Source organism: Convolutriloba macropyga, chromosome 3 (assembly GCF_964194025.1).
Source record: "Convolutriloba macropyga chromosome 3, txConMacr16.3, whole genome shotgun sequence".
Taxonomy (NCBI): Eukaryota; Metazoa; Xenacoelomorpha; order Acoela; family Convolutidae; genus Convolutriloba; species Convolutriloba macropyga.
Window position 1 is genome coordinate 76,749,875 of NC_134470.1, and position 144,179 is coordinate 76,894,053.

Here is a 144,179-nt window from a genome sequence, read left to right on the forward strand (position 1 = left end):
CAAAGTAGAGCGACAATTGTCTCGAAATGTTGAGCCATTTACATCCCTCTGTGATCAAATGAACATTAATGATCAAAAGCAAAGTTGATAAAAATAACTGCCAGAGTTGCCAACATATCTGGATTTACTTTCAAAAAATGTTCAAAAAAATCATTTCAAAATATAGTCTTATACTTAGTTAGAAATGTCAGAGACAGATAGAAATGCAAAAAATTTTAACTTAGCGGTTTGATCAGACTAGAGCAAATTGGTTCAAGTCACAACAAGTATACAAATGAGTCGTCGAGAAAGTGTGCTTAGAATCAAATTTCGGTTCAACCTGATGAAATTAATTGGACATTATTAGAGTGAGTTTAATTGATGAAAATTTTTCCCAGCATATATTGACCGATTATGATACCAACGGAAATGTGAAGGAAATCTTAGAAAAATGTAAATGCATACTGTTTATGCTATCCCTTTTGAGTGATTTCTTTGAAAGTTGTAGAAGCAAACCATAATTGGTAACACTTACGACCCCCACTGAAAATTGTGGTGCTATGATTCGAATTAAATCTTGACTTTTTTGCACTGATATTGGGTTTATTTACAGCTGATTTTAGAGCTTTTTTCATCCCTTAATCCAAATCGCTATCTTGAGCTATTTTTGGGAGATTTGCTGTAAATCTCTAAAATCTTTTGTAAAACATTCCTTTGTTATTCTTTCATTTTTGAGAAATTGATGATTATTACCTAATTAAAAACGCTTTTGTTTCCACCTGCGAAAGTTCATAAAACAAAAAGAACCAGCCTGACCTGCTGAACAAATTCACAGTGAAAAACTTTCAGATCACTGACCCCTTCATCACTTTCGCAGTAAACCGCCTGGATGACGTTGGAGAAGCCAGCCTATACTCAACTCCCTTACATGTCATTTTCTTCCCCAAAAATTGCACACCTTCATAGACCATTCGCATTTTTGTCAGACGACAACAACAACAATGCTAACGTCAACAACACGCACAAGCCAAGTCATGAAAAGAATACTTAGCCCACCAACATTGCCGCCTGGGACAAAGCCTTCCTCTTCAACAGTAACAGAAAGCGGGGCTGGCGCATTAATAACAAAATGTTAGAAATGCAAACAAATATACTCAAAAACAGTGCACGTGACCAAACGAGCTTCTACCACGCTTCTGTATTTGACAAAAGCAAAATTGATGTTTGAATTCCAACACAGCTGCTTAGACAAAATTTGATATGCCTCTGACAAAAAAAATGCCAAAGTTTTGAAATCAACACTATCAAAAATTCAACGAAAAAAATTCCATTAAAAGCAAAAAAAAACAAATAATGTTGTGCAAATATTCAAAAACAACACGAGCAGTCGTAAACAACGCCAATTGAACATTAACCGATAACTACAAATCTGCAGCTGCAAACTTTTTACAGCTTTGCAGATAAAACTTTGAGACAAAATTAATTATTCATGATGAATTACTTCAACGCTATGTTTTAATTGCCCCTTGAATTCTTGGTATGGTTGCTTGGCATGTTCGACTTCAAATTTAAGAAATTGTTTGTATATTTGGTTTAAAACATTAAAAAAAATTATAAGTTTTTTTCAGAGAAAATCAGTTTTTGTTCTATAAACGTAGTCGAAGATACCCTTTTTTTATCGCAATAGTTCCAGGCGTACCTCATCAAGACTATTATTTCGGAGTAAAAGCAAATTGGGTGATTTTCTTCTTTAGCTCAATGTTTCTTCTTTGCAGATAAAACTTTGAGACGAAAACAAAAATTCCTTATCAATTAGATTCAGCGCTATGTTTGAATTTACACTTCAGAAGTCCTTGGTGTGTGTCTTTTGGCTTCAAACGTAAGAATTTATAAGTATATTTGCTTTAAAAAAAGAAATTATTATTTTTTTTCAGAGGAATTTAGGTTTTATTCTATAACGTAGTTGAATGTTAAGATAGCCTTTTTTATCGTAATAGTTCCAGGCGTACCGACGGTGATCTACGTTTCAAACCGAACAATTCAAATTTATGCAATCGAACAAACCGACTATTTCGTGGGTTATAAAAAGAAACGCACCGATCATTTCGTTTGCTTAAGGGCCATAAATAGAGTTGATTTCTGACGCTTCAAAATCCAGCATAAAAACGAGTTCGAAAATAAATTGTATTGGAGTTCGGCTTTTTGTCTAACTTCAATTGATGACTACTTATCAACAACTTCCATGAAATACATAAGTACAACTGATTCTAAGAGAACAAAATTTACTGATTCTAAGAGAAACAGTTGGAAACAATAGTTGCCAGGAACAAGAAACACGGTATGTACGAATATCCTTTAAAGGTACGATTGCTTCGGTTGATATACAATTTTGAAAAAAAGGTATTGAAAATCGGCGTCTTTTTCAGCAAAGAAAATGAACCAAAGAAGCATAGTTGAATAAAAATATAACAATTAAGGAAAAACAGCATGAGTTCAAAAAGAACAACTAAGTGTGATAACTTGCAAAGTAATCTAGATCAAAATAACATAATTGCTGATTCTATCTATGCATAATTCTGCCAAATGAGCCCGACAATCAAAAACAATTTTTTTTTCGAAAATCCCCACATTCTAAAACGTCACTCCAGTTGATCATTTCTGAAATCCGGAAGATTTTGTTTTTCGTCATTGCAACAAACGAGATAGAAGAAATCAAAACAATTTTTAAAATTTAAAAAGAAAACGGTATTAAAATTTTTGATATGTGTATTTAAGTAGATATGTCATCATAAATCATTTTATACATATCGAACAAATCAGATTGGCTGTTAGTTTTTCCTTTGAATCTTAACAAAAGATGACAAAATCAATTGTTTTTTAATTTCTTTGTCTAGCAAAAGTTGACAATTTGAAGCTGACGATGCAAGTGAAGGTCAGGAACACTAACATGTTCATAACATTTGTGCCAAACTAATTTTATTAATCAGTAAATCCTTTTGTCACGAAATCCTGAAGATTTTGTTTTCTATCTTTTTCAACAAAAGAGAGATACTAAATTAAAGCAAAATTTAAAAAATCTGAAAAAAAATGGTATTAAAGGTTGTAATAAATGCATTTAAGTTTATCTGTAATTACGAATCATTTAATACATATTGTACAAATCAGATTGGTTGATTTTTTTTCCTCTGAATTTCAACACAAGATGTCAAAATCAATTGTGTATTAATTTTTTATCTTGCAACTTTTGACAATTTGAAGACAACGATGCAAGTAAATATCAAGAACACAAACATTTTAATAATTTTTTGACAAATTAATTTCATTAATCACTATAAACTTTTTTCGCAAAAAGCAGAGCGGAATGCACGAAAATCACACAATATGCGAAATAGAAAGACGGTATGTACAACTATCTTTAGAAGATACAATTGTTTCGGCTGATATACATTTTTGCAAAATATAGTCCTGAAAATTGGCGTTTTTTTCAGCATAGAAAAGGAAACAAAAAAGTTTAATAGAAAAAAATATATTTAATGAAAAACAAAATAACTTAAAAATGAACACTAAAGTATAATAAGTGGCATGGTAATCTGGATCAACGTAAATACGTTTGCCGAACCTATTTACGCATAATTTCACCAAATTAACCAAACAAATCAGACACAATTTTTTTTCGAAAATCAGCACAATCTAAAACTTTACTCCAACTGACCATTTTTTTTGTCTTCTTAACCAATGAAATTGCCTCTATCAAAACAAATTTTGAAAAATTTAATACGAAAACGTTATTGAACTGTGTTGTACTTGTATTTTAGTAGATATGTAATTATGAATCATTTTATACAAATTGTAGAAATCAGATTGGTTGTTTGTTTTTCCTCTGAATTTCAACACAAGATGTCAAAATCAATTGTGTATTAATTTTTTATCTTGCAACTTTTGACAATTTGAAGACAACGATGCAAGTAAATATCAAGAACACAAACATTTTAATAATTTTTTGACAAATTAATTTCATTAATCACTATAAACTTTTTTCGCAAAAAGCAGAGCGGAATGCACGAAAATCACACAATGCGCGAAATAGAAAGACGGTATGTACAACTATCTTTAGAAGATACAATTGTTTCGGCTGATATACATTTTTGCAAAATATAGTCCTGAAAATTGGCGTTTTTTTCAGCATAGAAAAGGAAACAAAAAAGTTTAATAGAAAAAAATTTATTTAATGAAAAACAAAATAACTTAAAAATGAACACTAAAGTATAATAAGTGGCATGGTAATCTGGATCAACGTAAATACGTTTGCCGAACCTATTTACGCATAATTTCACCAAATTAACCAAACAAATCAGACACAATTTTTTTTCGAAAATCAGCACAATCTAAAACTTTACTCCAACTGACATTTTTTTTGTCTTCTTAACCAATGAAATAGCCTCTATCAAAACAAATTTTGAAAAATTTAATACGAAAACGTTATTGAACTGTGTTGTACTTGTATTTTAGTAGATATGTAATTATGAATCATTTTATACAAATTGTAGAAATCAGATTGGTTGTTTGTTTTTCCTTTGAATTTCAACTCAAGATGTGAAAAGAAATTGTTTATTGTTTTTATATCTTGCCACTTTTGACAATTTGAAGCTGACAATGCAAACAATGGTCAACAACGCGAACATTTTCTTAACAATTTTGACAAATTAGTTTTTATTAATCAGCATAAATTTTTATCACTAAAAGCAGAGCAAAATGCACGAAAACTACACAATGCGCGAAATAGAAACAAGTTATGTACGAGTATCCTTTGATTTTACATTTTTTTCGGCTGAAACACAATTTTGGAAAAATTTTGAAAATCGGCGACTTTTTTTCAGCATGAAAAATGAACCAAAAAAGTATAATTGAAAGAAATGTATAAAGGTTAAGGAAAAACAGCAAAACTTCTAAATGAACACTCAAGTATAATAAGTGGCATGGTAAACTGGATTAACGTAAATACAATTGTTGAACCTATCTCAGCCCAAACTCACCAAATGGTCCCGACAATCAATAAAAATTTTTTTTGATGGTCACCACATTCTAAATCTTTACTCCAGTTGACTTTTTATGAAATCGGGACGTTTTTGTTTTCCATTTTTTGAGCCAACAAGATATACTCAATCGAAACAAAAATAAAACAATGAAAAGAAAACGGTATTATAGTTTGTGGTACTTGTATTTTAGCAAATATGTAATTATGAATCATTTTATTTATATTGTACAAATCAGTTTGGTTGTTTGTTTTTAACATTAAATTTCAACAAAGGATGTAAAAATCAATTGTGTGTTGATTTTTTATCTTGCAACTTTTGGCAGTTTGAAGTTGACGATGCAAGTAAACATCAGGAATACAAACATTTTCATAATAATTTCAACAAATTATTTTTTTTTAATCCTTATAGATTTTTGTCACAAAAGGCAGAACAAAAAGCACGAAAACCACACAATGCGCGAAATAATGAACACGTTATGTACGAATATTTTTTAAGGTACCTTTTTTTGGCTGATATACGATTTTGGAAAAACGTTTTGAAATTTGGCGTCCTTTTTCAGCTTGGAAAATGAACCAAAAAGTATAATTGAAAAAAAATATATGTAACAATTATCAAAAAAAATCGCATATGTTCTAAATGTTTACTTAAGTATGATAAGTGGCAAGGAAATCTAGAGCAAGGTAAATACAGTTGCTGAAGCTATCTAAGCATAACTTTATCAAATAAGCCCTAAAAACAGACACAAATTTCTTTTTCGGAAATCAACGCACTGCAAATTTTTACTCCAGTTGACCAATTTTGAAACCTTGACTGCTTTATTTGGTGTCTTCAAATTAAACAGGATAACTAAAGGAAAACGAAATTTGAAGAATCTGAAAAACAAACGGTTTTGAAATTTGTGGTACTTGTATTTTAGTAGATATGTAATTATGAATCTTTTTGTACATATTGTACAAATTAAATTGGTGGTTAGTTATTTCATAGATTTAAACAGACTATTTCAAACAGAGAAAACGGTATTCAAGTTTGTGATTTTTGTATTTAAGTAGATATGTACTTATGAATCATTTTATAAATATTGTACAGGTCAGATTGGTTGTTAGTTTTTTCTTCTAATTCTTACAAAAAATTGTCAAAATCATTTGTTAATTCATTTTTTATCTAGCAAATATTGACAATTTGAAGTTGACAATGCAAATAATGGTCAGGAACACCAACATTTTATAATATTTTTGACATTTTAATTTTATTAATCAGTATAATCTTTTGTCACAAAAAGCAGAGCAAAATGCACGAAAAGTCACGAAATGCGCAAAATAGAAACACGGTATGTACGAATATCTTTTGATGGTACGATTGTTTCGGTTGATATTAAATTTTGGGAAAAAGTTTTGAAAATCGGCGTCTTTTTTTTTCAGCATAGAAAGTGAAACAAAAAAGTATAATTGAAAAAAAAATAATAATAATTAAAAAAACAGCATAACTTGAAAATGAACACTTAGATATGATAAGTGGCATGATAATCTAGATCACCGTAAACACAATTGTCGAACTTATTTACGCATAATGTCACCAAATTAGCCCAACAAATTAAAAACAATTTCTTTTCAAAAAATACCACATTTTAAAACTTTATTCCAGCTGACCTTTTATGAAATCCTGACGTTTTCGTTTTCCGTCTTTTCAACCAACGAGATAGACTCAATCAAAAAATTGAAAAAATCGAGAAAAAACGGTATTAACACTTGTGGTACATGTATTTTAATAAATATGTAATTATGAAAAATTTTATTTATATTGTATTATATTTTTAGTATATTGTATTATATTTTGACAAATTAGATTTTATTAATAAGCATAAATGTTTGTCACAAATGCAGAGCAAAATGTACAAAACTACACAATGCGCGGAATAGAAACACGTTATGTACGAGTACCTTTTGAAGATAAAATTGTTTCGGCTGATATACACTTTTGGAAAAATATTCTGGAAAATCGGCGTCTTTTTTCAGCATAGAAAATTAACCAAAGCAGTATAATTAAAAACAATATGTGATAATTATTGAAAATTAGCCTATGTGCAAAATGTACACTTATGTATGATAAGTGGCAAGGTAATCTAGATCAACGTAAATACAATTGCTGAACCTATCTAAGCCTAATTTCAAAAAATGGGTCTGACAATCAATCAAAAATCAACAAACACTTAAGTAATATTTTTGACAAATTAATTTTTATTAATCCGTATAAATTTTGTGAAAAAAAACAGAGCAAAATGCACGCAAACCACGAAATGCGCGCAATAGAAACGCCGTATGTACCATTTTTTGAAGGTACCATTGTTTTGGCTGAAATACAATTTTGGAAAAAATAGTCTTGAAAATTGGCGTCTTTTTTTAGCATAGAAAATGAAACAAAAAACCATAATTGAAAAAAAAAATAATTATTAAAAAACAGCATAACTTAAACATGAACAATTAAGTATGATAAGTGGAATGGTAATCTGGATCAACGTAAATACAATTGCTGAAATTATCTAAGCATATTGTCACCAAATTAGTACGACAATCAAACACATTTTTTTTTTGAAAATCAACACATTCTAAAACGTTACTCCAGTTGACCATTTTTGAAATCCCGACTTCTTTGTTTTTCGTCTTTTCATCCAACAAGATAGATTCAATCAAAACAAAAATTCAAAAATCTGAAGAGAAAATGTTATTAATTGTTGTTATACTTGTGTTTTAGTTGATATGTAATTATGAATAATTTTATACATATTGTTCAAATCAGATTGATTGTTTGTTCTTCCTTTGAATTTCAACTCAAGATGTCACAAGGAATTATGTAGTTATTTTTTATCTTTCAATTTTTGACAATTTGAATTTGACGATGCAAATAAAAGTCAACAACAGTAATATTTCTTATATTTTCTGACAAATTTTTTTTTAATTAATCAGTATACACTTTTTTCACAAAAAAAGGGCAAAAGCACGAAGAAATTGAAATGCGCGAAGTAAAAAGTGGTGGATTCGAATTTGTCTTGAGAGTACAATTGTTTTGGCTGATATACTTTTGGAAAAAGATCTTGAAGTTCATTGTTTTTTTCAGCATAGAGATTGAAACAAAAAATTGTAGCTGAATAAAAAATATAATAGATGACGAAAAACAGCATATATTAAAAATTCACAATGAAGTATGCTTATTGGCTTTTTAATCTATATCAACGGAAATAAGATTGCTGAATCTATCTAAGCATACTTTAACCAAATAAGCCCAAAAATCAAAAACAATTTTTTTCTCGAAAATGACCACATTCTAAAACTTTACTCCAATTGACTTTTTCTGAAATTCTGACGTTTTTGTTTTTTGTCTTTCCAACAAACGAGATAGAATCAATCGATAATTAATTGAAAAATCTGAAAACAAAACTATGTTATATTTTGTGATATTTGTAATTAGGTAGATATGTAATTATGAATCATTTTATACATATCATACAACTCAGATTAGTTGTTTTTGTTTTTTCTTTGAATTTTAGCAAAAGATGTCAAAATAATTTGTGTATTAATTTTTTGTCTGGCAACTTTTGACAATTTGAAGCTGGCGATGCAAGTAAAGGTGAAGAACACAAACACTTAAGTAATATTTTTGACAAATTAATTTTTATTAATCCGTATAAATTTTGTGAAAAAAAAACAGAGCAAAATGCACGCAAACCACGAAATGCGCGCAATAGAAACGCCGTATCAACCATTTTTTGAAGGAACCATTGTTTTGGCTGAAATACAATTTTGGAAAAAATAGTCTTGAAAATTGGCGTCTTTTTTTAGCATAGAAAATGAAACAAAAAACCATAGTTGAAAAAAAAATAATGATTAAAAAACAGCATAACTTAAACATCAAAAATTAAGTATGATAAGTGGAATGGTAATCTGGATCAACGTAAATACAATTGCTGAAATTATCTAAGCATATTGTCACCAAACTAGTACGACAATCAGACACAATTTTTTTGAAAATCAACACATTCTAAAACGTTACTCCAGTTGACCATTTTTGAAATCCCGACTTCTTTGTTTTTCGTCTTTTCATCCAACAAGATAGATTCAATCAAAACAAAAATTCAAAAATCTGAAGAGAAAATGTTATTAATTGCTGTTATACTTGTGTTTTAGTAGATATGTAATTATGAATAATTTTATACATATTGTTCAAATCAGATTGATTGTTTGTTCTTCCTTTGAATTTCAACTCAAGATGTCAAAAGGAATTATGTAGTTATTTTTTATCTTGCAAATTTTGACAATTTGAATTTGACGATGCAAATAAAAGTCAACAACACTAATATTTCTTATATTTTTCGACAAATTTTTTTTTAATTAATCTGTATACACTTTTTTCACAAAAAGCAGAGCAAATGCACGAAAAACGACGAAGTGCGCGAAATAGAAAAACGGTATGTTTGATTATCTTTTGAAGCTACAATTGTTTTGGCTGATATTCATTTTTAGAAAAAAGTCTTGAAGCTCAGCGTTTTTTTTTACCATAGAAAATCAACCAAAAAAGGTTAATTGAATGACAATATAATAAATAAGGAAAAAAACAGTTCAAAATTCACACTTAAGTTTGCTAGCTGGAGAAGTCTAAATTAACGGAAATTGTTGGATCTACAAAAGATGTCAAAACCTTTTGTGTATTAATTTTTTAAGTTGCAAACTTTGACAATTGGAAGCTGAACATGCAAGTAAAGGTCAAGAGCACGAATATTGTCGTGATAAATTTTACAAATGAATTCTAATAATCAATACAATTTTTTTCACAAAAGCAGAGTGAAATGCACGAAAATCACAAAAAGCGCGAAACCAAAAAGTGGTTTGTACGAATATCACTTGAAGGTACCATTCTTTCGGCTGATATACACTTTTGGAAAAAAAGTCCTGAAAATCGGCGTCTTTTTTCATCATCGAAAATGAATCAAAAAAGTATAATGAAAAATGATAATCAGTGAAAATCAGCATAAGTTCAAATTGAAAAATTAATTATGATAAGTGGTATTGTAATCTAGGTCAACTTAAATACAATTGCTGAAATTTCTAGGCATAATTTCCACAAATGAGCCCGAAAATTGAACACATTTTTTCTCGAAAATCACCACATTCTAAAACTTTACTCCAGTTGAACATTTTGTTTTTCGTCTTCTTAAACAATGAGATAGACTCTATCAAAGTTAATTTTGAAAAATCTAATAAGAAAACGGTATAAAACTGTGTGATACTTGTATTTTAGTAGACATCTAATTATGATTCATTTCATACATTTTGTACAAATCAGATTGGTTGTTTGTTTTTCCTTTGAATTTCAACAAAAGATGTCAAAATCAATTGTATATTATTTTTTTGTCTTGCAACTTTTGACAATTTAAAGCTGACGATGCAAGTAAAGGTCAACAACACGAAAATTTTCATAATAATTTTGACAAATTAATTGCTATTAATCAGCATAAATTTTTGTCACAAAAAGCAGAGCAAAGTGCATAAAAACTACACAATGCGCGAAATGGAAAGAAGTTATGTGCGAATACCCTTTGATGGTACATTTTTTTCGGCTGATATACAGATACTTCTTTTTTTCTCAGCAAATGAGATAGACTAAATGAAAACAGAATTTGAATAATCAGTAAAAGAAACATTTTTAATGTTTGTGATGCTTGGATTTTAGTAGATATATAATTATGAGTCTTTTTAAATTTATTGTTCAAATCAGGTTGATCTTTAGTTTTTTCTTTGAGTTTCAACACAAGCTGTCAAAATCAATTGTGTATTAGTTTTTTATTTCGCAACATTTGACAATTTGAAGCTGACGATGCAAGTAAAGGTCAAATACACAAAGAATTTTTTATTTTTTTTGGCAAACTACTTTTATTATTCACTATAAACTTTTATCACAAAAAGCAGAGCAAAATGCACAAAATTATACAATGTGCGAAAAAGAAAGAGGGTATGCACAAATATCCTTGAAGATACAATAGTTTCGGCTGATATACAATTTTGGAAAAAAGTTATGAAAGTCGGCTTCTATTTTTTCAGCTGGAAAATAGAACCAAAAAAGTATAACGTGCTTGATTTGTTGCAGGTGCAAAAAAAAGTTTGCAAGTTTGTTATATATTTTTTTAATTTTTGACCAATTTGAGTAAGATCCTGAGCACTGTTTGAAATTTTCTTTTGGTGCCACCTTTTGCTTCGTCACACAAACGTACTTGGTATTTTACTCAAGAAAGAGCAAATGACGTTCTTTCAAGTCCGATATCAACTGATATGTTATCGGTAGAAGGGCAAATCAGGTGTTTTCTAATTCGACGGCTTTGAGTAGGATCTTATCTTTTATTCAAAGCGCTTCTAAATCATGAAAAGTGATTTATAAAAATCTACGTTTTTAAAATTTTAACGTATCACGAACGTTTGTATGACAAAAATATTTGTGGCTCCAAAAAAACACATGGTATGATAAAAATTTAACAGAAAATTTCACAAACTAAAACTCATATGAAGAAAAACAAAAACAAACACTTATAAAGTGCATAACATCTTACTCGAAACGCTTATAATTAGTTGCTTCCTGTCCATTTCATTTACGAAGCAATTATTTTGATGATGGATGCGTGGAAAGGCAAACCATTTTTTTCTAATACCATATTATGTAATTTGATTTTTGACTAATTAGATGCAGTTTGAGTAGGATTGTTAGCACTGTATGAGGGATGCACTTCATGAGTCAAGCAAGGTACGAGTTTTTTTTTCAGTATGAGTTTCTTCTTTGGTCCCGCTTCTTGGAGCGTCATACAAATTCCGATTTTTTTGAATACTTTGCTTCAACTTTTGTTTCGTCGTACAAACGCGTTTTATTTGTTGCGGTTGGAAAAGCACATCAAGTTTTGCAAGTGTGATACTACGTATTCTCAATTTTTGACTGACTAGATGCATTTTGAGTAAGGTTCTGAGCACTTTATGAGTTGTTCCTGTCGCGCCACCCTTTTCATCCTCATTGCTTACTTGATATGTTACTAGTGGGAGGGAAAATCATGTTGTTTCAAGTCCGATATTAATTGATGTGTTACTGGTGGAAGGGCAAATCATTGGTTGCGTTTTGTGTAGGACCCTTGATTTCACTCATAGCCTATCTAAAAAGCAAGAGTGAGTATGTAAGATCATATATATCAATATAAATACGATTCAAAAATATTGGCATCGGGAACATGACGATATGTGTGTATGACGAAGAATATTTGGCGTCAAAAAAATCATAGCGTAAAAAAAGTTTAATGAAAAGAATCAACAAAAATAAACTCATACTGATCACCAAAGAAAAAACTCATATAGTGCTCAAGATCTAAATCAAAACAAATTTAATTAGTCTCATCTTGCGCTTTAATGTCGGATGATTTATTTCTTCCAAAATGAATGCATCGAAGAACAATTTTTTTTCTTTTTTTTCAATTCCAATATTAGATAATTTTCTACTAGTTAGATGCGGTTTGAGTAGGATTTTGACACTTGTATGAGTTTTTGGTGCTCATTTGATTTTTTTCCTTAGTTTTTTGGTTGTACGATTTTTTGATTTGGTTTTTATTTATTTAAGTTCTATATGAGTTTTTTCTTTGGCACCTCTTTTTGCTGCCTCTTTTTTCTTATATTTGCTCCCTCGATGATGGATGCGTGAAGGTAAAATTAAATTGGTGGTTGTACAAACCAAATTGGTGATTAGTTATTTCCTAGATTTAAACAGACGATTTCAAACAGAGAAAACGCTATTAAAGTTTGTGATTTTTGTATTTAAGTAGATATGTACTTATGAATCATTTTAAAAATATTGTACAAGTCAGATTGGTTGTTAGTTTTTTCTTCTAATTCTTACAAAAAATTGTCAAAATCAATTGTGAATTCATTTTTTATCTCGCAATTTTTGACAATTTGAAGATGGCAATGCAACTAAAGGTCAGGAACACCAACATTTTATAATTTTTTTGACATTTTAATTTTATTAATCAGTATAATCTTTTGTCACAAAAAGCAGAGCAAAATGCACGAAAAACGACGAAGTGCGCGAAATAGAAAAACGTTATGTTTGATTATCTTTTGAAGCTACAATTGTTTTGGCTGATATTCATTTTTAGAAAAAAGTCTTGAAACTCAGCGTTTTTTTTACCATAGAAAATCAACCAAAAAATGTTAATTGAATGACAATATAATAAATAAGGAAAAAAACAGTTCAAAATTCACACTTAAGTTTGCTAGCTGGAGAAGTCTAAATTAACGGAAATTGTTGGATCTACAAAAGATGTCAAAACCTTTTGTGTATTAATTTTTTAAGTTGCAAACTTTGACAATTGGAAGCTGAACATGCAAGTAAAGGTCAAGAGCACGAATATTGTCGTGATAAATTTTACAAATGAATTCTAATAATCAATACAATTTTTTTCACAAAAGCAGAGTGAAATGCACGAAAATCACAAAAAGCGCGAAACCAAAAAGTGGTTTGTACGAATATCACTTGAAGGTACCATTCTTTCGGCTGATATACACTTTTGGAAAAAAAGTCCTGAAAATCGGCGTCTTTTTTCATCATCGAAAATGAATCAAAAAAGTATAATGAAAAATGATAATCAGTGAAAATCAGCATAAGTTCAAATTGAAAAATTAATTATGATAAGTGGTATTGTAATCTAGGTCAACTTAAATACAATTGCTGAAATTTCTAGGCATAATTTCCACAAATGAGCCCGAAAATTGAACACATTTTTTCTCGAAAATCACCACATTCTAAAACTTTACTCCAGTTGAACATATTGTTTTTCGTCTTTTTAAACAATGAGATAGACTCTATCAAAGTTAATTTTGAAAAATCTAATAAGAAAACGGTATAAAACTGTGTGATACTTGTATTTTAGTAGACATCTAATTATGATTCATTTCATACATTTTGTACAAATCAGATTGGTTGTTTGTTTTTCCTTTGAATTTCAACAAAAGATGTCAAAATCAATTGTATATTATTTTTTTGTCTTGCAACTTTTGACAATTTAAAGCTGACGATGCAAGTAAAGGTCAACAACACGAACATTTTCATAATAATTTTGACAAATTAATTGCTATTAATCAGCATAAATTTTTGTCACAAAAAGCAGAGCAAAGTGCATAAAAACTACACAATGCGCGAAATGGAAAGAAGTTATGTGCGAATACCCTTTGATGGTACATTTTTTTCGGCTGATATACAGATACTTCTTTTTTTCTCAGCAAATGAGATAGACTAAATGAAAACAGAATTTGAATAATCAGTAAAAGAAACATTTTTAATGTTTGTGATGCTTGGATTTTAGTAGATATATAATTATGAGTCTTTTTAAATTTATTGTTCAAATCAGGTTGATCTTTAGTTTTTTCTTTGAGTTTCAACACAAGCTGTCAAAATCAATTGTGTATTAGTTTTTTATTTCGCAACATTTGACAATTTGAAGCTGACGATGCAAGTAAAGGTCAAATACACAAAGAATTTTTTATTTTTTTTGGCAAACTACTTTTATTATTCACTATAAACTTTTATCACAAAAAGCAGAGCAAAATGCACAAAATTATACAATGTGCGAAAAAGAAAGAGGGTATGCACAAATATCCTTGAAGATACAATAGTTTCGGCTGATATACAATTTTGGAAAAAAGTTATGAAAGTCGGCTTCTATTTTTTCAGCTGGAAAATAGAACCAAAAAAGTATAACGTGCTTGATTTGTTGCAGGTGCAAAAAAAAGTTTGCAAGTTTGTTATATATTTTTTTAATTTTTGACCAATTTGAGTAAGATCCTGAGCACTGTTTGAAATTTTCTTTTGGTGCCACCTTTTGCTTCGTCACACAAACGTACTTGGTATTTTACTCAAGAAAGAGCAAATGACGTTCTTTCAAGTCCGATATCAACTGATATGTTATCGGTAGAAGGGCAAATCAGGTGTTTTCTAATTCGACGGCTTTGAGTAGGATCTTATCTTTTATTCAAAGCGCTTCTAAATCATGAAAAGTGATTTATAAAAATCTACGTTTTTAAAATTTTAACGTATCACGAACGTTTGTATGACAAAAATATTTGTGGCTCCAAAAAAACACATGGTATGATAAAAATTTAACAGAAAATTTCACAAACTAAAACTCATATGAAGAAAAACAAAAACAAACACTTATAAAGTGCATAACATCTTACTCGAAACGCTTATAATTAGTTGCTTCCTGTCCATTTCATTTACGAAGCAATTATTTTGATGATGGATGCGTGGAAAGGCAAACCATTTTTTTCTAATACCATATTATGTAATTTGATTTTTGACTAATTAGATGCAGTTTGAGTAGGATTGTTAGCACTGTATGAGGGATGCACTTCATGAGTCAAGCAAGGTACGAGTTTTTTTTTCAGTATGAGTTTCTTCTTTGGTCCCGCTTCTTGGAGCGTCATACAAATTCCGATTTTTTTGAATACTTTGCTTCAACTTTTGTTTCGTCGTACAAACGCGTTTTATTTGTTGCGGTTGGAAAAGCACATCAAGTTTTGCAAGTGTGATACTACGTATTCTCAATTTTTGACTGACTAGATGCATTTTGAGTAAGGTTCTGAGCACTTTATGAGTTGTTCCTGTCGCGCCACCCTTTTCATCCTCATTGCTTACTTGATATGTTACTAGTGGGAGGGAAAATCATGTTGTTTCAAGTCCGATATTAATTGATGTGTTACTGGTGGAAGGGCAAATCATTGGTTGCGTTTTGTGTAGGACCCTTGATTTCACTCATAGCCTATCTAAAAAGCAAGAGTGAGTATGTAAGATCATATATATCAATATAAATACGATTCAAAAATATTGGCATCGGGAACATGACGATATGTGTGTATGACGAAGAATATTTGGCGTCAAAAAAGTCATAGCGTAAAAAAAGTTTAATGAAAAGAATCAACAAAAATAAACTCATACTGATCACCAAAGAAAAAACTCATATAGTGCTCAAGATCTAAATCAAAACAAATTTAATTAGTCTCATCTTGCGCTTTAATGTCGGATGATTTATTTCTTCCAAAATGAATGCATGGAAGAACAATTTTTTTTCTTTTTTTTTCAATTCCAATATTAGATAATTTTCTACTAGTTAGATGCGGTTTGAGTAGGATTTTGACACTTGTATGAGTTTTTGGTGCTCATTTGATTTTTTTCCTTAGTTTTTTGGTTGTACGATTTTTTGATTTGGTTTTTATTTATTTAAGTTCTATATGAGTTTTTTCTTTGGCACCTCTTCTTGCTGCCTCTTTTTTCTTATATTTGCTCCCTCGATGATGGATGCGTGAAGGTAAAATTAAATTGGTGGTTGTACAAACCAGATTGGTGATTAGTTATTTCCTAGATTTAAACAGACGATTTCAAACAGAGAAAACGGTATTAAAGTTTGTGATTTTTGTATTTAAGTAGATATGTACTTATGAATCATTTTAAAAATATTGTACAAGTCAGATTGGTTGTTAGTTTTTTCTTCTAATTCTTACAAAAAATTGTCAAAATCAATTGTGAATTCATTTTTTATCTCGCAATTTTTGACAATTTGAAGATGGCAATGCAACTAAAGGTCAGGAACACCAACATTTTATAATTTTTTTGACATTTTAATTTTATTAATCAGTATAATCTTTTGTCACAAAAAGCAGAGCAAAATGCACGAAAAGTCACGAAAAGCGCAAAATAGAAACACGGTATGTACGAATATCCTTTGATGGTACAATTGTTTCGGTTGATATTCAATTTTGGGAAAAAGTTTTGAAAATCGGCGTCTTTTCTTTCAGCATAGAAAGTGAAACAAAAAGTATAATTGAAAAAAAAACAATAATAATTAAAAAAACAGCACAACTTGAAAATGAACACTTATGTATGATAAGTGGCATGATCAACCGCATAGATCACCGTAAATACAATTGTCGAACCTATTTACGCATAATTTCACCAAATTAGCCCAACAAATCAAAAACAATATCTTTTCAAAAATTATCACATTCTAAAACTTTATTCCAGTTGACCTTTTATGAAATCCTGACGTTTTCGTTTTCCGTCTTTTCAACCAACGAGATAGACTCAATCAAAAAATTGAAAAGTTCTAGAAAAAAACGGTTTTAACACTTGTGGTACATGTATTTTAATAAATATGTAATTTTAATTTTATTTATATTGTATTATATTTCTGGTATATTGTATTATATTTGACAAATTAGATTTTATTAATAAGCATAAATGTTTGTCACAAATGCAGAGCAAAATGCACGAAAACTACACAATGCGCGGATTAGAAACACGTTATGTATGAATACCTTTTGAAGATAGAAATTGTTTCGGCTGATATACATTTATACACTTTTGGAAAATTATTCTGGAAAATCGGCGTCTTTTTTCAGCATAGAAAATGAACCAAAGCAGTATGATTAAAAACAATATGTGATAAATATTGAAATTTAGCTTATGTTCAAAATGTACACTTAAGTATGATAAGTGGCAAGGTAATCTAGATCAACGTAAACACACTTGCTGAACCCATGTAAGCCTAATTTCAAAAAATGGGCCTGACAATCAATCACAATTGTTTTTTCGAAGGTCACCACATTCTAAAACTTTACTCCAGTTGACTTTTTATAAAATCCTGACGTTTTTTCCGGTCTTTTAAGCCAACAAGATAGACTCAATCAAATAAAAATCAGAAAAAAACGCTGTTAATTTTTGTTGTACTTGTATTTTAGTAAATATATAATTATGAATCTTTTTATACATATTGTACAAACCAGATTGGTTATTTTTTTCCTTTGAATTTCAACAAAAGATAACAAAATCAATTTCAATTGTGTATTTTTTAGGTTTTACAAATGTTGATAATTCAATGCTGACGATGCAAAAAAAGGTCAACAACACGAACTTTTTCATAATAAGTTTGACAAATTATTTTCTATTAATCAGTATAAGTTTTTGTCTGAAAAAGCAAAGCAAGATGCACGAAATCCACACAATAAACGAAATAGAAACAAGTTATGTAAAAGTTTCCTTTGATGGTACATTTGTTTCGGCTGATTTACAATTTTTTTCGAAAGTTTTGAAATTCGGCGACTTCTTTTCAGCATGAAAAATGAACCAAAAAAGTGTAATTGAAAAAAATGTACAAGAATTAATGAAAAACATCATAACTTCAATATGAACACTTAAGTATGATACGTGAAATGGTAATCTGACTCAACTTAAATACAATTGCTGATCCTATTACAGCTTAATTTCACCAAATGGGCCCGACAATCAATCGCAACTTTTTTTCGAAAATCTCTACATTCTAAAATTTTACTCCAATTGACATTTTATGAAATCCTGACGTTATTGTTTTCCGTCTTTTCAGCCAACAAGATAGACTCAATCAAAACAAAATTTGAAAAATCAGAAAAAACGCTGTTAAATTTTGTGGTACTTGTATTTTAGTAAATATATAATTATGAATCATTTTATACATATCATACAACACAGATTACTTGTTTTTGTTTTTTCTTTGAATTTTAGCAAAAGATGTCAAAATAATTTGTGTATTAATTTTTTTTATCTTGCCACTTTTGACAATTTCAATTTGACGATGCAAGTAAAGGTCAACAACACTATTATTTCTTATACTTATTGACAAATTGTTTTTTAATTAATCAGTATACACTTTTTTCAGAAAAAAAAGAGCAAACGCTCGAAGAAATTGAAATGCGCGAAGTAAAAACTGGTGGGTTCGAATTTGTTTTGAAGGTACAATTGTTTTGGCTGATATACTTTTGGAAAAAGATCTTGAAGTTCATTGTTTTTTTTTCAGCATAGAAATTGAAACAAAAAATTGTAGCTGAATAAAAAATATAATAGATGACGAAAAACAGCATAAGTTGAAAATTCACAATGAAGTATGCTTATTGGCTTTTTAATCTATATCAACGGAAAAAAAATTGCTGAATCTATCTAAGCACACTTTAACCAAATAAGCCCGACAATCAAAAACAATTTTTTTTCTCGAAAATGACCACATTCTAAAACTTTACTCCAGTTGACTTTTTCTGAAATTCTGACGTTTTTGTTTTTTGTCTTTTCAACAAACGAGATAGACTCAATCAATAATTAATTGAAAAATCTGAGAACAAAACTATGTTAAATTTTGTGATAATTGTAATTACGTAGATATGTAATTATGAATCATTTTATACATATCATACAACTCAGATTAGTTGTTTTTGTTTTTTCTTTGAATTTTAGCAAAAGATGTCAAAATAATTTATGTATTAATTTTTTGTCTGGCAACTTTTGACAATTTGAAGCTGGCGATGCAAGTAAAGGTGAAGAACACAAACATTTTAACAATATCTTTGACAACTTAATTTTTATTAATCCGTATAAATTTTGTGAAAAAAAAAACAGAGCAAAATGCACGCAAACCAAACAATGCGCGCAATAGAAACGCCGTATGTACCATTTTTTGAAGGTACCGTTGTTTTGGCTGAAATACAATTTTGGAAAAAATAGTCTTGAAAATTGGCGTCTTTTTTTAGCATAGAAAATGAAACAAAAAACCATAATTGAAAAACAAATAATTATTGAAAAACAGCATAACTTAAAAATGAACAATTAAGTATGATAAGTGGAATGATATTCTGGATCAACGTAAATACAATTGCTGAAACTATCTAAGCATAATGTCAGCAAATTAGCACGACAACCAAACACAAAATTTTTTTCGAAAATCAACACATTCTAAACCGTTACTCCAGTTGACCATTTTTGAAATCCCGACGTTTTTTTCGTCTTTTCATCCAACGAGATAGATTCAATCAAAACAAAAATTTAAAAATATGAAGAGAAAAGGGTATTAAATGCTGTGATACTTGTGTTTTAGTAGATATGTAATTATGAATCATTTTATTGATTTTGTACTAATCAGATTGGTTGTTTGTTCTTCCTTTGAACTTCAACTCACGATGTCAAAAGGATTATGTATCAATTTTTTATCTTCCAACTTTTGACAATTTGAATCTGACGATGCAAGTAAAGGTCAACAACACTAATATTTCCTTATTTTTTAATTAATCAGTATACATTTTTTTCACAAAAAAGGAGCAAATGCACGAAAAAAATAATGAATTGCGCGAAATAAAAAAACGGTATGTTCGAATAAGTTTTGAAGGTACAATTGTTTTTGCTGATATACTTTTGGAAAAAAATCTTGAAGTTCATTGTTTTTTTCAGCATAGAAATTGAAACAAAGTTGTAATTGAATAAAAAACATTTTAGATGTGGACAAAGAGCATAAGTTAAAAATTCACACTGAAATATGCTTACTGGCTATTTAATCTATATCAACGGAAGTAAAATTGCTGAATCTATCTAAGCATAATTTGACCAAATGTGCCCGACAATCGAAAACATTTTTTCTCGAAAATCACCATATTCCAAATCTTTAATCCAGTTGACTTTTTTTCTGAAATTCTGACGTTTCTGTTTTTTGTGTTTTCAAAAAACGAGATAGATTCAATAAAAAAAGAAAAACCTGAAAAGGAAACTATGTTAAATTTTGTGGTATTTGTAATTAGGTAGATATGTAATTATGAATCATTTTATTCATATCGTACCATTCAGATTCGTTGGTTGTTTTTTCTTTGAATTTTAACAAAAGATGTCAAAGCAATTTGTGTGTTAATTTTTGTCTTGCAACTTTTGACAATTTGAAACTGGCGATACAAAAAAAGGTCAAAGACACAAACACTTTAAAATAAAAATTTTGACAGATGAATTTTACTAATACAAATAAATTTTGTCAAAAAAACAAAGCAAAATGCACGCAAACCACGAAATGCGCAAAATAGAAACGCCGTATGTACGATTTTTTGAAGGTACTATTGTTTTGGCTGAAATACAATTTTGGAAAAATTATTCTTGAAATTCGGCGTCTTTTTTTAGCATAGAAAATGAAACAAAAAACCAAAATTGAAAAAAAAGTAATTATTGAAGAACAGCATAACTTAAAAATGAACAATTAAGTATGATAAGTGGAATGGTAATCTGGATCAACGTAGATACAATTGCTGAAATTATCTAAGCATATTGTCACCAAATTAGCACGACAATCAAACACAATTTTTTTGAAAATCAATACATTCTAAAACCCTTTTTGGAATCCCGACGTCTTTGTTTTTCATCTTTTCATCCAACAAGATAGATTCAATCAAAACAAAAATTCAAAAATCTGAAGAGAAAATGTTATTAAATGTTGTTATACTTGTGTTTTAGTAGATATGTAATTATGAATAATTTTATACATATTGTTCAAATCAGATTGATTGTTTGTTTTTCCTTTGAAATTCAACTCAAGATGTTAAAAGGAAATATGTATTAATTTTTTATCTTGCAATTTTTGACAATTTGAATTTGACGATGCAAATAAAGGTCAACAACACTAGTATTTCTTATCTTTTTTGACAAATTATTTTTTAATTAATCTGTATACACTTTTTTCACAAAAAGCAGAGCAAATGCACGAAAAACCACGAAATGCGCGAAATAGAAAAACGGTATGTTTGATTATCTTTTGAAGGTACAATTGTTTTGGCTGATATACATTTTTAGAAAAAAGTCTTGAAACTCAGCGTTTTTTTCACCATAGAAAATTAACCAAAAAATATTAATTGAATGAAAATATAATAAAAAAGGAAAAAGACAGTTCAAAATTCACACTTAAATTTGTTAGCTGGAAAAAATCTAATTAAACGGAAATTGTTGGATCTACAAAAGATGTCAAAACCTTTTGTGTATTAATTTTTTAACTTGCAAACTTTGACAATTTGAAGCTGACCATGTAAGTAAAGGTCAAGAGCACGAATATTTTCGTGATAAATTTTAGAAATGAATTCTAATAATCAATACAAATTTTTTCACAAAAGCACAGTGAAATGCTCAAAAATCACAAAAAGCGCCAAACCAAAAAGTGGTTTGTACGAATATCACTTGAAGGTACCATTCTTTCGGCTGATATACACTTTTGGAAAAAAAGTCCTGAATATCGGCGTCTTTTTTCATCATCGAAAATGAATCAAAAAACTATAATGAAAAATGATAATTAGTGAAAATCAGCATGAGTTCAAATTGAACACTTAAGTATGATAAGTGGTATTGTAATCTAGATCAACGTAAATACAATTGCTGTAATTTCTAGGCATAATTTCAACAAATGAGCCCGAAAATCGAACTCATTTTTTCTCGAAAATCACCACATTCTAAAACTTTACTCCAGTTGAACATTTTTGAAATGTTGACTTCTTTTTTTCTCAGCAAATGAGATAGACTAAATGAAAAAAAATTTGAATAATCAGTAAAAGAAACTTTTTTAATGTTTTTGATACTTGTATTTTAGTAGATATATAATTATGAGTCTTTTTAAACTTATTGTTCAAATCAGGTTGGTCTTTAGTTTTTTCTTTGAGTTTCAACACAAGCGGTCAAAATCAATTGTTTATTAGTTTTTTATTTCGCAACATCTGACAATTTGAAGCTGACGATGCAAGTAAAGGTCATAGAAAATGAAACAAAAAACCATAATTGAAAAAAAAATAATTATTGAAAAACTGCATAACTTAAAAATGAACAATTAAGTATGAAAAGTGGAATGGTAATCTGGATCAACGTAGATACAATTGCTGAAATTATCTAAGCATATTGTTACCAAATTAGCACGACAATCAAACCCAATTTTTTTTGAAAATCAACACATTCTAAAACGTTACTCCAGTTGACCATTTTTGGAATCCCGATGTCTTTGTTTTTCGTCTTTTCATCCAACGAGATAGATTCAATCAAAACAAAAATTTAAAAATATGAAGAGAAAATGGTATTAAATGTTGTGATACTTGTGTTTTAGTAGATATGTAATTATGAATCATTTTATAGATTTTGTACAAATCAGATTGGTTGTTTGTTCTTCCTTTGAACTTCAACTCAAGATGTCAAAACGATTATGTATCAATTTTTTATCTTGCAACTTTTGACAATTTGAATCTGACGATGCAAGTAAAGGTCAACAACACTAATATTTCTTTATTTTTTAATTAATCAGTATACATTTTTTTCACAAAAAAAAGCAAATGCACGAAAAAAATAACGAATTGCGCGAAATTAAAAAAACGGTATGTTCGAATATGTTTTGAAGGTACAATTGTTTTTGCTGATATACTTTTGGAAAAAAATCTTGAAGTTCATTGTCTTTTTTCAGCATAGAAATTGAAACAAAGTTGTAATTGAATAAAAAAACATTTTAGATGTGGACAAAGAGCATAAGTTAAAAATTCACACTGAAATATGCTTACTGGCTATTTAATCTATATCAACGGAAGTAAAATTGCTGAATCTATCTAAGCATAATTTAACCAAATGTGCCCGACAATCGAAAACAACTTTTCTCGAAAATCACCATGTTCCAAATCCTTAATCCAGTTGACTTTTTTTCTGAAATTCTGACGTTTCTGCTTTTTGTGTTTTCAACCAACAAGATAGATTCAATAAAAAAAAGAAAAATCTGAAAAGGAAACTATGTTAAATTTTGTGATATTTGTAATTAGGTAGATATGTAATTATGAATCATTTTATACATATTGTACCATTCAGATTCGTTGTTTGTTTTTTCTTTGAATTTTAACAAAAGATGTCAAAGCAATTTGTGTGTTAATTTTTTGTCTTGCAACTTTTGACAATTGGAAGCTGGCGATACAAGTAAAGGTCAAAACCACAAACACTTTAAAATAAAATTTTTGACAGATGAATTTTACTAATACAAATAAATTTTGTCAAAAAAACAGAGCAAAATGCACGCAAACCACGAAATGCGCAAAAAAGAAACGCCGTATGTACGATTTTTTGAAGGTACTATTGTTTTGGCTGAAATACAATTTTGGAAAAAATAGTCTTGAAATTCGGCGTCTTTTTTTAGCATAGAAAATGAAACAAAAAACCATAATTGAAAAAAAAATAATTATTGAAAAACAGCATAACTTAAAAATGAACAATTAAGTATGATAAGTGGAATGGTAATTTAGATCAACGTAGATACAATTGCTGAAATTATCTAAGCATATTGTCACCAAACTAGCACGACAATCAAACACAATTTTTTTTGAAAATCAACACATTCTAAAACGTTACTCCAGTTGTCCATTTTTGGAATCCCGACGTCTTTGTTTTTCATCTTTTCATCCAACAAGATAGATTCAATCAAAACAAAAATTCAAAAATCTGAAGAGAAAATGTTACTAAATGTTGTTATACGTGTGTTTTAGTAGATATGTAATTTTGAATAATTTTATACATATTGTTCAAATCAGATTGATTGTTTGTTTTTCCTTTGAAATTCAACTCAAGATGTTAAAAAGAAATATGTATTAATTTTTTATCTTGCAATTTTTGACAATTTGAATTTGACGATGCAAATAAAGGTCAACAACACTAATATTACTTATCTTTTTTGACAAATTATTTTTTAAATAATCTGAATACACTTTTTTCGCAAAAAGCAGAGCAAATGCACGAAAAACCACGAAATGCGCGAAATAGAAAAACGGTATGTTTGATTATCTTTGGAAGGTACAATTGTTTTCGCTGATATACATTTTTAGAAAAAAGTCTTGAAACTCAGCGTTTTTTTCACCATAGAAAATTAACCAAAAAATGTTAATTGAATGAAAATATAATAAAAAAGGAAAAAAGCAGTTCAAAATTCACACTTAAATTTGTTAGCTGGAAAAAATCTAATTTAATGGAAATTGTTGGATCTACAAAAGATGTCAAAACCTTTTGTGTATTAATTTTTTAACTTTCAAACTTTGACGACAATTTGAATCTGACGATGCAAGTAAAGGTCAACAACACTAATATTTCTTTATTTTTTAATTAATCAGTATACATTTTTTTCACAAAAAAAAGCAAATGCACGAAAAAAATAACGAATTGCGCGAAATTAAAAAAACGGTATGTTCGAATATGTTTTGAAGGTACAATTGTTTTTGCTGATATACTTTTGGAAAAAAATCTTGAAGTTCATTGTCTTTTTTCAGCATAGAAATTGAAACAAAGTTGTAATTGAATAAAAAAACATTTTAGATGTGGACAAAGAGCATAAGTTAAAAATTCACACTGAAATATGCTTACTGGCTATTTAATCTATATCAACGGAAGTAAAATTGCTGAATCTATCTAAGCATAATTTAACCAAATGTGCCCGACAATCGAAAACAACTTTTCTCGAAAATCACCATGTTCCAAATCCTTAATCCAGTTGACTTTTTTTCTGAAATTCTGACGTTTCTGCTTTTTGTGTTTTCAACCAACAAGATAGATTCAATAAAAAAAAGAAAAATCTGAAAAGGAAACTATGTTAAATTTTGTGATATTTGTAATTAGGTAGATATGTAATTATGAATCATTTTATACATATTGTACCATTCAGATTCGTTGTTTGTTTTTTCTTTGAATTTTAACAAAAGATGTCAAAGCAATTTGTGTGTTAATTTTTTGTCTTGCAACTTTTGACAATTGGAAGCTGGCGATACAAGTAAAGGTCAAAACCACAAACACTTTAAAATAAAATTTTTGACAGATGAATTTTACTAATACAAATAAATTTTGTCAAAAAAACAGAGCAAAATGCACGCAAACCACGAAATGCGCAAAAAAGAAACGCCGTATGTACGATTTTTTGAAGGTACTATTGTTTTGGCTGAAATACAATTTTGGAAAAAATAGTCTTGAAATTCGGCGTCTTTTTTTAGCATAGAAAATGAAACAAAAAACCATAATTGAAAAAAAAATAATTATTGAAAAACAGCATAACTTAAAAATGAACAATTAAGTATGATAAGTGGAATGGTAATTTAGATCAACGTAGATACAATTGCTGAAATTATCTAAGCATATTGTCACCAAACTAGCACGACAATCAAACACAATTTTTTTTGAAAATCAACACATTCTAAAACGTTACTCCAGTTGTCCATTTTTGGAATCCCGACGTCTTTGTTTTTCATCTTTTCATCCAACAAGATAGATTCAATCAAAACAAAAATTCAAAAATCTGAAGAGAAAATGTTACTAAATGTTGTTATACGTGTGTTTTAGTAGATATGTAATTTTGAATAATTTTATACATATTGTTCAAATCAGATTGATTGTTTGTTTTTCCTTTGAAATTCAACTCAAGATGTTAAAAAGAAATATGTATTAATTTTTTATCTTGCAATTTTTGACAATTTGAATTTGACGATGCAAATAAAGGTCAACAACACTAATATTACTTATCTTTTTTGACAAATTATTTTTTAAATAATCTGAATACACTTTTTTCGCAAAAAGCAGAGCAAATGCACGAAAAACCACGAAATGCGCGAAATAGAAAAACGGTATGTTTGATTATCTTTTGAAGGTACAATTGTTTTGGCTGATATACATTTTTAGAAAAAAGTCTTGAAACTCAGCGTTTTTTTCACCATAGAAAATTAACCAAAAAATGTTAATTGAAAGAAAATATAATAAAAAAGGAAAAAAGCAGTTCAAAATTCACACTTAAATTTGTTAGCTGGAAAAAATCTAATTTAATGGAAATTGTTGGATCTACAAAAGATGTCAAAACCTTTTGTGTATTAATTTTTTAACTTTCAAACTTTGACGACAATTTGAAGATGACCATGTAAGTAAAGGTCAAGAGCACGAATATTTTCGTGATAAATTTTAGAAATGATTTCTAATAATCAATACAAGTTTTTTTCACAAAAGCAGAGTGAAATGCACGAAAATCACAAAAAGCGCGAAACCAAAAAGTGGTTTGTACGATTATCACTTGAAGGTACCATTCTTTCGGCTGATATACACTTTTGGAAAAATAATCCTGAATATCGGCGACTTTTTTATCATCGAAAATGAATCAAAAGAGTATAATAAAAAATGATAATTAGTGAAAATCAGCATGAGTTCAAATTGAACACTTAAGTATGATAAGTGGTATTGTAATCTAGATCAACGTAAATACAATTACTGTAATTTCTAGGCATAATTTCAACAAATGAGCCCGAAAATCGAACTCATTTTTTCTCGAAAATCACCACATTCTAAAACTTTACTCCAGTTGAACATTTTTGAAATGTTGACTTCTTTTTTTCTCAGCAAATGAGAAAGACTAAATGAAAACAAAATTTGAATAATCAGTAAAAGAAACATTTTTAATGTTTTTGATACTTGTATATTAGTAGATATATAATTATGAGTCTTTTTAAACTTATTGTTCAAATCAGGTTGGTCTTTAGTTTTTTCTTTGAGTTTCAACACAAGCTGTCAAAATCAATTGTTTATTAGTTTTTTATTTCGCAACATCTGACAATTTGAAGCTGACGATGCAAGTAAAGGTCAAATACACAAAGAATTTCATAATTTTTTGGCAAACTAATTTTATTATTCACTATAAACTTTTATCACAAAAAGCAGAGCAAATTGCACAAAAATCACACAATTTGCGCGAAAAAGAAAGAGAGTATGCACAAATATCCTTGAAGATACAATAGTTTTGGTTGATATACAATTTTGGAAAAAAGTTATGACAGTCGGTTTCTTTTTTTTCAGCGGAATAGAACCAAAAAGTATAATGAGCTTGATTTATTGCAGGTGGAAAAAAAGTTTGCAAGTTTGTTATATATATATTTTTTTATTTTTGACCAATTTGAGTATGATCCTGAGCACTGTTTGAAATTTTCTTTTGGTGCCACCTTCTGCTTCGTCACACAAACGTACTTGGTATTTTACCCAAGAAAGAGCAAATGACGTTCTTTCAAATCCGATATCAACTGATATGTTACCGGTAGAAGGGCAAATCAGGTGTTTTCTAATTCGACGCCTTTGAGTAGGATATTATCTTTTATCCAAAGCGCTTCTAAATCATGAAAAGTGATTGAATAAAATCTTCGTTTTTAAAATTTTAAAGTATCACGAATGTTTGTAAAATATTTGTGGCAAAAATATTTGTGGCTCCAAAAAAAAACAAAATATGATAAAAATTTAACAGAAAAATTCACAAACAAAAACTCATATGAAGAAAAACAAAAAAAACACTTATAAAGTGCATAACATCTTACTCGAAACGCTTATAAAAAGTTGCTTCCTGTCCATTTCATTTGCGAAGCAATTGTTTCGATGATGGAGGCGTGGAAAGGCAAACCTTTTTTTTCTAATACCATATTATGTAATTTGATTTTTGACTAATTAGATGCAGTTTGAGTAGGATTGTTAGCACTGTATGAGGGATGCACTTCATGAGTCAAGCAAGGTACGAGTTTTTTTCAGTATGAGTTTCTCCTTTGGTCCCGCTTCCTGGAGCGTCATACAAATTCCGATTTTTTTTAATCATTTGCTTCAACTTTTGTTTCGTCGTACAAATGCGTTTGATTTGTTGCGGTTGGGAAAGCAAATCAAGTTTTGCAAGTGTGTTACTACGTATTCTCAATTTTTGACTGACTAGATGCATTTTGAGTAAGGTTCTGAGCACTTTATGAGTTGTTCCTTTCGCGCCACCCTTTTCTTCCTCATTGCTTACTTGAAATGTTACTAGTGGGAGGGAAAATCATGTTGTTTCAAGACCAATATTAATTGATGCTTTACTGGTGGAAGGGCAAATCATTGGTTGCGTTTTGAGTAGGACCTTTGATTTTACTCATAGTCTATCTAAAAAAAAGAAAACTGAGTGTGTAAGATCATATATATCGATATAAATACGATTTAAAAATATTGGCAGCGGGAACATGATGTTACAAGCCTTATTTTCTTATATTTGTTCCCTCGATGATGGATGCATGGAGGTAAAGTCATGTTCTTCAAATGCAAAATTAAGTAATTTGATTTTCAACTAAAAAAAGAACATTTTAGTTGGATCTTGAGGACGGTATGAATAATGCTTTTCATGGATCTTGCAACGTATCAGTTTTAACCTGTGAGTTTTTTCTTTCAACTTTTGCTTCATCATAGAAACGTACTTGATATATTACCATTGGAAGGGCAAATCATGTTACTTCAAGACCGATATTACGTACTTCTGAATAAAAATGCTCTAATTGCTAGAATAAGAGCGTTTTGAGCACTGTATGAGCTTTATCTGCTGCTCCGAGTGCGCACTTTTGACTAACTGCATGCGTTTTGAGTGAAATCTTGAGCACTGTATCTGCACATTTTGCCAGTTTTTGCTGCAATTCGGGCAGCAAAAAACAATTCAATCGAATTTCAAAACCTTACTCAAAACGCATGTAATTAGTGCTCAAGATAGTACTCAAAAGGCCACATCTTGCATTGTCATACAACCGCACTTGATATCTTACTGTTGTCATATTTTGCAAAACGGAATTTTTGTATTCAATAATTCTTCTTTTTCTCTTAAAAAAGCGCAATCTCTCGTTTCAAACAGTTGACCTTTCTTTGTTCATGTGATCTTATAGAACAAGGACAAACTGAAAAAGAATTTTAGCTTTCCTTTATCTCGTTCTTAATTCGTATAATTTTTATCTGAAACTTTTAACAACTTTGATTCATCTTAATTCAGCACATGATGGACCAAGAGTAGTTTCCCGTATTCCCAATTTTCGACTGACTGGATGCATTTTGAGTAAAGTTTTGAGCACTTTATGAGTTGTTCTTTTCGCGCCACCCTTTTCTTCCTCATTGCTTACTTGATATGTTACTAGTGGGAGGGAAAACCATGTTGTTTCAAGTCAGATATTATTTGATGTGTTACTGGTGGAAGGGCAAATCATTGGTTGCGTTTGGAGTAGGACCTTTGATTTTACTCATAGCCTACTTAAAAAAAGAAAACTGAGTGTGTAAGATCATATTTGTCGATATAAATACGATTTAAAAATATTGGCATCGGGAATATGACGGTACGTGTGTATGACGAAGCACATTTGGCGTCAACAAAATCATGGCGTAAAAAAGTTCAGAGAAAAAACTCATATAGTGCTCAAGATCTAAATCAATACAATTTTAGTTAGTCCCATCTTGCTCTGTAATGTCGGATGAATTATTTCTTCCAAAATAAATGAATGGAAGAACAATTTTTTTTTCAATCCCGATATTTGATAATTTTCTACTAGTTGGATGCGGTTTGAGTCGAGTTTTGACAATTGTATGAGTTTTCGGTGCTCATTTGTTTTTTTCTTAGTTTGTTTGGTTGTACAATTTTTTATATGGTTTTTATTTATTTGAGTTCTATATGAGTTTTTTCTTTGGCACCTCTCTTTGCTGCCCCTATTTTTTTATATTTGTTCCCTCGATGATGGATGCGTGAAAGTAAAGTCATGTTTTTCAAATGCATTATTAAGTAATTTGATTTTCAACTAAATAAAAAACGTTCTAGTAGGATCTTGAGGACGGTATTGATAATGCTTTTCATGGACCTTGCAAAGTATCAGTTTTAATCTGTGAGTTTTTTCTTTGAACTTTTGCTTCATCATAGAAACGTATTGATATATTACCAGTGGAAGGGCAAATCATGTTACTTCAAATCCGATATTACGTAATTCTGAACAAAAATGCTCTAATTGCTGGAATAAGAGCGTTTTGAGCACTGTATGAGCTTTATCTGCTGCTCCGGGTGCGCATTTTTGACTAACTGCATGCGTTTTGAGTGAAATCTTGAGCACTGTATCAGCACATTTTGCCAGTTTTTGCTGCAATTTGGGCAGCAAAAAACAATTCAATCGAAGTTCAAAGCCTTACTCAAAACGCTTGTAATTAGTGCTCAAGATCGTACTCAAAGGGCCACGTCTTGCATTGTCATACAAAGGCACTTGATATCTTACTGTTGTGATATTTTGCAAAACGGAATTTTTGTATTCAATAATATTTCTTTTTCTCTTAAAAAAGCGCAATCTCTCGCTTCAAACAGTTGACCTTTCTTTATTCATGTAATCTTATAGAACAAAGACAAATTGAAACAGAATTTTAGCTTTCCTTTAACTCGTTCTTAATTCTTATAATTTTTATCAGAAACTTTTAACAACTTTGATAGATCTTAATTCAGCAACATTATGGACTAAGAGTAGTTTCCCGTATTCCCAATTTTTGACTGACTAGATGCATTTTGAGTAAAGTTCTGAGCACTTTATGAGTTGTTCCTTTCGCGCCACCCTTTTCTTCCTCATTGCTTACTTGATATGTTACTAGTGGGAGTAAAAATCATGTTGTTTCAAGTCCGATAATAATTGATGTGTTACTGGTGTAAGGGCAAATCATTGGTTGCGTTTTGTCTAGGACCCTTGATTTTACTCATAGCCTATCTAAAAAAACAAAAATGAGTGTGTAAGATCATATATATCAATTTAAATACGATTCAAAAATATTGGTATCGGGAACATGACGATATGTGTGTATGACGAAGAACATTTGGCGTCAAAAAAATCATAGCGTAAAAAAAGTTTAATGAAAAGAATCAACAAAAATAAACTCATACTGATCACCAAAGAAAAAACTCATATAGTGCTGAAGATCTAATTCAAAACAAATTTAATTGGTCTCATCTTGCGCTTTAATATCGGATGATTTATTTCTTCCAAAATGAATGCATGGAAGAACAATTTTTTTTTAATTCCAATGTTATATAATTTTCTACTGATTAGATGCAGTCTGAGTAGGATTTTGACAATTGTATGAGTTTTTGGTGCTCATTTGGTTCTATATTTTGAGTTTTTTTGATTGTATGATTTTTTATTTGGTTTTTATTTGTTTGAGTTCTGTATGACTTTTTTCTTTGGCACTTCTTTTTGCTGCCTCTTACAAAAAACAAGATTTTTCTATATGAGGTTTTCCTTTGGTGCCACTTTTTGCTTCATCATAAAAAACATACCTGATATATTACCAGTAGAAGGGCAAACCACGTTTTTTCAAGTCAGATATTTCTTATGTTACTGGTGGAAGGGAAGATTAAGTGTTGTCTAATTGGATGCGTTCTGAGTGAGATCTCAGGTTTGACTCATAGCGCATTAAAAAATGAGAAAAGAGTGATTCAGATCTTCGATTTAAAAATTTCAAACCAGTAACTTGCCGAGTACGTTTTTATGACGAGGCAAAATTTGGTACCAAAACGATCATTCAAAAAAGATTTTAAGAAAAAGAAAAGTTAAAAAAACATACTGAGCACTTAAAAAACAAATACAGTGCTCAGGATTTTCCTCAAAACGCATTGAATTAGTTGCATCTTACAGTTTTTTGAGTTCCGATGCATTTTGTGATCAAAAATGGATGCATGGAAAAGCAAATCATGTTCTTTCAAGTCCGATATTAGATACTTCTGATTTTCGACTAATTAGATGCAGTTTGAGGAGGCTCTTAAGCACTGTATGAGTTTTTTTGGCTCAGTTTTTTTTTCTTGTTTTTTGATTTTTTCATGAGTTTTGTTTAATTGTATGAGCTCTGTAGCGCCATTATTGCTGCCTCATAAAAATTGCGATATTTTTCGGAAAGAGTTTTCTCTTTGGCGCTATCTTTTGCTATGTCTTACAAATGTACTTGATATGTTACAAGCCTTATTGTCTTATATTTGTTCCCTCGATGATGGATGCGTGAAGGGAGAGTCTTGTTTTTCAAATGCAAAATTAAGTAATTTGATTTTCAACTAAATAAAAAACATTTTAGTTGGATCTCGAGGACGGTATAAATAATGCTTTTCATGGATCTTGCAAAGTATCAGTTTTAATCTGTGAGTATTTTCTTTCAACTTTTGCTTCATCATAGAGACGTACTTGATATATTACCAGTGGAAGGGCAAATCATGTTACTTCAAGTCCGATAATACGTACTTCTTAATAATAAAAGTGAATTGTACCGAATTTATGTACATTTATTTAAAAACCTTGAAGAAATAGACTCAATTGTCAAAAAGTATGTTATTTCGGCGAGTCAATTTCTGCTTAAAAAATCAGTCAAATGATGGTCCAAAGGAATCAGGTAAAAAGTCGAACCAATATAACCCCTGCATCATTCAAGAGGTTCTCGTAAGAGGTTTTGAGCCAAAAAGAGGTCCCCACAAAAACACAAAATCTTGTTATTGGAAGCAATCAGGTTAAAAATTTGTTTGGGGAAAGTACGATACCAGAAAATATCTGGGTACATGATTATCGAGGCTGAACAACCTGTGAAAAAATTGAAGTTGTAAAACAATTGCACAAAACAGTGATCAAAACAGTTCTCGTTCAGGATGGGACGAATCCATTTCTCAAAAAAAACATAAATACATTGACGAGTTGTTTGAAAAGTATAAAAATTTGATTGATGTGACAAGAAACACAATATCTCCTGAGAATATAGTACTAATGCAAGTGCCACCAATTCCTAATCTGCCAAAAAACGAACATATTATTGAGCGCATTATTTTTTTAATGATAAAACAAATGCATTCGCAACTGATGAAAATTACAAAGTTGCGAATGTGTACGACCTCATGAAAGCCATGCCAAGCTATGATAGTTTGCCTTATGACTACTTGCTTTTTCCTTAAAAACAAGCTGTCTCTTTTTTTAAAAAAAAATGTGTGCTTTCTCAGTTGCTTCCCACATCTACTAATTTAATAGCTCTGGATAACCACCATTTTAATCCAAATCAATACCCAAAAAACCGCAATCATTGGAGAAAAAGTAACAATTATATGAAAGGTCAATACTAGTCGAAATACTTGATTCGCTAAATTTTCATGGTTTCATTTGTCTTGTTTTATTTGTATTGTTTCAAAATGAAGCTTCTGTTCCAGAATATTTTGCCTCTTATTTTGCTTGTAATTACATCAAAAAAACTGGGTCTTCACTACTAGACCAATGTATCCTGAGAGGATGTCTTCGCGCATGTCTAATAATAATGCTTATCCAAAAAAAAAGAATCATTTCTACCTGCCTTTTAAGTAATTTTCTTTGATACTTGGTTGTCATTAGATTTCTTTTGTTCTTGTCAGGTGACGTAGAGTTAATTTCAGGGCCTCCTCTCAATTAGACTCAGTTTACCACCTTAATGAAAAAATCAACGAGTAACTAAAGTTTCTACATCAAAAATGTCAAACTGTGCTCGGACAAAGTTGCTCCTTAGGAATTTTCCATCTAAATTAGATGACAATTGTAATTCGGGCGTCTCAGAAACGTGGTTGAAATCAGTTAACGATATTCCGTGTTGGTTGATACGTTCCGAATATTTAATTTCGTTTAGACGCAACCGACGTATTGACCTTCAAGATAAAATTAAAGGCGGTGGTATTCTTTTGTTCGGTCCAAAAAAATTTCATCCAAAAGCACGAAATGATCTAAAAACAATGTCAAAAGACCTTCTTGAAAGTATTTGGGTATAAAAAAACAAAGAGCCCGCGTTGATAAATTTGGCTTTTTATTCAAAAAAACAACTAATAAATTTGTTTTTGCAAGAACTATCCCTGGGTTTAGATAGAGCAGCGGCTAAAAAAATTCCACAAGGTGACTACAATCTTAATTATTTTTAATTGCAATGAAAGAAATTTTCTAGGAACTCTGAGCTTGCCGTCCTGTTTACTCATTTCAAATACAACTTTCGCAACAAGAGAAACATCAAGGACGAAGTCGCTAATAGACTATGATTTATGCACAAATTTCTTAAGTTCCCAGACACTAGACTCGATTCTTAAAAGGCATCATATAGCCACACTTACTTCAATTAGTGAAACCGTTAAAAAATAAAAAAGCTGTTGAAAAATTGTTTTTGATAAAACAAAGTACTCTATAAATGCTTTTTTCCTAGATTGCTGGAAAGATAGATTTGAGATCATTTTATTTATCAGAAAATGCTTAAATCATAAATAAAAAGATTTGTTCGTCATTGAAAAACAGTAATTAAAAAGCATGCTCCACAAAACACCGTCTTCATAAGCCATGAGAAGCCTAAGTTAACGCTACATCAACAATGGATATCAAAACATACAGTCAAAAAAGTTTGCAACGACATCAAATAATAACAAAAAACTGTTTTGAAGCAGGAAAATGAATAACATCTGCTAGATGAGATTCAAAACTTAAAAAATGCAAGAGAAAGGTTGAGTTTTGTCAACAAAATCAGAAAGATTGAAAAAACACAGACAGAAATACCCTGAATCAAAAACGATTTCGGATTGGTTTTGACTAATGGAAAGGATTTTGCCAATCTTCTCAACTATAATTTTTCAGCGTTACCTGAATATTTCGTTTTAAAAGAACAGTATCAATTCTGAAAAAAATGCGGCACACCACAGTAACAATTTTATTTTCAGGTATACGACAACCTAGGAGATATTTGATATACTCAACAATTTAAGTGTTAAAAAACCGTTGGGTCCATCACTCATTCCAGCTTGGGCTTTAAAAAAATGCAAGAGAACACTTAGCTGAACCTCTCTGTTTTTTGCGCAACCAATTCTTAACTGATCATTTGTTTCCTAATGGCCTTAAGTGTTCCCACGTGTTGCCTCTTTTCAAAAAAGATGATCCGGAAGATCCGATAAATCATCGACCAAATTTAGTTACCGGAGCTCTGGCTAAGATTTTCGAAATCCTACTTCAAGATCAAATATCGGCTTCTTTAGAGAAGAATAACTTGCTTGCGACAACGCAGTTTTGATATAGAAAAGAAGTGTCAACTACAGATGCTCTTTTATATTGCACTCAAAAAATCAGATATGATCTCAATAGAAAAAACAATGTTATTTTAGCTTTTTTTCAGACCTATCAAAAGCTTTTCATTCGGTATCACATCCTATTCTTTTACAAAAACTAATTTTTTAGGTTTTACTGAACAAACAAATGCAATTCTAAAATCTTAACTGAGAAAAGCGTGTTCAAAAAGTCAAGTTCTCGATGTATGAATCAAATTGAATAGCACTTAACCGTAGATTACCACAAGGTATTGTGCTAGGGCCACTTCTTTTCAACATATATGTAAATTATATGAAAGATGATACTGATGTGAATTCTAATATAGTCCAGTACGCTGATGATACATTTATCTTTGCAGTGCAAAAGCAATTTCTGAATTAAAATTACATCTTGAAAAGAGAATCACTAAACTCATTCTTTTTTCAGGAAAATGAGTTAAACGTAAATGAAAGCAAAACCGTATTCATTTTTTGAAGCCCCTAGAAGGAACAAAATCCAAGATATAGTTGTAAACGGATGTATGGTTCTCGAGAAAAAACTTGTGAAATACTTGGGAGCTCATATTGACTGTAATCTTTCTTTCGATGAAGAAATTAAAAATGTACTAAGAAAAATGGCTGCTGGCTTAAAAGTCGTTTACTCCATCAAAAATTTATTTCCAGAAAAAACTAGATCTGCTTTAACGAACGCTCTTGTTTTAAGTCTTCTGCATTACCCAATTGTTCTGTTCTCAGGTCTTAAAAAATCACTTCGAGTTACTCTAAAAAAATGACTGAACTGGGGAATAAAAGAGTGTTTCAGTAGAACTGAATTTGACAGTACCTCTTATCTCAAGATCAAACACAAAATTTTACCAATAGAATACCTCTTAAAGTTTTGGTTATTATATATTTTATAAAGCTTATAAAAGCAGATCTACCAGCTTTCGATTAACTCAAGTTAGCCACTCTGAGGAGAAGGACAGTAGAAACAAACTGCTATTTGGAATAAACCAAAAAACAAATATAATGCAAAACTGTTTTTCAAAATAAGCAATTGACTGGTATAACGATTTATTTCTTGCCTTGAAGCGGAATATTCCTTAAAAGCTGGCTCTCAAAACTACAATAAAAAATCTTTTCTGGAATAAGTTTCGAAAAGACCCAACGTTTTCTGAATTGAATTCTAATCTCAAATTTTTCAAGTTCAATCTTAATTTGACTTAATTAGGGCGTCACCTATTCTTCTCAGAAATGTTAATTGGAGGATTAGCAATTATTTTAAATTTTTTCTTTTCTCGAAAATGTTAATTGTAGAATTAGCATTTTTTAAAAAATTTTTCTAATAAATAAAATTCATCTCTTTTAATTTGTCGATCTTTTAACACGTTGTAAATTTAATACAATTTTAAACTTCCCAATATGGGACGTTTGTTTCATTTATATTTCTTAGCACTATATTGCCTTGAAAAGGTTTCTGTATTTTATAGTTCATACTCAAAAGAATTGACAAGGTTTTCTTTTTTCTTAGTTCTTGCGTAAACGTTCTGAAAAGTTTTTGCATCCATAAACAAGTTGCTCTGTTCCGGGGACTGATTCTATCCAGAGACCAATTCTTTTGCTTCATTGCAGAGACTGATTTCTAATTGATTCCTTCGGTTTTGCTTTTCGATCTGGAAAGAGTTAGATGAGGCATTATCTTTGTCCATATGATTGCTATTTCGTTTTGCAATTTATCATCAAGGTTCTCTTTTGAGGGTTGTTGAGGGTATTCACTATATTATAATCCAGTCTTGTTTTTGCTATTAGTATTGAAGACGGGCTTCCTGGTATCGAGGGCTAAAGAATGTGCTGCCAGGCAGAAATTGCTTGGTTCTGGAATCGACTGGATGCCTATTGAAGGCGAACTAATGGCTCTTGTAGCTTCGATTTTTAATGAAATGCCGTGTTTGCAATATAATTGGAGTTATGATTTTTTTTGGTTGCTCCTAGGCCACTACATTCGACATGCATGTACGTTGAACAGCCGCATGAACATATTGAGCAGCCTTTAAGATGAAGTAAACGTTAGCTAGCAAAAGAAAGCGCACAAATTGTAACATTAACTTAATTGCGTTTGTTGAGGCAAAAAATTGTGATCAATTTGATCATACGCCAAATTTAGACTAAATTAAACATTGAACTATAATGATGGTGAGCTTATGCTGTTGAACCCATCTCTAATACTTCTATCACTTGTGACATTGTCGCCCACTTTGTTGAATATGTGCATCTAACAACAAAGTGCACGGGAATGTCACAAGTGGCAATGTTAGAAATAAGCAGTAATGACACCGAGCAAAAAATGAGAACTACAGAGCAATCAGTCTACTTTTTAATGTCTCGAAGATTTTTGGAGAATTTGATTTGCAATGAAATTTACGAAATCTCTCGATAACTCCTTCACTTGAATTTAGGAGAAACAGGTCTGTGCTAACGCAGCTGCTGCTTTTCTTTGGTCTTCTATACAAAGAACTTGATCAAAAAGAAAATCAATTATTTGTGCTTTACTTAGATTTTAAAAATGCCTTAGACAGTGTGCTACACAATAATTTACTCGCAAAAGTTGAGGAGCTGCAGGTAGGGTGTAATTTGTTGCGAATAATATTAAGTTACCTCGGTTAAAGAAATTATATAATGAGGAAAATGAAAGTTGATTGAAACGGCTACTAGTCTTAATTAGTTTACTAATTATCTCGGTTACTAGTGGTGTCCTGGAAGGATCACTAATAATTCCTCTATTTTTCATCATATACATGAAGCATCTAATTAGCAGGTGAAAGTTTTCGAAAGTTTTTGGATATGCTTCTGTTTTTAAGATATTAACAACACAGTCAGCAGATATCGAATCGGATTTTGAAGCCATAGAATGCTGGTGCGATGAAAATGGCCTGAAACAATGAAAGCAAACGGTATCTTTAACCAGTAAAACAGCAACAGAACAGCGGACAACATTTTAAGCTAAATTTAAAATTCCTCGATTGCAAAAATGATTAGAGTGGATGTGGGCGTGATAATGTCTACCAAACCTTTCGGGAAGCAAATTGCCAAAAGCGTTGTCAAAAAGCTCCAAAGGCGTTCTACTCACGAATGACATTGAATGGAGAATTCTGGACGCCTGTCGGTCAGTAGAAAAACTAATGATCATCGAAGCTATATATATCAGCAAGCTGAAGCCGGCACTAAACACACGCGACGAATATAGGGGGAGGGAACTCACGCTAAAATATTAGTTCAAATCATAATTTTGACTAAATGTGAATGCATAGGGCAAAAAACATTTTGTGCATGACAAAACGAAATTTGCCAAACCTCCACAAGAGGGATACTTATGGTTAGGGCAAATTCGGAATAACCCTAAAAATACAAGAACATGGACAAAATCGAAAAATCCGGAATAGGAATGTTTTTTAAGTAGATTGATAACAGATGTAAATATGTGTTGTAAATAGGCTAAATATTGTATATAAGGAAAAATTTTCGATTGAATTTTTTAGAATGTTTCCTAGAATTGTTTTAATTGTCATCTCACACAAATGTAAATACATATTCATTTTATCTTTTAACAATTTGTAAAACAGTTTTAACCTGACGATGAACGTAAAGTTCGAAAACGTTTGTTTTAAGTATTGGAAGTAATTTTAATTTGACAAATTGGTTTCTTTTACATTAAAACTATATTGTTTTGTATATGTCATACTATTTATAATCTAAGCCTCACTGGTTGGGTTTGTAAGTAAAGATGAACGCAAAGAAATAGAATGTATCCGAAAGAAAGGCACTGCTTTGATTTTAGGTTCTTCGGAAGTGAATTACAAATAGTTGCTGCCAGAACTCAAACCTGTGTTTCTCTACTATTTCGAACTCAACTACACACTAACGCTTATAGCCTTATTGCAGGGCAATTACAACATCAAATTGCCCATTAATTGAAACAAAAATACAACGAATACACGACAAAATGAGCTCACGGCAATCGATAAAACACAAAACAAATCCGATGGCAGTTTATGGGTGAGATCCATTTAACTACTAAATATTATCAGGAGATGCACAAATATTGAACTAAAGGTTATTGATAAGCAGTTCTTAACATAAGTCTGCTGTAATTACTTCAAAATTTTCTACTCAGATTTAATGCCAGTTGCTGACCCTGCTCTTTAACTGTGCAACTGCAACGCGGCTCAGAAAGTGATCCAATCTACCTTTCAATGACGGGTGCGAACCTTGGTGTGAACGACACAGAAGCCTAAACTCTCTCTCAACTCTCTCTCAAAACATTTTGTGCATGACAAAACGAAATTTGCAAAACCTCCACAAGAGGGATACTTATGGTTAGGGCAAATTCGGAATAACCCTAAAAATACAAGAACATGGACAAAATCGAAAAATCCGGAATAGGAATGTTTTTAAGTAAATTGATAACAGATGTAAATATGTGTTGTAAATAGGCTAAATATTGTACATAAGGAAAAATTTTCGATTGAATTTTTTAGAATGTTTCCTAGAATTGTTTTAATTGTCATCTCAGACAAATGTAAATACATATTCATTTTATCTTTTAACAATTTGTAAAACAGTTTTAACCTGACGATGAACGTAAAGTTCGAAAACGTTTGTTTTAAGTATTGGAAGTAATTTTAATTTGACAAATTGGTTTCTTTTACAATACTATTATATCTCAATCCGTCCTTTTAAGCAAGAATTTGCATAACTTAATGCACCTGGAGAATACTCTGTTTTTGTAGAAACTGCAATCCGCATAACAAACTCATTGTCCACTAAACATACAAAAAGGGTGCTAACAACACCCCCGGCATGAAGCCGCAAACCTGACCTACTACTACTACTATTGTTACTTCAAGAGTTGTGTGATCAAGTTGAATATTATTTCACGTGGAGCTCACTATTCAACATCATCAGTAGGACAACGGAGAAGCCAATGACGAAGAAACTTCTGACAGAGATGTACCAAAACTATTTCCACAGAAGCTACAACGAACTCGACAGCTGCACCTGGAGACTTCTATGCAACTGTGGAATCTGCAAACCAATGAAAAAACTCGTGCCAAACGAAAACTGAAGGGTTCCACACCCGAGGGCTCCGACCCTAAAGACTCTCCTACTACTACTACTACTACTACTACTACTACTGCTACTTATGGAAAAGGGGAAAACCTCTGGATTTTCTCGGCAACTGCTTCTCAAGTACTCGGCAAGTCAAGAATTTAAGGCACTAAGCGTCGTAATGTTTGTTTAAATCCTCTTCAAAAACTGGCAGCCAGGAATGTAATTTTTCGAGGTGAACATTACTTTTGTTACCCAGGGGTATCTTTTCCGTTTGTGCCCCTCCAGTACGTTATGCACAACCTTGTCACTATGCAACTCATGATTTTACATAGGAAATGAAAATTTGGCACGTGCGGCGGGGGTTTAAATAATTTGACCCTCGCCGAAAGAACAAACTGGAAAAACATCGAAACAACTAGAAAAATATCCTACAAGTGTATTAATAATGGGAGCGAACCAAGTACAGCAAATTCAAAGTTACAGTTTGTAGATAGAAATGGCCAAGAAAGGTAAAAAGAAGAGTGGTGGCAAGAAAAGCAAGTTGGACAAGATGACAGATGAAGAGCGCATCTTGTACCTGGAGCAAAAGCAACTGCAAGAAGAGGAGCAGCGCAAAAACAAAGAGAAAATGCTTATGCAATTTCTCAAGGTTTGTTGTTTTGAATAATGAATTTTTCAATTTATCAAAAACAAGCTTTTCTGATTGCGAAGTCTCGATTCTTCGAATCAGTGCCTAAAATTGGGTATTTTAAAACCCCTTTCTTTCTAAAAATTTTTCAAATGATATCTGTCAAAAACTTTTCTTTTTTAAGCTTAAATATCTTTTAGATGACGCTTCACAAAGAGGAGGTAAAAACGAAGTTCAACTTGCATAAACTCAACACACAGTGGCGGGAAATTATGCGACAGTCAAAGAGCACTGAATTGAAAAAAGACATTGAGATTCTCAGCCAGACATTTGAAAGGGTGGTTGACCGAAAGAAAGCTGTTTTGGAATCACTCGGCCAAGATTTGTCCGAGGCAGAAGAGCAGTATAGCATGGCTCTTCGAAGTCATTTGCAGCATGTTGACAGATTAATAGGTTAGACTTATACTGACTGCTACAATGACGTAGATACCAATAATGATTAAAGTTAGATTCTGAATAATACTAAGTTATTATATTTCAGACCTGCAAAATTCTCGAATTCAAACGTTGCAAAATGAGTTTGACGATGAAGTTCAGATCCTGAAGCGTGAATATGACACGGAAAGGTTTGCAAACCTCCTATTTTTGTCGCAAAATCTAATTTATTTGAATAAGCAAGAACTTAAGGAACGTTTTTGAATGCGCTGTTTTATATTTTGCTCTTTATTTGTCTAATTTCGTCTTCAATTTTTAATTACATGGGCGAAAATCATAAATTACTTTTTTAACTGCAAGGTTATGGTAACAACCAGGTTATGGTGAATGCCAGGTTATGTACAGATAATTTTGTACAAATTAGGTGCAACTTCCTACTGTCGATGACCCCAAATTTTTCAGTGTAGTATAGTTGTACTGATCAAATTAGATGGTTAAATCGTTCTTGACGTTACTTTGTCGGTCACTTCTATAAAGTCAGTTGTTTTTAAACCGTTTACATTCTTTGATTAATTTGCTTTCAGAGAGAAAATTCTGGAGCAGTCGCAGAAGGAACTAGATGATCTACAGGACATTGTGTTTTCGCTGGACAAGAGCTTCCAGGAGAAAGAAGCGGAGGCACTGAATGAGTTTCAGAGTCTACGAGATGAGATCAAGACCAAGGTTAGTCAGCGCCCAATTCCTTGCAACGTTGCAATAAAAAGAAGATTCCTCATAAATTGGTTCTTTCTTTTTATTTTCCCCTTCAATTTTAGGTATCCAGTATATAGGTAACCAGTACTTTTTATGATATGATGTTTTACTTGCAGTTCATGCGTTCAGAATGGGGTGTTGATTTCCAACTACTTGGAGAATTAACTTATTCCTTTTTATACAATATTTATTGTCTTCTGAATTCATGTTCAGATCATACTTATGTTGCCTAGTTGTCTACGTTTTTATTTCAGTCATTGAATTTTTCTGATAGCCTCTTTACTGAGGTTCGCTCACATACACTGATTCTCTGCAATGGTGCTATACATGGAACAGTTATCTTAAATTGGTGCTTTGTTTTGTACATTTTTTGTCTCGTGAGAGCATTTACGAATCGGTGTCAGGACAAAATACCCAAATGATACCCAATATTTTACTATCGATATAATTACCAAAACGACTATTTTGCATAACTCCGTCTAAGCGAGATAATTTAGAAAAATTTAAGTAAGTTTTTAGTGAAATCTATATATTAATTCAGTGTCGACATAAAAGGCACCATGTTTAAGCTCCTAATCTTTACATGTTTTAACAGCCCCTAAACATGCTTTTCGGCAAAAAGCGACTGGCAACAGTCGGATTCGAACCGGGGTCTGTGAGTTAAGAGGCAAAAGCGCAATGAGTTGAGCTAAGAAACAGATGAGCCGCGTATTTATCGGGATTTTTGTCCATTAACGTCGCATCCGTTTCCACTTTCTCCAATTCCGTCCTTTTTTCACAATTTTTTGTGCACCATGCCTTTCTCCTGTCACTATCTATCTTGTATCAATCTACATAATAAAAATAATTCGAATACCTATACTTTTATGTTTACGCTTCTAATCTTCACATGTTTTAAGGCCTCTTAAATATACATCAAAGCGTTTTGATTCGCATGTGTTTTGAAAAAAAGTCAATGACCTAAAACTTGACCTTGCCATATAGTAAATGACCGAAAATTTACCTATGCCGTAAAGGTCAATGACTGAATACTGAATGTAAAAATGGTTGCTTACAGACTTTACAATTTTGATCAGTACAAATTAATCACTGGTTTTACTTATTTGAATGCAAACCGACAAAACCAATATAATAGAAAAGCATTAATCAGACAGGGAAATGCTAAGGCCCAAGGTCAGACGACTCTAAGAGCCGCAATAGTTCATTTTCCGAGAACACATTAAATTCTTGTAATCTTGAAGCGTTATTTACACTAACGGCGTGTTAGTCCGGGTGACCGTAAAGACAATATTTACGAAACGGACGATTTAATCAAAGTTGAAAGCTTGAATTCATGGTTAACGCGAAGAGACTTTTGAATTACGCAATTAGTAAACAGTCAGTTTTTTTTGCTTTGTGGTGTTTTAATGTTTCATTGAAGAAATTTAGATAAAGAGCTTAATAATTTTGTATAATTTGACGATTGACCGTTTCGTATTACTTCAATTTTTGGGTGGTTATCAATCAAAGAAATTAGTGCCCTAGATAAAGACCTTTTAGCGCTTTTTTGATCAACGGAATAATAAAAGCCTCATTTTGTTCAAAAATTCATAATTCTTATTTGACAATTGTATTGCTTAAGATTTATGAAGCATGATAAGAACAGATTTGTGAAATATTTTCTAAGACCTGAAACGTTTGAGGCTTTTATATACCAAAATCCGTTCAGTGTTTTCTTAAGTTAAGCAGGAAGATTTTGAAGCCTTGGTGAAAGGTATTTAAAGGTGCAAGTAAAATAAAGAAGGCTTCCCGGGTTTTAAACAGACAAGATTTCCCTTAATTATCGCCCGATTTGACAAAATTGTTTTATTGGATTTGTCGATTCATTCAATACACGATTGAAGCAATTCTATTTTGAACAGCGCTGAAAATTGTTGTAATAAAATGGTAGAGAAGTTTAAAAACAAATCTAAATTTCCTGAGGTACAGACTTTGAATCTCAGTACCTTGAAATTGGTTTATGGGAGTATTTTTACTGGTTTATTTTAGCTAATTGCCTCTTGGATTTCAAACCAATAGACCCGCTAGCCTATTTCATTAGCTGCTTTATAAATTCCTAGTTTTGCATAATTTTCGTCAATACTTGGCCGTTTAACGGATTGGAAATTGTCTTAGGAGAGGGAAGGGGGAGCGATTGAGCTACCTTATGAACTGATTATGATTAATTTGACCATGAAAGGTAAGAATATTAAAGTTGGGACGCATTTGAGCTAAGGTGCTCTGTTGCGTACGCAAAAATGCGGTAGTAAGTTGATCGATAAATTAAGAAGTTCATTTCTTTGTAATTTATTTTTATCTTTCCATCGTTGGGAGAGAGCGTGGAGCGCCTATTGGCTGGTTGGTTGGTTGAAAATGTACGCTTAATTTAGCTAGGAATTTATTTTATCCCTTGAAAAGACCGGATTTATTGGTTGGTATTCTTACGTGCTGATGCACTAGTTCCTTTTTCGTCCATGGCTTTATTTGGTTATGTTAAGCCACTTTTATTTCATGTTGTGTGTCAAAATATTTTAAATATTTACGCTTTAACTTCATAAAGTTTTCTTACTTTTACTATTCGGTCGGATTTTGTTTATCAAAATTTGTTAAAGCTGCGTAATAGTTCACCTCCTTTTCTCAGTAAATTTTCTTATTTACGGTAACGTTAACCCAGCCAGACTTATTTATTTTTCGACCGGTCACAGTAACCAGACTAACTTGCAAAGGCGACAGGGAGGTCCGTTCATTTTTATTGCTTAAATACAATGTCTAGCAGGCCGTTTGAAGAGCATTTCAGGTATTATATTTTTATTATCTCTGCGCAACGTGAAGTACAAATACAGTGATATCTTTGATGGATTATGGTTCGAACGACTGTTTTCTTCAAATTTACCCTTGCCTACCGTGAAACCTTATCTCTTCACGGGACTAATCTCTAGTTGACATTGTGGATTCGGCGAAGTTACTTTTTGAAAACAAGCAGATTTCCGATTGAATTTATTTATCGAGAGCCGATTATTTACTTCAGGTAGTGTGTATATCCGTGGAATCAAAGCTCATTGAGAAATTAACTTTTTTCAATCAAGTGTATATCACAAATGCTTGCAAAGAGGTCTCAATTGTAGTATCACCTAAGCATCAACTAGCTCGTTTTAATCAGTGATTTAACTGTTATTGTACCAACATTTCACGATTGAAATCGTAATTATGCATTGCCGGCTTTTTTCCCCGGACTAAATGAAATTTTTTTATGCATTTCTTTGTATATGGGATAATCAAGTTGCATGCTTTTGTGAAAATAATGTAATTGTAGTAATATTAGCTGCTGAACTCGTAAAATTTTCTTTTTTTGTCAATCTTCATTATAGCTGCGAAGCTTTAAGCTGAGCGGAGCTATATTGCGGTGCTCCTGGTTTTTTTGTTTCGTCGTCTGACGATCTTTTCGTTTTACATTTGTTCACACAGCAAAGCTGAAAAAGTCAAAATTGTTGAATGACTTCTTCCTCTCACTAACGGCTTTTGTGCTCGTGACGTCATTTCTCACTCTCTTTAGCAAAAGTTTTTTGCGTGATTAGATTTTGATCACAAGTGACTTACCTCACTCAATAAAATGACTTTTGCACTTTAAATCTTAAGTTTAATTTGAATTTGTTACAGGTCAAAGGAACTGATATGTGCAGTAAAGGTCCCTAATAAGAGGCTTCTGCGGAATGAATTTTAACAAGATTTGTTAATTTATCGCTGAATGTTTCTTACCTAGTTCTTTGAGCGGCGTCAATTTTTTCAATTTACATCTGTATCTGTTTCTATCTCTATTATATGGCGCGCAGGTCTATTCTTTCGCAGCTATTTTCTTCAATAACCACGATCTTTAAAACTTTCCCTTTTAGCTGAGGTTTTAACTTTTTTCCGTTTTTTAAACGTCTTTTTCAACGTAATAATGTCCATAATTTGTTTTTAATTGCTCTCGTACTAAGTTTGAGGCCATTATTGTAAAAAATTGTATTTTTATGCAAAATTTTTGGTAACTTTTTCCCGCCTGACAAATTGCTCTCATTTTGAAATCAAGTTTGTTGCTGAAGTAAAAGCGATTGTGAGCGATGTAGTTACCAAAGCCGTTATGGTTTGATTGTTAAGATGTCAGACTGCCTTCCTGGAGGAATGGTAGTTAAAACATTTTTTTTCGGTGCCCTTGCTTTTTTTATAGCTCGCACAGTTTTTTTGCGCGCTTGATTGAGTTGACTTTTTCGTCAATGAAAAGGGATAAAAAGTGAAGCCCGATTCTATTTAGTCTTTCTAGCTCCCTGTAAGTCTTTGTTAGCTCTGAAGGTACGGTGCGTTAAGTTGTCGAGGAAGCATAACATCATGATATGAAGAGTGTTTTGGTAATTTTAGACCCCTTTTGTGCCCCTAGTGTGACTGTCCTCTCTAAGTTTGAGCTAGCAACAACCAAAACCGAAACCCAAGCCTATCGTTCAAGAGAAATTCGTCGGATGTTAGTCGGTTTATGTTCGTCGTTGTTTCCTTGTCCAATATTAATTGCTCTCGACCGAAGGTTGAAGCAATCATTGGAGATGTGTCTTTGTTTATGCAAAATTGTTGCCTGACCGTGTATGCGCTTTTGTTCTAGAACATCTGAAGTTTTGGGGGCTTTTCAGTTTCGAAGTGAATTTTTCACGCTTCACTTTTTCATTTCTGAGGGATCTCAAATGCTCTCATTGTTTGTCGCTAATATGCAAGGGATTGTGAGCGGCTAGGAGCAAAGTCGTTGTAGCAGAGTAGTTAAGATGGCAGACTTCTAACCTGGAGTTTAAGGTTTCGAGCCCCTATGAGTTTGTGCACCTATAAAAAATTCTAAGCTACACCCCTAAAATAAATTGCCCCCCTCAGCCCGTAGTTCAAGAGCAATGTTAGTCGGTTTGTTTCATTTTGGGCGTCAACATCAATGTTTAGCTAAAACAAAATTTTGAAGGAACGACTGTCAAATTGTTTTTACTGTTTTATTAAAAAAACTGAACGTTGGGGCTTGATGTAATCTTTGTTTTCTTATTGCATCTGGTTTTCGTTTATCCATTTCAGAAGATTTTCGTTAATTCTTTTTATGTTCTAAATTGGCTTCTTTGCGAAACCTTATTGTAGTCGAAAGGGCTCAAAAGCGTGAATTTCAGCAGCTTCATTTCTTCAGTTGCTATTCGTTTAGTTGAGCTCTTTTCAGGTGTTTGATTCTAGTCTTCGAGTTTTTGTAAACGTTAGGAAATGGAATGTGTTGTTGTTAATTGATCTCGAATGAGAAGAAATTTTTTATAAACGTGTTTTTTATGCAATTTTTTTGCTTACCGTTTTGCGCTTTTCTTTAGAACTAATCCTTGACTTCTCAAGTGACTTTTTCACGCACTTGATTCCAATTGCTCTCACTCCGAAATAAAATTTGTTGTTTAAACGAAACCGATTGTTAGAGAATCGATGACAAAGCCCTGATAGAGCTTAGTGGTTAATACCTCCGTCGAGGTGAGGGAATCAGACCTAGGAGGTCGGTGTTCGAATCCCACCGTCGGCTGATGTTTGCGCACCCAATAGGGGAAAATTTGTCTAGGCTGCAGCCCCTGAATTAAAATGTGTCACCTCTCATTCGAGAGCAATTTTTCCGGCGTTAGTCGGTCTATGTTTTGTGTTGAAAGTATTGGAAATTACAGTTTTGAGTTATTAATCGAGAATTGATTTTTTTTGCATATTTTGTTTCAAAACTTGCTTTGTTGGTATTGTGGAATTTGACTCAATGTTTTGCTAGTGACGTCTCAGAACAGATGGTTTATAATGCTGTATAGTTCTTACTATCTGAATGAGTCAAATTACAGCTATTTAGCACAATGAGTTTGACAACTTTCAGTTTTAAAAGTGTTCAGTGAGTGTTTGTTTCTTTCGATTTTTTTTGGAATCAATCAGTGCTATTCAATAATTGTATGTTGTTTTTTCAATTATTGCTAGTTCTCAGCTTTGGTAACTCTGACTATGCTTTTTGTCTAGAAGTTAGTGAATTCTTTTATATTTTGCACCTTTTGCAGCTCGTTTCCTTTTTATTTCAAGCTTTTGATTAATATGCGTAACATGTAGCTTCGTTCTGATGATGCTGAGTTTTAACTTCTATTTGCTTGAAAGTCTTTTTGCATAATTAATCAGTTTTTTTCAGTGTTTTTTTTTTTCAAAAATGATTTTGTGCTACGAATTTTGTTGCTACCTATACTTTCTTTCTTGCTCTCTTCAAATGGTGGTATTTTTTTCACTGCTGCATTGTTTTGATTATTGTTTGTTTTGCGTACAAGTAGTGAACATAGTGACTTTGAGTCTTCACTTCTCAAAAATCTCTGATTTTGTACACAAAAAATCGGTTCTTAAATATATGAAATATAAATGGAAACATTGCAATTGATAGTGGCACTTCTTAATAAGCTAAACAGAGACCATAATCATTGCGAAAATAAGCATTTGTAGTTTTTGTACCACATGCTAGTGAAAACAAATTCGTGTTAACTGGAAAGGAAACAGTTCCCAAATCTGCAATGATTTTCTGGTAATTTTAGATTAGAGTCTTCAGCTTCCAAATTGGTGATTTGGTGGCAAAACTCCTTAAGTGGATAAAGCCCAATTTTTGCCGATTGCTTTTGATGCAAAGTCACTTAACTACTTAATTGCTTCAAAACGAAGTTTGTAGCAATTATATTAGTCTTGTGTTCTTGTTTTTTATGCCATATTTCGCCTGAGCGATTTTGGTCCGACACTTTAACTTTTCGTCCTCAAAAACGACATAACAGGTAGCGCTCGGAGGGCATTAAGGGCTCTTAGAGCCTTTCGGCTCACTAGATTCTAAGTGTGCACTTCGCCGAAAAGGTTATATAGAGTTTATGGAGACAGAAGGTCATGGTGTGAAGTTTGCCCCCCAGCCCACTCCCCCACATCAGTCTCCCTCCCAATCCCTACACCCTGCACATCGTTCCACCCGTAACCCAGCCCTGTCCCCACGCCCCTCGTGAACTCAACACTTGGACCATAATTTCTTTGTCAACGATTAAAAAAATTAGTTCATAGTTTTAACTAACATGGGTCCATCCCCCGAAATATCAAATTAATCGGGCGCATAATGTTTAACTTATCTTTTTATATCTTACAGACTAATTGAAATTCTTCCATTCGACTTTTCAATCCGGCTCATTTTGTATGACGAGGACAGGCTACGCTGTGAAAAGTTAATTCATAAAATCCTGTTTCAACCAGCTATATAATTACACGGTTTTTAATAGGATATTTTGGAATTTAAGTTTATTGTACACAGTTTTCTCGATGTCTTATAGAGTTATTTCTGGCTGGTTTGAAATCAAAATCTTGTATAACTGACCAAATTTATGGAGTCTCTATTATTAATTGGGAGTGTTTACATACACAGATCAAAGGAGGAAACTTTTGGAGGTTTAGTAAACACGGATTTGTATTTGGGTGGCACGAATGGAGGTAGCGAAGACATGTGAACCCCAGTCACATTAAATCCCAACTTAATAAATTTGTTGCTATGACTAGTAATTTATCATGGTGTACAGAATAGGGCCTTGGATCTCTTTTACAGACTGGTCGAAGACCTTGAAGAGGTATGAAATTACGGGTTTTTGCCATTAAAGCACCCCCGCCCCCCACCACCACCACCACTCCCAGCTGAGTGGTCATATGACGTATAGTCCGCCGCCATTCTTTCGTATGTAGATTTAAGCTTACTGCTGTTGATTAAATGTCTTTTGAGGTGTAACAGGCCTCTTTTGGTTTTTGTAGGTTTTTGCTCCAATATTTTTGTACGAGTCAGTGGGTGGAATATTCAAATACATTACATCATGTCTCAACTTCCGTTGAAATAAGGACGCAGTTAATTAACTTCCGTTGAATTAAGAAATAAAAGCCGGCACCGTTATGTAAGTAAAGATCGGAAATTTTTCATTTTTACACTTATTGATACCACCTAATTATATCATGAAAATCTCGTCATTCCAAAGCTGTAGCTTTGAACACGATGATTGTAGATTTCAAAATTTGGTTTGACAACGGTTCAAAAAATGAAAAAATAATTTTGCACTCGGAAGTAAGTTTTGTTTTAAAGTCGATTTTTTTTATTGAAACATTGAATATAAACAATTCGTTTTTCCTTATTGATGATAACGAATGTTAGGTTTTTATTTTTATTTTTGAAAATTGTGCATGGGCACCGCAAATTTCAAGGTGTCTCACCCAAATTTATTTCTCAACAAATTTATGTCGTCATTATGTTTTTACCCTACTTGTTACGTTTTTCTAATATTTATTTCTGACCCGATAAACAAACACCTTCGTTTTAATATCTTGAATTTTCAGCTGTTTACTGGCTTACGAATGATAATAGTTTCCTTTTTCGCTATTTGCATATTCGTTTACAGTATAACCGTGCTGCAGTATAATTTAGTTTGCTGAAAATCAATTCATACGAAAACGTTGATTCTGGGGCAATTTGTGCATAAGATTATTTCGTTTCATGGATCTAGTCCCCATCTGAGCATTATAAATGCATTTTTTAAATTATCGATTGTATTCAAGAATAAGATGATTTGACGAAAACATTATTTTTCTTTCAATTCTATTTATTGTTGCCAAATTTGATTTCTAATCTTAGCCGAACTTGTGAAACGCTCTTTTCGTATTCTGAATTTATTTCCCAGGCGATTCTCAGACCATTTTGAACCAAAAGTGTAGAAACTTGCACGGTCAACGGACTGATAGCAATGAACTTCTGACAAAGAATTTTCTGGCTTATGTTCTTGCCTTCGGCAAATGCTTAATGTATTGTATTTAATAGGATAAAGCCAGATTGTTTTACATATAAAACTTAAAGTGCATTTGTATGTAAAACTTGTTTTACTTGATCGCAGCTAAAGCAGCTTGAATTATCAATTTTGTTTCTACTTAAACAGCAGTTAATTAAGATCAAGTTTCCTTAGAATTTCGGGAAAACCTATCGCATAGCCGCCACTAATTGTGGAATGAGGCAAAATTTCAAAAAAATTTTTTTAAGCGCAATAAAGGTCCCTTAGACAAGTGGTTGAAGCGGGCAATGATTTCTCTAAATATAGAAACGGTAGCTTTCAATCGGCTTTTAATTAAAAAAACTGATTGATGTTAACGTAAGTTAGTTGTCAATACAGTTATGTCCAGCTACACGATTAAGAAAATGAGAAAATTGAGTGCAACGGAAAAACTAGACATATATATCCTTGTTTTGTGTGGCTGATCTCCAATAATAAGTTGAAAATAAACTTGACAAAGGAAATGGAAATAATCAATTTCTCAGCCATTTTTGTGCAAACCAAAATCACTATCTCCATATTACTCAGTGTATAAATAATAATTTATATTAATGCTCCTAGCGTAAGATTTATTTTCGATAACTAAACACCGATGTATGACGAAACTGAATTGAACAGCCTTTTATGCTTAAAGATTTATTAATTTTAGGGTAAGATGGAGTGTGTAGGTCAAATGTGCGTTTTCTATTACTGTGCTGTTTTGATGTTTGAGTTTTGATGATTTCAATATTTCAGTAATGAATCTAATGATTTTGACACAATCTCCGAAAATCGAGCTTTTGTTAGCATTTGTTGCCGTATTTGTTTTTTTTTGTTTCAGGCTATCAAAAGTTGTTTACCTTACCTATTGATTCTCACTTTGCATTGCTGGAAATTGGCATCGAGCATTGTTCGATTTTGGTAACTTTGAACAACACTTTGTTAGTAAAAACTTTTTTTAATTGATAAAATACTTGGTTAGAGTACTCATGGTCGAATTCATTTGTTTAGTTTTTCAGAAAGTTTTATAACGATCAGCTTTGTACCCACAGATCACCATATTGCCCACGCATTTGAGCCTTTGCTTTCTGTTTATTCCCATGAACCCACGCAATCAGGTCCTGAAAATTTCGTCCTCATCAACCTACAAAATCGGGTTGAAAAAAAAAAGAGGATTGTCCCCACTCATTGGGTGACAAATGAGTTCTCGCACGGCAATAACGGGGCAACTAAAATTAGGGTGAGCTAAGACTATGAATTAACCATTGTGGAGCTGAATGTGTTGTCGCATGAATGAGTCTCATAACAGAGGGTTTCTATCTATTAAAAAATGGAATAATTTTTGAGTTCTCGCATTTTTTGCTGTAGATTATCTTATTTGATGCTCTTATATGAAGGTGACATCAGTTTTCTGGTGCTGCACAGTTACTACTATGTAATGGTACCAAAGCGAAGATGCTGATCTTGAAGGCTTTGAGGACACTGGTTTTAAAATCGTACTTGTAGTTTTCTTAGTTTACCAGCATTCCTTCATGTTTATAAAGACATCCCTCGTTCTTAAACAAATGTTCATTTGTTTTTTCAAGATGTATTTTTGGTTGATTGAAGGTTGCTAAAGTCAATTTCCAATCGCAGATTATCCGTAAGGAACTAGCTGTGTGAGGCCCCTTGCTAGGTCATATTAATCTGTCTTGTTAAAAATTTTTTATTAAAGCGATTTCTTTTTCGTTTCTATTTCATTGAAAATAACAGCGGGTGTGCTAACAACTATCTGTTTGTCAAGGCATCGTTTTGGCGCGACTTTTGTCCTGCAACTTAACATGGATCCTTGTATCTATTTGATCTATATTTTGTCGATTCTTTATCCCATTCATTTTTTTTTAACCTCTAATTGAAAAAAACTTATTAGCTGCCGTTTTCAAATATGGTTAATTTGGATCCCAGTGTGCTTAAGTTGCATTGTTCGTTTCTTTGATCTCAATGGGTGGTCAGTCCGTTGTCTCTTCAATTCGTTTTGTTTTGAGATATTTTCCAACCGTTAGCTGTTGTTGACAAGTGTTACATGTGCTGTTTCTTTTCTATACCAATTTGGATCAAAGCATTAGTCACTGACATTCCGTTATGATTTCCTTTTTTTTAGTTGATCTCCTTTATTGGCCCTCCTTAAGGAGAGTTTTATTGGCCCTCCTTTAGGGGTGGACGATTGTGATCTGTAAGCCCGCGATACTCCGTTTAAACAGTCGAAGGCGTTTCTGAAGTGCTGACCAAAAATGTGAACTGATTTTCTATTATTACTAAAACTTTTGTGCCTAGTTTTGACCTAATTAACAGTATCGAAGTGAAATTTTTTGCTAGTTACCGTTGATTAATTTTCATACAGGTTATGGCAATGCCGTAGTTTTCGGAAATCAACATTCATTTTTCAAAAATTGAGTTATTGCCGCGGAGAAATTTGATTACGATTTTTTCAACCTTTGATGGAAGTCGGTGTGAAATTTCTATTTCCGTTTCAGTCGTTAATTAATATTAATGAATTGAACTCCTGGTGTTGCTATTCCAGCGTTGCAGTTTTTGGAAAGTTGTTGATATATTTTATCTAAACACTTTTTTTGATTGACTGAACGCCCAATTATTAATTAATAATTCTACTATAAATATATAACAAGTTAAGAATTGAATCAATAATATAAATCATTTTTGAAAAAAATCATCAAATTTTAAGTGCTCTATGCTCTAAGTTGTTTTCATAAATGTATCTCCAGTGTGTGCGTGTAATTATGTATTGTCTTTTGTTGACGCAGAAGTGTACCTGTAACGGCCTGGTGTCATTGCAAGTATGGTCCAGTAAACATAGTAGACAATTTTTAAAATATTCATATTCTGCTTTTTGAAACGTTACTATCAAATATTGTGTAGTTAAATATGTTACTGAGTATTGGTTATTAATTCCATCTTTATCGGCCGCAGTGGTTGTTTACACACATCAAAGTTTTGATTTTTTTGCTACTTGAAATAAATATTGTCTGAAAACAATTCTGAAGATTTGAAATTTTATTTATTGGACAGGCGACGATTTATAGCACAACAGCTCAAATTTTGACATGCCCGTATACATTTATTTGCAAGATTTTCTGGGAAGTTGGTTTTTCGACCAACACGTTTGTCAACTGTAAACGAGATCTCTTTGCGGTACCTTAAATTATGGTACTAGTAACAGTGTTTTGCCTATTTTATTAATTTGTAGTGAAAGTAGGATTTATTCTTTTATTATGAACCCTTCTATCAGGGATAACTCAACAGTTTTGAACAGGCAAAGCAAAAAAGCTATAGTTGGGCGTGAGGCAAATGGGTTTTGAGCGGAATCGGAAGCTGCTCTGTTTTAAGAAGACTTTTCTGCCCGCTTCAATTTTGAACCGCCGGCCTGAAGTGCGCTGATTTATCACCATATAGTAGAAACGAGTACTCGTCAAAAAAGAGTTGAGAGAAATCAAAGGGGCGGTCCATTTATAAGCGTTTATTGACGTTGCTGTGCAGCTATATTTTTATCGTCTAAAAATATGGATGCGGTCAAATAAAATGGGGAGGCAGCTATTACTTCTAGCATAATAGATACTGGTTTGTGGAAATGAGATAATAAATTTCTAAAGTATGCAACAATTTTCAAGACCCTGTTTTTGTTTGTATTAGTAATGCCTAAAATAGGAATCTAGCACAAGAGCACTTCGGGCATCTTTACGATAGGTTCCTATATTACGCATTACTAAAGTTAAAGCTTTCAGTAACCTAGAATAGATTGTCGCAATCATTGTCGACAGTTATAATCAAAGAGTCTGCCTCAATGATTTTGGCTCGCTTAATTTAACCAGATTTGTTTACGATTCCATAATTTGAAGAGTCCAAATCGGCCTTTTGTGATGAACCATTGAAACGTGCCCAGCAATCGGGGGCTTTTTGAATTTGGTGTGTTTTTTGGTAACAGTAATTTTTAAATCACCCACTGAATGTGAAGGGATTTGGAAAATTGCTGCTGAGCTAGGAAAGTATATGAAACAACTCCCGAGACTAGATTCACACTGTTGATTCGACAAAGATCTTTATTAATAACCGCCGTCAGCCTCTCAAAGGGGTATTATTTAGGCGCTCTTCTTTTTACAATTCAACGAATTTGAATTGTATTGGGGCGCTGTATTTTAAGATCTGTTCACACATTTCAATGATTTTGGAAGTCAAATTGGAGTAGTGATTTTGGTCACGAATCAGGAAATGAAGCGAAAAAGCGAGTGGTTTTGTGACGTATCGCTATAATTTTTAAGTAGAGTGAGAAATCAGTGTTTGAACAAAAATTCGTTTTCTCGCTAGTGGTTTTTTGTTCACACGCGGCAATTTCACTTTGATTTTTACTGTTTAATAGCCGCCCTCATCTTCTTAACCGGCTATTATAGCGCTCCTTTTTTTACTTTGTCGAATAAAAAAATGTTTCGCTTTACCTCATTTTGCCGCTTTTTCAACATTTTGCGTGATATCTTTTTGACTTCTCTAGGCTAGTTTCTCTCTTCTCTCATTCTGCTAAAAGTGATTTTGAACATCAGTTGCTCAGCAAAGCAATTCAAAATGAACAGAGTCAGTATAAAAATTGAAGTTAGAAGTAGAACCGGGATAAACCCATAAAGCCCAATTTTAGATGCCCGCTATTTGAACGTCGTTCCTATAAGTCTTAGTTACCATCTTTAATGCTTATTGGTATTGATAGTAGACCCTGTAGCCTCTCTCTAAGAAACAGAAGTACGTTAAGTTCAACTACGAAATGCCATCAAAATAAATCGGACTTAAAAAATGTTTTTGTACCAAAATCTTTTTTTTTCAATATCTATTCTTTCAATCCCAATCATGCTTATTGGAATCAACGGCGACTATTTTCCGGCAATCTGCCGGGTATGTTTTTCGATTTTTTGGATCGGATTTTTTTCTAAATAGTTTTCCCAATCCATTCATAGTTCATTCTAGGCCTAGTTTTTTGGTTTGAAGCAAATGTCCATTTCTCGCTATCGGTTTTTTGTTCACATGCGGCAGTTTTAACATTGATTGTCCTTTTTTTAATATTTTGATCTGATTTTTGTAGAAATGTTTTTCCCAATTCACTCAGTCCGTTCTAGGTCTAGTTTTTTGTTTAGTCAGAAAATTCGTTGAATTGTACATCAGGACTTGTCCTGCTATGTTTTTTAATTCGCTTTACCTTTTGATCACGTTTTTCGTTTTACGTATGTCACGATTTTCACGTTTGACTTCTGACTTACCTCACTCACTGTTTCAACTGAATGGATTATAAGTTGTTTTACGCATTGAATTATGCAATGTAGTGAATAAAGTCGAGGTCGAAAGAGCAAAATCAAAAGAAACGGGATAAACCGATAAAGCCCGATCGTTAAGTCCTTGTGCATTAGGTTATCAAAGTTTATTAGAGTGATTGCTAGCTGATATTAGTATTAAGCTTAATACCCTTCAAATTATAAGCTGAATTAAGTATATGTTTAGAATCTAATTGAAACTGCACACTGAATTAGAACAATTTTTGAAACTTTCAATTTCAATCTCTTATTTTTTCTTTTTCTGTTTCAATCCCGATGTGCGTCTAGGGCGTCAACGGTGGCTATTTTCCCGCTATCTGCCGGCTATGTTTTGAAAAATGCAACACAACACTGAAGAACGATTTTTAATAACAACGCAAATAACGGTAATTTACTTCCGTGATACATATCAAGAAGGTGGTTGAACTCTGCTTTTTAGTCTCATTGGTTTGTCTTAGATTTTTCAACAATAAATATAAATTGTGTACTGATTGTGCTTGCTGAAAAATAGTTTCGCTGTTCATTTTGCTGAAAAGGCTTGCATAATTCGTCGCTTGGCACGTCTTCGGTTTTTCATTCGTGGCAGTTACTGGAACATATTGGTCCAGTATAGACATTAAATAGTTATAAATGAGAACTGGAATAAATGGAGTTAAACACGAAAGTTTGCTCAAGCATGTCAGTTAAAATGATGGGCATTTTAATATGAAGTGCTAAAATTAGATCGTGCTTGTGGATATGGTATTAAAAACAGACAGCAAAAGTAAAGCCTCCTTCAAATGAAGAAATTTAAATTTATAATTTCAAAACAGCTCATAATTACCTGATTTTTTAATTATAAACTCACTGAAATTCTTATTCTATCAGAATATTGGTAGGTTTTTTTTATAACTACTATTACAGTTTTTATTTCATTTCACTTTTTCTACGTTTTCGACAAGATGTTTCAACGCGCTACTTGACAAGATGTTTATAATTTTAAAACAGCTCATAATTACCTGATTTTTAAATTACAAACTCACCGAAATTCTTATTCTATCAGAATATTGGTAGCTTTTTTATAACTACTATTAAAGTTTTTATTTCATTTCAGTTTTTCTACGTTTTCGACAAGATGTTTCAACGGGCCACTTCTTTAACTCACGTTGCTTGAGTTGAATTTCAGACTTAATAATCCCACAAAGTTCCTCTTGCAGAACTTTTTTCAATACTGGTGTAGCAATTTTTTTTGCGATTAGTATATATTGTTCCTAATATTTGGAAGATTAATTTTTACCGCAATATTTATTTTTGTTCTGCAACCGCTCTTGTAAATCCTTGTTTCCAATTTCATCAAATCAAAAGTTTTCAAAACTGGTTTCAAGCTAAATCATTTCAGTGCTATAAGTAGCTCTGATAACATTTGAAACCCCTCGTGGAAATATTAATTGGAAATACCTCGCTAAAGCAAACTGAACTCAAATCATTCCATACATTCCTGGCTAAAACGGGTTTGAATCGAGCCCCGTCTCTTACTGGAGAGTAACTCATCCGGCGTTAGTTCGTTATGTTTTTCTCACGTTTATTTTGAAGTTTGTACTCTTAGAATTTTTTTAAAAATGTGTTTTGACTTTATATCCGACCTTTTTTTTAACCAAATGTATATTGAAAAAATATGCCTTAAACGGCTGAATGTATGTTCCTGTTTGAGAGTAACCCAGCTATTGACCAAGCCGAATTTTAATTATATGCGTAAAAATTAACTTGAACCTTCACTAAACCTGCCTAGATATAAGGCATATTTTTGCGACATAAATTTGGTTGGAAATGGTCATCGCTGTCTCCCCTGCGACAAAAGGAAAATAGCTGAATTGGCGATTCGTTATATCAAAGTAATTCTTCTATTGTAATGTTGTGAAATCGATCATATGCTGGCGGGGGAGTTGTTTCAGGCATTTGGTTTGTTGATGTGCGCACTGTAATAAAGCTCTCATTGTTTGTTCATCTAATTTCTGTGCTGTCTTTGTTTCCTTTTGTAACTTTTGAAAGAGTGTGAGTGAGAAATATGACGGGTGGCTGCAATGTGATGGCGGTTATGTAAGCGATGTGGCTACTCTACTTTTTTCTCTCGCTTCTTTCTCTCCCCTTTTTGCAACCTGAAATGCTCTCTTTAAGCCCTCTCAACCTGACAGCTGAACAATGGCCGCCACCATCTCCCCTTTTCCATTACACAATCCCCTCCCCACTTGCACCTTTCTCCCCTATTTTGTTTACATCAGTTGCCCACTGTAGCTTCTTCTCTAGCTTGTTTTCCAGCTTGTTTGTTAGTATCGATCAGTTTTCTATGACGGTTAAGAGAGATGAAATTTATATCAAGCTTGTAATTAATAACTTAATCGTTGATGATGATTGTACGATTTAACATTTCAGGCATAATTAAATTTGTACAGCTAAAATTTATTAATTGCTCTCAAAGGAAGTTTGAAGCAATTATTGTAAACGTTTGTGTGTGTGTGTCTTTATGCAAGATTTTCGGGATCTATTCTGTTTCTGTCCCCCGCAGCTTAGTGAGCATAAAATTTTTATGACCCCCAGGTGCTAATTTCTTACATTGTAACGTGCTGTATAACAACGGATAATTTGTAACTGGGGGTGATAAAAAACACTGGGGGGGGGGGGGCGAAACAGAATAGATCCGATATTCGCTTGACTGTTTTTGCCCTTTTGTTCTAGAACTTTCTTGTGACTTCTCTAGTGACTTTTTCACGCTTGTCTTCTTTTGAGTGATCTCAATGGCTCTCTCTCTCTCTCTCTCTCTCTCTCTCTCTCTCTCTCTCTCTCTCTCTCTTGGAAATGAAGTTTGTTGCTAAAGTAAAAGCTACTGCAAGATAGCAAATTACAGGGGCCTGATAGTCGAGTGGTTGATGTTTCTGCGGAGAACTACGAAGGTCGGTGGTTCGGATGTCTCCCTGTTTGGAGGTTTTTGCTACCATAATGAAAAATTTATCCAGGCTACCGCCCCCTCTGATTTAAATTGGCCTCTTGTCGTTCAAGATTAATTTGTCGGACCTAAGTGGGTATATGTTATCGTTTTCTTTATCAACTTTTTAATCAATTCAGTCAATTTTGTGGCTTGGTTTTGTACCTTGCTTCCATTCTTAATTCTTAGTTGAGTGCATTCACGTAAAATTTTTTTTGGCTCACATGACTCAGATTCATAAAATGACGGTAGTCGGTTTATGTTTTCGATATTGTTTGAAATTGCAAATATTCAAATGTTTTGTTCTGTTTTTACCCCAAGTTGTTTTTTAAATCCCGTTTTCAACTTCATTGAACTCCATTTTGATCTGAAGTTTTGAACAAAGTTTGTAGCAATTATATGAGACCTGTTGGTCTTTATTATGCAATTTTTCGCTTGACCGATTTTTCGTCTGACCCATTTGACTTTTCGTCCTCAAAAACGGGATAAACAGGTGGTGCCCAGCGGGCATTAAGTTCTCTTAAAAGCCTTTCAGCTAACTAGTCAAGTATGCGATTCGTAGAAACTGTTTGAGACTTATACTTATGGTGTGAAGGGCGGTTCTTAGAGGTTGACTCCCTCCCCCTCGCAACAACCCCCCCCCGCTGCGCTCCCCTCACGTTCGTTCAATGATCATTCTTCCAGTCAAATTTCAGCCTAATGTTTAGCATAGAACCTAATTTTTTTTGTTTAGGACGCCATTGGTGTTGCTGGATCTAGTACGTTAATGGCGCCTTTGTAAGTAACAGTAAAGTTCTGAAAGGCCTGCATTGGTTTTTTTTTATCGTCCCTAAAGGTTTTGAAAGGACAGAAAAGGAGGCCTTGTTGGTAGTATAATGTTCTCTGATTGTTGTTGTTTGTGTGATTATGGGAGGGATATTAGATGAGGAACGATTATAAGCTTGGAATAAATAAACTCCCTTTCTACTTCTGCTGATTTTTCAGGTACAATTTGAAGATTGCGCGGTTAGCAGAAAGAAGAATTTTGCTTTTCTGCTATCACGTTCATTTAACTTTCATTTTGTGTCATGTGTCAGATTTTTTGAAAATGTTACGAACGGCGAGAAGTTGCAATGTATCGCAGATTATTTGTTTTTCTTCGCGAAAGTGAAGTTTGATTTTTTCCGGTTCCATTAGCTTCCAAGTTTTGGTTTTCGTTTTTTTTTGTTAAATTGATTTCAAGTATTAAATTCGAAGAGATAGTATGTCCGAGCAGTAAATGAGAATTCTAATAAAATTGCTGGCATAATTTATCATTTTTTGTAAATTGACCTAATCAGATTTTGTTACAGTCGGCTTTGTTTGTCTGTAAGGCAAGGTCCATCTTGTGTATAGAGTATATAGCAGTAGTGCCACAATAACACAAGACAGACGAGCTGCCTCTGGTTTGCTCAATTTTTAATGACCCTCAACAAAAGATATTGTCACCTTTATGGATTGGTCTGAAAACGAATCGACAACATTGTTCCAACACATACCCCTTCCTTTTACACTCTAAAGTGCCAAATTTGGCTTTTACGCTCTCAATTTACCTGTCATCAGGCAAAATACAATGGAGTATTATTATAAAAATAATAAGCAAAGAGCTTTGATTCTAAGTGCGAATAATTTAAGGCTGACATTGGTGAAGGTTTTATCATATGTATGCATTACGATGGTCCATATTACTTTTTGAAAGGACTTGATAAGATGTTCAAAATGTTACTCGGCCTTTTTTCATTCTCTTATTGTTTGGAGATTATTGCCTGAAGAAGATGCAGATTTATAACGAGTGATTACTGAAGAGTTGATACTTTTGTTCTTACTGACTAGCTAAAATGTTTTATACGTTGTTGAGATCTGAACAGAAGCGACTATTATATTGGCCGCTTTGATGTGAACACTCCTGTTTTACGCATTTTTCACGCATTAATGGACGCATTATCAAAGCACGCAGAATTATTATCTCTCAAATTTTAATCGTCGAGTCATTTCGGGTTGTTTGAACTTATCAAAGCAAATAGTTACTGAAAAATATAAATAAAGGTTGCGTTGGTAGAACTTTACCTTTAACTTGTGGAAATGACCCTTGATTGATTCGGGAAACGACCTTGTTATTGGGCTGTCTTTTCTAAGCGCAGATATTCCTAAGCACAGAAGGCAAGCTCGAGAATTTTTGAGGAAACAGTCAATTTGTTAAAATCAAGACAGCTATTGTTGTTAACGGAATTATGGCTTTACATCACTTTATCAACAGATTTATTATCCTGCTAACGGGTTTACTTATGGATTCAACCCTTGCTGGAGTTGGCGGTACTACACGTGCAGAGGTACAGGGCAATGCGAACAGACTAATCGACTATTTATTCAGAAACTACACAACTTTGATCAGGCCCAGAGTTAATCAGTCAGAGACGGTGCGAGTCCAGTTCGACATTGCTATGAAGCAGGTCATCGATGTCGATGTCAAGGTAAGAAAAAATAGGACATTATTAACAGATTGCGCTCTCACATAAAATGGTGACTGAAGCCATATATGTGTACCAGTTTGGTATTGAAAGTAATTGTTGTATGTTCTGTGTTTAATTGCTCTCAAACGAAGTTTGTAGCAATTGTATTAGTGCTGTCGGTCTTTTTTATGCAATTTTTCGCTTGACCGGTTTTTCGTCTGACGATTTTGACTTTCCGTCCTCAAAAACGGGATAAACAGGTAGCGCCCAGCGGGCATTAAGTGCTCTTAGAGCCTTTCAGCTGAAAATGTTTTGGAGACTTATACTTACGGTGTGAAGGGCGGTTCCTAGATGTTGAAGACACCCCCACTGTTGGCCTACCACCGAGCTGTTGCCCCCCACACCACTGTTGCCCACTCCCCTCCCTCACCATCAGCACCCGGTGACCCCCCACCCCCCCCCCCCCCCCCCCCCCTCCTGGCTACTGACGAACAACCGGTCGCTAAAAACACGCAATTTTCTACTAATTTTCACAATTTTTTTGAAGCTTTTTAAAAATTTTTGTCATTTTTGAGTTTACTTCAGCCTTATGTGTCCAGGAACCTCCTCTAGATTTTCATAATAGGTTACTGCATAGTTACTGCGTACTGGAATGATTTCAACATTTAAACATCACGAATTTTTTATTATTTTTTTGACAAAACGTTCAAATATTTTCAATTTTTTAATATACACGTCTTTCCAGACGCATGCGCCAGAAAACGTCCTTAAGGGTTTGATAATAAATCACTGAGAAAGTTTTATTTGCCATGGAGTAGCTTTCAATTTTTTAATATGACAAATTTTAGCATTTTTTTAAACTTGCATTTTAAGTTTTTTAATAGCCGCCTCATCTTCTCAGCCGGCTATTATAGCGCTCCTATTTTTTTTTTTTACTTCGTCGAATAAAAAAATTTTTCGCTTTACCTCATTTTGCCGCTTTTTCAACATTTTGCGTGATATCTTTTTGACTTCTCTAGACTAGTTTCTCTCTTCTCTCATTCTGCTAAAAGTTATTTTGAACATCAGTTGCTCAGCAAAGCAATTCAAAATGAACAGAGTCAGTATAAAAAATTGAAGTCAGAAGTAGAAACGGGATAAACCCATAAAGCCCAATTTTAGATGCCCGCTATTTGAACGTCGTTCCTATAAGTCTTAGTTACCATCTCTAATGCTTATTGGTATTGATAGTAGCCCCTGTAGCCTCTCTCTAAGAAACAGAAGTACGTTATCTTCAACTACGAAATGCCATCAAAATAAATCGGACTTAAAAAATGTTTTTGTACAAAAATTTTTTTTTTTTCAATATCTTCTATTCTTTCAATCCCAATCATGCTTATTGGAATCAACGGCGGCTATTTTCCGGCAATCTGCCGGGTATGTTTGTAAAATTTTGTCGGTTGTTAGGTTTCTCCAGCCTCAAGATCCGAGGAATCTCCTCTATGGTTTGACAATAGGTTACTGTATAATTTCCAAATGTAATGGAATGCTTTTCAAGATTTGAACACCACGAATTTTAGCATTTTTTAAAAACAAAACTTGCAATTTTTTTGACATATATTGCCATCATTCAGGTTTTTCAGTCTTACAGAAATCTCTGTTAGGATTTGATAACAAGTTACTGGAAAATCTTTTTTGGTCATAGATTAGTTTTCAACTTTTATTTTCACCAAATTTTTGCTTTTTTTTTGCATTTTGCATTTTCTTTTTGTAGGTTTCTCTAGCCTCATGAGCCACATAACCTCCTCTAGGGTTTGTTTATAGGTTACTGCATAGCTTTTAGATGCAATGGAATGTTTTTCAAGATTTTAATATCAGCAATTTTTAAATATGTTTGCAATTTTTTCCAATTTTTTGTATCTTTTCGAATTTTTTATCATTTTTTCAGGGACCTAGGGATCTCTTCCAAGGATTTTTTAAAGAAACGTCTGCATAGTTTCTAGAGTTACTGAAATGGTTATTAATATTTTAATGACTCCAACTTTAGCAATTTTTTGATAAAGTTAAATTTTTTCAAATTTTAGGAAAATTATCATTTTCCAAGTTTATGGATCTTTGAGCCAGTGAAACAATTTAAAGCTTGAAATTGGGATACTGGATAGTCTCTTGAGACAATAAAATGGTTTTTAAGATTTTAATATCTTGAATTAAGCAACATTTTGTTAAAATTTGCTATTGTTTTCAAAATTTTTGATTATTTTTGTCCTTTTTGAGTTTAACGATCATTACTGGCCAACGAAGCTTTTGAAGTCTTGCAGATGTGTTACTTGGCATAACTCCAAAGACAAAAACAGTTTTGAACATTTTCACTGCGAAATTTGAAGCTTTTCTTTTAAATTTTGCAATATTTTGCAAATTTTTAAAATATCAATTTATTTGATTCATTTTCTAACAAGGCCAGAAGACTAAAAGTTGCAGGGTCGAATCAAGCTAAAGCTAGCCTCACTAAACCATGGCTAGCTACTGACGAAGCCAACTGCTCGCCGGTCGTTTGAGAGCAATTTGTTTAATGAATTTTTAATTGTTGAAAAATTTTTGCTTTGAGAAGCTGATAATCACTTTTGCTCTTTTTTCAGTGAAAGCTGCGTGTTCTTAACCGTTTTGCGACCATTATCAATTTGGAATTTGAAAAATGGGAAGTTTTCTCATCGTTAGTTTAGAAGACTTAATATTGGAAGTGTTGATATGATGTGGATACAACTATCGTTCTGTTAAGACAGTATTACTTTGTATGAACGCTATCGGTCCCTTCTCAGGTGACGCTTCAAGTTACCATGTTTTAGACTCAGCAAATGACACTGTTTCTGTGGCAACGACAGACCTGGATTGATGACTTCCTGGCCTGGAACCCTAAAGACTTCGGAGGCATTGACCAACTTTTCATCAGTCCGACCAAGATCTGGGTCAGTGATGTCATATTCCAAAACAGCGTGGACGAATTTGAACAGCTCAAAGACACCACTATCATCAAGGCCCTCGTGCTACATAGTGGTCAAGTGTACTTCTTTCGTCCAACGTTAAAGTCCACAACCTGTAAAATGTCAGTTCGTTACTTCCCCTACGACTCGCAAGTGTGCTCTTTTCAAGTCGGTTCTTGGATGCTGAGTGAAGACCAAGTTGACATTCAGATTTTGGCATTCGATTCGGCAGTGTCGGGTTTTGTAACTCACCACGAGTGGCATTTGGCAGAAAGAAGTACCTTCAGATGTAGTTTGACACTGCCAGTGAATGTGGGCACTTTGCAGAAGAACATGACATTTCCTTTCCTGGAGTTCCTGTTCTTGTTCCAAAGAAAGCCAGAATTCTTTGAGAAGAATCTCATTGTCCCAACTGCCCTCATCTGTGCTCTAAGGTAAATGGCATGAACGCAGTCTTTTTTATAGCTGTAAGCTGAGCGTAGCTATATTGCGGTGATCTTGGTTTTAATTTCGTTTAGTCGTCTGACGCTCTTTTTCGTCTTACATTTTTCTCATGACGCAAACTTCAAAAGAGAAAATTTGTCGCTCTTTTCAGGACGCTATTTCACTGCTCTTTTGCTAATTTTATGGGCGTGACGTCATTTCTTAAACTGATTGGCGGTGAGTTTTAATTTGAACTGTGATAAGTTTTTTATCATAACTGACTGATAGCCTCACTCTCTAAATGACTTTTAACAGGTCATTTGAGATTACTCTAACCCCTTTTAAGATCAATATATGGCTCCTATATAATGATCGATGTTAATAATAAAGCATGGTGTTAAAAATAAAATAATGAATAGGAATTTGTTGAACCGAACTTTTTAGTACGAATACGTTTTAGTCCTTAAAAAGTAGGTAACAGAATCAGCTCTGTTCTTTATCTGTTGCTATCTATATTATACGTCACGAATTTCAGCAGCTATTTTGGCAATCTGCCGGCTATGTTCTTCAAAAATGGGGAATTTTTGGGAAATCGCGTAACCTGAACCACTCACTATTCAAACACTTTTTTTTACTAAGTGACAATTAATTGCTCTCAAACGAAGTTGGCGCAGATCTTCAAACAATGTGTGATTTTTTGCTATTTTTTGCCTGACTAGTTTGAGTTCGTCGAAGAAAACGGGATGAACCGATGAAGTCCGAAGGTATTTAGTTTAAGTGCAGCCATATTGAGCTTTACTAGTCTGCATTGCTTTGAAGTGCATAGTGGAACGAAAGTGCCGAGAAGACATCAAATAAGGGTTTTTGGGGGCAAATAGTTGGATCAGAGTCAATGTTTTGTAATCCCTATGATTTCAACGCTCGTCTTTTTTAAAATTCGGTTTATCTTTTGTTTTACTCAAATTGCCATTTTCGAGTTGGACTTCTGATCTTCAGGGCTAAATTTTTCATCTGAGGAATTTAAATATGGTCGAGGTCAAAGCATAGAATCATTAAACGGTATCAACCGACGAAACCCGGTTATTGAGCCAACAAGCGTCGGGTTGTCAAATCTCGTTTTAGTGTTAGTTTTAGTTTAGAAGCTCAATTCTGCAGAACTTAATTTTAACTAATCAGGGCAGACTAGAACACTCATATCTTGTTATTTTCTTTCGGTTTCAATCTCAATGGAGGTCAAGAAGGTCAATGGCGTCTATTTTTCGGCAATATGCTGGGTATTTTTAGATTTGTTTTCGCACCGAATTGAGGTTCCATTTTTGACATTTCAACTGGTGACAATCAACAACCGTTTGTTATTCAAGAGCAATTTGACTGGTGTTACTCTGCTGATTTTTAATTGTCTAGTTTCTCGTAAAACGAATTTTTTGTCAATTTTGTCCTCTTGGTCCTATTAGTGTTTGCTTGATCAATTTTTGTCCAACGAGTTTGACTTTTCGTCCTCAAATACAGTATAAACTGAGAAAGTCCTGGGGCATTAAGTCTGTGCAGTTCTCTTTGAGCCGTAGTAGGCTTTTGATTTACGGTTGACTGAAGAACCTGATGAAATGGTAGAATTATCTCACTTCCCTTCGACCACGTCTTTGACGGAATGGGTGTTGCAGAATAATGGCTGCACCAGTCAAATAGATAAAAGTGTAGAATTCGTCATCTCACTTTAACACACAGACGAAAGATTGCTTATTATGGCGCATTTTTACAATGATTTTCGCAAGATCAATCAATTATCTTTTTGTCTTCAATTTTGGTTGCTTATTAATAGCCGCCTCAGCTTCTCAGCCGGCTATTATAGCGCTCCTATTTGTTTACAGAATTTGAATTGTATTAGGAGAGCTGTTTTCTGCTAGGCCTAGTTTTTTGTTTGAACCAAATTTCCATTTCTCGCTAGTGGTTTTATGTTCACATGCGGCATTTTGACATTGATTTTCTGTTTTTTTTATCTGTTTCTTTTTAGAAATGGTTATCCCAGCATAGTCCGTTCTAGGTCTAGTTTTTGTTTAGTGATTGAAAATTCTTTGAATTGTACGTCAGGACTTGTTCTGCTATGTTTTTGTACTTCGTCGAATAAAAATTGTTCCGCTTTACCTTAGTTCACAACTTGTTCAACATTTTGCGTGACTTTTTGACTTCTCTAGGCTAGTTTCACTCTTCTCTCATTCTGCTAAGTGTTTTTGACAGCAGTTACTCAGCAAAGTGGTTCAAAATGAGCAGAGTCAGTATCAAAAACGAAATCAGAAATTGAACCGGGATAAACCTAAGGCCCAATTTTAGATGCCCGTTACTCAATTTTTGTTCTTAGTTCCCATCCCTAATGCTTATCGGCATTGATACTAGCCCCTGTGTCGTCTCACTACGAAACAGGATCGTGTTCAGCTCCAAAAAAGTTGACTTTAAAATTGCTTGAGTACAAAAATCGTTTTTTTCTCTTCCCAATCCTTTTTCTCAATGCCAATCTCAGTTATGGGAATCAACGGCGGGTATTTTCCGGCAATCTGGTGGCCATGTTTAAACATGTATGGTTTGGAAGCTCATATGGGTTTGTTATACAGATGGCAAAACTAAGATTAAACTGTAGTTCTTCTGGCTTTTGAGAAACCGAGTTCGAGACACTGTTTTTAGTAGTAAAGTTGTTTATTATAGCTGCGAAGCTGTAAGCTGAGCGTAGCTATATTGCGGTGCTCTTGGTTTTTTACAATTCAAAGAATTTGAATTGTATTGGTGCGCTGTGTTTTTTTTAAAGATGTGTTCACACATTTTTCAATAACTTTGATCTTTCAAAACGGGATAAACAGGTAAAGCCCAACGGGCATTAAGTTTCATTAGAGGCCCAAAGTAGCCTTTAGTAGTCCGTCAAGTGCATATAGTGGTGCAGCTGCTGGAATGGCTTTAATTTAAGGTTAAAAGGTCATTTTTAGGAGTTTTTCGGCTCAAAATAATGCAATTTTTCATGTTTTTGATTTTTTTGAGATTTTTGTTTGATTAGTCTTAGGTTGAAGTTTCTAAGAATTGATGAAGGCGTTTTGCGAGACAAAAGTGCTTGTTATTACCTTTTTATGAGCTATATTTGGAGAATAAGTTACTGAAAAAATTTTAGTTGCCATGGAATAGGTTTCAACTTTTGAATATCACAAATTTTAACAATTTTTTTTGAAAAAATTCGCATTTTTTTCGGGTTTTTGAAAATTTTCATCATTTTTTCAGTTTTTCCAGTTTCAGGGACCAGAAAGTCTCCTATGAGGATTGTTATTAGGGCACTGCATAGTTTCTAGTAACAATGGAATGGTTTTTAACTTTTTAATGTCTCGAGTTATAGCATTTTTTTGATAAGATCTGCAATTTTAATGTTTCCTAAAGTTTTTGTCAGTTTTTGATATTCGTCCATTCTCAAGTGCAAGAAAACCTATTCAACGTTCTCATAAAGGTACTGCATGGTTTTTAGTCTCAATGGATTTGTTTTCAGCAATTTAACCTTTCGACTTTTAGAAGTTTTTTGATAGAGTTCGCAATTTTTTTCAAGTTTTTTTTTGAAACATTTATTTTACTTATTTTTTTGCCTCAGTAGCCAGGTAACTGCATCCAGGGTGTGACGGTACGTTATTAAATAATTGCTAGGGGGCAACTGAATGGCTTTCAACACTTAAATAGAACGAATTTCTATTTTTTGAAGTTTAAAATTTTTTCTAAAAGTTATTGCCTATCGATCTATGAGCCAATGAGTTTTTTAAAGCTTCGAATTGGGTTACTGGATAGCCTCTAGAGACAGAAATGGTTCTGAAGATTTTTCTATCACAATTTTCAGCAACCTTTCCTTATAATTTGCAATTGATTTCTTTTTTTCTGAAATTTTTTGGTTATTTTTGAGTGAATCGAACTTCAAGGAATATTTTTCAGGCCTTACAGATATAATACTGGATCGATTTCAGAAACAAAAATTGGTTTTGAATATATTTTTGCAATAGCTGGTTTTGAAGGCAAAAAATTTTGCCTGAGGTTTAAAAGCTTCAAGAGTTTTAGCAATGAGTTTGTTTTTGTTTAGTTTTGATTCTTTTAGTTGCTCAATTCTTTGATGGTTTTTGTGTTCTGGTTGGCATTGTTCAGTTGATCTGCCGGTCAGGTAGAGTACGTCTGAGTTTTTCATTCAATTCTTAGAATTGTATTTCAGGACTTGTCCAGCTATATTTTTTTGTTTCGTCGTCTGACGCTCTTTTTTCGTTTTACATTTGTTCACACAGCAAAGCTGAAAAAGTCAAATTTTCTGAATGACTTCTTCCTCTCACTAACGACAGTTGCGCGCGTGACGTCATTTCTAACTCGCTTTAGCGAAAGCTTTTAGTTTATTTGCGTGATTAGATTTTGATCATACGTGACTTACCTCACTCAATAAAATGACTTTTGCACTTTAAAACTTAGGTTTAATTTGAATTTGTTTAAGGTCAAAGGAACTCATATGTGCAGTAAAGGTCCCTAATAAGAGGCTTATGCGGAATAAATTTTAACAAGCTTTATTGATTTATCGCTGAATGTTTTTTAGCCTAGTTTTTTGAGCGGCGTCGATTTTTTTTTCAATTTAGATCTGTATCTGTTTCTATCTCTATTTTATGGCATGCAGGTCTATTCTTTCGCAGCTATTCCGGCAATCTGCCGGCTATGTTTGTAACATTTTTAGAGAAGGTTTTATCCAAACTATAATTTTGTGGTTCGAGACTCAAGTGCCCACTCAAGCTTGCTGTTTTTAAGGCAGGTCGTCTGAGGCTTGCCTTCCGTCCGTTTTTTGAAACCCATTTTTGTCAATATTTTGGCTACAAATAACTAGACCGTAAATAGTTACGGGTTGTACTTGACTTAAATTTACAACATTTGTTGCAGGCCTCGCCACAATGACTGAATTTTGCTTCTTTTCATTCCCAAGATTTAATTTGTAAGCAGCTTTGTCCCAATGTGGCGGCAGAACTTTTGAAATGGAAGCACGCTCCGATAGACTTGCAGTTTGATGTTTTTGTTTGTTCCTTTTCGCCTCCATATGTCAATTTTAATACTTTCTCTTGCGTAGTCAGGAATAACAACAACATTAGCAAGAAAAACAGACACTAGTGTGTATAATATGGTAAAGGAGCTTGCTTGTTTTTGACTTGGTGACATGGTTAGTATGTTGACTCGTGTTTGGTTAGGAGAATTCAAGAGACTTGACTTCTACAAGATGAGGATGTTGTTAGACTATGTGGTGCTTACTGAAGTTAGATTGAAGTTGGTAATTGTTCTGTTTGGCGCACAGATGTGACCTGCTAAGCTTGAATTTGTGTCAGTGTTGGTGAATGTGTGCTGGCTTCCTGATAATAATAAGCAATAAAATCTGATCTTTGCGTGACGTTTGGCCACATCTTTTCCACTCGGATTTTGTTTATTAAAAGGAACGGCTTTCAAGATTATTCCCACTTTGGCTTTTGTTAAAACGAACACACTTGACTGTGCTTGTCATGATTTCAATCTTTTCCCACATTATATGACGGCCGAGGGAATTTATTAAGGCGTTACGAAATTCTAATGAAATTAAATGAAATGCTTTAGACTCGGATCACATCGCACGTAACTCTGGAATTGAATCAAAATTACAGAATAATGGTAAAGGTACTGCACGTTTTGGCTCTTTTTTGAAGAGGGAAGCGAGCCAATAATTAGTAAAAAGTACTGTAACAATTTTTTGCATCTCAAATTCCAGTAGAAAAAATGAATGGAGTCAAAATTAATTCTAAATGCATTTTCTCATTTTTCATCAAAATTTCTCATTTGAAGTCAAGGGGTATTCGTCAATAAAGAATTGGTTATTATGATATGATGAATTTGACGTCGATTTTTTTGAAAGCTTAGGATTCAATAAATTTCAAGAGATGTGAATTTTGTTGCAGCTGTGCCGGCCGAGTCTTATTATGGTGAACGGTCTTGGGTAGATAAATTACCTCAAAAGTGAACCAAATTGATCAATTGTTTTAATATGGAATGGAAAGTGGACATTAGTATTCGAATAGATAGGAGCTTTGCAGGTTTTGGTCAGTTTTTGCAAAAAATGCGATTCTCTGAGGTCTCTGAATAGTTTTCAATGTTGCAGAAGAAAACTAGGGTTACCTTTGTCAAAAAAATTCAGCTCTTATGAAACACTCTTCTCGTCAAAAAAAATAATAACAGGCAGATACTCGGACAAAATGTATCAGCTTGCACTTTATATTCCATGGAAAAAACTGCCAATGTAGTTTAGAATTTAGAAAATTTAAGTTGTTAAAAATTTAAGGTACCGGCCGTGCGACAGTGAGAAGTCACATTAGAGTGGATATTTTAAGCATGCTGTAGTAGAAAAGTGGATGAAAAGTGAATAGGTTTGAAGAGTGATTTCAAAAATTACAGTAGTAAATTAGTATTTGAACAAATTTCAGGTCTTTGCAAAATGTTTTTATCATGCGTGGCAGTTGGACTTCTGCTTTCAGGATTTAGTTGATCTCAAAGTTAATAGCAAATATATTAGTCCTGTGGTCTTTTTATAAGATTTTTTGCGTGACCCATTTCAAGTCTGACCCTTTTGGCTTTTCGTTCCCAAAAACTGGAGAAAGAGGTTACGCCCGGAGGGCATTAAATCTCCCCCTCCCCCTTAATGCTGGCATCCCTAAGCCCCAGCTGGCTACCGCGGAAGCCAGCCGGTCGTTTGAGAATAATTCGCCCGACGATATTCGGTTTTGCTCCTCCACTTGAGTGCTATTAGATTGATAAATTTGCGTTCCAATTGCACCTATTTGCGACTGCTTGGTTTCATCAACGGCAGCTAATGGTTTTTATAACTAAATTTCATTGTCATAAAATATAAGTGAATATTAGTTGCTTGCCTTTTTAAAATTGTTTATGTTGTTTTAGCACTCCGTATCATTATTGACTGGTCTCTTATGGTGTTCTTCATGACTTTCACTCTGTGTTTAATTGAATTTTCGAATCTTGCTACTTTTGACTTTTTGCTGTCTTATCAATTGTACTCACTTATGAAATTCCTCACCGGTTGCTAATGAGGCTTTAGTTAATAGAGATAATTGTTTCACTCCGCGCCTTTTGCTTTCTGTGATTTTATTACACTATTTTTTTCACTAAATAATAGCGAGTTTTGCAGAAAACAGTTTATCTTATCAGGGGATCGACAGCAGTTTATAGACGTTTGGTTAATTTTGAAACTTCCTTTTCTCGAAATAGATTTTTAGTCTTGAATGTTTAATTGACCTCAAACGAAGTTTGTAGCAATTATGTTAGTCTTGTTGTTCTTTTTTGTACGATTTTTCGTTTGAACGATTTTTCGTCTGACCCATTTGACTTTTTGTTCACAAAAACGGGATAATCAGGTAGCGCCCAGTGGGCATTAAGTTTTCTTAGTGCCTTTCAGTTCGCTAGTCTCCGTCGTATAAGATTCACAGAAAATGTTATGGAGACTTGTACTTATGGTGTGAAGGGTGGTACTTAGAAATTGAGCCCTCTACCCACATCAGCCCCCTCCCCGCACCGCACAATCATCCCTGCTCATTGTTCAGGCCGTAATGGACCCGCACAGAAAGATCCCTCTCCCAACGTTGCCGCCGCTGCGCTCACCTCACGCCGCTCCAATTAAGCTAAAGCTAGCCTGAACTAATCCGTGGCTAGCTACTAACAAAGACAACCGCTCGCCGGTCGTTTGAGAGCAATTCGCCTGACGTTAGTTGGTTTTGTTTTTGTTTTTCTGTCGTCTTATCGCTTTGTCTCAAAATTAAGTTCTTATTGGTCTTCTAGTGCGACGTTATTTTGGTCCTAGTTTGGCTCTTGGTCTAATTTAAGCTAGCGTTTGAAATGATCGAGGTACCATTTTTTTAGAATGTTTAAGTTAGTTTGTGAATCTTGCCTTCATTTTGTTCTATTGTCCTATTTTCAGGCATTTTTATATTCTTCTATAATTTTATGATATGCTTTTGTTAAGGATTTGTGCATGTAATTTTGAGGTTCTGTCTTTGATGCATATGACTTTCCAAGATAATCAAATTTTTGACAATTTCTTTAGTTTTTACTTCATTTTTAATAGCCGCTCTCATCTTCAGCCGGCTATTATAGCGCTCCTATTTTTTTACTTCGTCGAATAAAAAAAATGTTTCACTTTACCTCATTTTGCCGCTTTTTCCACATTTTGCGTGATATCTTTTTGACTTCTCTAGGCTAGTTTCTCTCTTCTCTCATTCCGCTAAAAGTGATTTTGAACATCAGTTGCTCAGCAAAGCAATTCAAAATGAACAGAGTCAGTATAAAAATTGAAGTCAGAAGTAGAAACGGGATAAACCCATAAAGCCCAATTTTAGATGCCCGCTATTTGAACGTCATTCCTATAAGTCTTAGTTACCATTTCTAATGCTTATTGGTATTGATAGTAGCCCCTGTAGCCTCTCTCTAAGAAACAGAAGTACGTTATGTTCAACTACGAAATGCCATCAAAATAAATCGGACTTAAATGTTTTTGTACAAAAATCTTTTTTTTTCAATATCTATTCTTTCAATCCCAATCATGCTTATTGGAATCAACGGCGGCTATTTTCCGGCAATCTGCCGGGTATGTTTGTATGATTGATTCGCACATAATTTTTGTTTTATGTACTCATTTTAAGGATGGTTACGGTCAAAAAGTGATTTTCAATAATTCTCTACGTTTTCAAATTGTTATTCATTTTTGTACATGTAGGATCATGGGCTTTGTTGACTGTCTTAGTTTGATGCTGCTGAAGAAATGTCATTTGTGAGATCTTTGTTTATTCAGTTCTTTAGATTGTAATTCGGGATTTGTCCTGATATGCTCTTTAACTTCGTCCCATAAAATTTTGTTTTGCTTCACTTTAGTTCACAGTTTGATCAAAATTGTTTTGCAATTAAAAATGTGTTTTTTGGACAACAATCTTTTCCCGTTTTTTATATTGTTCGTTCAATCCGGATGGGAATCAATGGTGGCTGTTTTAAGGTAATCTGCTGGGTATGTTAAGTTATTGCTGAGCAAAACAGACTGTTGGTTGTTCTGTGATTTTTTAGTGGATACTGAATATTTTGTTGACCCGGGACCCGGGGGTATAGGCTCGAAAGACAGAACAAGCAGCAGTCCTGAATTTAGTGCAAAGAGAAGTGGCCTAGAACTCTTGACCTTGGCTTTCCATGCCTTTGCGATTGCTAAGTTGTTAAGTCTACCGGTTTTGCGTTTCATTATCGTAATTGTTTTTGTTTTTGATCGTTATAATCTTTTATAACAAATAATTTTGATTTGACAACAGTTTTTGTCTTGAAAAGGTGTTTTGGACGGTTATATTTCAATTTCCTGGGACAAGCTTTTTCTGTTGTTTTCCAACTCTGAACTACCGAGAATTTTTGAAAAAAAAGTTGATGACGTAAGTCTTTCTCTCAGTTACGTCTTTTAATGACGCAACGAAGAATTATAACGCTATTTTCAGATATAATTCAAAAAATACTTATTTTTGACAATCAGATCGCTATAAGTAGCACGCTTTTTTGTGTTCTTATTTTTCCTATTCAAAGGTAGTGGAAAATTGTTGCTTTTTATAAACGCTTGATGTTCTTGTATTGTAAGAAATTCAACTTAGGAGGCTATTTTTATGACTTGAAAATACCAACTTGGTCATTTGATTCTGCAGCATTGCAGATTTCTGGGCTATTTTTAAAGTTTATGAACCTTGTTCTTGATTGAATTCCTTCAAGTTGTATTGTTTTACTAGCACTGTATCGGGCGCTGCGTATAAATAAACCCCCCATGCTGCTTACCTCTTGTTAGCATGCTAGCGTCGAATGCGGTAAGCGGGTATTATGCGCGTGTAAGTGTGTGTGTGGTTGAAGACCCAAATTAGACTCGAGATATAAAACCCATCGACATTTGGCACCGTGTGTGTATTGGACTGAAGATAGATCAATCAAATGAGGCCAACTATAAAATAAAACATCAAACACTGCTTTGCGTGAGACCTGTGAGATTTGAGACGGGCATTTATGGTGCCCTGGCACGTGATAAGAATAACTTGGAGGGTATTTGCGATGAGTAGTTAGGTTAATCCTATCGGATTTTTGCTTATGTTTGACTTGATGAAATTTTGCGTGCATGCTGAAATTGATCGGCTCTCAATTTTTGTGCAGCCATTTTTAGTGGAAAAAACTGTAAAGAAAAGATGATTGACGTCAAATTAGTTTTTAGCTAGTGCAAAATTTTGTTGTTTCATATTCTTTTAGCTTTTAGTATTTTTTAGCATTTGTATTAATTTATGTTCTAACTTAACTATGAGCACAAAACAACAAATTAATTTGTAAAATCTTTTACATAAATTCGTCATCGGCGTCAATCCTCAATAAACCTTGCTTTCGGTATGCATCCCCCCCCCCCCCCCCCCCAGTACGTTATGCATCTTACCCAGCACAGTAAATCATTATGTAAAGTTATTGCACGTGCGCCTGAGGGTTGCAAATAATATGCACCCACTAAGTTGGGGGGGGGGGCACAAGCGGAAAAGATCCAGATTAGCTAATGTTTGGTTTGTATAGAAATGCGAAGAAAAACTGCCTTGCTAATTAACCAGTGAAGAATAAACTGCAGTAAAATAGCACATTTTGTCTGCATAATTTTCTATCAATTTTTTTGCAGGCTTTTTTAACGCATATCGGTTTGTGTTTTATTAGGTTAAGTCAACTGAGCTCCGCTAATTCCATTGCATATTTAGATTTTGCAAATTAGAATTATCTCTTCGACTTATTGGCGTCTGCTTCTAATCGATGTTAGTTGAACTAGTTCGTTCATTGGTCCCAGCCCAGATTCATATACGGATTAGAGTTGCTAACATTTCCTGTATTAGGCCGAGAGAATATTTCAGGATTAAAATGTGAAATTTGAGAACGCTGTCTAGTGTAGATTACCTCTTGTTCACAATATTTCCATGTGATCAAATTGCGAACGGTCTTGTTGAAGTTATTTAGCGTCTTTCTCTAAAATGCGATTTTGACCTTTTGTTTGCGGCGTTTTTGCTCAACATTTTTATGGCGGATTAACGGATGGATGCGTCTGGTTGTGATAAGTTATGATTAGTTAAGCCCTTATAATATTAAAACAGAGGGATGGGTGGGTATGATGAGTTAGGCAGGTGTTTTTGACTTGGGAGGATCGAATTCTCTGATATGTGCCCTTAAGATGCGAAGTGAATTGTTGGTATTAAAAACATTGTCATGATGCTTCAGGTTGCGTTGAACTTAGAAGGCCTTTTCATTCCACGGAGTTTTGTTTCATCTATTAAGATTTTGCCCTCCCCCCCCCCCCCCCCCCCCACCCAATTTTTGACTTGAGTTCACCCGGTTCGACCACAACATTTCGATGGTGTCAACTAACTTTCTTAAGCTTGATAACAATGTTTCATGCTTTAGAATAGTCCCAAGTTGATATGAAAAAATGCAGGTGACAACGGAATAACCGACAGAAGTTATATCGCTTGATCAAAATCATGTATGATACACCTGCCATCTTATAAGGCCTCCATGTTTAACAAACTTGAACAGAATTTCAAAAACTGCTTTTTGCGAATAAATTTTCGAGCGGAATATCGGATCTTTAAAGAGAACTTTTTGTTTGAATCTTAAACAGATCTTTGTTTGGTTGAGCAGCCTTTTGGTGTCTCATTTTGCTTGAACGGGATAAAGATCAGTGGATGCATTTTTTTAAAATTATGTGATATTTTCTTAAACTGTACGGTACCCGGCAAGGCTTAAATTCATTTTGAGGATGACAATTTTTTACATTACGGTTTCGTTTCGCCTGTATGGGTTTTTCCAGATGTTTTTATGAGAAAGTCTGAGCTTAAATTAGCGTGATTAAGCGTATCTTCTAGCAATTTTTTCTTAATTGACCTGGTTTTTGGTCGTTTTGATTTTTTTTGCTTTCTACTACAGTATCTTGTATGTGATTTGGCATCGTGAGTGTCAAGTAATGAGGCTTTTTTAGTTGTATTTTTTTGAAGTTCTATCGCACGTCTTTAGTTGCATTATCTCCAGCAGAACAGCTTTTGTTTTCACACTCTTTAGTCAGGTGAGAACGAAAAAAATCGCAATATTTGGAGAAGTCTGCTTGTAATTTTTTACCCGTTATTTCTTGCCCTATCGACTCCTGTTCTCTCCTTTTGTCATGTAAGAGCAGAAGTTGAGGACAAGAAGTCATGTAGGTCTTTCGAACAGAGTTCGGATTGAAAACTTTTTAAGGCCGAGTGTTTTGAGGAGTTGGTTTGAGAATTTTCTGTCCTTGCTGTCGCTCTGAGCTTAAGTTTCAGTGATGAACTTTTTCTGTAAATAATTTATGGTTTTTATTTTGACTTTTTTGTCTTGTTTTTTTTCTGAAACACTATCTGATATTATTTGCCATCGTGCGTTCCTTACTACGAGGCCTCCCGGTAGGAGTCGTGAGCAAGATGCTGAAATGGTTAAGCAAAATGTGACGTATCACTTATAATATTTTTTCGAATTGCGATGTTGAATTAAAAGGCTCCCAATTTTAGCCTAAGTTGCGCCAAACGAAATGTAGCGTTTTTCTCATCAATTTTTTCTCCCCTTTGCTCAGTTCGGATGCTCTTTTGTGCGCATTCCATAGGGCAGTGGACACGAAACAAATTAACAATTGTCAGAATCCCGTGACTTTCCCCTTCTTTTTTCGATTTCCCGTGAAATCGCTTACAAGGCGATTTTTTACAAACATCTTAAACTCAACAGTTGAACCAATTTTTTCTGAAGGGGACGATAGTTTGAAAGCAATTTGTGAATGGTCATATTTCCAGCAATCGGTCATTGAAAAGGCACTTAATTTTATTCCAAAAGAATGCCTAGAGTTGTTGATGACTTTTTGCACAGTGTGGTGCTATACCATTCCGACTTCATTATCAATTGTAAAATGCTCAATTTTCAGGCTTTCTCAGCCCAGTGAAGTATAATAGAGTTGGTTATTTTAATAAAGAAGATGAGTATGCTTCGTATTCAGAGGTAAAATTAAGTAGCCGTTTTCATCATCGAGTAGAACAGAATTGATAAAAAGGAAATGGCAACTTATGTATTTGGTATTCTAACCAATATTGACTCTTATGCCGTTGCTTCTCTTGCCACAGAATAGAAGATCGATCAATATACAATACATATCAGCCTTATTTTCCCCCAAAATGATAATTAGATTACTTCAACATCATGAACTTTCCCTAATGCATTCATATATCAGCTCTGTGTAGGTGTGTACATATTCCCGGGTTTCCCCCCAAAATGCGCGTTATCGTTCCTAACACAAGGTGACTTGACCGGGCAGGGTATATGTATGTTATCTAATGCACTTTTCCATAAAGTTAACTAGAAACGTGAACAGAATGAATGGGAGTTGATATGAAAGTAATTGCAGGAAGAAGGGTCTATCAAAATATTTTTTATTTGTTGTTGCGTCATTGAAAACGAAAAAAACTTTGTTCTCGTAATTTTTTCTTTGGTTTTGCGATCTATTCTGTTGTGGCCAAGAATAGAGCCTGGTTTAGACTTGAAAAAGTTAATTGAAAAGTTAATAGACCAGATAAATTGTTGAGTTAAAAACCCACAAAATAGCTTGGATCTTGCAGCGTAATAAACAGAATATTCTTGAACTAATGCGGCAGATTTACGCAAGTCTTCTGTGCCGTCTTGAAAGGATGTTGATAAAGGGACTTAAGAGAGGAAGAGGGGGAAAATTACGTTTGGATGTGAAGAGAATTGAGGCGGAAATGATGGCATCTACATCCTGTTCAATGTCAGAAACAGACTGTTTCCCTGTCCCCAACCCCGGTATCACATAACATCGCATTATCGTTATCCCCAACACCCCTCTCCCGTGGCACTTGGGTAATGGGATTGAATAAGCCCCAATATTTGTCGAGATATTTTGTTCCCAATTCAGTTGAACCTTAAATATGAGGGAAGAAAACTAGAGATTGTCGGCAATTCAGAAAAATTCATGTCAATTTTAAAATAGTCCTCAAGCTGTTTTAACCAAAAAAATTTTGGGAACCTGAATTTTGAAATTTTTCTGGTCTAGGCCTCTAAATTCTGAAAATCATTAATTTTATGTTTGAATCATTCCTTTGATTTTTCTATTTTCGCACTTGAAAAAATTAGCTTGTTTCTATTATTGATTTTCGGCATCAATCTTCAGATTAAAATAAATCTTCTTTTTGTCCTTTAATTCGTGCAATTTTGACTTATTTCGGTTCATGAAGTCATTTTTCTCTCTTAGTTGAGCGAGTTTTGGATCACACGTGACTTACCTCTTTCAAAATGACTTCCTCACTATCGTTCCTCACTACGTTTCTTTAAGGCAAAATGAGTGTGTGTCACTCTTCTGAAAGGTTTTTTGAGAGCAGCTAGTGGAAGCAGCAATAAGTTGTACAGATTCTTTATCAAAATATACCGTCCCAGCAATTATTAAGAAGTCTTTTTTCGGTCTGTTTAATCTTTTAGGCAAAAGTGTTCTTTTTTAGTTTGCAATCACGGACTCGCAAGATTTGTATTTGATTTTTAATTTGTGTGTCATATTGCCTATCTCTGTGTTAATTTGTATATTTTTTCTTTTCGAATTATATTAATTGTTGTCGTATTTGTACTTAATTCTGGGGTAGACTGAAAAGTGGGCGTCTATAGCCCCGTTGTCTGTCCTCTCCAATTCAATATATTGCGAAGTAATTTGTATATTATTCATTGGAGAAATTAATTCATTCTTTCTTTCTTTCAGAAATTACAGATCTACAAAGCTATTGTGGCTGTTTTCTGGGAATCTGCTATGTTTTTTATTTGTCTATCGGCATCGTTTTGTATTTTGGAGTATTGGTTTTTTTTACAGTATTGAATTTTTGTGTCCTTTTCTACCTAATTTTTTAATCGCCTGGCAAAGAAAAAGTTTACATTGGTTTTATCCGTACGAGCTCAAAATTGTTCTGAAAAATAGTTCAATTTTTCAGTTAATTGAAGGTAGTAATTTATCTACATACCTAGAAACTGAATGTAGAAAGCTTAGAAAATGTCAATGTGTCGTTTAGCAAGACATGGTCCTGGAAAAACTCTGGTATTAACAAATCATTGTTTTTATTAAGTGACTTTGTTTACCTGTATCAACATCGGACGTTTTTTACGAAACTTGTCTAATTAAGGGCAAATTACCAAATGTATTTCAAAAAGAAATCCTAAACTTCAATTGCGTGGTGGTTTATGAAGTGCAAATATTTTAATGTATTGAACACTATGTTTAATTGTCTCGTCGAGCATCATGCTGATGCTTCATGAAAGTTTATTGAGTAGGTAGGCAGGTATTGAACCGTTGGGTGTAGTTTGGTAAGCAGGAACATTTATCACTGGGCTCATGGACCGAGAATTGTTTAAAGAATCGTTAAGAGTTTTCAGTAACCTGACAAGACGTGCACATTTTAAAATGCCGAAAGTATGCAGTGCCAGAAGTTGCTACTTAGCCAGAAGTCGACTTCCGTTCACTTCCGTCATTTTAAAACATGCTTGTTTCGTGTTTTAAGCATGGTTAAGTGACTCTGCAGAAGTCACTTCGAAATTCTGACTTATTATCTTGAACCGCTTCGCGGCTCTCGATAAACGCCAGAAGTTCTCAGTAAACTCAAGCAGAGTCATGTAATTATTACTTTTGGCAACGCCGTAAATTCTGAATTTGATGTCTTGTCTTTCAATATTTTTCAGATCAAATAATGAAAGATCCTAATCAAAATTTTTCATTACTTTTATTGCTCAAAAAGGTAATAATAACTTCATTTCTCAGAAGTTCACCCCATTGTATAAACTAAATTCTTAGGTCATTGATGACTTCTAAATTAATGTTGACATTTTAAATAGGGCCCTATTTCTTACGATAACTTGATGGATTTTTCAAATAGAAGTTAAAAAAATTAAAATTTTTCTGATGTTCTTTTTATTTTCACAATCGGGCTGTGACTGCCAGTCTAAGCATACTTTTGCCCTTTATTTTTCCGGCTGGGCTCATCTAATTACATAATCATTGCTAAGCTTGTCTGGAAGCAGTTACTCTGAAATTTTAACGTATTTGCCTCCCCGTTCCAAGATTAACCTAACTATGTGCCGTTCATCAAACTCTGTACATTAGAGCGCATGTACCCGAGGTTATATGTAAATTGCGGGTTTATTGATGCAGTAAACAAGTTAATAAACCAGGCGTCAAATTTCATTTTGTAAAGCTAAAAGAGAAGCGGCCAAATTAAAAAACAAAAAAAGGTGGAAATGGCTTTGAAAATTATCGGTCTGTTCTTTACTTTCAATACATTAAAGATTACCATACTGAATGCCAATGAGGTAGATCAACGGTAGAACTGACCAAATAAATTTTAACCAGATAAAAATAATGGCCAGTTAAAAATGTGCCAGATTGAATTTACTGAGTTTGACGTAATTGTTCGACCTGTGAAGTGAGTCACGGCTGGTCATGACCAGCCAGTTATTAACAATTTATAACCGGCTGAAATGTTTGAAATATTCATAAACAGCAGCTTAGTCTGATATAATTAAACCGCTTTATGGCGCATTTTTTCTGCATCAGGTGTCAGTGTTTTTGCGTCAGTCGTTTCAGTGTCTTCAGGAATTATAATAAAAATTTGTAAAGTCGTTAAGGCGGTAGATTTCAAAGCTTAAGAGAATCTAAAATCCTGGCACCTCTGTAGCAAACTGTATATTGACCAAAATCGTCATACTGTCTTAGGGCGTGGTCAGCTATGCCATCATCTAATCGGCTTCCCTGCGATTGTTTGAAAGCTAACAATTTAGCAATTGTCGCTTTTAGAGTGGTTGTTTCAATGCTGAAAAGCAAAGAGTGCAATTGGGGACAAGGTCATTTTTAAATTAGATGGTCCAAGCGTCTCCTAAGCTTTTGAACAATAATGCCCCTAAGCCTTTCAACTTAAATGCCAAATAATTGCATTATCCAACCACAAAGCCGCTTTGTTATATCAAAAGACGTAGACCTGAAATGAGCGTTTTGAGCCTGAAACGATTAAGTCTTGCTTTGAAGTTGTAATCATGAATGGTAGTACCTCTTCGTTGCTACCCGTTCACTCAACAGGAAATGTCGGAATTGGAAACAGATGAAATAATAAAGACAAATTGTTCGGAGGTAGTTTGGAAGAGGGCTCAAGTGTAATTAACCCAAAAAGGATATTGTGATATTGACAGTATAAACCCAAAGCTTGTCTTTGAATAAATTAGGTCACTGGTGTGGAAGTGATTTGGTTTGCAGAATTTCGGCTGCAGTTTATTAGAAAGTTATTTTGATATAACTGCAGTATAAAATGTCTTGTGTTTTGGGGCTCGAATTGACTGTTGTGTTTAGGGTCTCGAAGAATTTTGGTGGCCCAGTTTTTAGGCTTTTAAGGAAATTGCTCTTCTGAGAATTTGCACCTAGTTAGCTCCTACTTGGAATTAATTTATACCTCTTCCGGCATGTGATTAAATTGAGAATATATCAAGATTGGCGACTTTAGTTCTTATGAAAGAAGCGAGAATTTTGCTCGAGGCATTGCTGTTTACGGTGTCAAGCAAAATACGCATTATTTTACCCTATTTTTCAAGTAGTTATCAGAAGAAAGACTACTTTTACCAAGTTTTAATTGTAATACCAGTTTCATTTGGGCTCGCCCCGTGGGCCATGGCCATGACGCAAAGGCTCTTGTGACTTGATATGAAACTATCACAACCGAACATTTGATCAAGTTATTCGCTTAATTACGAAAAAAAACATGTTTGTAATGCCAACTGCAAATTTGTAATCGGACTATTGGTGTCAGGACATTTTACCCAATGCCATTATACCCAACATGCCTTTTTTGGAACAAATATTTAGCCGACTATATTATAAAATGACCGGTGGGACTGGATACGAAACTATCATAACCGAATGAGATTATATTGTCCCTTAAGTATGTTAAAATATCTTAGTAATAACGACTGCTGATTAGTAGGATTATTGAACGAAAAGAGAAAAGGGGATGAATTGGGTATTATGGCATTGAGTTTTTTGGTGTTTGATAAATTGTCATATAACCAAAATTCACAGATTCTTTCTGACAGAAATGGAAAATTAATTTTTTAAGCCATCAGCCGAAACCAATCGACAATTGCATCTAATCAGTTAATTATTTACTGCTTATGAAAAATGTGAATTCAATTCAAGTTTTGTTTCGCTAATTATGAAGGAAATGGTGTAATCAGTCGATGTCATTCTGGTGTTGTTCAAATATTTGAGATGGACCTTAATCTGAATGACTCTAAATGAAGAGATATCTGTTCTTTAAGAAAAAAAACTCTGGACTTCTCAGTATCAATTAGACCTATCATTTGCATTGAAGATAAACGCATCAAATTAAGATTCCAAGAGAAAGTGAAATATAAGCCTCCTTTAGATCATTTGGAATGATTGACAGCGATAGAGAAAGGAAGAAAGAGTTTCTTTGACTACGAAACTATAAAACTACTACAAAATATGCGAAATGAAAATATATATATATATATATATATATATATATAATATATATATATATATATATATATATATATATATATATATATATATATATATATATATATATATATATATATCGGCTAAGGGGACATGAAACGCGGTACTGACCCCCCCCCCCCCTAACCCTACCCTGAAAGATTCTTCAGACATTACGAAGTTGTCGCTTCAATAAACTAATTTGAATAAAAATGCAAAATTGAATAAAAAATGTTTGCTTATTTTAGCTCGAGAATTTCAATGTTGATTAGAAATTGTGAATGGTGCTTTAGTATCGTGGCATTCTTGCTGCCGAATGAGAGTGGAGAGAAGATTGGCTTCTCAATCACAGTGTTCCTCTCTCTATGTGTCAACTTGGTCGTCATCACCAGCTACGTCCCTGCCAGCTCAGAGTCATTCCCCATCATAGGTGACTAATCGATCCATTCTGATGTAATCAAAAGCGTAAACTGGTATCCCCAAGTCCAAACGGATCTATTCTGTTTCGGCCCCCCAGCTTAGCTGTACTTTGCTATTCTATTGTAAACTTCGTTGTTCTTCTTTTTTTCTACTAAATCTATGCTGTTCTGTATTTATACTTTACAAGCGAGGATAAATTAACTCTCTCTCTCTCGTGGGCATATCTGTTACACCCTCAAGCGCACTTGCTAGTTTTTTACGTAGTAACATGCTATATAAAAAGAAATTTTAATTGGGGGGAGGGGGCATAAAAATAGTGGGGGTGGGGAACAGAATAGATCCGATACTTTTTAATTGATCTCAAATGGAATGTGTAACGAAATTTGTAGCAATAATATTAGTCCTGTGGGCTTTTTTGCGATTTTTCGCTTGACCGATTTTTCATCTGACTCATTTGTCCTCAAAAACGGGATAAACAGGTAACGCCCGGAAGGCATTAAGGGCATTTAGAGCCTTACGCCTCATACCAGTCACTAAGAAGCGATTCACCAAAACTTTTTTGAGGAGACAATTTCATGGTGTTAAGGGCTATTCTTAATCTTAAAACTTTGACCCCCTATGTCACCCCCTCCCACTCACCCCCCCCCCCCCTTCGCAACACGCAGAGTGACAATCGCCTGACAATAGTGGGTTATGTTTTATAGCATCACTGTCTAAATGTCTCATAACTTAATTAAGGTCACTTAAGATTACTCTAACCCTTCAAGGTCATGGGAATCCTATATAGTGATCAAGGTTAATATTAAAGCATGGTGATCAAAATAAAATACCGAATTTGAATTTCATTTCTAAAACCTATCTTTTCAGTATGAAAACGTTTTAGTCCCTAATAAGTAAGCCACAGCATCAACTCAATTCTGTATCTGTTGCTATCTATATTCTATACGCCACGAAATTTTGTTCCTCAGCTATTTTGGCAATCTGCCGGCTATGTTTCTCAAAAATGGGGAATTCTACGGAAATTGCGTAACCTGAGCCACTCACTATTCAGGTCTTTTTTACCAAGCAGTGACAATTAATTGCTCTCGAACAATTTTTGGCGCAGATATTTAAACAATATATAGAATTTTTTGCTGATTTTTTCTTGACTAATTTGAGTTCGTTGAAGAGAATGGAATGAATGCATGAAGTCCGGGGGTATATAGTGCAAGGGGCAAGGGCTTACACTTAATTTTTCATCTGAATGGAATTTAATAAAAAAAGGATTTTTTGGTCTGTTTCTCTTACTATCTTTTTGAGACTGCAGATCTATGTCAGTCTTTTGTGCGATTTTTTGTTTGGCCTATTTTTCGTCTGACCATTTGACTTTTCGTCCTCAAAATCGGGATGAACAAAGAAAGCGCAAATGACAGAAGGTCGCTGCGCAGCTTTCTGAGAGCTTTACTGGTCTGTGTTCGATTCAGCAAAATCAGAGACATTAATTTATGGTGTGAAGGACAGATCTTAGGTGGTTTGGTCCCCCTCCCCTCCACCGCAACCTATCATTCGCGTTCACTCCACTCCATCGCATTACGCCCAACCCCTCACTCGCGAAATACCTAAGATCCCTAGTGCAGTCCCCCATCCAGTCCCCACTCCAATGCACCCCCTTTTCCACATCTTCAGTTCTCCCTCTCTGTCATACTTAAGCCAGCTTCCCCGAACTTAAGTTGGCTGTTACCGAAGCCAACAGAAAACGTTAATCGGTGGTTTCCTTATTCGCATGATTGATAAGAGTTGAGAACACTTTTGGTAAGCCATGAATATGTTTTCTATATATATATATTTGTACAACTATGTGAACATTGACGAGTACAAAAATGTGGGTTGTCATGTTGGCTTTTGGGCTTGCAATTTGGGTCGTCATCACTTCTATAATTGCATCCAAAAAGATCAACTCTGGACTTTTATTCTATTGCCAAGTTCTTAAATACTTCCCGGAAAAATCTGACTGCAAATTGAATTCGATTTATATTATTTGAATGTTTTAGGCCAGTACTACCTGACGTGTATCTTCTTGGTCGCCGTTTCAATCGTCCTTACAACTTGCATTCTCTCTGTACACTACTTTGGGGACCAGTACTTCATCAAACCCCTCCCCAAACCAGTCAAGAAAGTATTCTTCGAAATATTAGCCCCAATGGTTGGAATGCAGTGTCTCAAAAGATGCTCATCATGCATCGCATCCAACATACTTCCCACTAGTTCCAATCGAAAGGCCATGCCTAGCCGACTAACACATTGGAAGAAAACGGTCACTACCAGAAACAATCACGTAATGCAGCGAAAAAACAATGACCGCGCAACATGCTTAGGAGCTTTGAAAAGCAGAAACGCCTCGACTGTTTTAAGGAACTCAAAAATTTCTGCCAACAATCACCATGTTGATGCGCTGATCCAGTTGAATTCGTCATCGTTTTACTCAGACGACAACTACGCGCCTACTCAAACAAATCCGTACACCTCTTCACCCTATAAGAAGGCAACATCACTCACCAATACGCCAGCAGTTGACCACAAATATTCGGGCCAACAGAACCACTATCCGAAGGCGTCCAACCTTAACGACCTATCCCAGACTTGCAATCATTCGACCTCGGCGCTTTTTCACCCCACTGCTAACGAGAGCTCAGCGCCTGTTAATGGAAAGAAACTTACGTCTGGAAGAAATGTCCAACCAACGATTGATCCCAGTTCTCAAATAGGAAATGTAACAACTAGCTTCCTTGTTTTACCCCAACATGAAGGAAGTGCGTCGTCAGGAAGCGTCGCGGATGACCTTAATGTTGTCTCCAATCATATGAATGCAGCTCAATTTGGTGAAAAGAAACAGAACAGAAGATCTTCGGTAAATGAAATGTCGAGGTCGGTTTCCCCAGCAACATTGCTAGATGAAACGACGACAACTTTTAATTTGGAGGAGCCGAGAGGCGGCGGCAGATCACCAAATCATGCTTCATACGGTGGCCTCGTATCTTCATTTGATGATCTGAAACGTTCTCTTGTAAAAATTGAACATTATCTGGAAACAGTCGCAAAGGTAATGTTTATTTCTGCTTATTAATAGCCACCATCATCTCAACCGGCTATTACAGCGGCCCTAATTTTTTTTACTATTAAAAGATTTTGAAGTGTATTGGTGCGCTTGGGTTTTATGCTAATTTGCTGGTTTTTTCAGCTATTGTGCTGTTTAAGGTGAATTTTCTTAATTTTTCGCTTATTGTTTTGTTTAGTTTTTACGTTTTTCTTTTGTCGAAGACAAATTTCTGAGCCTATTTTTATCACTTTCTGATCGTTTTCTTTGGCTTTATGTACCCTAGTAATAACAAATAGTATTCTGTTATGGTATTGTTCGTTAAAGTTGTTTTTAAGAGCTTTTTTTATGAATTAACTTTCAATATATTTTATATTCTCATGATTAGATTAAGTAGGTACAAAGAATTTAATATTCTGTTCTAGTTATTTTAGTTCAAATTGTTTTTTAGAGCCAATTATTAATTGCTCTCGAAACAAGTTTGAAGCAATTATTGTAAATTCTTTAACTTTTTGAGTGAAGTAGCTCTCGTTTTGAAATAGTTTGTTGGTTAAAGGGATTGTGATGGAAAGGAAATCAAAGCCTTTGCAGCTGAGTTTTTAAGATGTCAAGCTGCCAAACTGGAGCTTTGGGTTCGCACCGCAGTGGGGAAGTTTTTTTTGCACCCATAAATCGTTTCTCAGCTACCCCCCCCCCCCCCCCCCATCTAATAAAATTGCCCTCGTATGTCGTTCGAGAGAATGTCATCCGACGTTAGTCGGTTTATGTTTGCATGAATTGACTTCAAATATTTAAATTCTCAAGAGTAGATTAAGTAGGTACTCGTTTTGTGAAGGGGTTGGTTTTTATTTCCTTCGAGTCGATTCGGGAACTGTTCCGGCTCTGATTTTTTAAGATCTGTTCACAGATTTTCGTGATTTTTGAGGTCAGATTGAAGTCATGGAGCGAAAAAACTAGCTCTCTTATGGCATGAGATTTTAAAGTAGAGAGAGAAACGGTGTTTGAACAAAAATTCGCTTTCTCGTTAGTGGTTTGTTGTTGCCATGCGGCAATAAAATTTGATATTTACTGATTTTTTGTTATCGGATATTTTTGTAAATGGGTTTTCCAGTCCATTCATTGTCTATTATAGGTCTCTTTTTGTTTAGTCAATGAAAATTCTTTGAATTGTTGTTCTTGTCCTGCTTTGTTTTTTAATAGCCCCACGGCGATAGCTGGGGCTATTATTGGCCTTCTCTTGGTTTTTTACAATTCAAAGAATTTGAATTGTATTGGGGCGCTTTCTTTTTTTTAAGATCTGTTCACACATTTTCATGATTTTTGAAGTCAAATTGGAGTAGTGATTTTGGTCACGCCGAAACAGGAAGTGGAGCGAAAAAGTGAGTGGTTTTGCGGCGTGAAATTTTTGCGCTCTAATGTTAAAGTAGAGTCAGAAAACAGTATTTGAACAAAAAATCGCTTTCTCGCTAATGGTTTTTTGTTCACATGCGGCAATTTAACTTAGATTTTTACTGTTTTTTCGATTTTTTGGATCGGATTTTTTTCTAAATAGTTTTTCCAATCCAATCATAGTCCGGTCTATGTCTAGCTTTCTGTTTAGTCAATGAAAATTCTTTGAATTTTCCTGCTATGTTTTTTATTTCGTTTTCGCGATTTTTGTTTCGACCATATGACGTCACAACAACTTCAAATCTTTTTGTTCATTCGTTCATGCAATTTCAACTGAAGTGCGTGTGTGACGTCATTTTTTGCTCTTAGTGGAGCGAGTTTTTTTGTTCATTCGCGTGATTAAATTTTTGGTCACACTTGACTTACCTCACTCTCAAAAATGACTTCCTCACTTTGAAATTGACTTTTATTTACTTTAATTCAAAGAGATAAGGTCAAATGGGTGTGTGTCACTCTAAATGAAGGTTATTCGAGAGCAACCAATAGAGGCAGCAAAAATTCATACAGATTTTAAATCAAAATATAACATATCAGCCTTCAATGAAAAGACAAATTTTTGGTCTGCCTTTCTTACTTTTTTCTGAGATTTACGAAGCAATTGCGGCAATTTTCTGGCAATCTGCCGGCTATGTTTTTTGCTTCGTCGAATAAAGATTTGTTTCGCTTCACAGTAAATCACAGCTTGTATAAGATTTTGAGCGAAATCTTGTTGAACTCGCTAGGCCTACGAATAGAAACGGGATGAACCTATAAAGCCCAATTTTAGATGCTCGTTGCCTGAACTTTGTTCTTAGTTTTAATCCCTTCTTTTAATCCCTATCGGAATCAACGGCACCTATTTTCCGGCAAACTGCGGGGTATGTTTTAAATTTTTGTCCTCAACCGGAGGGTATTAAGTCGCTGAGCAGTTTATTAGAGCGGTGCGTCTTACTAGTCTCATAAGTTAAACCAAAACTGCTAAGAAAATGTTAGAAACGGCCGCCATTCACGCCTACTACTTTTTACTCCATCATGCACGCGTTCGACCTTCCCAATCGCCCGTCCCCAACCGCTAAATAACATCATGGCTCAATTATGCTTAATTTAGCCTCAGTACGATAAAGCAGACTACCCAGACATCGCCAACCGTTCGTCAGTGCTTTGAGAGCTGGGAACAGGTTTTGACTTGTTTTAGAGCAGTGTGCAAATTATGCTCATTTAATTTAACGTACGTTTGAGATCAGAAAGAAAAATGAGTTTTTGTGGGCAAAAACGTTTGGTAGGAGGCCAAGAAGAAAAACAAAACAGTCGCAAAATTATCAGCTGTAAGTTAATTGATTAATTTAAAAGGCTTTTCGTCAAGGAACAAAAAGATCTGTAATCTTTTCAAGGATCGACTTGATTTTCAAGAGGTGCTTAAATGACACCAATTTTTGTATCTCTTCGCAAAAGAATCGATTCGTCAATTAGCAGAAAAATCAGGCGGGCATGAAGTTTCCATCCCCCGATTATGCTTGGAGGGATATAATAAAAAGGCTGAAATTGCTCCAAGTCGTTTTGAATGTTTATATGGTCTCGAATGATGTGGTTCTTATCCCCTCTTTTAAGTGAAAAAGATAATACTATAAGCTCAGCTGGTTTTTTTCGTTCTGTCAACTTTTTTAGATCGACTTTTTTCAGGTCTCTTGATTTTAATCGAGGAGCTTTTGATGTTCCTTGAATGTTTTTGTGCAATAGCCGCAAGTTTTGAAAATCTATATTGTAAGGAATCTGTTGAGTTACCGTTTTTTTGTCATACCTAACATAGTCTTGAGTTATTTAATTTTTATTTTGGTTTTCTTGAAGCTATTGATTTATGGTATGTATAGTAATTCGAATTCTCTTTTAAATGGGAAGGCTAGATGTTGAGATAATTGACCAACCGGGCATTACCTTTCTTGGTTTTTTGGGTAGAGTTGAAGTTAATGTTTTTTTCTTTTGCACGAATTTTTCCGTTGTGTTTGCTAGCGAAGCATTTATTGTAATTGTGTGGGTCTTTTAAATTTTTGCGAAACCGTTTTGCTTTTTCATCCTTTTGGATTAATCTAAAATGCTCTCTCATTCACATTTTTGAGCAGCTGTACTCAATTGGTGACAATTTACTAAGTAAGTAGATTTATGAACTAACGATTTCATAGATGACATATTGAGCTTAGTTCTGAAATGAGGAATATATGCGTTGTTTTTATGGAGACCTCTAGTGAAATTCTTTTTCGATACGAGAACTATAGATGTATTCTGTAGGTTAGATAAAATGCGATCAAAAGTTGGGCTGAACCCTATTCGACCTCCAAGGCAAATTCGGATCAAATTTTTCACTTGCTTTTTTGTTCCTCTTCCTGTTAAGTTCCATTGCAACCAGTCAAAGATTATTAGGTCTTTTGAGTGCATGGTTAAGTCTACTGCATTGCACAGTTGCAGTGTTATGAAGTATGTGATGTAATTATTTTTTAACCCGGCGCCGTACTCTTTAATTTAGTCTTCGCTTTACTCTGCAGCTTTCCGCAGACAATGAAGCACCTTTTGATCGGTTCTTTGATTTGTGTCTCAAAGCTTTCCTCTACTTTTGTACCAGACACCGAGCGTATTAAAAGGGAGGCTTACTCTAATCGTTCTTTTGATTGACTGCCGAAGGTTCTCTCTAATCTCGCGATGAATGCAACTGGACTCCTACGTACGCCGGAGAGGGTCCGGACAGTAAATCGAACGGACACTAGATCGAAAGTGATGACATTTTTTTAAAACCTGGGGCAATTTTTTTGGATGGACAAAGAAGAAAATGCTCTTTAAGGCTGGATAGAAAATCCAAAGAAAAGTAGATCGAAAGTGATAGATAACACTTGTCTATACTTGCGACTATTTATTGGCAATTTATTGGACTGAATAAAATTGCTCTATCTGACCGGACAGTAAATGAAAAGGACAGTGAAACTGATAACCTTTCTCTGAACTTAGGAAAATTAATTGGATTTTTAAAAAGTTCTCTATAGTGCTGGACAGTATATCGAAAGGACAGTAGATCGAAAACAATATCATTTTTTAAGCTTGCGACAAAAAATGGAAAATTTGACAGTATTTATACCGCTACTTATAATTTTTAAACAGGATTTTGTCACATTTGGCCAAACCTCGCGGGCCGTGATCATGACTTAAGCAAGCCGTGCGACTTGATATGAACCTATCACCAGCAGATAAAAGCCACTGAGCTGTGAAAAATAGTAATAATAATAATGATTGATTTTCCGTTGTAATAATCAGAGCAGTAATATAAATGACCACAATTTATTAAGAGAAAGAATGAAAGAGAGCACCGTAGAGATAGCTTTTAGGCCAGATGGATTTTTCGATCTATTGTCCTATCCCCAGACAGGAGTGCTTATTTAAGCCCCGTGTATGACGCTTGTTAATATACGGATATGTTGCTTAAGCACACAGACGCAATAGGGATTCTATCTGCCTCTCATTAGTTGCCCTTTGTTTCAATTGATTTGATCTTTCTTGATCCAAACCTAGATTAACTATCCATTTTTCAAAATTTGCTTCTGTTTTTGATGCAATATCAAAGGGCGGCTTACCCGCAAAGCGTTTTCCGGTAGATCGTGACGTGGGGACGACGAATAATATAATTTTAACCAAAGGCTGTACATGGCTAAATTACTCTGTCGGTATATCCAAATACGGCTACCTGTTATGATTAGATAATGCCTTTGAAGTGTGTAACATATTTCAATTTTTAAGTATCATTGACCAAATTTGTACGACAATATAAATTTGTCTTTTCTTATAATGCGTCTAGGTTGCAGACGTTCCCATTACTCTCCGGGGTAAATTACAGAATATAAAGCTTGGAATATAAAATGACCGGTACTGGGTTCAGGTGTTCATTTTTGTAAGTAGCATTAGGAACTATATAACCATATGATGCGACCACACCAATCGGTCCACCCATCGGCGCAGGAAAAAATTTTTCATTTCTATGGGTATTTCAGATGGAATGCATGTATGGGGAGGAGTTAGATACGACACGCATCGTTTAACTCTACGGTTGTTTAATGATGCAACTCTATCGGTAAAAAAATATCTCTCTTGAAAACTTACGCACTTGAAAAAGGCGAACTGGGGAAATTTTTCTCAAGGGAATTAGATTACCTTGTCTTCAGCTCATTGGCTTCATGCTTCTTTTCTAGGTTTATGCTAAATGCTGTAGTTAAGTATTTAATTGTTTCAAACGTATTTGAATGTTTGTGGTAATTGTATTGGTCCTGCTAGTCTTTTTTATGCGATTTTTCGTAACAGCAATCTTTTGTCTGGCTGAAAACTTCCCGTCTTAAGAAATGAGATAAACTAGTAAAGCCCGAAGGCATTAAGTTGCTGAGCAGGTCCCTAAGACCTTTAGTGGTCTCTAGGTATACGATTCACCGAAACTGCTGAGAAGACAAGTTCATGGTGCAGAACTAAAATCTGTCGTCAGAAAAGATGCTTGATTGATCAAATAATGATTTAGTAGTTTTGCCTGCCTATTTTTAATAGCCGCCCTCATCTTCTCAGCCGGCTATTATTGCGCTCGTATTTTTTTTTTACTTCGTCAAACTTTTTTTCGCTTTACCATTTTGCCGCTTTTTCGACATTTTGCGTGAAATCTTTTTGACTTCTCTAGGCTAGTTTCTCTCTTCTCTCATTCTGCTAAAAGTGAATTTGAACGTCAGTTGCTAAGCAAAGCAATTCAAAATGAACAGAGTCGGTATAAAAAGTTGAAGTCAGAAATAGAAACGGGATAAACCCATAAAGCCCAATTTTAGATGCCCGCTATTTGAATGTCGTTCCTATAAGTCTTAGTTACCACCTCTAATGCTTATTGGTGTTGATAGTAGGCCCTGTAGCCTCTCTCTAAGAAACAGAAGTATGTTCAACTACGAAATGCCATCAAAATAAATCGGACTTAAAAAATATTTTTGTACAAAAATCTTTTTTTTTCAATATATTCTATTCGTTCAATCCCAATCATGCTTATTGGAATCAACGGCGGCTATTTTCCGGCAATCTGCCGGGTATGTTTACTGATTGGCTTTTAGTTTTGTTAATAGCCGCACAGCGATAGCTGGGGCTATTATTGGCCTTCTCTTGGTGTTTTTGTTCCGTTGTCGCGATTTTTGTTACGACCATATGACGTCACAACCACTTCAAATCTGCTCTTTATTCATTCGTTCATGCAATTTCAACTGAAGTGCGTGCGTGGCGTCATTTTTCGCTCTTAGTGGAGCGAGTCTTTTGTTCATGCGCGTGATTGAATTTTTGGTCACACTTGACTTACCTAACTCTCAAAAATGACTTCCTCACTTTGAAATTGAATTTATTTACATTAATTCAAAAAGATAAGATCAAATGGGTGTGTCACTCTAAATGAAGGTTATTTGAAAGCAGCTAATAGAGGCAGGAAAACTTAGACAGCTTTTTAATCAAAATGTAACATATCAGCCTTCAATGAAAAGACAAATTTTTTCGGTCTGTCTTTTTTACTGTTTTTTTAGACTGCAGATCTACAAAGCTATTGCGGCTATTTTCTGGCAATCTGCCAGCTATGTTTGATAATTTATGTTCCGATCCCCTCTTCAGTGAAAGATATGATACTATAAGCTCAGCTGGTTTTTTCCATCAACTTTTACAGATCGATTTTTCAGGTTTCTCGATTTTTCAGGTTTCTTGATTTTATTTTAGAAGCATTTGAAGTTGGTGAATGTCTTGGTGCGATAGCCACAAGTTTTGAAAATATGCATATTATAAAGAATCTTATTTGAGGAATCTTCACATAGTCTTGAGTTATTTTATTTTGATTTTGGATTTCTTGAAGCTACTGTTTTATGGTAGTGATTTGAAATACTCTTTTAAAAGGGGCGGTTAGACGTTGATTAGATAATTAACCAACTGGGCATTAACTATCTTGTTTTTTTATAGAGTTGAGATTCGTGTTTTTATTTGTTCGAGTTTTTCCGTTGTGTTTACCTCTAGCTAAAGGACGCTGCCGTTTTCTCAGCCGACTTGGACTACATTGGTGCGCTGTCTTCTTCTTTAAGATCCATTCATACGTTTATTTGACGTTTTGATATCAATGTGGAGGCAATTTAGAGTGGTCGTCTAAGTCACACTGGAGTAGTAAATGGAGCGAAAGAGCGGAGCGCCTAGGCTTAAAGTGTGATTTTTCAAACTATCTTAAAATGGGGGTCAAAATTTGGTGATTTCTCTTTTGTGCTCTAAATTTGCCGCATTTGTGTTCTAATTGTGCATTGTTGGAAATTTCTGGTCATCTTGAGCGTTTTAGATGCGTTGACACTATTTGTTGTCATAGACAGTCATTGAATTTTTTTTACTTTTTTCTGCATTGTGTTATCATAATATTTAATCTCATTTAAAACAATCTCATCGGCTGCTAATGAGGTATCAATGATTCTAATTACTGATTATATATCATAGCTAGTGGTTTTCATGACGGACGTTATTTGTTTTCAGGTAGAGTTAGTAAATTTTGAGTGTTAAACCCTTTTTTTTGTCGCTCAGTCTCAGTAAAAATGGTTCCAATTGACCTAATATGGTCTAACTTGTGAAATTTGTCGAGTTAAGGACTTCTAAGGTTTGAAGTGCTGTTTTTTAGGAATGTTACGCCCTTTTTCTGGAAGTTTACTATGGGTGATTAGTCAGTAATTTTAAGACATAATTAAAGCAATTAACTGGTTGCCATTTAGATGTCTCACATTGCGGTTTTAAGCTGATAGTATCGTAATTAACAGTGGACTTGTCTGGTGTGGTTGTCTAGAGCTACTGTGTGATAGTCGCGTTTTAACTTGTTTAAGTTATCCACCTAATTTCAAATTTATAAGGATGCTAACTTATCAGGCTAAAGTTATTCTATCACAAAAAATATTCCAAGGAGCGATTTTCATTTTCAAGGGAGAGAGAGTTCTATCAAATGAATCTTAGGAAGGTTCTCTGGTCTTTAGCTAGATGGAAATAAGAGTCAAATTTCCTAGGGTATTTTGCTTTCTTGATTCAAAGTTTAATGGTTCTAAAATATGGTGATGTTAGTTCAACTATTTGGATTGAAATTCAAGACTTGTCCTGTTATGTTTTTCTTTATGTAAAGAGATTTGTTTTGCTTTACGCAAATTTGCCGCCTTCTACATTTTGCTTGAAATCTTTTTGACTTCTCCTGGCTAGTTTCATTTTTCGCTATTTATGCTTAAAATGCTTTTAAACTTCAATTAATTCTTTTGATAAACCGGTGTATCCTTGACAAATAACAAGAATAATGCGTATTAACCGGTTAATAATTTGAAATCAAATTGAAAGTTGGTTTTTAAGTTTATTTTTTTGTAAGAATGAAGCACTGAATCCTTGTCCGAAAAGACTGCTGTTAGTTGTTCAAGAATTACACAAAGGAAACCTATAAACAAAGGAAATTAATAACCATAGCAAGATTTTTGACAAGACGCTGAGTTATGGTAGCACAATATGTGCCACAAAGAATCGCGCCAGCTATCTTGTGAATTGTAAATGACAAACTGTTCATTTCTGAAGCTGCAGTAGGCTAATCGGTCCATGCTTACGCAAATATCTTGACCCCCTTTTGGTCGCTTAGTCTTTAGTTTCATTTTCTCAGAAAATATTTTAGAATTTAGTCAAATTGTAGAGCTTGATTTTGGTCAGTTTTTTTATCAGAGAGTGCAGAAACCAATTGCGGAATAGTCCGTTATGTTGCAGTTTCAACACTGGAAATTAAATCTCTCAAAATGCCGAAAAGTAATAAAACGGATGAGCTCAAATGGTTGGTTTTGTGCCAAATGTTGATTATTTCAATACAGGTAATGTGGTTTTAGGCGAACGAGAAGAAGAAGAAAAAGTGTATCACGATTGAAGAGTGGAAGCTTCTCTCTCGTATTCTGGACAGGATATTCGCAATTGCGTACGGCCTGACCACCCTCCTCCTAACCTGCTACTTCTTCGTACAGGCCAAGAGTGGCGAAGTGCAACTTGCCAAGGAGTGTTTCTACACCGACGATTAGATAGACTGAGTTACTACTATTATTAATATTATGGAAAAAACAACAGTACACATTTATTACTTTTTCACGCATAATTGACACAGGTTATTGCCCGACGTATGTCCCGACCCGTCTTTCGTACTTTGCGATTAATCAGTTAACTCTCTTGACCCGAAGTTGTGATCCAATTTGATCAACTTTCAGTTCTTTTCAGCGGCCGATTCAGTTAACAATGTCCTCTATTTGATTCTGCGTTGGTGAAACTGAAATTTCAGCGCGTCATCGAAACAAATTTATCAATGATGGCTGCCGAATGAAGAAGGCTTGGCTAATAAATCAACTTAACTGTGGTAAACAGATGTGACGCGGATTTGTTTACTTACTGGTCATTTCTGAATGGAAATCAAAGCAAATTGTTGTCAATCTTTTCCCACCGCAACTATTGTCATTAGTTATGAAACATCTTGCTTCCAGCTGCTCTATTTGAATGGCTTTTGTTACCAGCAACTACTTTTCACCAATTCGGAGACGTCGGGTCTGAAAATTACTCTTTATCTACGGTTCCGTACATTACAACTCCAGTTATCATCAAACTGAACTGAACTAGAACGGATATTTTTACATGAAACGATGTGTTATACTGTTGCGCGCTGTGATCTAAATCAAATTCTTCGAGTCCATTCAACTTTTATTTTCACCCGACGATATTTTGGGCAATTTTCCTTCCATATGACACGTTGAACTCCAAAGTCCCCCCTCTCCCGCCGGTTTAGATGGATAAAATTTTATTGGAAATTTACAATGTGACTGATTAAATTATTCATAGGCACTTTTAAATATAGATTAATATTTTGGAAAGAAAATATAAAGTTTATCGCAGCTCCATTAGGAAATTGTTCACACTTGAGGAGAGGTTTGACCTTATATGAAGGTTTCAAGGCTACTTTTGTCTGTTATAGCCCCCCTATAAGTTAATAAAATCCCTCCGCTAAGGCGTGATTTTGAGGGATATTTACTCAGTCGTAAGCAGTGCTGTTTTCAATTTTATGGGCCTTTGTGTTAATTTCCATTTTAAGGCTGGTGATATTTTGCGCTTTCCGCAATTAAGGAAGTTATTACAGGGAAAAGGTGGCTATAATGTAAATACGGGTCTGTTTTCAAAAACATGCACGCTGATTTGAGCCGCTTTACGGCGTCAATCAAGACTAATCCCGTGCCTACTCTAAAACACGTTTGGCCCGTGTTCTCAACCAGCTCTTGAATGGGTGTTTTTTAAGGTGTTCAGCGGACGTGTCTCAAAACAACAAAGGTTTTAGATGTCAATTTTGACAGCTAATATTAAGTCGACGAGGAAAGAATGTTAAAATGTGTATGGTAGATTGGGTTCAAACCTGATACAACAAGAAACAAGATTTTATGCAGTCGTTACTCAAAATTTAAAGCTGGTAGATTTTTTTTTGATCGCGTGGCATATTTAATCTAATTTCACTAAAAGTTTGTTTGCCGCGAAGCTCTAAGCTGTGTGCGTAGATATTTTTCGGTACTCTTGTTTTTTTTTGTGCTGAAGGGCTGCAAAGGTTTATTAATTTAAGTAACAAGAGTTCGCCGGATAGTTTACTTTTCCTAGAATCGAACTTGAATTGGATATTAATTTTGGATAATTTTTTTCTACGCACATTGCAAATCAGCAAAAAACTAAAGATTTTTCGATGAACCTCAGTTCAGGTACGCAGCTACCATGAAGAGATGTTCTGATTTTGAGGTTGTTCTGAAAGTTATTTTCAGATGAAAGTGGCCAAATATCAGCTGCTAGTTTATAATCTTGGACAGCATACTACATCCCTACGAACAGTTGAATTTTTGGTTACAAGACGTTTTACACGGTGCCAAAATACCCAAATGCATAATACACAATTTATACCCTCGTATCTTTTTTGTTCATTATCAGATCAGAAATTAGCAGGGTATTTCAAGTTTTGTGCTTAAGCGCTTTAAGTAATCGCATGCTCGGTTGTGATAATTTTATATCAAGCCACGGAGGCATGGCCATTTCCCGCAAGCCATGTTCAAACGAAACGGTCGTTCATTTGAAACTTGATAATTATACTTTAGTGTTTCTTGTTAAAGGGTCTTTATGTTAATTTTATCAATAGGGTGAAATATTGGGTATTTGGGTAAATTGGGGCCTGGCACCAAATTTTTTATCGAAGCAGAGAAAAAAATGTTTAAAACTGCAAGCACACTTGTTCCGAGCCTCCATTTTTCCATAATGGTACCCATAGCCAGATGTTTATTTGCTCTCGGATGAGAAGCAATTATTGTAAACGTGTCTTTTTTATGGAGATTTTTCGCTTGACCGTTTTTGCGCTTTTCTTCTAGAATAATCTTTGACTTCTCAAGTGACTTCTTCACGCACTTCTTTCTGATTTTTGAGTGGTTTCAATTGCTCTCACTCCGAAATAGTTTTTTGTTCAAACAAAACCAATTGTTAGAGAGACGATGAAACTAGCCCTGATAGCTGATTGGTCAATGCCTCTGTAGAGGTGAAGTAATCAGACTCAGAAGGTTGGGGTTCGAACCCTACCTTCGTCTGATGTTTTTCGACCCATAAAGAAAATTTTACGCCCTGCCTGTCATTTGAGGGCAATTTTTCTGACGTTAGTCGGTTTATGTTTTAAACCTGTAATTTTTGCCAAACGATGAAAAAGGATAAATCAATTGACACTTTGCAAAGGAAATTAATACTAGGCAATTCTTGGCCACTTTTAAAAGCTACTGCCACTTATAAATTCAATGCTAAAGTGGGACAACAACAGGAACTGTTCTTACATAAAAATTAAATTTTTTCGATTTGCCCTATAATTTGTTTTATTCATTGATTGCACATTACTGCTGTTTCAACGTGAAAAGTTTTGAAAATTATTATTGAAAGCAACAACTTCTGAAATTTGTTTAATTTATGCGGCGTTAATTGTTTGTTTTGAATTTCATGAGTTACAATTCACTACTCTCTACCAACTGAAATTGTGTGTTTGCTACTGTTTTTGTTTTCATGCACATTTTCAGTGACAATTAAAAATTATATATTTTCAATGGCAATTTTGTGTTGCTTCTTATTTTCAACGTAATTTTAATCAATAGCAAACATTTTTTTGTGTCATGACATCGCGGATATTATAAAACTAACATTTTTAATACCTCAGTCACGGTTTTTGTTAATGTTGATTGCATTGTCTTCAGTCTTCTCTTTTAGGCCAAGCTAATGAAGCTGATGTCAGCCTATCAGCTATTCTGATTATTAACGTTAGTAAAATCTTTCATTTAATATTTTCAAATCTTTGCTTGTTAATTCTAAAATGAAGTGTGAAGCAATTATATTTGTCCTGTTTTCTTTTATTCGATTTTCCGGCTGACGCTGGTTACTTTTCGTCCGAAAAAGGGCTGAACCCGCAGGCTTTAAGTCGGTTAAGAGCTTTCTTGGAGCTCTACTAGTCTTTAAGTGTACAATTCACGGAAGGTTTCGGAAAAGACACCCTCTCAGCTCTAATTCAAACCCCCCTAATGCTAGAAATTTTAAACCCGAGCTGCCAACTGGTTCCTACCAAAGTCAGTCTCTCGGCGGTTGTTTGAGAGCTATTCATGTGAGGTTAGCTGGTTATATGTTTTACTGTCCTATTATGATTTCCGCTCGAATTGCAATAATGAAATATTCAATTCAAATCGAATTTCAGAACCTCGTTTTCCTGCTTTTATGTAATTTATCTACCAAGACTGTTTTTGTCAAATGTTGTCATGGGCCTCGAAAGAAATTGAAGCCCTTCTTTAACGATATGAAGCTATGAGGATCAATTGTTTATCGGTCAGATCATACGATAATTGACATGAAACGAAGTAACAGTTGTCAAAAGCCCCTTGATTTTCAATTTTTCAATATTTTCCAGCCGGACCGCTGCCAGCACTTCCACAATTCAACAAAAGAGGTCATTTTTTCAAATGAAAGATATCTTGAAAAACAGGAAACAAAGATACGCCCGACATCTGTAGCTCCACAAAGTTAAGCTATTTTTCGTCTTTAGAAATGAAAGCCATCTGATTCATAAGCGATCTGTTCATAACTAATAATCTCTATTTCACAGTTTGAAATCTGTGTTTTTCAAAATTGAAATTTTTTTGCGTTTTGTTTTCTCAAATCATTTAAACTGTATTGATTCCATTTGCAGCTAGTTATCGAAAATGCAATGGGCACTAGTTCAAAATTTGGTAACAATACATTAGAGCTAAAAATGGGTTAAACGGTATTGCAATTTATGATTTTTGATGATTGATTAACGCAATGAGTGATAACTCATTGAATATTGCCCCAAATCGGCGATCTAGGCTATTAAAGCTTGTGAAAGCAATTTAAAACCGAAAAAATGCCTTTTCAAAAAAATGTTAAATTGTTATTCTGAGTTTCTATTTTTTTTACAGACAGGAAATTGAAATGAATCGTTTTTCACTCGTTTCTACGCATTTATGGCATCTGCTATACCGTTTCCGATTTTTGAAAATGCAAAACTACATTTGTTAAAATTTTTGCAAATTTGTTTAATCACTTGTTTTCAAATAATTAAGCATTTTTTCCTGTCCACGTAACTATTGAAATTTTGATGCTCACATTTCAATGTTCAAATGTTAAAGCTGTGAGTTCAAGAAATGCTTAAAGCTTGGTAATTAACAATATTTAATTTCCATACCTAAAGGGAAAATATTTTTACCTATGAAAGCCTTCTGTTTTAAGCCCTGTTGAACGGCAAATCATGTTCGAGCTAATATTTCGAGCTCTGTTCTCTGATTTTGAAAGTTTTGATCTGCACCTGTTTGAAATTCGAACATTCTGCGTCAGATATGAGTTAACTTTCGATCAACGCAACGTTGTTGAATGTCAGTTGTGGATTATGATTGTTATTGTTTGTACCAGTTGGTGGCTTATTACCTGTTGTCATAGCGGTGGTCTGCAGACAACATAATCCCCGTCTCTGACCGGACGTTTTATTGGTGAATGTTTGTTCATGTTAGTACGGCCTAATTTGAACAGAACCGAAGGATAAGTGCTGACAAACAGGTGGCGTGTCTGTCTGATTTCAGGGAAGTGTTGTCAAGCTTTTGGTGTTAGTGACGCGTGTAGCTAACATACATCACAAAATGAGTAACAAGAATTTTTCCTCAAATTCTTAGGCAAATGAGCTAAGAAATTTTGAACATGTTAGATAAAAGTTTGATCCAAATTGGTTAAAAATTAGGTTTTAAGCAAAGCAATGACAGTTGCAACATTTAGGACAGTGAATAAAACAGAGCCATCTGCTGAAGAAGTCTGCTACAAATTGAAAAATTGTTCAAAGATGGTGTTAATCATATTATTTGGACAGACAAATTTATCAAATTTATCGCGTGAATGGTTATCCTAAAATTGATTGCATACTTATTCCCTCCCGCAAACAGTTACCCAATAACACTCAGAAAATGTATGAGGTCGAACTGCTTTTTACGCCTAAAACCTCCTCTTTTCAAAATAAAAATTATCTGTTGACAACCGTTACATGTTACAGTAGATTTTTTGGGATCGTTTTGGGATACTTTTCTAAAGCTTTGCTTGAATATCAGTTAACAATGAATGAATTGTCGTCCTGTGAGGAGTAATCGATATTTTGTTCATTCTTCTGAATGTAACAGTAACCTGGCCAATTCTTGCCTTGATTGATTTGTGCTGGTCCATTAGGAACTGACGTACAACTCTTCGTAGCGATAAAACTTATCGCTGTTTCCGTTCCAATGTCTGTCTACTAAATTGGAACTAGCGCTACATACCCCCTCCTCCCTCTCTCTCTCTCTCTCTCTCTCTCTCTCTCTCTCTTTCTCTATCTTTCTCTCTTTCACTGGTGGGAGGGCAAAAAGCATGTTACATTCAATCAATATTGATTTGCCTCAAAATCATCGAAGACGGGAGAAATGTGGGTTCTTCTGCGTGTTTTGAATAAGTAATGGGAGATGCAAGCATATTTATCTTAAAGCTGGTGTTTCAAAAGTTATCACCTTCTTGTAGGTGTTCACCATTTGTTTAAAAACGTTCATTTTTGGGCTGATTGTTGATCCTGTTGATTATGATGAAGTAAAGTCTATGTCGCGCATTTCAGTTGGCTAATAGAAGCTTTGATTTGTATGGTCTGCTATTGTAAGTAATTTATGGACAAAAAAACTTGTACTGATCAAATTGAGCCTATCCGAAAAGGTCGCCAAAAGACTCCTTCTATTAGAGATTTGTGGTTACTTGAGATTTTTATGATAGTCCCGGTTGCTTGCTCCAAAAACAATGGTTTAAAGTGATAAATAATGCAAAAGTGTAGATGACCTACTAGGAAGTAGGAACGGTAACAATTTATGCCCCTAATTGTTTAATTGGCAGGATTAATTTGCTTGAACAAATTTGATGGTGTTTGATCTACATTTAATATGTACAGCAATTTTGTTTTTTTTGTAACATACATCTGATTTATGTTATGTTAGTTCTTTTTTGCTACTCTTCGAGTTGTTTGCGGTATTCTACCGGTTGTTTTTTTCATATTACCGACTTTTCGTCTGGTAGTTTTTTGTATGACAATTTGAATTTTTGTCCTCAAATATGAGATGAACAGGTAATTTCACCGAAATTAGTGATCGAGACATAAATTCATGGTGAAAGGCAGTCCACTTCACACCCATGTCTACCTTCCTCCTAACGACGCTTGACCCAACCCCCTCCCTCGCGCACGCACACTTACACACCATTCCCTGATCACCAGCGCTCCACCCCTGCACTCCTTTAAGCTTACACAGGCTTCTCTAAGTTGCAGCTAGCTACTGACGAAGCCAATCGCTCGCCAGTTGTTTGAGAAAAATGCGCGCAGCGTTCGTCAATTGTTTCATTTCTGAAACCAAGGTTCTCAAGTGTAATTGATTTTGAAAGCATTACTGTTGAGTTTTAGAGATTTGCTTGAAACCCTATAGATTGTGTTTTTGTATCTTTATTATTCTTCAGCAACAATTCTCAAGCAATTCGTCTTGTCTTCGCGGTCTTTTTAAATAACTCAGATGCCCGGAAACATTGAGTTGAGGTAAATTTCGAAAAGTTTTGTCAAATGTGTACTGAATGCCGAACTTGATGGTCAATCATAGATTTATGGTTCAAAGGGCATTTTGAGGTTACGAATTGTGGGTGTAATTGCCGATGTTTTTCTTGTTTTTGCTAAGTAAGTCTTTGGCACCTAATAAATCTGGACCAAGCGTAAAATGTCAACTATCAACATCATCACCCGCCAGGCTTATTGTTCGAGAGCAATTCCGACATGTTAATAGTATCACCTATTCTGCCCGCTACTGTCTTTGCTTTGTCCATAAAAAATTTGTGTTTGACCAACTTTTTAAAAATAATTCTGGTGGCCTTTCATTCTCGGATCTTTCTCCTCATGTTGCATTTAGAGGACAATTGTTGAACTATACCATTTAAAATATATAAATTTCTTTGTTATAGAAATAGATAAACTTTGTTTCTAATGAAAGAAAAATTAAATGGTTGATATTCAAACAAGAACTTTGCGCACCTCAATCTACTCATCCCATATCCTCAATTCAAAGCAGTGGAGAAAGTTGCTTCATTGAGGACAGTAAACAAGGTCCTAAGACCTAATTAACACTGTCCTGGCCATTAACACTGCGCAGAGATGCTGAATGTTTCTCCTATGTACTGCACTATTCACTTGCTCATAGCTGTTCATTAGTGGGGTAGTGTGTAATTTGGCCTTGTTTATTATTCTAGTGTTTTTCCATGAGCCTGAAGAACAATTGTTTAATTGCTCTTGAACGGAGTTCATAGCAATTATTGTAAACGTGTTGGTCTTTTTATGCAAATTTTTCGCTTGACAGTTTTGCGCTTTTCTTCTAGAACGTTCTTTGACTTCTCAATTGACTTTTTCACGCTTTGGCTCTTCATTTTTGAGTGATCTCTATTGCTCTCACTCCGAAGTAAAACTTGTTGCTAGTATAAAATTGTTTACAGCAAATGTACAATAAGGTCCTGACAGCCGAGTGGGAAGTGCATCTGGTTAACGATCGGAGGTCAATCCAGGCGGGATAAAATATTTCTTTCTACCCGCCTGTCGTTCGAGAGCAATTCTTCCGACGTTAGTCGGTTGTTTTGATCTAGTAGTGCTGAATTTTGCAGAGTAAGACTTAAAAAACGCAGAAGTGGATTTTTACGCTTTTTTAAAACTTCAACGTGATCATGTTGGTGTCTATAGTTGGAGTGTTTGCGTTATTGTTTTGATTCAAAGTTGTGCGATTGTCAATAGTCCTACTGCATTACATTCAATGGAAATTTAAGAAAATTTGTTCTGGCAGCAAACCTGTGTTTAATAAAGATGTTTTACATCACGTTTGGAATACTTTTTAAAAACAACGTTTGCATCGTTGTTATGCAATGTTTATAGTTGGATCATGCACAAAACTCTTTCCAGCGATTACTTAGAATTATTTTTGATTTTTGAAATCGAAGTCTTATTTTTGGTAATTAAGCAATCACCAAAAACTACTTTGATTATTTAATGAATCAAGTTTTGGTAAAGCTGCTTGTTTCAAACAATTTTTTGGTTTTTGGTAGCTGTAAAAACAATCTTCAGTCTTTCTTTTTTGAGTTGATCAGGATGAGTCTGCAGTGAGTGTCACAACTTATTTTTACATTTACTTAAGCAGTTTTTTTCCATCACTGGAAACGATTTTCAGATATTATTGCTTGATTGCACAATTCTGTGAGCTCGTCGGAATGGTACCGCATAGTATCTCCTTTCTCATGGACAAATTTCAAACGGTTAAAATCCCCGGAACAAAATATAGGCCTCATTTTTTGGTCATTTTCCGTTGAAGATGCAAACATAGATTTTAAGTTAATTTAAGTTAATGTAGATTTTAAGTAAAAGTTTTACGGGAAATTCAGGCATCAATAGGTTTGTGGAATGAATGCCCCTTTTTTTGAATGCAAAAGACGTAGATCCAGAAGATGAGATTTTTTAGATGTAAGTGAATAATCGATAACTACGATTGAACAGTATAATCCAAAATATGACTTGTTGTTTCAGCCATTAATAGGGTAAAATAACAAAACAGATTTAAAAACATTTTGAAAAAAGTTGCATTGCATTACACAGAATCGAAATACAAAAAGGACAGCTGAGAACAGGCTACTGTCAATGTACTACAGACTAAAAGCCTAATGCTGCTATTACGCAGAAACAAATTATTATTTGTAGCTTACTCCTTCCGTTTATTGAATATGGGCCTTGCAATTTATTTTCTACACATTTTTTGACAGATATCGGAGGGCTACTTCAAGGAAAAATCTTGAAGCAAACTTTTGCTGCGAGAATACAAATATTGTGTTTATACAGACAGAAAACAACGTTTAAGCAAAAAGAGTTAGATACATAAGGGTTACAACTATTCCATTGAGGTTTCTCTCAAAAACTTATCTAAAGGTCCCAATTTAAATGTCTTGTGAGTCTTATCGACTGTAGTGACGCCATCCGTTAGATCTGGTACAACTTTTTTGTTTTTGAAATGCTCGACTTAGGAGAAAAAATCATATTGTCAGAGTTGATTTGTATGATAGATTTCCTCACGGCCAAATGTTCCCCAGAGTTTATTTTTTAGAACCAAGAGGAGAAGCATGCTTTGCGCATAGCGCTGGAGCAAGTGGTGGACGACTACTGGCGCCAGTTCCAGGCAGCCCTGAACAACTACAAGGAGACCACAGAGCAGAGGAAAAAGCAGTTCGAGGAGCTGAAGGCCAAGGACGAGGCCAACTCTAGAGATATTGAGAGCCAGATGAAGAAGATACACAGGATACAGGTTGGTCGTCTGATTAAAAGGATCTTGCTGTTGTTGTTAGTTTTTAAGAAGTGTCTCAATTTTTGTTCTGGTAAATGAAAGATTTGAATCATTTTAATGCTGGTGCATGTATAACAAGACAGCTCGTGCGAGTTTGTGGTTGGTACTGAAGTTTTGAACATCTTCACTAAGAGCACAAAACAAGTGTTGAAGAAGAAAGAGAAATCAATTGGACTGCTATGTTAGTACAATCATTTCGGAAAGAGATGATGAAACCATTCATATGCCTGCTTAATTAAATAAATGTTCTATTCGTGTGTGTTCAATGTGTGCTTAGTTGACTGTCTAAAAATTGAGGAAATTCCTAAGAAAGACAAAACAAGTAAGAAAGAAATTCCTAAGAAAGTCTCATCGATAAAACAGCGTATATATTCTCAATTTAGATTTAATGAGTGATCGCAGAACTCATTTTATCGAATGAGGTAAAGACATCAATGATGAGTCTTTATCAAACGATTGACTGTAAAATCAAAATTATCCTGGTAGCGTAAAAATGACGTCATTCAGACAAATTCAGCTAATGATTGTTTGAAGTTAGCGAAAAAGTAGCGCGTGATGCTAAGAAGGCTAATAGAAAATGCTAATAAAAATCAAGGAAGACTGCAAAATAAATGATAGGTCAAGTCGTTATTAAAAATCTAAAAACGTGATTAAGCTACAGAAATAACGACCAGCGTTTTTTAGCAATTGATTTCAATAGTCACTATACAAAGAATGAACGTACATACAAACTAATAATGGACAGAAATTATCAAAAGAGCGCATTTTTCTGAAACTAGTGTAAACCACTTCAAAACCAAATCACGCAAACTTTTGAAACTTTTAACTTTCCATAGAACGCAATAACGAACTTTGATGGAAACTTATTGAAGGCAAAAGTAATAGAAAAGGACAAAAGTGCTATTTAGAAATAAACAGCACCAATATCTTTATCTTTAAAACACAATTCTATAAGTTAACATATTTATCAAAATGAAAATATTGACTCTAAGAAGAGTATGACGTTTATTATTATAACATCACAGGGAAGTTGACAATAATGAACAAATGAAGTCAAAGTTTCCAAAAGCAAAAATGTTTATCAAATTATGAACTATAATTAATTTATAATCATTTAAATAGAGTAGAAAACGATTTGACCTATTTGGTATTCGGAAAATTTGACACGATGACACAAATAACAGTAAACATTGTCAGAACTCAAGAATCCTTGAGGTTTTTGATAAATTTATTTTCAAAGTAATGAAAACGACCAGTTTTGAATAGAAATTTTGTTGCTAAAAGTGTTCGGTTTTTCTGAATGAAGAGGTCATTAAGACCTATCATTACCGAGTGTAGCAGAAAAACCTGCTGAGAAGGAAACATGAAGAGACCACAAGGAAAATATAAGGGCCAAAGTTATCTGCCGGAAGTCATAAACCGTTTGCTAAAATTGAAAAAAAAACGAATCTTTTGCAGTCAGGGCAGTCAATTAATCCGTATGTTTGTCTTACTGGCTGTTGAGTTAACAAGAAGACAGATAGATAAAATTAAAATTGGAAACGCCACTAACTTTTTTCGAATTTAATTCAATGTGGAAAATTGTAAATTAGAATCCGAATTTATTTAACAAAGTCGCTCTCAGAGCCAACAAGATCTGCGATATGAGAGTACGCGAAAAATAAATACGGACAAATCATAATTTGGTGAAAATTTAGAATGTGAAAGACGCAAACTCATTTACCTTCCAACTGAAAACAACTAATAGGCTCACTGATGCTTCCTTCAAATGACGAAAAGACCTCACATCAATGTGACCTCCTTACAAGATAACAACCCGACAGAGAAGGGCAATGTGTTAAAAATTGTTTTAAAAAAAACGGCGTCAAACCCATCAGATTTACCGTGAGGGATCCAAACATCTGAAATTGTGCACCATTGCAACACATTTATAACCTTCAGTAACACTGGTAAAAAAAGTGATGAGAAATAACGGTGAAAACAGAATTGATGTGTCCACGCTTGAGAAAATGTTCTACTGCTTTTTTACTCCCTTCACTAATCCTTGACATATTTTTGGTATGAATGCTTTCATGTGTAAGTGAGGTTTATATTGTGTTTGGGTGCGTCTGTATTGTGTGTATAAGGTTTGGGGCTCAAAGTTTTGATTTTGTGAATTTGAGTTGAGAACTACGTTTTGTGGGCTTTAATATGATATCGTTCTTAACTTTCTAAGATGCGTGAAAAAGTTATGAAAATTTACTCGAGAAAAAAAGTCGGCCTGTAATATAGTTCTTTTCTTTGAAAATGTTGGAACAATAATTTACCAACTTTGCGATCGACGCTCTCAAAAAAGGTTGGAAAACACAATGAGTATCGTGTCTCCTGATTATGTTTATATAAGCAAGAAACAGACGGTAATAGCATGATACGCATAGTTAATACTTAACCGAATCGAGCATTTTCGTGAGAAAATGGATCTTTTTCATTTATGACCAACTCTAACACCCCCCCCCCCCACCCCCAACACGCTTTGTTAGTGGTTGTTTACTATTTTCAAACCCAACCGCTCGTGCTATTTTACCACAATAATTTATATGTAATGCCGCGTGTTACATAACTGAGGGCGCATAACTTACTTAGGGATAACAGAAAAGTTCAAGAACTTTTTGAATCCAGTTCTTTTGGTGCTCCCTGGCTAGTGTGAGTTAAAAAAAATTGACTGATCTCGAAGCTTTAGGAGAATTGTTTTGTGTACAGGAGCAGATCAGTGCTCTGAGGTTCCGCATTTCTGGAAACTCCAAAGAGAGTGATCTGAGAAAGGGTAAGATCAGAGAGGAGAAGGAGGTGATCAAGGGACAATTCATGGAGCTGAAGGAGCAAATGACTCGAATGAGGGAGCGAGAGAGGGAAAAACTGGTCAAACTGACTGTCGAAAGCGACGCATGTGAGAAGGAACTGGATAGGAAACTGGACAAAATGGACCGGTAAGGATTTTGTCCAGTTTCAATAAAAACACACTTTCTAAAATGTTAAAAAAATTCGGGTCTTCATTGATTTAAAAGTTGCTTGTCCCATAAAATAAATTACGTTTTCATCAAGTTAAAATCTCTTTGAAATGAAACCTGAATTTTTATACCTTTTGTCTTGTACTAGGATTTTTTATATGACCCTATGTTTTGAAGCAATCATCGGATTTCATCTGAGGAATATTGTCCCATTATAGATCAAGTGATCAAAAATGAAAAAAAAAATTAGCAAAAAAATTGTTAATTTAAAAGAATTGTTTTACATTTATTCAGAGATGGTAAATTGATTCACATTTCTCGACTTTTTCGATTCAAAAGGCTGCTGTAATCATTCTGAAATAAAGCAGAGGTTCAAAATAACATACAGTTTCTTGCCAACCACTCCTTGAGCAGGGGTTAGTTATTATTTACTCTCAAATGAAGCTTGAAGTAATTATTGTAAAGGAGTATCTTTTTTATGCCAAATTATTGCTTCACAGTTTTCTTCTAGAGCAGTCTTTCGATTTCACTTCTCGATTTGTCTTTCACGGTAGACTTTTTTTGACTGATTTGAATATCGGGCTTTCATAAATTAAGTCGACGGTACATAGACGTGAGTGTATCAAAGTGGGTAAAGTACCTAACTTTCAAACAAGAGGTAGCGGGTGTGGACCCCACCCGAGTCGGAAGTTTTTGCGCCATAGAATTTTGTAACATATGTCACCTTCTAAATTTTTACCGCGGCAGTCGTTGGAGAGAAATTCTTTGGACGTTAGTTGGTTTATGTTACTCAAATACTCAACTCGATGGTAGGAGTTCCTTATTTAGGAGCGTATCTTCATATATGTACCAAGGTGACTGACCAGACAATAGATCGAAAACAGAAAAAATTGGGACGATAGATCGAAAATCAATCTCTATTCTCACTGGATGAAATTAGGCGAGCCGGCATAAAATTACCGCATCTGGGTCGGAGTTGCACTTAGTTTTTCCTTTTAAAAAGTGGACACAGAGCTTAATTGGGGAGTATATTTAATTGCCCTTGAACGAAGTTCATAGCAATTATTGTAAACGTGTTTGTCTTTTTTATGCAAAATTTTCGCTTGACAATTTTGGTTTTTCGAGTGACTCTTACGCCCTTGACTTTTTGCGTTTCGCGTGATCTAAAATTCTCTCTCAATCACAATTTCAAGCAGCTGAATTCAATTGGCGGCAATTTAATACTAAAAGTCAAATGAAAAGTGCGCCGATACTGGTGCCATTTTTACATTAAATCAATAGTGATATATGTTAACCTGTAATGTGGTTATTTGAAGGCCACTATTGAACTTCTTAGTCCCATTTAGGCTCCTCCTCCCTCCCTCCCTCCTCCCGACTGAAGCAGGCTGCAATTGATTAGAGCTCCCACTAGTTGTTCGAGAGCAATTCTTACGACGTTTAGTCGGTAATTTATTTAATTGCTCTCAAACAAAGTTTGTAGCATTTATATCAGTCCTGTTGGCCTTTTTAATGCGAGTTTTCGTTTTCTAAAACGAGATAAACGGGTAGCGCCCAGAGGTTAAGTGCTCTCAATTAAGCTAAAGTTAGCCTCACTAAACCGTAGCTACCTACTGACGAAGACCGCCGGTCTTTTGAGAGCAATTCGCTCCGACGTTAGTCGGTTGTGTTCAGTCATCTTAAAAGCAAAAATGTTTTTTTTAACTTCGGAATGTACTAAATATTTTTTGCGTAACAATTATCAATCTTCATTGTTGAATGTTTCAACATAATTGTTCACTGCTTTATGGAATCAATGTTTGTTATTTTTGTATTTATTTGCTATGAGGCATGGAAATCATGTCGCCGAGCTAAATAGACGAGTTGTTTTGGGGAATAACTTTTTCAATCAAGGATCAGGTGCCTGATCAAAGTTTTTGCCATTATTTTTAACATTGCCCTCAATTGTTTCGAGCGATCCTTTTAGTCCTGTTGGTCTTCTTTTTTTGCGATTTATTTTTGTATGGCCGATTTGTCATGGGAGCACTTTTCAAGTGACTTTTTCACGAGTGACTTCTTGATTTTAATTCGTGTTAAACGGCTCTCATTCAGAATTTAAACCTGCTTAACTTAATTGGCGGTAGTTGAAAATTAAAAGAAAAACAAATATAAATTGCGCTTCAATTTTTTTCTGCGTGTCGTAAAATCAGCTCTCATGAAATCATTTGAAGAGCTTTTGTTGATGCCCCCGGCTGAAGCAATTTTTAAAGGATCCGCTGGTCTTTTGAGAGCAATTCGTCTGTTTTGAAGCAGTTCTTTTGACCTAAGTCTGTTGTTTCAGACTTTAACTAAATGCCGAATATGAATTTGCAGTTGATATCCGTGTGGAGATATTTAAATTAGAAAATACCCTGCGTTATAATAACCTTGTTTCTTCAGCTAGCAAATATAGTTCTGGTTTTTCTCGATACGGATAAATTGACTAAATTGCATCTATGCTAGCTTAGCTGGCTTTCAACTTTCTATGCATTATAAAGTTTTTGTGAGTTTTAATTGAGCAGCGCCCTTCAGAAATGGGACTGCTAGTTCAATCAATGCACAAGAGGTAACAATTTCCCCTTAAATTGTAAAGACAGCAGAGAACACTTCGAGAGCTTTTGTATTCATCCAGTTATGTTCTATTTATCGTTGTTCTTTGAAAGAAGGATTAATCAGGTAGTGTACAGGCTGTTTACTTTCACACATGGTCGAACATTTCATAACTAAGAGTGCCTGCAGTGTAATATATATGTGTGTGGATTGTTTGTTTGTAGACTTCTGAAGTTGGGTGAGTTGGCGAGACGGTATGAGACTGAGGAAGAGAAGGTGTTGCCCTTCTACGCCTCCACCCTCACAGACGAGGAACTGCGGGACGTGCAGGAGGCACAGGGAGAGACGCCACAGGAGGAGCTAGCTAAGGTATCTCACGCTGTCTAAGTAAACAATCATTCGCTTAGAGTGCCTAGAGCAACATCATCATCATAGGGCATCTATGGTTGCAGAGTGGTGACCAGGGTAGATAGATATACATGGTCACAAATTGAACGATAGACAGGAAAGGGAAATCATGTTTTGAATATTAAACAAAAATTGGTACTAATTGGCATGAATTTTTAACTGAAACTTCTTCAGCTTACAGGCTGATTACTTAAGAAGTTTTAACAAGTTTTGACGCTTATATTATTAATAGCCGCGAAGTGATAGCGGCTATTATTGGGGACGTGTTTTTTTTTACAATCCTAAGAATTTGGGTTGTATTGGGGAGCTGTGTTTTCTTTAAGATCTGTTCACGCATTTTCATGATTTCTGAAGTAAAATTGGAGTAGTGATTTTGGTCACGACGAAACAGGAAGAAGAGCGAAAAGAAAAGCTCTGTCATGGCGTGAAATTTTATCACTCTAATTTTAAAGTAAAACGAGAAAACGTTGTTTGAACAAAAATTCGTGTTCTCGCTGGTGGGATTTTGTTGACGTGCGGCAATTTGACTTGATTTTCACTGCTTCTTCGTTTTCTATCCGATTTTATTTTCTAAATGGGTTTGTATTGGTGCTCTGCCTCTTTTACAATCCAAGAATCGGATTGTATTGGTGTTCTGTCTTTTTACAATCCATGAGATGGATTATATTGGAGCTCTGTATGTTTTTGTGTAAGATGTTTTCACACATTTTTAATTTGCTATTCTCAATTTTGCTTGAGTATTTGCCTTTAGTTGTTTTTCTTTTGTCTCAGCAGCCAGGCAACTTCCTTTAGGGTTTGATAGTATGTTACTGCATGGTTGCTAGGGACAACGGAATGGTTTTCGACTTTTTAATATCGCGAATTAATGCAACGTTTTGATAAAATTTGATTTTTAATAGCCGCCCTCATCTTCTCAGCCGGCTATTATTGCGCTCGTATTTTTTTTTTTTACTTCGTCAAACTTTTTTCGCTTTACCATTTTGCCGCTTTTTCGACATTTTGCGTGAAATCTTTTTGACTTCTCTAGGCTAGTTTCTCTCTTCTCTCATTCTGCTAAAAGTGAATTTGAACATCAGTTGCTAAGCAAAGCAATTCAAAATGAACAGAGTCGGTATAAAAAAATGAAGTCAAAAATAGAAACGGGATAAACCCATAAAGCCCAATTTTAGATGCCCGCTATTTGAACGTCGTTCCTATAATTCTTAGTTACCACCTCTAATGCTTATTGGTGTTGATAGTAGCCCCTGTAGCCTCTCTCTGAGAAACAGAAGTATGTTCAACTACGAAATGCCATCAAAATCAATCGGACTTAAAAAATATTTTTGTACAAAAATCTTTTTTTTCAATATATTCTATTCGTTCAATTTCAATCATGCTTATTGGAATCAACGGCGGCTATTTTCCGGCAATCTTTCGGGTATGTTTCAAGTTTTCTGAAATTTATAATCAATTTCCAAATTTATCGATCTTTATGAGCCAGTGAAACTATTTAAGGCTTGAAATAAGGATACTTGATAGTCTCTGGAGACATTGAAATGGTTCTGAAGATAATAATATCAAGATAATAAGATTTTAAAATTTGCAAATGTTTCTGATTTTAACGATCTTTTTTGGCCGACAAAATTTTTTTAATTCCTGCGGATGGTTTACTTGACAGAACTCCAGAGACAAAAAATGGCTTTGAACTTTTTTTTCTGCGCAATTTAGAAGCTATTTTTTCTACTTTCAATTTTTTTTGAACATCTGTCATTTTTCTCGAGTTTGTCTACCATTAGTGGCAAATAAATCTCTTTTAGGTTTGTACTTGAGTTGATGCGTATATTGAATTGTGTCATATTTGGCTTTCAGGGTAAAAGCTTCAAGAGTTTTAGCAATGATTACTTTTTGTTTATCTGATTATTTTATTTTTTCAACTTTTATTTTGTCTTTTTGGCTGGGATTGTTCAATTGATCTTCACGTCAGTAACAATTGTTCTGAGTTTTTCATTCAATTCTTTGTATTGTATTTCAGGACTTGTCTTACGTTTTTTAATTCGTCTTCTTTATCAACTCGTCGTCCCCGATGATTCTTGCGACCATCGAGTTTTTCAATTTCATTGACTTCTACTGTTTTGCAGTTAAAATTTGTGTTCGTGACGTTATTTCTTCTTCTTTCAAGTCAATTGCGTGGCTTACCTCGCTTAAAAAATGACTTTTGAACTCATTTAATAAACTTTAAATTTTTTATGAACATTTACTAGTTAAAGATCAATAGTATGCATCTAAGTAGTGCCAAACGTAGATGCCCTAATTCTTGAGTATTAGTCTTGAGTTTTTGATTTCGAATTTTAATTTTGAAAACATTTTTAGTGATTTTTCGTTATAGAGCGTTTGTGTCTCATAAAAATGACAGTCCGAGTATAACCCAAAAAGTCTAGTGGTCTAATAAAGGCCTGCTGATCAATCTGTATCTTATTTCTTTAGTTGTTTCATTTCCATGGAAGGCCACAAGCGTCTATGGCGGCTATTTTCCGGCATTATGCCGGCTATGTTAAGAAGTTTTGACGCTTATATTATGCTTAGTTGGGAAAAAGTTTTTTTTCAATGTTGATTTTTGCCAAAAATAATTAGCAGCTGAAAGCGCTGTTGATTTTTTCGTTGAAGTGCAATTTAACTGATTAAGTGTAATATTTAACATTAATCTTGTAAAAAGATCTGGTCTTATCTTATCTTAGCTGGACAAAGAATGAGTCTGATTCTTCTTAGTAGTTGGTTCTTGAAAGGTTAATGTGTGTGTGTGTGTGTGAGAGAGAGAGAGAGAAAAAAACACTATATTATTGTATATCGATAGCTGACTCTAGATATGCAATAAGTGTAAATGATTTGTACAGACACATAAATAAAGGTTTAACTGGAACAGGTTATTTGAAGCGGAAACCACGCCATGTGCTAGCTTGTTTAATACACAATAAAAAAGTTAAGGTAAATTTTAGCTGAACCGTATTCAGGTCATCGGAAGTTCAGGTAAATTTACCTGAACCGTACAAATTACCTGAACAGTTAAGGTGTTTTTTCAGGTAAATTTCAGAGATAAGTTCAGGTAGTTATGCCTGAATTTTTCGGGTATTTTTCAGGCGTGTTCGGATAAGGTTCAGGTGAGACAAATCTACCTGTACTTTTCAGGTAGATTCAGGGTTTTTTCAGGTAAATTTACCTTAACTTAGAAAATGAGTGTAGAAAATGCTCATCTTGAAGGATCAGATGAGTCTTACTGCAAAATTTTTGGCAGATTTATGTAAAACTAATGAAAAACTAGAAGGGAATTCGCCGCTAAGGTGGTCCAGAGAAAACCGAGGGAGCAGAGAGAAAAAGAGCTCGATAAAAATAACTATTGGATGTTTTATTTTGTATTAGGCGATGTTTGACTTCCAAGGACTTGATCCTTTCTGGAAGAGGTACAACAAAGTGTTGTTTGACAAACTGGCACTGCAGAAGGAACAGAGCTTGCTTCTACAGGTTAGTAGCATTTGTGTAATTTATGGATGAAATTCTAGATTAGTAGAAAAGGGCTATTACAACTAGCAATATTTTACCTAGATGGAAAAAAATTGTTTCTGATCGATCTGAAATCTAGACGTCATATGTATAGTCATTGACATGCTGAAAGGGATTGAGGTTCAACAAGTAGGCTGGAGCGTCTGTGCTTAAGCATAAAAATTCGCGTTTGAACGGTGGAGGACAAAACGCAAATACGTTCAATTTCGGAAAAAATGATTTTGCTCCTATTGTCAACCATTTATAATCAGTGATGTGACGCATAATACTGATAAATTTTTGGCAGCACAGTCATTAATTGAATTAGTTCTCCAGGAATATACTGTAAAAAACAGATTCAACGGTAGATGAAATAATTTAGGTGCGAAATAGGTAAGGCTTTCTTTTCTACTTTTCATATTATAAAATACCTTTATCGAGGAATCATCGGACATACCAGTAAGTTTTGATTATTGAACATTGATATTATTCCACTAAATAGTTTGAGACTTTTTTTACAGCCTTTTCAAAAAATACATTTTACATTTTAGAATGCTTTTTCTGTTTTTGAGCACTCATTTTGTTCATTAAAAACGTTCAAATTTTTTTTCAAAATTTTTGTGTAACCGCCTTTCAAAATTTTTGCGTAACCGTCTTTGCGCTTTTTTTTCTGGAACATTCTTTCGATTTATTTCACTTTTCCAGTGATTTTTTTCATACGTGTCTGCGTAATCTAATTTTCTCTTATTAATTGCCCTCAAACGAAGTTTAGAGCAATTATATTATGCTTAGTTGGGAAAAGTATACTTTTTATTCAACCTAAATTTTTGATTTTTGCCAAAAAATGAGCAGCTGAAAGACAACTGTTAAACTTCAAAAACATGTTTTTCTCCAATGAATATCGAGGATGGTCTCAAACACAGCTTTATAGCATTGAATTTCTTCCTTCATATTTTGAGTTCGGAACAAAAAGCTCTATACGATATCACTTGAGCAGCATGTGAGAGAACAAATGACAAAAATTGATTGGGGTACCAAAATAAAAAAAATTGAACATATTATACTGAAAGTGTATGACCTTTTAAATAGCATAATTGTAGTTGCGCCTTCTGTCTTGGCATTGTGCGCCTTCTGTCTTTTAAGAAAGGTGGGTAGGGTAGTGTTTCCTATTTTCTTAAATGTGTTCCGATTAAATTAGTCCTACTTTTGTTTGGTGTGGAAAAAGATATTTGCGAGCATTTCGGCAATGAGGATCTTAATTTTGCAAAACCAAATTGAGGCTCTTTATTTGTGGGAAACAAGTAGTACATCAAATGTCCCGCACCCTGAAATTGTTCACTAAGAAACATTTTTTTGAATCGCATGCTTAAAGACTAGTAAGGCGTAAGGCTCTGAGAGAGCTGCTCGGCCACTTAACGACCTCCGCGCGCTACCTGTTAATTCCGTTTTTGAGGACGAAAGGTCAAATGGGTCAGACCCAGAATCGGTCAAGCAAAAAATCGAATTGAAAAAAGAACAGGACTAATATAATTGTTATAAACTGCGTTTGAGGGCAATTAATAAGAGAAAATTAGAGCTGATTAAATTGACTCAAGAGTTTTGCAAACATTGAAACGACTGAGCGTGGACTTCTGCTTTTCTTTTCTTTGTTTAATAGCCGCGTCCTCAAAATCAGGCGGCCATGATAGCGCTCCTAATTTTTTTTATTTCGTCTAACAGATTTTTGTTTCGTCTTACCGTGAGTTCTTGGAATTGACTTTTTCAATGAATTACCTCACTCAAAAAATGACTTCTGAACTCACTTATGGAACTTTGAATTTTATGAATATTTACTTATTAAAGGTCAATAGTGTGCATCTAAGTAGTGCCAAACATATATGCCCTAATTCTTGATTATTAGTCTTGAGTTTTTGATTTCGAATATTAATTTTGGGATCTTTTCCGTTTGTGCCCCCCCCCCCCCCACACGTACGTTATGCGCCCCCCAGTTACAGAGCACGTGCCATTACATAGTAAGTCATTATTTAAAAAAATGCTGAACGTGCATCGGGGGTGCAACTAATATGCGCCCACTAAGCTGAGGGCACAAACGGAAAAGATCCTAATTTTGAAAAGCCCTATTAGGGCTTTCTCCTTATAGAGCTTATGTGTCTCATAAAAATGACAGTCCGAAGCTAACCCAAAATGTAGTGGTCTATTAAAGGACTGGTGTTTGCTATGTCTGTTTTACTTCTATAGTTGTTTGATTTCATGTAACGCCACAAGCGTCTATCGCGGCTATTTTCCGGCAATCTGCCGGCTATGTTTTGTTTTATTCATTGCTCATGAACGAAGTTCATACCAATTATTGTAAACGTGTTGGTCTTTTTTATACAAATTTTTTGCCTGACCGTTTTTGCGCTTTTCTTCTAGAACAATCTTTGACCTCTGAAGTGACTTTCACGCTTCATTTTGCATTTTTGAGTGATCTCTATTGTGCTCACTCCGAAGTAAAGCTTGTTGCTAAAATAAAAACGAATGCAGCAAAGTAAGTTGATAGCCGAGTGGGCAGTGCTTGTGGTGAGGGAGCGGGAGGTCCATGGTTCGATTCCCGGTATGGTCAACTGGTTTTGCACCCATAATAAAATAATTGATCTAGGTTACAGCCCCTGAATTAAATTGCGTCGCCTGTATTCTACTGCCAGGGTACATTATCAAGAACTAAATTAAGCTGCCTTTCGAGAAACAATTTGATGTGTGTTGTTGTTGGTAGGAGAATCAGCAGCTGCGGATGGTGTTGAAGCAGTACCTGGACGGCATCTCAGTCAACGACGAGATCCTCTCCAATGTCAACCCTCTCTTCGTTGTCAACCAGAAGACAAACGTCAAGTAAGTCATCCTCAAAACCTCATCTTACAATTCATAAGTATACTGGGACTTCTTGCCCATGAACTTAAGAACATTTGCCGGCCTACAGTTTATTAATATGATATGCTGCGATGTAATTGGATAAAAACTGACAAAGCTTCTCAAAGAATTGTTCCACGCATTATGGCGACTAAATATTAATTCTCTTAGATGTTAGAATTTTTGTAGAGACGGCTCTGTACAAAAATTCTAACATCTAAGAAAATTAATACAGTTTTGAGCGGTTTCGTGCATTTAGCGGTTTTGTGTAACACTAAGTGTAACTAAATTTTGTTTTCAGCTTGAACGCACCAATGATTGACCCTCGGCTGAGTTTACAGAACAAGTCCTCGCCTGGTAAACCAGTTGTGATTGAGGCCTCAACAGCTGTTAAACACCTGGAACCGCCAACGTACTGAACTCTCAACTAGCTCACGCACAAGTCTGAAATGACGAACACGTTTCACAATTCGAATGTGACTTGTGTTGCGTGGAGCAGCAACAAACTGCCAACTTCATTGCTCTAAATTGCGTAGATCTATCCAACATAACAATTATTGTGTATATTGTAAAATGTACATAGATGTAAGAATTACTAAATTTCACAATTCAAATGTTGCAATCATTGGTCCGTTTTGTTTGTCAGTTGCGTAAGGAAGTAAAAAATTTAGAAAAATGAGTATCGCTGTTAAGCTGCCTGTACTTTATTAATTAATAGCCGCGAAGCGATAGCTGAGGCTATTATTGGCATTCACTTGGTTTTTTTATTTATTTCGTCAAGATTTTTGTTACGACCATATGACGTCACAACCACTTCAAATCTGCTTTTTGTTCATTCGTTCATGCAATTTCAACTGAACTGCGTGCGTGACGTCATTTTTCACTCTTAGTGACTTACAACACTCTCAAAAATGACTTCCTCACTCTGAAATTGACTTTTCTTTGCTTTAATTCAAAGAGATAAGGTCAAATAAGTGCTTGTCACTCTAAATCAAGGTTATTAAAGAGCAGCTAATAGAAACAGCAATAAATTATACAGATTCTTAATCAAAATTTAACATCTCAGCCCTTTATGAAAAGAAGTTTCTTTTTTGGTCTGTCTTATTGCGGCTATTTTCTGTCAATTTGCCAGCTGTTTTTTAATTGCTCTTGAACGAAGTTGTGTCTTTTTTACGACTCGAAGAGAAGTTTTGAGATTCTACAGGTTTTTACGACTCGAAGAGGAGTATTGAGATTCTACAGGTTTTTACGACTCGAAGAGGAGTATTGAGATTCTACAGGTTTTTTTTCAGCAGAAAGCAAGTTTTTTCATGACTTTGAGTTTTGACTTCTTTCTGTTCAAGCATTTACCTCCGATTTTGATTGTTGACTTCTGTTTTCGAACATTGGACTTAATCATTAGCTTCGTTTGTAATGTATAGTAATTAGGAACTGCTGGTAATGTTCAAAGTGAAGAGGTCATTTTGCGATTCTTTGTTCCTATATAAGTCACCCCTAGTTATCTAAACTACACCGCACAACCCCACCGCCGCCAACTAACTACCTACCCCCCCCCCGCGTCCAACTTACCCCCACCTACCCCTAGCCCCCTCCCTTAACCTAGCTACCCCCCCACCTACCCCACCCCCCCCCCCCCAACTACCCCAGCACTACCCACCTCCCCAACCTATCTACCCACCCACCGCACCTAACAAATTGTCGGCATTTTTAAAACACTTTAATATGGTTGTTGGACTACTTTTGTTTTTTTTTCTCTTGTCGATTTTGATGTTCTGATTTCGGTAAGGTTAGGTTAGAGATTATAATGCACGACGATTCGAGTCGTTTCCGGTATTCTACCGACTATGTTTTTGTATGCAAAGTTTTTGCCTTATATTTTTTTGCGCTTTTCTGCAAGAACATTCTTTGACTTCTGAAGTGACTTTCACGGTTTCGTTCTTCATTTTTGAGTATCTCTATTGCTCCGAACTAAAGCTTGTTGCTAATATAAAATCGGTTGCAGCATAGGAGAGGTAAGTGATTCTTAGCGCAGTAGAGCAATTCTTCTGACATTTGTCGGTTTATTTTCAAGTGCCGTAATTGACGTTATTAATGATATGTTCTTCTCTCTTCTGCTCTTAATTTCATTGTGTTGGAATTTCTCTAACATATTGCTTAATTTGAAAGCCAAAGAAAATTTAGTTGTGAATTTCCCACCTTTCCCGCCGGAAAGTTCGATCAGTTTTCACATAGCCGAAAAGCGATAGCTGGGGCTATTATTGGCCTTCTCTCGGTGTTTTAAAATCCAAGGTAGCAGATTTTTTATTGATATGCCGTCTTTAAATTTTTCGGCATTTTCATGTCAATGAGAAGTCAAATCGAGTGGTGATTTTTGACAGGCTAGAGTACTAAAGGAGCGAAAAAACGAGTAGGCTTGACGAGTGGATTTTTCAAACTGCTTTTGAAGTGGCGCGAGACAGTTGTTTAAGCGTTTTTTTTCCGGTTTTCGATTATTTTCACAAGCGTTAATTCGACAACTGTAAGCAGTTATCTTTTATTTGAGTGCCAGTAAAATGTCTCATATGTGTTCTAATTGTACTTATTTGCAATTGTCTGAGTCTCTCATTGGGCATCTAAGACTTTATGACACTTCATTGCTATAAAATAGTATGAAATTTTTTTACTCATTTATCTTTAATTGCTTTCGAATGAGAAGCAATTATTGTAATAATGTGTCTTTTTTATGCAGATTATTCTTGTAGAACAATGTTTGACTTTGGCATTTCAATTGGCATTTCCAAGCACTTCTTGATTTTTGAGTTATTATAATTGCTCTCACTCCGAAAAAAAAATTTGTGGTTTAAACAAAACTGATTGTCAGAGATCACAAGGACCTGCTAGCCGAGTTTTTGAATCCTCTGTCAACGTGAAGGAGTTTGACTCAGGAGGTCGGGGTTCGAACCCTGCCTTCATCTAATGTTTTTGCCCCCATAGGACTCAGAAGGCTGGGGTTAGAACCCCACCTTTATCTGATGTTTTTGCGCCCATAAAGAAAAATTACCTACGCCCCACCTGCCATTCGAGAGCAATTTTTCCGACGTTAGTAGGTCTGTTTAATAGCTTCTGTTTTATTGGCGCTTGTCATAAATGAGAGGCTTAGTCAGCTGCAAATGAGGTATAACTGAATCAAATTAATTGCAGTTCATAGCTCATCCATTCTTTGACTTCGACGCTTTTTTGCTCTCAAAAAGTATTACCTAAATTTGGTTTGGCTATGTTTGTTTTTTCCCTTGTCGTCTTTTTCATTAGTTTCCTTAATTGAGGATCTCATGGTGGGTTAAACAAGAGCAAAAGTTACTAAAAGTTCATGTCCGTAAATTGTTGTTTTTGTGTTTTTGACACAATTTGTTTTTATCAAATAGAATATCTAATTTTTGAGTTATTGCTCTATTTTTCCTTTTATTTATCCTATCAATTATTACTGTCAATGACAGGTTTGCTAAAAAGGCTTAATTAAATCTATTTTTGACCTCGATTCACAGCAATGGTTTTTATGCCTGTGACAGTTTCCGTAGTCATATAATTTTGAATTTTCAAATTTTGTTTATAAATGGTGTCATTCTCGTCCTATCGATTAATTTCAGTATTGGCAGGCCTCATCTGTTACTAAAAAGCCGTGCTAGGGATTTTTGTGTTTCTTTGTTGCTTGGTCTTTAGCTATTATGAACTTTTATTTATAATATTAACTGCCTGTATTTCATAGCTGCCTGTTTCTTATGAGTTTGTCCCTGTGTTGTCAAAAAATTTTACTCCAATATTTATCTATTTCAAATTAGGCTGAAAATCATCTAATTAGATTTTTAGAATTATAGCCGCAGCTTTTGACGAATTCAACTTTTTTCAGAAAGTACTTAGATAGAATTCATGCTAATGTTTTTTTGGTGTCATTTTTGTTTTCTTGTTACGTTTTTTTGTTTATGGGAGTTGTTTATACTTGAGGCGTAATCATTGAGTTCAATTAATTTAGTCAACTGATAGCTGAATCTTTTTATCACTGACTGTATTTCTTTTCTTGAAAAATTTGTAATTTTGCGAATTTGTGAGTGGAGTAATAATATTCAGGTTTTAGCTGTTGTTTGTTTAAGTAGGCACCATGTGAGAGGATTTAGAGACATTTTGAATCTAGCCGTCCCTTTTTTTGTCATTGTTGTCTTTTGCACCCTATGGAATTGATAAAATGGTTTATGATTTCTACAGTTTTAGGTCATGCTGCAGATAAAAATTTTAGTATATTAATATTTTTAGCGCTCTACAAAACTATACTGGTGATTTACTTGCAACCTGTTGGCTATGTTTTAGTGAGGGAGGCGACTGATCACGGTAACATCTATACCTTAGATTTGCGAAAACAACAACCATAATGTATAATTTCAATTTAAGCAGATCCTTAGCGTAGTGAATCAGTTACAAAATTGTTAAACACTCAACCATTTTTTGCCCAGTTCAAAATAACTTGCCAAAATATTTAAGTTGATTTTTTTAGTTGAAACAAAGTATCTGAAACAAAGTATCTGAATTTGAAAGATATTTCGTCACCGTGCAGTACTGGTATAGGTGATATAAGCGATACATTAAAAATTTTGCGAAAGTTTGTACCTGCAATAATTAATTTTTTCTTATATTTTAAACCAACGCACTGCTCACAGCTTTCAGAGCCTGACAAAAATTCTTGTAGCAGAAAAACTAAATTCTTTGGCAATTTTTCCCAGAGAACTTGATGATTTTTTTTTCAAAAAACATTTCATCTTGTGTTTTCAGCTTGTATGTTTAACTGTCGAGAATGAAATGCTCATTGGACAAGACAATCAGTTATTTCCTTTAGCGAGGTAAAAGAAATGTTGCCAAAAACTCAATGTCAATCTTTCTGATTTTGAATTTTGTGATCGTCCGAACAATTGTTTACCATTCTCTCTTTTTACGTATCGGAGATGCTCATACCTTGACAATAATTGAAAAACTTAATGAATTTGATAACTTTTTGTCATTTTTATTGACAATAACGTCACTATTAACCATTAAACCATTAACGGTTAGACAATAAATTATTATTTGATTTCTATGTCCATGTCAACTTTTACGACGTCTGCAGATTTTACAAATTATGAATCAAATGTCTCCTCTTTAGCTGTGCATGAACTAACTGCAGATTTCCGCTCTACTTGCTAGAATTACTTGCCGACTGTTGCTCTACTTGCCAGAATTAATCGCCCTCTGCGGCTATAATTTGTACGAACTCGATCGCCTCAATTTCAGGCTACTAGAAAGCAACATGATTTATAGCACTTAATTTGAACCTCCCGCGTTAAAAAATCTGTAAGGGCAAAAAACACACGATCCGTCCACTGGAAACCTGCTGCAATATTAATAAATACTTCATTTGACATTTTAGCAGCAATTTTCACAAACAACTTCACGAAGATAACCTAGAACAGGATAACAGCATTAAATAAAACTTCCTGTTCTGGACAATCACATTTCACTCGCCACTGAGGTACAACTAGTATGATAATTCATTAAATTTGGGCTCCCCGCTCATTGGGTGAGTCAAAAACTTATCACTATAGATTGTCCCCGCTCATGGATGACACACTATTCAATGCCGACTCGCCTCTCAACTTCTGCAACAAGGATTCAAAGATCTGCTCCCGTTTCATATGTGTCTATAATCTTGCATCCCTTGCAAGGAGCATGATTGCAGACCCCCGAATTGCTGTAACAGAGACTGATTGAGATAACCTACTGAAGGCTACCGACAACCCCATCGGCTGCAGATTTCTGTTATCAGCCAGAGTAGCGATTCGTTTGAGGGTCTTACGAACTGTCTCTGAAAATCCTCCAAATGTTTCGAAAGCCAAAGGAATGAATTGAATTCCAACTTCACTACAATTCTGGGCGTACTGTTCGTACTTTCTGTCCTCAGTAGCTGAGAGAGCGAAACCACTCTTCTCCGACGCATTTATAATGGGGCTTGACTGCAAGGGAGAAGTGACGGTAACGTCTGAAGCTGCTGGTAGACCATTATTCCAAACAGGTAAGAAGATATCGCCCGGTCTGGAGTTATTGTCGGGTAGTAAACTTTTCTGTTCAGAGATGGGTGACAAAAGAGCTCCTGAGCAAGCTGATATAATTTTGTCTCGTATACGATCATGACGAGAGATCATATCAGCGCGACCATGGCATGACACCGCATGGTCGCCCATTACATCTAGAGTCCCAGATTTACAAAAAGGACATTTTCTCTCGTTCTCGTACAATTTTACACCCAGTCGATATTTGAGAGCAACACGGAACTCATTGGAAGATAGATGTAGTCCCAGAGCTGGAATGGGGGCTGCGGATAACCAGGCACCAGACTGCGGTAGGGAAAGAGATTGTAAGCGAGCTTTTTCCCTGAAGGAACTTTGTTTTCCTAACAAGTTGTCAAAGGCTGAGTTATCAAGTTCCTCATGAATTTTTCTTTGAGAAGGATATGTCGTCGCAATTTTGCTCAATTCTTCAACTGCTTTAACAAATGAGATGTCTTCAGTTGGATTATGGCCTGTTAATTTTTCTACAAGAACAGAGGATTGAAAAACAGATCCGACGTATGCAGCCTGAACTTGATCTGCTGATCGTCTTATTCCTACACCGGTTTTATTGATTGGAAGGCATGCTTGGTCCCAAGAGGTGTCTGACAACAAAACTCCAAGAATACCTTCAAAGGTTGCACGCTGAACCGAATCAAATTTTCGAAGAATTTTATTTGATTCGTCCGAAGGAGAATTGCATCGCAAAGAGTAGACCATTTTGGGAGCACCAAGGCAAAAACGCAAAATACCAAGAGCACATTGAGGATCGTCTACATATGCTAAATTGTCTAGAAGTTCGTCTAATTTTTTAACGCGTTTGAGTAAACAAGGGGAAACAAAAGCGTCAGATCCTATAGCAGCTCCTAAAATTTCAATTCCATCTACACAGTTCCTCTTGATCAAACAGCCTTAAATTCACAAAAACAAGTCAACGCTTACAATCTGAAAAATTGTAGCTTTCTGAAGGCCCTCATGTGTACTTAGTCTTTGAAATATCTAATTCTGACATCATCCGCCCTCCTCTGCGATCGAATGCCGCCCTCGACCCGGAATCTTGTCCCTCGACTGCTGTCCCCAAACCTCATTCTCAATCACCCGACTTGGAATTTCTCCGATTGCTGCCCAAGACCCAGAATCTCTTCCCCCGACTGCTGCCCCCGCCCGAAAAGTATGCGTTCACGCATGTGAGGATCTGAAGTGGTCGTCATCTTTACGATGAGCATCCTGCCCTCTTTTGGAAGGGGGCAGCAGTCGGGGGAAGAGATTCTGGGTCTTGGGCAGCAATCGGAGAGATTCCGAGTCGGGTGATTGAGAATGAGGTTCGGGGACAGCAGTCGAGGGACAAGAACTTCTAGACTCTGTTCCTTTCTGTACATGCCGATTTCAGATGAGGCTGATTTGCCCTCTGCCTAGAATCAGTGCAGTGTTTGGCACAGTCTAGCCCGAGATATGGTAGCGGGAAGTCAAGCAGTCGGATATGTTCTGAACAGTCGGAATTGCCCTTTTTCTATTTCATTTGCAACGAATCCTTCATGTTTACAATGCACTTTAACTTTTACAGTGCTGAAATACACTCTGGTTCAACTCCTGGTATAGATTAAAAAAATTAACGGTCATCAAAAACCCATTTCTTTTACGTGTGTTTTACGACGCATTGCATAACAGCTGGTTTCTGTCAAAACTAAGAAATCACCAAGTGAATATTTAAATAGTTTTCAACTGGATGATACTAATGCAAAACATGTTTTTGGCGAAAAAAATAGGTGGGTCTAAATACTTCACCCAGGATAAAAACTCTGACAAAAAACTGACTGACAATTTTTGAAAAACAACTCTCACCACCATAGATCAAATGGACCCAATTCTTGAAAACGGGAGCTACATCATTGCAGTTGAATTATATCAAAATGATCGTGCGCTAATTTTTCCAATCCTTTCTCTCATATCAAAAATTATTTTGATGCTTGTTGACACAGCTATCAAAAGCAAGGATCTTAATTGAAAATGTGATCGCGCCATAGGGTAGTCGACTAAAAACAGAGGGCGTACTAAACACGGTTGATTTTCCCCAGACTTTCAAAACTTAAAGACAAAATGTCTAAAGATGAAATTTCGGCTAATATCACAAAATTCAACGGCCAGCAAAACAAATATTTCGTAAGGAAATTCAAAAGAACACATTTAAAGCAAAAATTTTAAGTATTCGCATGGGTAAGTAAGGTATGGTTCTGATAATTTATCGAGTCTCAGCCAGTGGCCGCTATCACTCTTAAAAATTACACCAAATTTTTATCCTTTTCTCTATCACAATCAAGTTTCTGGTTATTCACAGGCCCAATTCCAGCTCTGGGGCTACACCTATCTCCAAATCAGTTCCGTTCTGCTCTTATATCGGCTGGGTGTTAAGCTGTACGAAAACGAGAGAAAACGTCAATTTTGTAAACTTGGGACCCTAGATGTAATGGGAGATCATGCCGTGTCATCTCGTGGTCAAAATGTTAAGACCACTTGTCATGAGCATATATAAGGTGAAATTAGATCAGCTTGCTCGGGAGCAAGATTGTCCCCATCTGTTAGCAGAAGGGTTTACTACCCGACGACAACTCCAGACCGGGCGACATGTTCTTAGCTGTATGGAATGCGGGATCAGCCAGCTATGGATAATGCCGTAACTTCTCGCTTGCAAATAAACTGCAATCAAACATTACAAATGGGGCGAACAGAGCAGTTTTGCACTATTAGCAGCTCTGGACTGAAAATAGGAACAGTATGACCAGAAATGTACCAAAGCAGGTATTCAATTCATTCCTTTGGCCTGCGAGTTTTTTTGGGGGATTTTGGAAAACCCTTCGTAAGACCCTCGAAAGTATCGTTACTCTGGCTGATAACAGAAATTTGCAGCCTGCGGGTTATAGTTAGCTTTTGGTAGGTTATCGAAATCAGTCTCAGTTTCCGCATTTTGAGGGCCTGCAATCATGCCGGTTGCACGAGACGCGAGATAATATGCAAACATAAAGCGCGAGCTAATAATTGAATCTGGCCTTTAGATGGACAGTATTCACCAAGTATTGTGTCACCCAATGAGAGGGGCAACAAATTTTGATGAATTTTGACGCCTCGGCCAACGAGATGGGAGCTCAAAAATTTATTTTTTATAGTATTGATCGTAAATCAGTGGCAAGAAATATTTGGCAGCGAGTATCGGAAATAATTTAAAGATTTATCCAAGATGATAGCAAGAGTGCTTCCACTAATGATTCGAACTGAACTGATTTTATTAACAACGATTGGTCGCGAACCAAGATTTTAACAAATTAAATTAAAAAAAACATTTTAAAGATCTTAGAGACCAAATTTTTGCTCAAGGATATCGCAGCTTCTCAATGAAAATGTTATATAATAAAAGGAAATCAATTGTATGATTTTCTTCTTTTATTCCAACATAATTAAACTTTTTGATCTCAATGCCGTTAGTTTCACAGCTGTTTAAAAGAGAATGAGGTGTTTTGAGCGTAACTTTGCAGTCTGATGTGCGCACTGCTCAAAAACAGATTCTTCGGGTATTTTTCTTGCATCGCAAAAAAGGAATCGCAAAAAATTTTTAGATTGTTCTAAAAACATTCCATTTTTTTTAAATTTGCAACCATTGTTAACCATTTACTCTAATGCATATCAGAAACAACAATAGCCGGGCAATTGTAACAGCATTCAATTTTTAGTCAATTTTTCTGGCTGAATTTTCGAAACCTAGAACAGATTCTACTTGCTTCGGATATACCCTTTAGCGAACCGATCTGGTTTTGTGAGTTATATTTTTTCTTCGATGTAATCTTTCTCCAAATAAATTGTTTTTTGTTGCAAATTGGGCAAAACAGATGCTGCTACGTACTCATAGCTCATTCTTTGTTAGGAAACAGAAATTTGCAGAGGGGCTGCTAATTTGTGGGCTGACATTATTCCGTATTTCTATCGAAATCCAATTTTTTTTTTCAATTTTGCAAATTTAGCATGCAATATTTTCAAATTGTTATAATTTTTTGTATGTATCTTAAAGCTGCGTCTTTTATTTCATCTCCCTAATCGACCTCTTAAAATTTAGCACCACCTAAAAGCGTCGCAATTATAATTTATGTCTGGTGCAACCTGTTTCGGATTAAGTCAATCTAACTTTCATTTGGATTTTGCAACAATGGATGGCGCCGCATTTTTGCTTATTTTTTATATTTGTTTATTGTTTGCTTCCCCGAGCAGTGCACGTGAAATCATTTGTTGATCACTTACTGGGGGAGCGTTTGTGATGTCTTTTATTTCACAAAGCTATAATGTAGAGTACTGCATGTGAAGTTCAGTCGCGTGACTGTGTTTATTGAAATTTTGTTGTTTTTATGCGCTATTTATTATACCAACATAGCTAGGTCTAAATAACTACTACTTAGTACTGTGACTTGTAGAGTGGTATTGGATTGTATGCCTGCCTTTTATATTACTGCTTCTTATAAGAACACAATAAATGACATTCATGGATGGATTAGCAAACTGAGAAAAGGATTTGTCCTGAAATCCACAGATTTCACCTATTCCACCCCACCCCCCCCCCCCTGATCCAGAAGAAAACAATGACCAGTACCTCAAATTGAACTTAGAACTTATTTTCTTTAAAGGCAGTCATGACAAACGATAACGAGTCAAATGCAAAACATAAGTACGAGAGTAAGTTTTTCGAGAAAGTTACTTACCAGCTTTCAGTTTGAGCTCAATTCTCACATTTCAATCTATAAATACGTTCAACCCTAAGTGCTGATAATTGACTAGTAGCTTCATATGTACAAAAAATCAAGTTTTTGAAAGAAGCATAAACACAAACATGACAAACTCAATGCTTGCCTGTCAAAAACAATAAATAAGAAAAACAATTTTGAGTTTTATTTTTTGACTAGCTATCATAAGTTCTACAATATGTCATTGGTGTTAATTGAGTGCCCAAATCTGGTTGCATAGAACTAATGTACCATTATTTCCTGCAATTCGCATTTTTTTCCCTGGAATTTGCAGCAGAAAATTGACACAGCAATCAATTAGAGATTAAGTTTTGTTATTTGAGGAATGACCAAACTGAGGCTACCCTTGCTATTAAAAAAACAATTTAGTGAGACAAGAAAGAACTCTTGGCAAATTAACCGATGCAGATTACCCGATGCAGAAAAATTCATCTACGTGAAAAAGACATAGTTTTTCAAATAAAAAGAGCGTGTTCTGAAAGACGTTTAACTCATAGGGAAAAAAGAATCAGTCCAGCAAACAAATTAGTTTTGTAAACTACTGTTAGTTCTGTAGACATTTATTCTGTAAGGAGACAAACATGGAGCACTTGAAATATCTCTAGAAAGAAATTGGGGCGAAACCAAACCTGCGAAAAGAACAGTAGGAATATCTTTGATTTCCCAAACCGTTTTTTTTCTAAGGCTCATAAAAACAATAATAGTAAATGATATTCAATAATCGTTATTGACATTCGTGGGATATTAAAGGACATTCATGGGATGATAAACATTGGTTTTATCATAGTGCTTTCGTTAGTGTTTTATCATAGTTAAAATTAAATTTCCGTGCTTTTCCTGTACAGGGCACGTCTTATTGCAAGTTTTTCAGTTTATCAGATAACATTTGCAAGCTGATTCCCAAGACAAAACACACTTTAAAAAGCACTTTAAATTTTCGAATAGCGGAAAATAGCGGAAAAAAAGTGCCACGATTTCAATACAAATTTTCAGCCATTTACCTGGGATTTCGAAAATTGATATGAAACTGAAACCAAATGAGACCAAACAGTAATCCAGGAACCCGAAAGGTCACAATGGGTCTGGCGTTTTGAGCCGTATCTGCCCGTTGAACCGAATTTTACAAAAAAATGATGCAATGAAATTTTGATGCAGTCTTGAGACGTTCTGTGACGTTCTGCTAAAGTCTTGTTAAAGAGTTGCAATTCCAAATGATAGTCTTGGTTAATTCTTGTAAGTTTAAGTGCCAGTCTTAGCCATGACTTGCGTTTCGACTTGCAAGTCTTAACCAAAGACTTTCTGTGAACGTCTAGGCCACGATTTGCGCATTTAGACAATCATGTGATGACGAAGACTTGACCTTAGACTGTTAAAAGTAATTAGTGTCATGATCATAGCTCTGAACAAGTACTGATTTAGGACTTGCAATTAGAGGTCGTTAGTACTGATATTGGCTTGCCGTGGGGTCCCGATTCTCGCTTCGATTTTTTAGCGTTCGATATCAGACCAGTAACGCAGAATGAAATCTTACATTTCCTCGTTTTGAAAACAATAACGAAGAACATAAATGATGCCCATATCAGATTTAATGCTCGGGCCGTAAGAGCTGCAAGCATGTATTATTGATTCAATTACAGTTCCTGGTTCAAAGTTGCACCAGTTACAATAGTTGTTCTGCAACCATTTAATTACCCTGGAAAAGGTTCTAATGATTCAACATAAATTTCTAAGTTCTACTTTTTATTATTCTTGTGCTCTGAATGCTCGTTTTGAGTTGCTTATATACTCAAATACAAAAAATGTTACTGGCCCAGAACTTTGGAAACGTTAATCCCCAACCCGATTCTGTTTTTTTTAAAAAAAATGATAAAAGATCATTAGGAGAACTACATTACATACTCATAGATTTTGCCAAAAAATTAATTTCTAAATTGAAACATATTCTTCAACAAGTTATCCAGATATAGAAACATAGATAACGCTGCAAAATTGATTCCATCTTTTATTCTGCCGATAAAAGACAACAAAATCAATAAAACGAATCACAGTCCAATTGCGTAACTAGAACTGGAGTTTTCCTCGAAAATCAATTTTTCAAAAAAAAGTTATTTTCGTTCCAATTAAAACAATGACGAATTACACAAAGAATGGAAACAGTCTTCCACAGTAACTGAAAAAAAACTTTCTTATAAATGGCGAAAAAACCGGGCTAAAATTTGAATTTTTGGAATGATTGATTTAACATTATAAAAACCATGTACCCTAAAAGAGCAGACACTTTTGAAAAATAGTTTACTAAGCTTTTCTATGGTCAATTGAACAAAGCCCCCTCTAAGTTGGAATTCTGTAAATGACTTTAATTTGAATTGGAATTTTGACTTGATACGACATTAACGCTGGATAGATGGTGGTAATCAGTTAAAAAACTTTATGTCGATTCAACTTTCAACAGATATCTTATCAGAAAATGTGTTTTTTTTTATAAGTTGTTCACTCGAACAGACAAAAGAAAAAGAATTAGGTTTGGCTTTATATTTGCATTAATTTGACAATTAATTTGAGAGGTTATTGCTCATGCGTTTTTTCATGGAAGTCCCTGATCTATAACTCAGACAGTTTTTGGAGGGGTTGGTTGGTTAGAAATGATTCAGAGTCTCTTAGGCAACCAAGAAGATCCTGCTCCCCCCAAGACTTGTCTATTTGCTATTGTTCATTTTTAGTATAAGTTATGTTGAATTTCACGTTTTATTTCAAGATTCTTTGTTTATGTTTGTGCGGAACCTTCTAAGTGAAAACCTCTCTCTAAAGTGCAAAACCAAATCCATTATGTTTCGCCCCTAGTCTCGAAGCTCCCATTACAATGTATACACCTTGCTATGCAAAAAATTAGCACGTGCGCGGTGGTGTGTAGAAGATATTTGCCCACTAAGATGGGGGAAAACATCCAATTAGATCCGCAAAATCTTATCAACTTTCAAATTTTTGAAAGTGAATTTGTGAAACAAAACAAAGATTAAAGCGCAAATTAAACTTTTGGTCTCAAATTGTCTCAAAATTGGCATTAAATTGTCAATCATAATTCAAATCAACCACGATAAATTACCGTACGTGAAAGTTGAGAAATTTCCTCCCGCAGTATCAAAAATTTCAACCAAGTAAGGCCCTGGATATGTATGAAAATTAGGACGTAAACACTCCTAATACTTTTTGCCAGTCTCGTAGATTTCCTTATTACTTGAGAGACAAAATCTTTTATTAAAAGAACACAAACTACAAAGGAACTGAGACGAAAACAAGCATCCCAAAAATATAAATCATGAGTGATAAATTTTTACCAACACCATTAATCCCAAAGCCATTTGACGCAATTCACTTTGATTTTATCGTTCAATAATTGGACTGCTCTTTCGCAGTCGTTTTTAAGTTTATCCTGAAATTTACTTAACGAAAAAAGAAAAATTGAATACTTGAAAATTGTGAATTTTAGTCTTGTCTTGCAAATAAGAAGCCAAATTCATACGTAAATGTTTCTGGTAAAAATGGATCTAAGAGCTTTCTCCAATTTAAGGCTTCAAAAAATCTCAATTTGAAGAAAATTTCTTTTAGATCATTTTTTGATACGTACAACGCTTACAACTAGCTTAACTGACATTTTTCTGACCAAAATAAGCTTTGATAACTTAAGTTCTGTTTTGAGGAGGTTTTTATCTGCTTTTGTCATTGAATTTACCTACAAAGCAAAAACAAAATCAATAATTTCCATTATACTTATTTTTGGAGGTCATTCAAATTTCATTATTCAAGTTGACGAAGTGATTCAAATTTACTCAAGATCAGGAGTTTCTAGAAAAAAAACAGTTTTTAACGTAATCCAGGCAAAAAACTGAATTCAACTCTGCCTTGTCAAAAGTTTTTTGGCTTGCTCTAAAATATCCAGAATCGGACCCTATCCATATAATCTCAAAGCCCTCTTGTTTACCTCCTCGTTTTTGGATTTTGAAAACAAGAGGGCCTTAATCAACTTTCTCAATATGTTTAATTCAATCGAGCTAAGTAATCATATATAAAGTAATTCTTTCTCCAATAACTTTGTCGAAGATATTTTATTTTGAATTGAAACATTTAACCATTAACTTTCTGCGTGTTTTGAGCAGTAGGGTTGTGTTTTAGTGTAACGCTTGCTCTCCCAATTATGACAAAGAAATTTTTACACCACCCGATTTGTTTTAGCGATTAAAAATCAGTCCAGATATAACGTTTTCGCCTTTTGTTTTTGTGACTCTATATCCACTATGATTTAATATTTGCATTACAAATTCCGTTTACAAACGTTCGTTAAGCTGTAATTTTTCATTACCACAGTCGACTGGGATTGCTACGGATTATACCTTACGGGATCATTTTTTGCAACATATTAATCTGATAGATAAAGAAATCGGTGATAAAGATATATTCGTATGAATTGTTTCAGCAAAACAATATAAACCTAAACTTAACTCAAGGGTTGCTCTAGACAATCTATATGATCATGAGCTCAAGCAAATAAGCCGGAAACATCACCAGTGGAATTGCGGCTCAAAGGATTTGTAGATGTATACAGAATAACAATTGTTTTTACTAATCAAGAAGAATTTTTCATACAACACACATTAAAAGTTCGCTGCTCAAGGGCAATTATAGCGCAAGAAATTGTAACACAGTTTTCCTTGCTAATGTCAATTTAATTTTGCAATAGATCTGCTGAGTTATTATAACAAAATCCTCATCTGCTGCCGTTGATGTGGCTGATACGTTGCAGTGTTGCAGTTCTTTTGCCGTTCGTTGATTTTTCCGCATGACTTTGACTATAATTATTACTAGCGCTATAACTACATCTTATGAATAATACTATGACGTAAAAATTATCTATGATAACAGAAGAATGTTAAAGATAAACACGGATTAATTTTTAGTTTGGCCCTGAGAACTACAAATATTTGTAGACTCTTGTTTTGTTACAATTTTTGGCAATTGAAGTGCTTCATCAAATTTCCTCAATTCCTTTGTAATTCGATGGTACAAACACAATGGCCTTCCTGCAGTTTTCTGTTTCATTCGTTTTGCCATGTTCGCAGAGTTTTCAGTGTTAGAGGACACGCTTTTCGGAAATTGTTCGAGATGAGATTTAATTTCGTGTAATTTTGTGTATGTTGCCTGCGCTTTCGATTAATACCAAACTAACCTGCGCATGGTTGTTATGGAAGGCAGGTATTGTATTAGCAAGCCAAAAGTGGTTGGTGGCAATAACGTCGACGTCTAGTGCGAATGGTCTTGTACTCAATGACTGCTAAATAAGGCCACATTGTTGTTCAAAGAACGTCTTCAGCAATTGATGTGTTCACCAGCGCTCTATACCTTGTTTCCGTGCAACTATTGACAAAATGCTCCCATGCTTTTGCAAAGTGGACAACTTTAACTGGTTCGCTGATCTACAAAGTTATCCTCAATATTCTCTTTCTTCGATACTGCCGCATAGTTTTTGAATTCCTGGTATGTCCAAACTCTTTTTGAGCTATGTAAAGCATAGTTCCGTTTAGATAACTGTCAGTATCTACTGGTTTTACGGTTTTGAACATCTGAGCAAACATTATCATCGCGTTTCAATTTTGTGCCGAATTTTTAATGTTTAATTTCTAGAATGCTCTGTAAATTTTCAGAGGGGCCTACTCCAACACTTGCAAAAACCATTGAGGCAACAAGCCGTGCTCTTGATTACTCGACCATCACTAGAGCCGCCTTTGATGCTTTGACTATTCCGCACATCAAACGTTTTGTTTTGTGTCAAATAAACAAATGGCATTTGGTCAGCAAACAATTCATAACAGTTGCAGATTTATGCATTCAACATATTCATTTTCCTCAATAAAATTTTTTGGGCTCGTTAATCAAGAAATTTTTGACAACCTGAAATTTCCAATGAAAGAATTTTGGATGACCAAGGATTCAAAAAATTTGGAAAACCAAGTACCCTAAAATTGCAGAAACTTTTGAAAAATAGTTCACTAAGATTTTATATTCTATGGTCAATTGAACAAAGCCCCCTCTAAGTTGGAATTCTGTGAATGATTTTATTTTGAATTGAAATCACACGTTTCGCACGTTCTCCCTTTGGCGCAAAAAAGTTTCATTTCGTCAATGAAAGGTCAGAACTGAACCGCTCTTCTCCATTCTATTCAGTATCCTCTATACTGTTGAGATTTCTAAATTGTTCCCACTGGTTTCTATTCTTCAATCTAAGCTAGGAATAACGATACGGGTATGTTCTCTTCATCTTAGGCAAAGAATATGTCGGCCATTTCTCAAACTTTTCACTTTATGGTTTTTCTATAAGTCATACAATTAAGCAACTCACTTCCTTCAATTTTCTTGGCAATTATTGCTCTGGTGGTATTATCCGCTGGGTTTCAATTACCACTCACCTTTTTAATTGTGATAAACAGTTGTAAGTGCACAATCACAGCCACTTAAATGGCCACAAACTCTTTATGTTTGCAATGATAACTATGGGTCCATAGCATTACTGTTTTTTATCCACCCTAGAAATTGCTAATATGTATCTTCTTCTGTTAATCATGGACAATCTGTTTTTTTTAATCTCACTGTCAACGCCGCTGCTTGCAATTCCCAACAAGGTATCAAAATATTTCTCATCTTTTCTATTGCACTCATCGTGTCTTCAGATGCATCACAAAACAAATGGAGTTCTATTCTGTCCTTCTCTGTTTTGAAGAAATTTCCCTCGATGCCGGTTATAGGTACAATAGCAAGTTGTTTGTTCCACTTAAAAAATTCTGCTAGTGCAACTGGTTCCACTTCGGTGTCCCAAAAGTTCTTTCATGTAAACATGAATGTAGCTGTTAATCGAAATTGGTCAAATACAGAAGATACCGCAGACAGGAACTTCGTTTGGGTTATGGGAGTCTCATTTTGTTTGTTGCTTCCTCTACAGACCTCAAAATTATCGTTGGTAACTTTTCACTGGCGCCAAAGTAAGTATGAGACTTCTGTATACAGCTTAAATTCAAGTTGCTTGTTATAGTTGATCGATTTGAAGTCTTCCTGTATCACTGCAGCGAGTTCGACATTTTTCTAAAATGAATTTCTAAAACTCAAATAGGACAATTTTCATTAGCTATGCGGCTTTAATAGTCAGGGTTGGAGAGCTTTTCATTCGTACCCATATTACTTTACGGGTTTATTAGTTTCTGCTCTTGTTATTGTCTGCTCTTGCCCTGTTCAATAACATGCACTTGTGGAGACATTGATTCGATATCTGTCATCAGCTAATTGGCTGTTCAAGGTTTCTGAAAACTGTCTCAACCAACGCTTGCATTAAGTGAGGTCCGGCTAGTAGCATTTCGTTCAGATATGCTTCATTATAATTTATGCAGCGTTGCAAACACGGTTGATTTGGCGGGCTTTTGGCTCAACATTGGAGGCTGTGGCAAAAACCAGTTTTCATAAAATGGTCTTACAGTTCTGCTCCATTCAGTGTCTCCATCAATGTTTCCTCATCATCTGTGTTTTCTGACTGATGAAATTTTTAGGGTTTGAGTTAATGGCCGTCATTAAATCTGAAAAATTTTTCTATCATCTCATTCAAATAATCAGCTCTGGTTCATTGCTTGTCGTTCAAGCAAATTTTTTAATACTTAATGCATTGTTGAAAAAGCAGTTGAATTTGCCCGAATTGTCCGGGTTTAGCTTAGGATGGTGTGGCAAAAACCATACTTTCCAAAACTGCATCTATTGACCTTTCAAACAAACTTCAAAATTGGTTTTCTCTATGGAATCTTCGCTCCAATAAGTAAAACTGACCTGGGGCTGAAGTGTGATTTTTTGAAAAGATCGGTTCACTCAAGAGTATTCTCGTTCGCCTTTAAACTTAGGCATAGTCTCCAGCTCCAACTTGTGATTGTAGTTCTTTTTTTTGACTGACTGACGGAAGACGTTCAATTTTGAAGCGTAGGCCTCTGTATCAAACCGTTCATGGATATTTTACACCTTCTGTGCTGGCGAAATCATATACTTTTTTGCCGGTAATGGGTTCTTTTACTACCCGTCCTAATTCAGTCAGGACAGCCAAATGTTCACCACGCGTTCTTATCGTGGTCAATTACGTAGTTTTTTGGTGGTGGTGTGAAAAGCTAGAGGTTTTCATTTTTTTAGAACATCAGTTAATTGCAGATAGGCAGTTAAAAGACAGTTAATTGAAGTTCGACAAGTGAGATAGTTATAGTATTTTCAAATTTCATATGCTAGTTAAGGATGAAGTAGAATTGCTGTAACCATCGATATCTTCAAACTCATAATAGTATGATTTTGGCAGGAATATAGGACAAATTATGTTGATTAGTTTAAAGAAATCTCTTCTGTCAGCTCAATCGAGATGTTATCAAAAGAATTGAAAGAAATAAAAGCAGCTGTGCTCATTATGCCAACTGACCGAGTACAGAAGATCCAACAATTGGTTTCTAAAACGATTGATAACGATTGAGAACGGATTGAGCGTTACCAGCATACGACAAGATGAAGAAGAATTGTCGAGAATCTCAGCGACGAAAAAGCTGCATGGGCGAAATATGGGATTGAACAATTAAATTCGAAAATAACTTTGAATAATGCTGATCAAAAATTGAATTACTTCCAGTTTCTTTAGCGATAGTGAAGCTTAGAAATGGCATCCAGCTCGCAAGGTTTTCTTGCTGGAAGAGTGCCATTATACTCTTCTACCAACAAAACATTGCGACCTGGATTCAAAAAAATTTCACCGCAAAGCGCCCTCATCTTAGCGATGAATGCGGTGAAAGCTGTGAATTTTTGTAAGATTTGCGTTTCTTAGCGGTGATTTTTTTCACCGCATTCAACTGGTAGCGATTAATTTTTTTAACCGCTATCAGGCGAATTCGCTGCTGAAAAAAAATCACAGCTTAATTCACCGCTTTCACCGCATTCAACGCTAAACGATGCGGGCGCTTTGTGGTGAAATTTTTCACCGCTGTTCACCGCTAATATTACATTATTTTATGACCAAACCTCGACCCGAGAAGGTATAACAAAACTCTTAATCGTCAGAAAACCAATCTAATCGATAATTTTTTGAAAAACAAAAATTTCATAAACAGGTCAAGATCGAAGAGACCGTTTATCTCATCTGTATGGGGAAGACATTACTGCATAAAAATCATTCCTGAAGAACGTTTCGCTAAGTTGCAAATCTTGAAATATACCCCAAGAAGATTAAATTTCAAAAATTTCTGAGAGGCTAAAAGTACTGATATCATTTAGTTCAATGAAAATGCTTGAGTACTATCTCGTTCAAAATTCGACGTTCAACTGAAACCTAGAGGTCATCCTGCTTAATTTTATTTAGTAGAAATGATCATTCTGACGTCAAACTCGTAAGAACCTTAATTGGACGCAATTCAGAAACTTGCCATTAATCTATGCATGAAAATTACTGGAAACTACTGACTAGTTGGAAAAGTATTTAAAAAGTGTTTTTGTCCCTCAATTCATTACAGCAATTTTGCATTTGCAGTTGCAAATATTTTGCAAAATTCCCGCAATTTTGCAACTACAGTCCTAGTTTTTGGAAACTACTAATTCAGTTGGAAAAGTAATTAAAAAGTGTTTTTGTCCCTTAATTCATTATAGTTTTTTGGCGTTCCACAGACACTCAGGAGAAAGATTTTCAAAAGGAAAAATTTATTCGTTGATTCTTTCCAAGAGCCAAACAATTTTCACCTCATTTTTTGCAGCAGTTAGCACTTTTGCAGTTCCAACGCTGGATTTTGATCAAACTAGCCAATCCAACTTTAGCTGGGACGAACAATTTGTCCCGGCATTGAATTTCAAATAATTTTCGCAAAACCCAAAGCACAAATTTGTTCTTTTTGATCATTTTCGTCTTCTATTGCTCAGACCTGTTGAAGAAACCATTGTTTCTGAGGTTACCTAATTGCTTCGCACATTTTCTGTTCCGTCAATTTTCGCGAACTATTGAAAGGCAGCAACTAAAAAATCATTTGCAGAAAAATTTTTTTCTATTTTTGTTTTTACTATTTATTTTTTGAGACATTTCTGACTGTCTAGACTTTGCACTGAAAATTGCAGTGGAAACATTTACAGGGTTTTACTGTCAGTGTTTTTTCTTCGGCGGATGAAAAAGTTGTAAAAAATGGTACTCTAATTAGCGTTATACTTTTTGCTGTAATTCTGAACAAATTTACTTTGTTTTGACAGCAATCTTTTCTTAACGTGCATTTCTTCTGTTTTGTGGATTACAAAACTCCTTTTTTATCTAATGCCGGGTTACACAAAGACAATTGTTGAATCAAAAAAAATTGGAAAGTCTTTTGCAATTGTTTCAATTTAATCTAGATTTTTAACTCAACAAATAGCTGAAAATAAAAAGCGTGTTTATCAGTAATATATTCTTTGGCGACTCCTAACTCTTTTGAGGGCCCTAGTTGGCAAACTATTGTAGGGTCAACTGATTAAAAAGTAGTGTGAAATCAATAGCCATTATGTAGAAGTTTTTTTTCAAGTATGTTTAATTCTCTCGCACAGGTAAACCTAATTTAATTTGTTCGTATCGCTTTTAGGTGCAAGTTATGCTCAATGTTTTTTGATTGGGTTAACTTGATGATAGTTTTTCCATGATACATCGCAGGTAAAGAGAAACTCGTCAGCTTCCTTTGACTCACCTGAAAAATCCTAATTTTATCACTGCTTTCACTACATTTTTTTGGCTTTCCACAGACACTAAGGATAAAGAATAAAGATTTTCGGAGGGCAAAAGTTATTCAGTAATCTTTCCCAAGAGTAAATGTCTCTAACGCATATTTTCCTGCAGTATTCAACTATTTTAAAATTCCCCATTGAGTTGTGATAACGCTAACATTTCCATCATTTGCTTGGATGAGAAATATAATCTGGTATTGAATTTCACAAATTGAAGTTAAATCCCAGATACCAAAAATTGTACGATTAATTCGTACGATTGTTTTCATCCTTTCCTACTTTAGCGTGGAGAAAGAGCAATTGATTTTTTTGTTATCTAACTATTCTACACAATTTATGTTTTGCAAAACTTTGTAAAGAATTCAACGACAGCAAGTACAAAAACATTCAAGAAAAAGTTACCATTTGTTATTTTTAATAATTCCCTCTCAACACATTTTTCTCTGTTTAGATTTTGAAGTTCTCATTGAAAACTGATTATTGCGCATTAGCCTTAGACCCTTGCAATCAACAGTTAGAAAAAACTTTGAATTTGCATAAAGGTCTTATATGTTCCAACTCAAAAGAGTCCAAAATTAATTGTTACCTGGAATTTACAAAATGTGATCATTAATAAAAAACCGTAAAAGTTTCAAAAAATGCTTTCTCTAATATTTGGCCCTAGATCAATTTTGTGAATTTAACCTTTATTTTTTAACAATAGATTAACTTTTGTCAGAGGTAGCAATAACCGGCAGCGGAACTCAGTGCACAAAAATAATAAATTTTATGTCTTTGTATATGTTAACAACCTTCCTGCTTTAATTAAAACAGTTTTAAATTATCTGTTGATGTCAACAAAGCATATGGGAGTAATATAAAAAAATCGCTTCAAATTTTTTCCAGCAACTTAATAAATGCCCGAAGTAAATAAAGCATAGGCCATGATGGTTTTCTTTGATGTCGTTTGTTTTCAGCTACAGCACAATGAGCATCTTTAACATAAAGGGACTTAAGGAAGTTAAATATCACTTTTCAATTATTAAGTAAAATTTGTTGCTGCTATTCTGGTTAAATGTTTGAGTTAGAAGATCACAAAGAGCACACATTTTGAGGGCCTCATGAAGCCCGCATCTTCTAGAGAAAAAAAGCATTCCTAAAAAAATAGCACAATACTCAAAGTAAATTTTTCTGAGCTTAAATTTATAAACTCGTCTTCAAATTTGTAATTTCTGCAGTTTTGTTTCTCCAAACTGTTGAAGTTAACAAAAACGGATAACACCAAAAAAATGTTTTCAAAGCTGAACAAAAAATCCCTCATCAATAATAAGCACGAACAAAGTCATGTTGGGAAAAACTGTTTGCATTTCACATCTTTCTCTCCAGAGCTAACGCACAAAATTGTTCTGTATGATCTTTTTCAATTTTCTGTTCTCTGAAAGACAGCAACCAAAAACATAGTTTTACCGGAAAAAATTACTCCATTTCAATATTTACTATTTTTTTAATGTTTAAAAATTGCACTAACATTTTCAGTCGAAACATTTAGAGGTCTTTCTGCTAAGAGTCTTTCTTCGGTGAAAGAAAAAGTCGGTAAAAATGGTACCCTAAATAGCGCTTTATTTTTGCTGTATTTCAGAACAAATTTACTTTGTTCTGACAGCAACTTTTTTTTAACTTGCATTTGTTCTGTTTTGTGGATTACAAGACTCCAGCTTTACCTCATGCTTGGTTAAACAAAGACAAATGATGATTCAAAAAAACTTGGAAACTCTGTTTAGTCTGTATCAACTTAAATTAGATTTTTCGCTCAACAGATAGCTTCAAAAGAAGAGTTCGCATAATAGTAATATATTCTTTGACGACTCTAAAGGGCTCAGTTGGCAAGCTACTTTGACGTCCACTGATTAAATAGTAGTGTGAAATTAATAGCGTTTATGTAGAAGTTTCAGAGGAGCCTGTCAGCTTCCTTGGACTGACTCTTGAAAACTTTAAAATTGTATTCTTATCCCTGATTTCACTACCCTGCTTCCTGTTTTTTGGTTTCCAAAGACATTCAGTATAAAAATTTTCAAAGGGTAAAATTCATTCGATGATCTTTCCCAAGAATAAATGTCTTTAACGCATATTTTCCTGCAGTCTTTAGCGGTTTTTGAATTTCCACTTTGGATTGTGATAATGCTAACAATTTCATCATTTGCTTGGATGAAAAATTAAATCTGGCATTCAGTTTCACAATTTGATTTCAAACCGCAGATACCAAAATTGTTTTGTACGATACTTTTCGTCGTTTCCAACTCTGTTCTTTTGAAAGAGCAATTGTTTCTGTTGTTATATAACTATTCTAGTCAAATTCTGTACTGAAATATTTTGCAAAGAGTTGAACGACTGCAAGTATAAAAGTTTTCAAGAAAAAGAAACTATTTGTTAATTTTAATAATTTCTTCTCGGCCCAATTTTGACTGTTAAGAGTTTTGAGTTCTCATTGAATAATTATTATTGTGCTTTAGCCTTAAACTCGTGCAATATGCAGTTAGGAAAAATTTTGATTTTGCATAAAATTTTTTAATGTTTCAATTCGAAAAAGTCTAAAATTGTAACCCGTGGTTTAAAAAATGTGATGATGCAGAAAACCGTAAAGGTTTCCAAACATACTTTCTCTGTTTTAATGGCCCCAAGTATTTTTTTTGTGCATTTAACGTTAATTTTTCAACAATAGATGAACTTTTGTCAGAAGTAGCAATAACCAGCAGCGGAACTCTGTGCACAAAAATAGCAACTTTTCTGTCTTTTTATATGTTAACAATCTTTCTTCTTTAATTAAAACAGTTTTAAGCTAGTGAAATATTTTTTCCT

The 144,179-nt window shown here is 34.3% G+C and overlaps 2 protein-coding genes across 3 annotated transcripts; both read left to right on the plus strand.

The window, feature by feature from the left end:
- The first annotated feature begins 41,298 nt into the window (after positions 1–41,298).
- On the plus strand, positions 41,299–120,302 carry LOC142336471 (dynein regulatory complex subunit 2-like). Its single transcript, XM_075385336.1, has 10 exons — positions 41,299–41,530; positions 41,710–41,962; positions 42,051–42,135; positions 42,529–42,667; positions 107,079–107,276; positions 110,055–110,281; positions 113,092–113,236; positions 116,669–116,770; positions 119,541–119,656; positions 119,976–120,302. The coding sequence occupies exons 1-10, from the start codon at positions 41,378–41,380 to the stop codon at positions 120,091–120,093; spliced, it is 1,536 nt and encodes a 511-aa protein (XP_075241451.1). The 5' UTR covers positions 41,299–41,377; the 3' UTR covers positions 120,094–120,302.
- LOC142336470 (uncharacterized) lies at positions 44,350–98,240 on the plus strand. Of its 2 annotated transcripts, none has more exons than XM_075385333.1 (6): positions 44,350–45,743; positions 61,510–62,360; positions 65,162–65,730; positions 84,662–84,798; positions 86,819–87,867; positions 97,197–98,240. In XM_075385333.1, exons 2-6 carry the CDS (start codon positions 62,121–62,123, stop codon positions 97,380–97,382), a joined length of 2,181 nt encoding a protein of 726 aa, XP_075241448.1. In that variant the 5' UTR covers positions 44,350–45,743; positions 61,510–62,120; the 3' UTR covers positions 97,383–98,240. The 2 variants fall into 2 exon arrangements, with proteins under 2 accessions (XP_075241448.1, XP_075241449.1); XM_075385334.1 differs by having other exon boundaries at positions 61,525–62,360.
- Positions 120,303–144,179: the final 23,877 nt, after the last annotated feature.

What these genes read in the sequence shown, in the direction of transcription:
- LOC142336471 (XM_075385336.1), top strand. Translation starts at nt 41,378, where the DNA reads ATGGCCAAGAAAGGTAAAAAGAAGAGTGGTGGCAAGAAAAGCAAGTTG. An exon ending in GAGATGAGATCAAGACCAAG is followed by an intron (nt 42,668 to 107,078) that starts GTTAGTCAGCGC and finishes TTTATTTTTTAG; the next exon opens with AACCAAGAGGAGAAGCATGC. An exon ending in AGAAGATACACAGGATACAG is followed by an intron (nt 107,277 to 110,054) that starts GTTGGTCGTCTG and finishes TTTTGTGTACAG; the next exon opens with GAGCAGATCAGTGCTCTGAG.
- LOC142336470 (XM_075385333.1), top strand. Translation starts at nt 62,121, where the DNA reads ATGGCTTTACATCACTTTATCAACAGATTTATTATCCTGCTAACGGGT. An exon ending in TCATCGATGTCGATGTCAAG is followed by an intron (nt 62,361 to 65,161) that starts GTAAGAAAAAAT and finishes ACCATGTTTTAG; the next exon opens with ACTCAGCAAATGACACTGTT. An exon ending in AGAGTCATTCCCCATCATAG is followed by an intron (nt 84,799 to 86,818) that starts GTGACTAATCGA and finishes TGAATGTTTTAG; the next exon opens with GCCAGTACTACCTGACGTGT.